The 144,179-nt window shown below is 39.4% G+C and overlaps 5 protein-coding genes across 9 annotated transcripts in view; 3 read left to right on the top strand and 2 right to left on the bottom strand.

The window, feature by feature from the left end:
- The window catches only part of arfgef3 (ARFGEF family member 3), a 34,488-nt gene extending 8,663 nt beyond the window's left edge, over positions 1-25,825 (bottom strand). Inside the window, 35 exon segments of the mRNA XM_028468229.1 lie at positions 1,114-1,216; positions 1,327-1,441; positions 1,519-1,695; positions 3,021-3,149; positions 3,259-3,403; positions 3,471-3,574; positions 4,075-4,197; positions 4,278-4,419; positions 4,492-4,671; positions 5,803-5,948; positions 6,018-6,151; positions 7,376-7,651; positions 9,533-9,683; positions 9,806-9,913; positions 10,627-10,830; positions 11,766-11,873; positions 11,972-12,137; positions 13,055-13,221; positions 13,718-14,052; positions 14,453-14,871; positions 15,630-15,762; positions 15,851-15,963; positions 16,325-16,369; positions 16,371-16,573; positions 16,652-16,761; positions 16,960-17,064; positions 17,153-17,237; positions 17,317-17,362; positions 17,733-17,849; positions 19,202-19,270; positions 19,348-19,476; positions 21,090-21,171; positions 22,098-22,149; positions 22,810-23,120; positions 25,700-25,825. Of these exon segments, the coding sequence (XP_028324030.1) occupies positions 1,114-1,216; positions 1,327-1,441; positions 1,519-1,695; positions 3,021-3,149; positions 3,259-3,403; positions 3,471-3,574; positions 4,075-4,197; positions 4,278-4,419; positions 4,492-4,671; positions 5,803-5,948; positions 6,018-6,151; positions 7,376-7,651; positions 9,533-9,683; positions 9,806-9,913; positions 10,627-10,830; positions 11,766-11,873; positions 11,972-12,137; positions 13,055-13,221; positions 13,718-14,052; positions 14,453-14,871; positions 15,630-15,762; positions 15,851-15,963; positions 16,325-16,369; positions 16,371-16,573; positions 16,652-16,761; positions 16,960-17,064; positions 17,153-17,237; positions 17,317-17,362; positions 17,733-17,849; positions 19,202-19,270; positions 19,348-19,476; positions 21,090-21,171; positions 22,098-22,149; positions 22,810-22,936 (4,848 nt within the window). The 5' untranslated portion in view covers positions 22,937-23,120; positions 25,700-25,825.
- On the top strand, positions 25,250-30,295 carry LOC114476578 (5-hydroxytryptamine receptor 7-like). The gene is made up of 2 exons (XM_028468230.1): positions 25,250-25,884; positions 28,256-30,295. Exons 1-2 carry the CDS (start codon positions 25,364-25,366, stop codon positions 29,133-29,135), a joined length of 1,401 nt encoding a protein of 466 aa, XP_028324031.1. The 5' UTR covers positions 25,250-25,363; the 3' UTR covers positions 29,136-30,295.
- Positions 30,296-44,959: 14,664 nt separating this feature from the next.
- LOC114476678 (kinesin-like protein KIF20B) lies at positions 44,960-85,318 on the bottom strand. 3 transcript variants are annotated; one of them, XM_028468502.1, is made up of 34 exons: positions 85,204-85,318; positions 84,533-84,638; positions 84,385-84,471; positions 83,896-84,018; positions 83,692-83,830; positions 82,615-82,799; positions 80,440-80,494; positions 80,104-80,298; positions 75,828-75,939; positions 72,032-72,106; positions 71,376-71,522; positions 71,135-71,300; positions 70,892-71,035; positions 69,775-69,891; positions 69,096-69,235; positions 68,891-69,011; positions 67,895-67,973; positions 67,318-67,436; positions 66,553-66,843; positions 65,288-66,015; positions 65,058-65,196; positions 63,551-63,673; positions 63,397-63,442; positions 63,193-63,318; positions 62,519-62,649; positions 61,898-62,053; positions 60,367-60,534; positions 60,105-60,215; positions 59,988-60,035; positions 57,375-57,584; positions 50,204-50,266; positions 48,863-48,971; positions 45,400-45,542; positions 44,960-45,285 (listed from the first exon to the last, which is right to left on the bottom strand). In XM_028468502.1, exons 2-34 carry the CDS (start codon positions 84,629-84,631, stop codon positions 45,208-45,210), a joined length of 4,773 nt encoding a protein of 1,590 aa, XP_028324303.1. In that variant the 5' UTR covers positions 84,632-84,638; positions 85,204-85,318; the 3' UTR covers positions 44,960-45,207. The 3 variants fall into 3 exon arrangements, with proteins under 3 accessions (XP_028324303.1, XP_028324304.1, XP_028324305.1); XM_028468503.1 differs by lacking the exons at positions 80,104-80,298; positions 80,440-80,494; positions 82,615-82,799; ... (3 more) ...; positions 84,533-84,638; positions 85,204-85,318 and adding an exon at positions 76,188-76,339; XM_028468504.1 differs by lacking the exons at positions 80,104-80,298; positions 80,440-80,494; positions 82,615-82,799; ... (3 more) ...; positions 84,533-84,638; positions 85,204-85,318 and adding an exon at positions 76,062-76,080.
- Positions 85,319-89,397: 4,079 nt separating this feature from the next.
- LOC114476888 (high-affinity choline transporter 1-like) lies at positions 89,398-101,980 on the top strand. The gene is made up of 8 exons (XM_028468882.1): positions 89,398-89,581; positions 94,063-94,179; positions 94,279-94,434; positions 94,498-94,646; positions 98,944-99,087; positions 99,245-99,398; positions 99,507-99,724; positions 101,420-101,980. Exons 1-8 carry the CDS (start codon positions 89,398-89,400, stop codon positions 101,978-101,980), a joined length of 1,683 nt encoding a protein of 560 aa, XP_028324683.1.
- An 8,328-nt stretch (positions 101,981-110,308) lies between these two features.
- LOC114476684 (high-affinity choline transporter 1-like) lies at positions 110,309-136,916 on the top strand. 3 transcript variants are annotated; one of them, XM_028468517.1, is made up of 8 exons: positions 110,309-110,688; positions 116,128-116,244; positions 118,550-118,705; positions 118,765-118,913; positions 120,329-120,472; positions 124,136-124,289; positions 124,530-124,576; positions 136,184-136,916. In XM_028468517.1, exons 1-8 carry the CDS (start codon positions 110,505-110,507, stop codon positions 136,742-136,744), a joined length of 1,512 nt encoding a protein of 503 aa, XP_028324318.1. In that variant the 5' UTR covers positions 110,309-110,504; the 3' UTR covers positions 136,745-136,916. The 3 variants fall into 3 exon arrangements, with proteins under 3 accessions (XP_028324318.1, XP_028324316.1, XP_028324317.1); XM_028468515.1 differs by having other exon boundaries at positions 124,359-124,576; XM_028468516.1 differs by lacking the exon at positions 116,128-116,244 and having other exon boundaries at positions 124,359-124,576.
- The last annotated feature ends 7,263 nt before the right edge of the window (positions 136,917-144,179 follow it).

Genomic DNA, 144,179 nt, shown 5'->3' with positions numbered 1-144,179 from the left:
TGTCTCAACTGGTCTCATCCTGGGACCCACATTTTGCCACGGTCATTAAATCGCGACCCACTCTTTTGGGATTCAACCAACCAAATTTAGTTTTTCAAAAATAGCTGTTAAAAACACACATATATACTCTTTTTTTTAGAACATAAATTTATATATTTTCCTGTGCAACATGCATTTCACAACATGCTTGTCAAAAGAAAAGTTTCTTTCAAAATAAAAGACCAACATGAGAGACATTTATTTTTGACCAGCTGTCCGCGACCCACTTTTGGGTCCCGACCCACCAATTGAGAATCACTGTTTTAAGAGCTGTCGTTTTTCCTCAAAACGCTGTCATCCTGACTGTAGTGTTATCCCGCCCACTAGCTAAAGAACGTAGCAGCAGCGGTCACGTGATATCAATTCACTAATGCACTGTGAACAGACGTATAGCATTTAGCATAGCATGATTTTCATCTTGGGGAACTGACTGCGCATGTGCTAATGCATAAAAACACGCTATGAAGCCAGAGGCAGAGCAGCAATGTGCTTTTGGGAGAGGGTGTGACCTCCACCTGGCTCCTCCTCCTGCCTTACAGCGGACTGAGACTGTGCAGCATCTCTGCCGTACCAGGAAATAGCAATGTTTAGTCATTTGAGCTATGAAAAGTACAAAATGCTGACACTTTCAAACTTATAGGTACTGTAGGCTATTGAAAAATAATAATTTTATAGTTATATTATAATTAAAAAAAATAATTCACCCTTGGGTAGGCACTGCCTACCTTGCCTACCCTGACTGCACATCACTGCACTTTACCTTTTTTTGTGAATTTCCCCTCTGGGGTATCAATAAAGTTCTATTCTATTCTATGATGAACTTAAAAAAAGTGATTTATTAAAGTGATCAGCTCCACCTCCTCTTACTGTAACTATAGCAGTTCACTATATTAATTCTACATGTTTGGGATATTCATGCATTAAGGTGGTCGGCTAATGTCTGTCAGCATCTCTCTCTCCTTTTTAGAAGCGCTGCTGTTCTATTTTTCCATATCATGTCTTTTATTTCTTCATTCTGCTGCAGAAGCATCAGTTATTCACAGGTATCAGACATGTATAGAGTAGATCTGTCACCTTAACAGGCTCCAGCGTGGCTGTGAATGCGTCCTGCAGGGCGCAGCACGCTAACCTCCACATCTCCTCTGTGAACACGGGGCCCACCGTCACTAGCACGTACCTGAGGGGAGGAGTCACAGAGAGGGGGTGTTAACACTTCAAGCACCGCCCCCCCCCCCCCCCCCCTCCAATCAGACGCTATACACAGTGGGCGTGTCATTGTCATGTGACCTGATGCAGGAGCAGCCCACTCTGGAGATGGTCTCAGCTGGTTCAGACACACAGGAAACCAGCAGCTGGAACAGATCCTTCAGCATCAGGTTGATCAGAGACTCATAGCCCATATCTGGAAATAAATCATTAGAATTATAATAACACACATTTAACACGTGTGTGTGTGTGTGTGTGTGTGTGTCCGCGTACCCGAGTGCACGTAGCTGTTGACGTGCTCCACCACTAACTCACAGCTCAGACCGATGGCGTGTTTAAAGTTGGACGCTGCGTGTTCCCAGTAGGAATGGTTGCCATGGCTACGCTGTAGCCACACCCCCATCACAGGAAGTAGCAGACGAACCACGGAGAAGATGGCGAACCCTGGACCTGATGACATCACCACAGCTTTACTGCCGTTTATTTACACCATCACTGGATTTATTTTGAAATCTTTACTTTTTTACTTCCTGTCCATAGAAATCAGCTTCATTCTTTAATTCAAACATTATCTGACTTTATTAATGTATTATTATTATGTACTGTAAATATCTTAATAAACAAATAATCTACTGTGTTTCATCTTGTTTAAAGTTTATATTTATTCATGACTTTTCCTTTGTGTGTGGCCGTGCTTACACGTCATCTCCTAAGTAAGCTAATGCTAATCTAGTGCTAAAGTTAATGCTCGGACAATATTTGTGATAATCCAGTGTTAGGCTAATGCTAGGCTAATGCTAATTGAATGTATATCTAATGCTTAGTTAATGCTAGGCTAATTTTAAGATAATGCTTGGCTAATGCTAATCCAGTGCTAGATTAATGTTAATGCTAGGTTAATACTGATGCTAGGGTAATGCTAATCTAATGCTAAGATAATGCTAAAGCAATGGTAATGCTATGTTATTTCTAGATAATGTTAATGTCAGTGAGATGTTAGTCAGGTATGAACCCAGCAGGTCTCTCAGATCTATGGACACAGGTCAGATAGTGGAGCCCAGAGCTCACAGTAACCATGGTGATGCTGTGTTTAGTTGTTATGCTGCAAAGAAGTGGAACAAACTGCAGCAGAGCTGAAGTGAGCATCACGTGAACATTTTTAAATCAAAGTTAAAGGAACTATTTTTCTACTGCATATGATTGAGAGAGAGATTTATGGTCATGTTGATGATGTCATGTGTTTGTTGATGATTTTAAATGATTTTACTGATGATTTTAAATGATTTTTACTGATGATTTTAAATGATTTTACTGATGATTTTAAATGATTTTACTGATGATTTTAAATGATTTTACTGATGATTTTAAATGTTCTTATTGATTTTAAACAGTTGAATGTTTGATCATATAAAGCACATTGAGTTGCCTTGTGTATGAAATGCGCTATACAAATAAATTTGCCTTGCCTTAATGTTAATATTAATGCTAATGCTATGTTAATGCTAGCATAATGCTCAGGTAATGCTAGGCTAAAGTTTATGATAATCCAGTGCTAATCAAATGCATATCTAATGCTAAAATAACGGTAGATTATTGCTAATGCTCGGTTAAGGTTAATGCTTGATTTTCCTTCATTACATACGAGCATCTTGTCCAGGCTTTGCTGTGATTTCAAACATTTTGTGCCTTTTTTAATTTACTAAATATTTTTCTAGTTTATGATGTGTTGTTTTTCAGATGCTTCCATGGTTGAGTTCCCAGACCTGGGGTCTCACCTGGAACCACCATCACCTCTCTGAGTAAAGAGAAGAGCAGCTCTAGGGTGGGGGGTTGATGATGTCGGGGACAGTTTGAGATCGTAGCCGTTAGCTGCTCCAGGAGCAGAATCCACACCTGGATCAGACCTGAAGCAACGAGCACAGAGTCAAACACTGTCAGTGTCCTTAAAGATCTAAATGATTCTTTAACTCATGATTTTAAATGAAAAACTGAAGTTCTGACAGAGACGTTTACCAGTGCCGTCGTCAAACTCCTGCAGGATTGAGTCCATCCCGTCCTCACCGCTCACTGAGCATTCCTGAGACTTCAGAGGAAGGCTGGACAGACGAGCTCCCAGGAAAACTGGCTTAGACGACATCTGGTAGATTTTAGCCAGAAGCTGAAGAGGAAACATCGTTAGGTGATGAAGATGATGAAGAGGAACAGCGTGATGATGAAGGTCTGACCTGAGAGCATTGGTGGAGGTAATCTAGAGCAGGAACACAGAGGTCAGTAGAGCTGTGGGTGGAGACGTTCACACAGTCACCGATTTCTTTATAGTCCACCTCACCTGTACACAATGTACACAATATACACAACAACAACACACAGTCATTTTGGGTCTTTTCGGTGTGATTTTGTGTGTTTTTGTTATATTTTTGTGACTTTGTTATTTTGTGCCTTTATTGTATTTGGCAATTAAAATTGCTAAATACAATGTAATTATATTTTGTTTTTATTATAATTTTGTCATTTTGTGTGTTGTTGATGCCATTGTGTGTCTTTTTATAATTTTGTGTTTTTTCTAATAAATATTTTATGTTTTTTGTGTTATTTTGGGTTTTTATATTACTATTTTGTGCCTTTGTTGTCATGTCATCCCATGTTTAGTACATTTTGTGTGTTTTTATCATTTTTTGTGTCATTTCATGTCTTTTTACTACATTTTGTGTTTCTATTATTATGATTTTGTATTTTTTTATTATATATACATTATGTATACACATGTTGTGTGTATCTGATGTCATGTTGGGCTTGTAGATGTGTAAACTGGGACTTAGGGAGACGAACCTAAACCTTTAACGAACTTCATCAGACACATGATGTAGTCGGTGGCTGCGTTGGCGAACACTTGGATGTTGTCGGTGTTGATGAAAGCTTCAAAGACGTCGAACACGGGAGGCTGACACTTTCCTGTGAGAGAGCGCAGTAGAGGCTGAGTTGCTCTGACCTCACAGAGGGCGTGGTCAGTGTGGGCGTGGTCAGTGTGGTACCCGTGGTGTAGTCTGAGTGCAGGTAGTCCTTGGTGTCGCTCTTCCCTCCGTGGACGGTCCTCAGAGCGCTGAACAGAGGCCTCCACCCTGACAGGATCTGAGGAGAGCAGACCTCCACCAGCTCCCCGATGGAGGTGACCACCTGCAGGAGGAACACCAACAACTCCTCCTACTATACACATACACACACAAGAAGGAGTGGGCGGGGCTTCACCTGGTCCTGCACGTCCTCGTCACACAGCTCCAGCTGCATGATGTGCTCGAGGGGCCTGAACAGAGCCTCGTTGAAGTGGAAGTGTTGAGGCTCCGCCCAGCTGGTCAGAACCTCCGTCAGCACGTCATGGATGAAGGACACGGCCTTCTGAGACACGTGGCGCTCCTTATGGCACGCCGCCTGACACACAAAACAACACTCATTTATATTTCTCTGTTATTCTTGTGTATTTTTCATTAATTTGTTGTCATTTTGGGTATTTTTGAATATTTTTCTTGTATTTTTGTTTCATTTTGTTTTTTAAATCTTGTGTGGTTTTAGTGTTGTTTTGTATTGGTCTAGTTTTTTTGTATATTTGTAGTCATTTATTGTGTTTTTAGAGTCATTTTGTGTATTTACTATTTACGCTGTGATAAAAGTGGCCCATCTTTGCTCTGAATGATTAAATTAATATTTTTATTAGTCTTTATAAATAAAAACCAAAGGCCTCACTGTCAGCTGAAGTGTGTTTCATTGTGACTGAACAGGTGGTTCAAAGTGACAATTTAAAGCAAACATAAGCAACTGGCAGGTCTAATTCTATGCGGCCCCCAAAGTAAACATATAAAATGATACAAAAATACATAAATCAAAACCAAGAATACATTAAAAATTACAAAGAATTTCAACAATGCAGAAAATCACAGTGAAAGACAAGTGAAAATCACAGAAAATACTCCAAAAACGGACAAAACGACAACAGTAATACACAGAATTACTCATAAAATATACTAAATGATAGAAAATGACAACAAAAGTACACAAAAGGACAAGAAATACACAAAAATGACTCCAAAAAAACATATATTTTACAGGAAAAATACACAAAAGGACAACATAAATGCACACAATGCCTCAGAATGAGCAAGACAACAACAAACAGACACAGAATGAGAGAAAAACACACAAAATGACTATAAAACTCTTTGTTCTTTCTTGTATTAATGATCAGATGAGTCGTTATTCTAAACGCTGACATGAATGTTGATCATGTGACCCTCTGATCAGACAAACACATTTTTGTGGTGATAAAAGTGGCATATTTCTGGTTTAAAGCAATAATCACCAGTTATAATGATCACCAGTTAGAGTGATACACCAATGGGTAAACTGCTCTTAGTCTTGATATCATTTAGATGTAAAACTTATACGAGCAGTATTTTGTGGAAAACATTTTCACGTGACTAGATTTAGTCATGAAACTTTCTGGGGGGAGGACAGTGGTTTTATGGAGTGGGTGTAAATGTGGGTGTAGTTCTGTGTAGTTCCCACCTCCACCAGGTGAGGCGCCACCACGCTCCAGGCCTTCATCTTGTGCAGCAGAGGTCGGTTTTTGTTCCTGACGATCCTCAGCATGGCCTCGCCCAGACGGAACAGATGCAGAGTGCTACGACGCTCCCATGTGGACTTAGCCCCGCCTACAGGAGGAAGAACAGCAGCTCAGGCCACGCCTCACCTGATTGGACGATGGGATCACATGACCGTACCTGGCATGACCAGAGAATAGTCTCCGGTCTCTGTGACCGAGTCAAAGAGCTGAGATTGAGACGCTTTCCTGAGCTGCTGCAGAAATCCAACCAAACCAACCAGATTTAGTCTCTGGGAACATTCTTCAAACAGCCTGAAACACACAGAGAGTTAGCCTTTGTTAGCCTTTGTTAGTTAGCCTCTGGCCACGCCCAGCTAGCACTGCTGAGAACTAAGATAACCAAACATCTGGGACTACTGGTCGCTATGTGCTAAGCTAACCCAACATATGGGACTGGTCAGTAGGTGCGAAGCTAATTAAAAGTGTGGGACTGGTGGCTACGTGCTAAGCTAACCCAAACATGTGGGACTGGTGGCTGCGTGCTAAGCTAACCCAAACATGTGGGACTGGTGGCTACATACTAAGATAAGACAAACACGTGGGACTAGTTGCTACGAGCTAAGCTAAGCCAGACATGTGGGACTGGTGGCTACGTGCTAAGCTAACCCAAACATGTGGGACTGGTGGCTACATACTAAGCTAAGACAAACACATGGGACTAGTTGCTGAGCTAACCCAAACATGTGGGACTGGTGGCTATGTGCTAAGCTAAGCAAAAATTTGGGACTGGTCGTCATGTGCTAAGCTACCCCAAACACGTGGGACTGGTCGCTACATGCTAAAGTAACCCAAAAATATGGGACCAGTGGCTACGTGCTAAGCTAACCAAACATGTGGGAGGGGCTGGTTGTTACTTGCTAAACTAACCCAAAAATATGGGACTGGCTGCTACTTGCTAAGTCAACCCTTAAATATGGGACTGGTTGTTACTTGCTAAGCTAACCAAACATTTGGGAGGGGCTAGTTGCTACTTGCTAAGCTAACCCCAAAATATGGGACTGTTGCAACTTGCTAAGCTAACCTGAACATGTAGGACTAGCCACTACACACTAAGCTAACCCAAACATGAGGGTCTGGTTGCTACATGCTAAGCTAACCAAACATGTAACACACACAACTCCCAAAACGGACAAAAAACATGAATACACAAAAACCAAAAACACAACAAATGACTACAATTAAACATGAAACAACAAAAAATCACATGAAATGATTCCAAAATACAACTTTTGGCAACTTTGTCATCGTTAAATGAGCGGCACAAAAAAAGATAAAATGTTGCATAAGAGATTATCATTGATCTAAAATGCACACAAACACCATACTTACGACAAATATAACACAAACACACACTGGTGTGAGTGTGAGTGCTGCCCCTCATGGCTGTATGATGTAGTGCTAGCTGCTAGTCATCAATTAAAATAGAAATTATTTCCACCAAAACACCAGTGAAGCTCTGCCCTGTGACTGACTCACCTGTCAGCCTGCGTGGACAGCGTGCACACGGCTTTAGCAGCGGCAGCGCCTGTCATGAGGCTCCCTCCCTTCAGCTCTAGGCCCCGCCCCCCTCGGACGGCCTCCCTCAGCAGCTCCTGGATGGTGGGCTGGTTCAGGCTGAGCTCTGAGGCCTCAGGGCTGGGCTCCCCCCCCAGGTCCACGGGGCCCGCCTGGGCAATGGAGGTCAGAGAGGGAGGGAGGAAGGAGGCGTCGCTGAAGTGTGTGTGTTCCAACGAGCTGATGTACTCAGTTACTCTGAGGGAGGGAGGAGTACACACCACAGATATCACTACATACTCTACTGGGTTCATTAACTACTAGGGATGTAACGATTAATCGTAAGGCGGTTAAAAATCGATTCATAGGTATCACGATTCACATCGATACTGTGAAAATTGAGTCACAGTACTTTTTTTAACCAGAAGTGTTGGCGGCGGGCGAAATCTGCCAATACTTTCTTTCTGGCCGCCTTCTACTCTTAAACATGTTCATAAATGATTCCTGACCCCTTTAGCACCAAAAAATATCTGTAATATTACATGAATATCTGTAAAAGTCACGTTTTTCTATTAGCTCTGTCTGCTAGCATAGCATCTCTTCTTCACTGCAAAATATCTGCATGCCAACCGACCACGGGGTTACCAGCGCCCTCTGCTGGTCCAAACAAATATCTGACCTAAATACAGTGAAATGACTGGTTTTTTTTTAAAGTCCAACTGTTAAGGCACAAAATACATTTTCAGTTGCACTTTAAAAAAAAAAAAAAAAAACTATTATGCACTTTTGCATTGTTTACTATAGATCGAGAATTTAAATTAATAGGCTTCTTCTTCATTTGTATTATTCCTTTATTTATTTCATTCAAGATTTATTTTTAGTTAAATTGCATTGTTTTGAATAGTTTATCAAGGGATTTTTTTTGACAATAAAAAATAAAAGGAAAATAGTATAGTTTTTTATAGTTTTTCCCCCCCAAAAAATAAAGAAATATTTTTCAGTCATCATTTATCTACAGTCCCATTTTGTAAAATAAATCGTGAGAGAATCGTATCGTGAACCCAGTATCGTGAATCGAATTGTATCGGGAGTTGAGTGAATCGTTACATCCCTACTAACTACACACTGATCATTACTACACACTTTTCTAAGTTACTCTAACTGAAAAAGATCACTTTCTGTTAGTTACTTAGTTTATTAGTAACTTATTATTTAGGTACTTTGTTTACTAATTTACTTAGTCACTTAGTTCCTTTGCTTCATAATTAGTTATTTAGTTCCATATTCAGTCACTTATCACTATGTTAATTTGTTAGTTAAATAGTTTCTGAGTTCGTACCTTAATTACTTTCTTAGTTACTTATTGTTAGTTACTTATTACTTAGTTACTTTGTTCATAACTTATAATAGTTTCTGAGTTAGTGACTTAGCTCTATAGTTAGTTACTTATTACTTTACTTTATTTTGTTAGTTACTTAGGGTCGAATTCACTGAGATCTGAAATAAAGGGTGGTAAACCAGCTGCTTCCCAAAATCCTTTAGTGACGCAGGTTCCTCACCTGCTGCAAGGAATTCACTAAGATTACAGCAATGATTAGTGCACGTGGAGAACTGGTGCAGACCGCCCTTATTCAAATGAGCGTTTTGTACGTTTTGCGTTGAACATGGAGGGTGAACATGAGTGCGCGGTAGCGAAAATAAAAATATGAAGCAGCAGAATTGAAGGTGTTAGTAGAGGAAACGAATAAAAAAATGGATTAATTAAAGCAGATAGATAGATAGATAGATAGATAGATAGATAGATAGATAGATAGATAGATAGATAGATAGATATTCTTTATTCATCCCGTAGTGGAGAAATGTGTGTGGATGTGACTGAGTGCGCGCGGCTGATCGCGTGCATGCGTGTGAGACAGTGACCTGCGGAGGATAGATAGACGCACGTCCAGCTTTTTCTCTCTCTCTCTCTCTCACACACACACGTGTGAGAAGAAGGACAGGGAGGCGGAGTCAGGAGACACCATCAGCCAAGGTAGTGACATCACTAACCACCTGTAGAAGCTCCTGGATTCATGTAATCTGGAGTTTTAATCCTTATGTGTTTTACGTGTGTGTGTGTGTACGTGTGTGTGTGTGTACCTGAAGACATGCGTCCAGCAGTCCAGGTTGTGGCTGCCCATCTCCAGCCCAACGTTGAGGATGGCGTCCATGCAGAGGACGTGAGCTGTGTGTAGACGCACGCCCTGAGGTCGACCAATCAGCTCCAGGCGTTGCTCCACACGCTGCTTCACTGAAACACACACACACACACACGCACACACACACACACACACACACGTAAAACACATAAGAATTAAAACTCCAGATTACATGAATCCAGGAGCTTCTACAGGTGGTTAGTGATGTCACTACCTTGGCTGATGGCGTCTCCTGACTCCGCCTCTCTGTCCTCTTTCTCCTCCTGCACACACGAAGCTGCCGCCATCTGAGCCAACGCTGACGCACAATTTGTGGCCACGCCTACCATGGGTCAGAGGTCAGAGTCACAGAAACGCAGACTTACTGCCAACATCACTCCAGAGTGCCAACAAATGTCTGTTGCGTCAAAAAATACCACAATGTTTATTACCGTAAAAACATTTATTAGGGGAAAAAATGTTCATTAGGACAAAAGTGACTTTTAGAGACAAAAATGTCTGTTAAAGTAAAATGTCTGTTACTGAAAAGATGTTAACACAAAAAGTCAGTTGCAAAAAAAAGACAAAAGTGACTTTACGACAAAAATTTTAATTGCAAAAAATTACTAATGTTTGTTAACAAAAATATCTGTTAGTAGAAAAAACTTTGGTGTTTGCAAACATGTTGATTACCATAAAAACATTAATAACAAGAAAAAATGTCCATTTCGACAAAAGTTACGTCACGTCAAAAATTTGAGTTCCAAATAATTACTACTACGATAAAAAAGTTGGTTCTAACACAAAAATATGTGTTACTAGAAAAAACATTGGTCATTTTAAACATTACCACAATAACGTTGATTATCGTAAAAACATTTATTACGAGAAAAAAATGTCCATTAGGACAAAAGTGACATAAATTTGAGTTGCAAAAAATTACTGTTACTACCAAAAATGTTGGTTAACACACAAATATGAGTTAGCATAGGGAAGAAATGTGGCATTGGGCGCACTAAGTTCAGCTATGACGTAGCATTAGCGTGAGCGGCCCACCCAGAGCAGAGCTGAGCGCCGCCGCCTTCCTCAGGCCGTCCAGGCTCAGACAGATGACGTCACGCTCCCTCTGACTCTGCTGCTCCTTCAGGATGAACGTCAGACCTTTAGAACTTCCCGCTACGCGTCCTGTGAGCGGCGCCGACAACACGTCCATCAGGTTCCTCCACACGCCCGTCAACAGGAAGCGAGAGAACACCGACCCTAAGCGCACGAAGCAGAGCACAACTTTACAACCAGCACGCTCTTATTTTGGAATGTTTTAAAATATTTCTAAAAATTTGGGGATTTTTACACAACGCTAATTACTTTTAAACTATTAGATGAGTTTTGCACTTTTTCCTAAAAATATTTTAAACATTTCTGCATCATCTCCAAATATCAGGACTTTTATTTTGTTAGAATTAGCAAATTTTCTAACATTTCTACAAACTTTTTATAATTTTTTCTAATGAATTTCTCATTTTTCACAGCAAATTTTTATTTAGTTTTATTCATTATCTTTTGAAGAAAATGCAACTTAGTTTTAGTCCAAATTTAGTCATCAAGACTATTTCAGTTATAGTCCAGTTTTAGTCAACTTAATGGTCCACGAAATCATCACAGATATATTTGACTAAAATATAAAACATAAAAGTTTATGCATTTTTTTATAGATCAATTATGATTGATCAACCTGATATTGGATGTGATCAATGTAAGATCACGTGATCACATGAGTTCTGATTGGATTTTGTCCCACGTAATAAAATCATAGTTCCGTTGTTTTTTATTAGTCCATATATATTTAGATATAGTTTTTGTTAAAATGTATTTTTTTATAGTTATTCAGTCTAGTTATTGTCACTTAAAAAATAATAATGAACACTGCTCTAAGCTCCACCCTCTCAGTGCTTTGTCCTAAGCCACGCCCCACAAGATTGAAGGAGGATCTGATAAAAAATAATATACTGTATATGCAAACTTTTTTGAATTTTCTCCAATTATCCTCTTCAATTACTGTCTTTAATTTGTGAATAATTTAGTACATTTGTTTCCAAATGTTCTACATTTGACAAAACTAAAACATTTGTCCAGTTTCATGTATTTTATTTTCCATATCTGACAGACAAAGTGTCTTTAGCATGTTCTTCACTGACCTGCTAACACTGAGTCAGCATCAGGTGTGTCAGCGCTCACAGCTGATTGGACGTTGGTCCTCCTGATCAGCTGACCTCCGATGGCACCGCTGCCCAAACCGTCGATATCTGAGGGACGGACATGAGCCGTCATTGGTCGGTATTCGACGTCTGTGTGTGTGTGTGTGTGTGTGTGTGTGTGTGTGTGTGTGTGCGTGCGTGTGTACCTGTCAGCATGCTGATGAGGGCCACTGATTGGCCCTCTGCTGAGCTGCAGTAACCAGCCTCCACCAGCAGGTTGCACTCCATCACCTGATGGTAAAGCTCCTCCATCCAAGGCTGAGAAATAACCACCAACACACCACTGCTCTGTAGCACACTCACAAAGTCCCTCTGACACACACACACACACACACACGTTACAGATGTAATGGTAACCTTTTTATCTTGTGACTAGTTTCAACTTCACTAGATTTAGATCAAACGTGGGTAACTGGCGGCCCCCGGGGGCCACAGGTAGATAATACACAAAGTTACTAGAAAAATAGACAATAGAGCAGAGAAATTACATTAAAAAAACAACAAACATTGAAAAAACAGATAATAAAAATATACTATAGGAAAACAGAGATACACAACAGCAAAAATACACAAAATGACTCAAAAAAAACATAAAACAACAGAAAAACATGACTAAGAATGGGTGTTTATCTCATAAACGAACTACGTTAATTATTATGTTTATATATTTATCTCATAAACTAACTACGTTAATTATTATGTTTATATATTTATCTAATAAACTAACTACGCTAACTATTATGTTTATATATTTATCTAATAAACTAACTACGTTAACTATTATGTTTATATATTTATCTAATAAACTAACTACGCTAATGGTTATGTTTATATATTTATCTAATAAACTAACTACGCTAATGGTTATGTTTATATATTTATCTAATAAACTAACTAAGCTAATGGTTATGTTTATATATTTATCTAATAAACTAACTACGTTAACTATTATGTTTATATATTTATCTAATAAACTAACTACGCTAATGGTTATGTTTATATATTTATCTAATAAACTAACCAGGCTAATGGTTATGTTTATATATTTATCTAATAAACTAACTACGCTAATGGTTATGTTTATATATTTATCTAATAAACTAACTACGCTAATGGTTATGTTTATATATTTATCTAATAAACTAACTACGCTAATGGTTATGTTTATATATTTATCTTATTAACTAACCAGGCTGACGGTAACATATATTGTGTTTATAGGCACTAACCAGGCTAATGGGCGGGGCCGTGGTTCTCCGTCCGTAGTGATCACAGAGGATCATCTTCAGGTTGAGCAGCAGTGTGTAGAAGGAGAGCAGGTAGAGACCATCAGCATTCATCAGACATGGAGAACTCACTGAGTCTGATGGTTCAAAACCTGGGGATGGAACCCCGCCTACGGCCCACAACACAACAGACAGGATATATGACTAGTACCATCAGATTGGTTCAGCTAACATGTGGATAAATCCAGATAAGATAAGTCCAGATAAAATAAGTCAGAATAAGTCCAGATAAGCTTGAAGGAGGATCTGATATAAAAATAAGAAATAGTGAGCTATAGAACTTAAGCTTAGTTTAGCGAATTTAAGTTTGGTCAAAATCTGTTAATTACATTAAGATTAAGTTCAGCTGGAACAAATTCACTTAAGTTTAGTCGAGTTAAGTTAACTTAGTTTGGTCAAGTTTTGTGTATTTAACTAAATATAAGTCATGAAAGTTTAGTTCAGTTAATTTAAGTTCATTTTAATTTAAGTTTTGCTGCTCTGGCCCTTCAGGGCGTGCTGTGTGTTTACTGAGCCGCTCTCTCAGTAAACACACACAAAGTAAACAGACACACTGAGCACAGAGCAAACACACACACACACACACACACACACACACACACTCACCGTGCAGGCTGCAGCAGAAACGTGAGCAGAACTCCTGCAGAGTGTGATCCACCTGTTCATGGTTGAGGGTCAGTAGGCGGGGCAGCAGTGATCTGAGCTCCTGCAGGAACAGCCGTGCACTCTGCTGCTCGGCCTCATGGTGGCGCAGCAGCCTGAGGGAGAGGGCGGCCGTGCGTAGGGAGCGGTGGGGAGGCTCCGCCTGCTCCTCGTCAGCCAACGAAGCGTTATCTGAACCGATGTCAGACACGTCAGAGCGTCCCGAGTCCTTCTCTGCAGCCATGGAATACTGATCACATGAGTCAAACTCTGTACGGGACAGGTCCTGTTCCTCCATGCTGCTGATCACACACGCACACGCACACACAGAAATAACAAAAAAATATACATAAATAACACAAAATTACAGAAAAATACACAAAAATGTAAAAAAACTAAAACTAAAACACACAAAGCCTTTGCTGTTTCTTGTGTTAATGCTCTGATTGGCCATTATTCTAATGCTAACATGAATGTTGATCATGTGACCTTCAAATCAGATACAGTCACATGTTTGTGGCCCCGCCCCCTGTGCTAACAGTGCTCCTGTCCGTTTCAGGCTATGAAAACCTGAGTTGTGTTTTTGCTCTAAAATTTGAGTTTGTGTTTTTGATTGACATGTTCCAGGTGTTGCCATTGATCTGGTGATCATGTTAGCTGGTGACTGAATGCTAGCTGTGCGTTAGCCGCTGCTCTGACCTGAAGTTGCTCTCACTGTAGCGTGAGCCCCCTCCGTGCTGAGACCTGCTCCTGTTTTCCACAGACAGGAAGTTGGTGATGTCGGGGTAAACGAGGGCGTGGCTTCTCTGTACCACGTCTGGAGGGACCGCCCCCCCTCCCCCTCCCCCTCCTGGGTCCTGGTTGGGGTCCAGGCTGGCTTTACGCATGGTGATGTGGGTGTCCTCCTCCTGCTCGTCCGTCTCCATGGTGGTGCGTCCCGTTTCCGTGGTGATGCTGATGCTGATGTCGGGGCTGCGTTCACTGGGGTCCCACCCCGGGTTCTCTGAGGAAAGAACCAGCCTCTGCCACCTGAAGTCGGCCTCGTTGAGCTCCAGCGACTCTCGGGTTGACTCCACCCCCTCCTTCAGGTCGTCCAATCGTCTGAGGAGCAGCTGAGCCTGAACGCCACATAACGGTTTCATCCTTATTTCATCCTTTTTTCACTCACGTCATTTTTTTTAATAACACATGAAATAATTTGAAAAAAGGACATTTATAGCAAAAAAACACAACATTGTGATAATACAATTACACAGTTAGCATGAAAATATAAAACATACATTATGATGTTAGTTTTACATTTTTTAACGACAGATTTAGTTTCAGTTACAGATGTTACGGTTTGACTGGTGATCATGTTATCTTGTTGCAGTGATTCAGATAAATGTAAACCTAACTTCTGCTGTCACCAGTCATAGTGATCACCACTTAATGTGTTACACCCTGCTTTATCCCTACATACTGTTCATGACTCTACTTTACTTTGTTACTTTTGTGTCTTTGTAGTTACTTTGAAGATGTTACTTTCCTTTGTAGTTACTTTGAAGATGTGTTACACCCTGCTTTATCCTTACATACTGTTCATGACTCTACTTTATTGCTTTTGTCTTTACTTTATTTTGTAGTTACTTTGAAGATGTTACTTTCCTTTGTAGTTACTTTGAAGATGTTACTTTCCTTTGTAGTTACTTTGAAGACGTTACTTTCCTTTGTAGTTACTTTGAAGACGTTACTTTCCTTTGTAGTTACTTTGAAGACATTACTTTCCTTTGTATTTACTTTGAAGACATTACTTTCCTTTGTATTTACTTTAAAGACGTTACTTTCCTTTGTAGTTATCGTAGCCTGTGATTCTGTAGAATCTGAGGTCTCCTACCTGCTCAGGCTGAACTCCACGGCCCTGGCTCAGCTCCTCCAGAGCTCCCAGTAGAGCACACGCACACGACACGGAGGAGAAACACGCCTCAATGTCTCCTTTCACACACGCCTCCGTCATCCCGTCCATCACTCTGAGCAGCAGAGTGAACAGGACTCACTACATACATCACACACACTCTGTGTTTCAGATCTACAGACAGGACAAACTACAGGACTAACAGTCTCAGCAGGTCCAGGTGGGACTTCCTCTTGGAGAACGAACGTTTCCTGGTTTCAGGCTCAGCCACACACGGACCAGCAAGATCAAAGAGTCTCTGAGGACTGCCCAGGATCTACACACGCACACACAATTAAGTAACTATGTATAACTATAAAACTATAAAATATGTATAACTGAGTATATGAATATAAATCAATAACTTAGTAAAGTAACTGAGTAAAATAATATGTTAAAAGCTTCATTTATTCAGACAACTTATTTTCTGGGAAATTTGGTCTCCTGACATGTTTCAACTGCAAATTGTCAGTGTTCCTCAGAGGTGATTGCTTTGATGTATCCCTATGAGGTATTTCATAAGGAAAGCATCTCGTAAGTAGGGATAAAAGTTGTCTGAATACATAACATTAGTTCAAGAAATATGAAAAAATGTACTTGCTAGGGTTACTGAGTAACTCAGTAGAGTAACTACTTACCTCCTTCATGATGCGTATAGCCTCAGTGCGGTGCTGTGGGGGGGGGGTACAGCAGTATTCGGTGATAAAGCGACTGCAGCACAGGTTTCATTGACTCCACGCAGCTCACTAGTCGAACCAGCTCCGCCGCTACGTAGCACACGGTACGCACCACTGCCGCCATCCTGACGGGGGCGCTGGACGAGCAGCCGGAGCCTCGACCCTGGTCGGACACGCCCCCCACAGGAAGCTCCGCCTCCAAACTCACTCCTGGCAGAGGAAACAGCTTTTGATGTCAGACTGAGTTCACTCACAGTCAGAAACAGTGACAGCCTTGTGGTTTCTCACCTGAGCTCAGACGCTCTCTGTCTGACGCTGTATAGCTGTGATGAGACGTAATGGTTTTATCGTTGACGGGGTTTCCCATGATGGCCACCAGGGACGGACACAGCTGCTTCCTGAAAACACCACTCATCATAATCAATGAGCCACTGGGAGGTTTTGAAAATCCAGGTCACGGCACCAAATTTATGAGGTTTTCTCTTCCAAAGCCAGATGATAAAAGTAGTATAATTTATTCATAAGCAAAGTTTAGTAGACTAAAGCTTTTTGTGTGTGTGTGTGTGTGTGTGTGTGTGTGTGTGTGTAATTCCCACCAAACGAGGTCGGTGAACCCTCTGGAGAGGTGCATTGTGGGAGGACAGCTGCTGAGCATGGACAGGATGGACTCCAGGTAGAGCAGGAGGAGCATTTGGTGGTCGCTGAGACGACGACCAGTAAACAAACAAGTAAACAAGTAAACAAAGAAGCTAACAAACAGTGAATGGAGGAACAACCGTGTGGTTTCACCTGTTCACTGACTCCAGCTTCTCACAGAAAACTGTCAACACCATCACCACGTCCTCACACAGGGCCTGGCTGGTAGGAGACACGTCTGACACACACACGCACACATGCACACACACAATGACTTGTCTAAGTCGTTCAGTGTGTTAATTGTGGGAATAATTTACCTTTCCTCTGCAGTGGAGGAGCCGTCAGCTCATCTCCATCTGCTCCCTGAGGACAATATTAAACATGTTTATTGTTTATTAATCTCACAAACACACTGATGTTCATTCTGCTTTCAGTCCAAACAAACACTGAAGATTTAAAAAGGTACGACAAGGTTTTAGCTTCATTACAAGATCATTTACATCAGAAATACACAACTTTATCACAGGGGGCGGGGCCACAAACATGTGACTGTATCTGATCTGAGAATCACATGACCAATCAGCATTAACTCAGGAAAAAGAGTTTGTGTGCATTTGTGGTCGTTTTGTGTATTTTGGATGTTTTTTTTTTTTAAATCATGTTGTGTGTTATTGTTGTCATTTTGTACATTTGTGTGTGTGTGTGTGTGTGTGTGTGTGTGTGTGTGTGTGACCTCCTGTCGGTGCCTCAGCTGCAGCGTCAGGTCTCCCAGTATCTGACTGAGTGTTGCTCTCACTGCTGTGTTGATGCTACGATGGTGACAGCTGGACACGTAGGTCTCTATACACACCTGGAAACACACACACACACACACACACACACACGCACACGCACACACACGGTGAGTCACGGCGATGGAAAAGTAGTGACGGTGGGATGAATACACACAGTCCAAAGAGGAAGGAGGGGTTACCACGGTAACCAGCTAAAAAGGTGCGTGTGTTATCAGCTGCAGTTATACAAGTTAGACAAGTTTTAAAGATTAAAGATTAAGATTAAAGATTAAATCGGGCTTTCGCCTTTAATTGGCCATGTAATGTTAGTACATTATTGGAATTTGTCTTCTGCACTTAACCCATCCCTGAGGAGCAGTCGGCAGCCATTTTGCGGCGCCTGGGGAGCAGTTCGGGGTTAAGGGACTTGCTCAACATCCCACAGTGATGACCCAGGTGAGGCTTGAACCGGCAACCCTCCGATTACAAGCCCAGCGTCCTTAACCACTAGGCCACCACTCCACCCACACACACACACACACACACACACACACACACACACACACACACACACACACACACACACACACACACACACACACACACACACACACACACACACACACACACACACACACACACACACACACACACACACACACACACACACACACACACACACGAGGATATATTTAGTGTCTTTTTGAAAATCCTGCTTGATGATGTTTAAAAAAACAAACAGCACTAGTAGGGCTGGGACTTTATCGTATTAATCACCATTAAATGATTACAGAAAAATAACTCTCAGTGCAGAACCTAAGCTGTGCTTCTTCTCACTCCTTTTCAAATATGTCTTTTTTCTTTCTTTGTGCTTAATTATTATTTTGCTTCCTCAAAATCTTAATTTCTATATTATGTTGTGCAAATCCTTTGTTAAATAGCGATCAGGAAGCCTTGGACTATTTGCATATTCAAAATAAAATAATAAATTACAGGAGTTCCTGGTGTACCCATAATAAAAAACAACCACCACTAAAAAACAGGTTAAAAACAAATAAATAGAATTCTTATATTTGTGTTTCACAAATTGAATTCAGTCATTTCTGTCCTTTTTACACAATGACTAATAAACTATAAAAAACACTAACAATCAAATTAAATTCAACCAAAATCTTAAAAACAAAAAACAAAAAAACAAATGATATAAAAATATAATACTAAAATACAATAAATAAAATAAAATGTTAAAATTGAAATACAAAGGAATAACATTGATTTAAACCAAAAAATACAACTTTTAGCCACACATTAATATGCACACACACACACACGTTTCTACGTTAGAAAATCTGTCTGCTGATTCAAAACTTTCAGATAAAGTAAATATATATACAAATATATAAACATATATAAATATGATAAGTTTAACCTGAGCGATGCGAAGGATAGAGTTTCCGTTGATGTCGAAGCTCGGTGAGTAAGTGATGCAGAGCAGGACCTGACATTAGAAAAGACTTATTCATCACTTTCTCTATGAAACACAACACAGTGTGTGTGTGTGTGTGTGTGTCTAACCTTCATCACTTCCACCTGAAGGTCTTCATGCAGTGACGGTGTGACTCTGACGGCCTCCAACATCTGAGAGAGAAGCTGCTTCTCCGTCTGCTCCTCGTCCACCAGGAAACGGTCCTCACAAAGTAGCTTCTAAACACACACACACACAGGTCAGAGTAATCAGAGTATATACTACTACAATAGTAATATATATATATATAGTTTCCCAAGATGCATCTGGAACCTCCAGGGTTAAAAACCTTGTTCAGACTAAGGCTAAATATTTCTGTTGATTCTCTACCTTTACTTTGAAAGTTCTGAAAACATTTAAAGTGAGAAAGTGACCAAGTACATCTGCTTGATGCATAAAACTGATGACAAAACTTCCTGTTAACTTCAAAATAAGAGCCCTATTTACAAAAGAGTTAAAAAATCTACTGGAAGACAAGAAGAGATGCTTTTATATGAGTAATATAAATTAGTATGAATAGTATAATTTAGTATGAATAATATAATTTAGTATAAATAGTATAATTTAGTATAAATAGTATAATTTAGTATAAATAGTATAATTTAGTATAAATAGTATAATTTAGTATGAATAGTATAATTTAGTATGAATAGTATAATTTAGTATAAATAGTATAATTTAGTATGAATAGTATAATTTAGTATAAATAGTATAATTTAGTATAAATAGTATAATTTAGTATGAATAGTATAATTTAGTATGAATAGTATAATTTAGTATAAATAGTATAATTTAGTATAAATAGTATAATTTAGTATGAATAGTCTAATTTAGTATAATCGTTATAATTTAGTATGATAGTATAATTTAGTAATAGTCTAATTTAGTATAATAGTATAATTTAGATAAATAGTATAATTTAGTATAAATAGTATAATTTAGATGAATAGTATAATTAGTCTAAATTATTTAGTATGAATAGTATAATTTAGTTATAACGTATAATTTAGTATAAATAGTATTAATTTAGTATGATAGTATAATTTAGATAAATAGTATAATTAGATGACGTATAATTTAGTATAAATAGTATATTGTATAAATAGTATAATTTAGTATAAATAGTATAATTTAGTATGAATAGATAATTAGTATGAATAGTATAATTAGTATAAATAGTATAATTTAGTATCTAGTATAATTAGTATGAATGTTATAATTAGTATAAACGAGGATAATTTAGTATAAATAGTATAATTTCGTATGAATAGTATAATTAGTATGAATAGTATAATTTAGTATAAATAGTATAATTTAGTATGAATGTATAATTTAGTATGAATAGTATAATTAGTATAATAGATAATTTAGTATGAATAGTATAATTTAGTATGACTAGTATCATTTAGTATGAATAGTATAATTTAGTATGAATAGTATAATTAGTATACTCGTCTAATTTAGTATAAATAGTATAATTTAGTATGAATAGTATAATTTAGTATAAATAGTATAATTTAGTATAAATAGTATAATTTAGTATGAATAATATAATTTAGTATGAATAATATAATTTAGTATAAATAGCATAATTTAGATAAATAACATGAAAAGTGCATTAAAAATTACATTTATTATTATTATGTGACATTTTGAAAACAAAATAACAGAAAAATACACAAAGACAGAAAAATATACTAAATGATGAAAGAAAAAAGCACAGAACAACAAACACACAAAATAAAAGTCAAGTCATTTTATTGGGGGTTGGTTATGAGTGGTGGGCTGATACCTGCATCCCAGTGAGAGCGGTCTGTCCCAGTTTGATGTTTTTAGATTCCAGAGCCATCTGCAGAGGGAGGAGGACACGTTCTCTGAAGAGCACAGAAAACATAATGTTTTAGAACATAATACTGTATCATCATCATCATTATTATTATCATTATTATGAGTACAGTCTGGGAAGGTGTTTTAGGGAAAATTAAATCTGATCACAAAGACAAAAGGAAGAAAAAAAAATCATGGATCATTTGTAGATTTTCCTCTGGATCAGAATGAGAAGGAAAATAAAATCAGGAAGTTTTTTTACTGTAAATATGACGTAAAAACAAATCAACAATCAGTCATGGTTCTGTTGTTGTTCAAAAAGTAGAAATAATACATCATGTTTACGTACATTCACACAAGAAATACATCGAAGAGAAATACTTCATAAAATAAGTAACTTTTCAAATAAAGAATAAAGCATTAAACTAAAAAAGTTCATAGATTGAACCAGTTTGGAGGTCACATGACTCTCACTTCCTGTCATTGTTTGTTCTGAGCTGAGTCACAATCACTCACTGATCGTAGAGTCTCTCATCAGTTTTTATAAATATGATCTAAAACCTTCTAAATCTTCTTATTAGTAGATCTGTGTCTGACTAAACACATTCATTTATTAACTTTTAAAAATAGGACTCTACTTTACAGTGTTAGAGCTTGTTTTCCTCCATCTTTAAATGACGTGATTGATGATGTCACATGGCTTTTTACATCATTTCGCAGCTTTTTCAGTCACATTAACAACTTGTGCTGTTTTTGGTTGATTTAAAAAAAAAAACAGGAAAAGTTAAAGATGTGGATGTAAACCTCTTGTTTACAGGAAGTGGATTAAAACAGTTCTGACTCTGAGGTTTGGTAGTAGACAATGAAGCAGAGAAGAAGAGCTCTCCTAAGGGACTTTTACTCTCCCTTAAACAGTGTGCTGACATGCTCTGGTGGCTGAAGTTAGCGAGTAAATCACAGATTGTTGACTTACCGAAGCTGTGAAGGAGAAATGTTTGCTGATCCTTTTTGTGCCTCCAACGTTTCTAAAGTTTATATAAAAACCAGAGACAGTTTGTTAGAAAACGTTTCATTTATCATCAAACACTGGTTTTTCTTTGTGTTTGGTTTAAAATGCTGCTGATTCATTTTAAAACTGAATCTTAGTTTTCTACAAGTACATCTTTGAAAAAAGTATGTTCTTTTATGGAGAGGTTTTTATTCATTTATACAGTTAAAAATGACAATTAATTTACACAAAATGACAGAAAAACACATTTATTATCTAAGACATGATGAGCAAGAGTCCATTCTAACTTAATAAATCTATATTTCTCTAACTCTTTGATAAATTCAAGAACTGAAACTTGTAGAAAGATAAATTAATATAGATTTGGTGGTAAATGAGTTGTTTTTACACCGTGAAATTTTGACCCAAATTACTTCAATTTAAATGTATTCATTCAAAATGTGACAGAATAATTTAGTATTAATTATCATAAATATGTGTATTTTTATTGGATTTAAACATAATTATATTATGTTTTATGCTAATAAAACAATTACTAAATGACATTTTTATTAATATGTTAGTAAATATAAATACAGTCTGTGGTGACTCAGATTAATGATGGTGATTTAGATCGTCGTCGTGTGTATCGTGAGTGTATCGTCTAATGCCTCCCCTCCCCGTGCACTCCACTCACCACAGGCCGACACGCACGCATCGCGCACGGCCTTGTGTTTGTGTCCTTGTGCTTCTTTGTGGATCTTCTTCAGGATCTGCTCCATGGCTCCGTGTGGGGGGGTCAGAGACACCATCATCATCATCATCACCCCTCCATCTTCATCCTCCTCAGGCCGACCAGCACAGCCTCTCTGACGGTCACTGATCGGATCAATCCACGGTCCATCACAACCTGATCGGATTCATTTAGAGTCCATTCAAAGGAGAACATGCACGCATTAAGGCTTTACTCTCCAACCTGGCAACCCGATGTTTACGTTGTTTCCGCCTCTGAGAGAGAGAGAGAGAGAGAGAGAGAGAGAGAGAGAGAGAGAGAGAGAGAGAGAGAGAGAGAGAGAGAGAGAGAGAGAGAGAGAGAGAGAGAGGTGGAGGATCAACAGCTACACCCTCAGGTTGGATGTTAGATGGACGAACACACACATATTTAATATTATTTATTAATTCAACTATAAAGTGACTCAAACATCAGGATTAAATCAAATCACTAATTGTCTCTTTTGCATGTTTTACATTCTTATCCTCACTGTAATAAAATCTCACGCATTAATCTAATAAACGATCACTTTCAGACAACAATGGTCTTAATATTATTATTAATAAATAACTCAAATATAATAATAGATAATAATGCTCTCACAGATATTTTATTATTGTTCCATAACTTCCAGCTGCTGCAGTAGCAACATTTGACCGCTGGATGGCAGCACTAACAAAGGCTCTGGATGGTCAAATATAATTCATAATAATGTGAAACCGCAACATTAGGGATTTTATGACTAATTGGAGCCACATTTTATCTATTGTTCCAATTCACAGAAATTACATCACATTAGTCATAAACACGCATTAAATCTTTTGAACAAAATAAAACTCAACAAAATGTTTGCAAAACATTTGAATAATGATCATATTTTTTCTAATGTATCAGTTTATTCTGATTCAGTTTATATATTTATTGAATTATCTGGTAATTTAACCATTCAGTCTCTATTTAATAATCAATACAATCTTCTAAAATACAAAAAGATCAAACATTAGAACATATATCAGGAAAACATATAATCCAAATGTTACTCTTTACATCAGAAATAAGGCAAAGAAATTATTCTACACTTCTTTTATTTTTTACAGAAATGTGATTTAGTGAATAAATAAATATGACTAGTTGTAATATCTGCAGTGATCCTTTCTCACTAAATGTGTTTTCAGTTTAATTTAAGCCTTTTTTAGTCCGATGTTTGTCTTATTTGTCTGTATTTTGTATTTTTTGCTTATAAATTTCGTCTGTTTTTGGTCTTTGTAAATTTTGGGGTTTTTAATGTTTATTTTGTCAGTTTTAAATTTGATTTGAGTTATTTTATTCAGTCAGTTATTGATCCTTTTTGTGAGTTTTTCTCTAATCCGATTCTAATCTGTTTTTAGGTACTTTTAATCTTTTTCGTCTATTTTTTTTAAAGTCTGTATTTTGTCCTTTTTGTTTAAATTGAGTCAATTTTTAGTCTGTTTTCAGTATGATCTCATTCTCGTTTAGTTCATTTTTAGTCGTGTTTTGTTTAGATTTTGTCTGTTTTTGGTCTTTGTTGTGAAGGTTTTGATTTTTAACACATTTTTTTCTTTCATAAATTTGATTTTAGACATTTTATTTAGTGTCTGCTTGGATTCAGTCGATTTTGGTCCTTTTTCTTCCGGATTCTAATCTTTCTGTTTTTAGGTACTTTTAATCTTTTTCATCCTTGATGTCAGTGTTTCAGTCTGTAAATCTGATTTCATATTTGTCTGCATGTATTTGGTATTTTTGTTTAAATGAAGTCGGTTTTGGGGCTGGATCCATTTCTATATGTTTTTGGTCATTTTTTTGTTCTTGTTTATCTGCTCTTTATGTTTTCAGTGTGATTTCGGTTCTTTCAGTGGTTCCTGAGTTCTTCACACTGGATAAAAGTGACATCTGTGGTTGTAAAGTCCAAATGGAACTAAAATAAAAGTTATATATTTGGAAATCACAAGATATACACACACGTTTATATTTGTATCATATGGACAGTAACAATCATTTACTTCAGAACTTGTATTTTAAAGTCACTTCCGGTATTTTAAAGTATTTTAGTAAAAAACAATAATTTACAGGATCTGCTTTTCAAATTTCAAATTGGTTTATTGCAGTGCTTTGATGAGTCATGTTGTTTTTATAATCTTTATTTTGAAAATAATTTCCCGCGGGCCAAGGCTTTGGGGGCCGGATTTGGACCGCGGGTCTTGGTTTTGACACCAACTGAGGCAAGTCCTTAAAAAACTGTTTTATTAACTGTTAAAAGCTTCATAAATCCAGGAAACCAAAGTGTTTTTTAGGTCAGATGCGCGGGGACGGATCCACGCGTGCGTAATGACGCGCGGCTCTAAAAAAGTGGATCGAAGGCGACGCGTTTTTACGCACGGAGCGTGTGCGCGCAGAGCCAGTCACACCGGGGTTGGAGTCCCGCTCCATGGACGGATAAAGAGGCACCGGCGGCTACAGGATGGTCGTCGCGGGAGCCACGAACGGGACTGTGGAGACGCGCGGCTCTCTGGTGATGGAGGCGCGCACTGGGGGCGCAGAGCTGCTGTCGGAGCTGCTCACACCGCGGCTGCTGAAGCTCGCGGAGGCTGCGGTGGTGTCGAGTGTCCGCCCGGAGCTGATGGAGAGCAACGGGAACGGGACGCGCTGCGGGGAGCACATCCTGAGCTACGGCCGCGCGGAGAAGGTTCTGATCGGGGGCGCGCTCGCCGTGCTCACCCTGTCCACTATCTGCGGGAACATGCTGGTGGTGATCTCCGTGTGCGTGGTGAAGAAGCTCCGGCAGCCCTCCAACTACCTGATCGTGTCCCTGGCCGTGGCCGACCTGTCCGTGGCCCTCGCGGTGATGCCGTTCGTCAGCGTCACGGACCTGATCGGTGGTCGGTGGCTCTTCGGTCACTTCTTCTGCAACGTCTTCATCGCCATGGACGTGATGTGCTGCACCGCGTCCATCATGACGCTGTGCGTCATCAGCATCGACAGGTGAGTTCACCTGGAACCAGAGCTGTGCATTAATCTGACCATACGATACGATTCATGTTTGAATGTCACGATACAATATGTATATCGATACTAAACAATACGATACACATATTACATCGCAATATCAATAATAACACATTTCACCTTTACAAGTACAAAATGGTATGAAATCAAAGGAAAGTTTTTCATTGTTTCCGGGGGGGGGGGGCGGGGCGGGGGCATCAACAAATAAAACAATGTATAACCGTCTGAAGATTCACGCCAACCACAATGTGTGTAACATATACGATATTGCAAATATTATTAGTAACATAATTGATCATGTTAACTCCAAAATTTGCTTCGACATGTCGTTTAATGTAAATTGATGATAATCATTTTTGCTGCAGTACCATAACATACATGAACTGCTGGGGGCAGTGTTGTATCACCATTTACATTGAGAACACCAATTACGCAACAGAAGTAGAATCAACCTAAAACGTATATAACACACCAGAGGTCCAACTAACGTCAATATTTAATATGTTAGAATCACAGCAGCAGAAAACTGTTCCATATATACTTTTTCAATAAATTTGGGGAAACTATAATGAATTATTTTGCCCCTCTCACAAGCTCCGTGTATGTATGAAGTAAATGGTAACTAACTGTAATTCAAGTATGAATATTTTTAAAAAAAATTAAAAAAGTGGAAAGTTTACCAAAGTGTCAAACTACAATTTTCAATTTTTTTTTTTTTTACTTTTGCTTCTACAACAGTTTCACATTCTGTTAAGTTCTTGAATTCTTAAACAACTAACCACATACATCTATAAACGTGTCCAGCATGTTTTATGAAAATAAAGTGCAGCTAAAAAGGAAGGTTCTCAACCTTTTCAGCCACGCCCGCCAAAATAAAGGTGAAATAAATGATTTGATGAGCTGCAGCAGTGTGTGTGTGTGTATGTGCGTGTGTGTGTCTGAAATTTCCTCTCGTCAATTCCTCAAACATGACTTTTTGAGTCAAATCGTTGACTTCTGTGGGAGACAAACACAAACTGAGTGAAGATAAACATGGATAAATCAAAGTGTTCATAAACAGAATCTGTGAAAATAAAACAAATTTATGTTTATTTATAAATCAGTTTATTGTGGAATTTTAATGAGAACATCTGATCTGTGATGAAGCTTCATGTGTGTCTTCTTCATCTTCATCCTAAGTATCTTCATCTCTCTCATTATGTAATCATCACCACCAATATCACCCTCTTCTCTTCATCATCTTCATCTTTTACATTACGCACAAGATTGAACCTGAAACCTTCTCATGTCTTTCTAACCCTGTGTGTGTGTGTGTGTGTGTGTGTGTGTGTAATGATGCGTACACTCGTCCTCAGAGAGCAGCACTGACCACATCTGGCCTTCAGCGTAAACTTGATTTTAACCCTTTCATGTACTGCAGTGGACAGATGCTACATGCTAAGCTAATCACATGTGATACTGGTCGCTACAAGCTAAGGCTAAGCTAACCAAACATGTTGTCCAGTCGCTACTTGCTTATCTAATCAAACATGTGGACTAGCGGCTACATGCTATGTTAATCAAACATGTGTGACTAGTTGCGTGCTAAGCTTACCAAGGAAGTGTGATTAGTCGCTACGTCCAAGGTAATCACATATATAAGACTGGCTGTTACATGCTAAGCTAACCAAACTTATGGGGCTAGTCGCTACATGTTACGCTAATCAAACATATGGGACTGGTTGCTATGTTCTCTGCTAATCAAACGCAGGACTGGTCGCTACGTACTAAGCTAATCAAACATGTGGGACTGATTGCTACGTACTAAGCCAATCAAACATGGGACTGGTCACTACGTGCTAAGCTAATCAAACATGTGGGACTGGTCACTACATGCTAAGCTAATCAAACATGTGGGACTGGTCACTACATGCTAAGCTAATCAAACATGTGGGACTGATTGCTACGTGCTAAGCTAATCAAACGTGGGACTGGTCACTATGTGCTAAGCTAATCAAACATGGGACTGGTCACTACGCGCTAAGCTAATCAAACATGTGGGACTAGTCGATACTTGCTAAGCTAATCAAACGTGTTTCTAGTCGTTACATGCTAAGCTAATCAAACATGTGGCCTATTTGCTACATGCTAAGCTAATCAAACATGTGACTGGGCTCTGGTTTGGATCCTTTTCAGTCTAGAGGAAGAAGCTCCTCCCTCTCTCAAAAAGATGCACCACATGTTTGGAAGAAATATGAAACATCCGCAGCACAGAAAGACGTGGATGAGGCGTTAAATGGCTGCATGTTAATGTGTATTCACTAGTGGGAGGAGCCAACTAAAGCAGGTGCTGTCTGTGTGTCTGCAGGTATCTGGGGATCACGAAGCCTTTGACTTACCCGGTGCGACAAAATGGCTGCTGCATGGCTAAAATGATCGTGTCGGTGTGGCTGCTGTCCGCCTCCATCACGCTGCCGCCACTCTTTGGCTGGGCGCAAAATGTCAATGACGGCCGGGTGTGTCTAATCAGCCAGGACTTCGGTTACACTGTCTACTCCACAGCGGTGGCCTTCTATATCCCCATGTCCGTCATGCTCATCATGTATTACCGCATCTACCGCGCCGCCAAGCTCAGCGCCGCCAAGCATACTATTACTGGGTTCCCCCGGGCTGGCGAGTGCCGAGGCGGGAAGGATTTCCTTTCACCGCCGCTGCCGCTGGTGGTGGTGGACTCCGGGGAAAGCACCAGCGTGAGGGCGACAGACACCGAGGAGGAGGAGGAGAGCCTTGACTGCGTTTCGGCGGCACTGAAGCTGCAGCGCGAGGTGGAGGAGGAGTGTGGCTCGCGCGTGTCCCGCCTCCTCAAGGCCAGCGAGCACCACCAACGGCGCCGGCAGAAGAAGAACCAGTCCATCTTCAAACGGGAGCAGAAGGCGGCGGCCACTCTGGGCATCGTGGTGGGTGCCTTCACCTTTTGCTGGCTGCCCTTCTTCCTGGTGTCCACAGCGCGGCCGTTTGTCTGCGGCGTGGAGTGCAGCTGCGTGCCACTGTGGCTGGAGAGGACGCTGCTGTGGCTGGGCTATGCCAACTCGCTCATCAACCCCTTCATCTACGCCTTTTTTAACCGCGACCTGAGGACCACCTACAGCAACCTGCTGCGCTGCCGCTACCGGAACATCAACCGCAAGCTGTCGGCGGCCGGCATGCACGAGGCCTTGAAGCTGGCGGAGAAACCCAGCGACATGTAGAGAAGCCGCTCCGCTCTGGAATATCATCAAAAGACCAAAACACCGTTCGGAACTTCAGCAAAAATCTTTTTGTCTTCTTTGAGGTTTTAAACATCAAAAGAAACATCAAAGCGATCAAGAGGCACCTCTGACAAAGTTGTTTTCTTGAGGAACAGTTGTTTGAATAAATAAAACCATATATATTATTATTCAAAAAGAAGCTTGCTGGTATTACACGAAAGTCAAGAAACTATCAAAGAGATCAGTTGATGCCTCTGACAAAGACTGACAGTTGACAGTCGAAACATGTCGGGAGATCAAAGCAAACTTCCTGAAAAAAGTTGTCTGAATAAATGAAACCAAATGAACTTGCTGGAATTAGTGTTTGAAGTCAGTCAGCCCTTACTTTTCTCAGTATTTAACTAAAAAAAGACGATAAAATAGATCTAGTCACGGATTGAACATGAAAGAAAGGTGGATTCCTGACATTGGTGTCTAGAAAAAAAAAGGTTCTCAACCTATTTAGTGCTCTGATTAGCATTAGCATCGGCATCACTTACTCTCTGTATTCACACACTCACGTAAACTGTTTACTGACTCCTATTAAAAAAAAGAAAAAGTAATTGAACAAATAACCATCTTCATATTACTTTAGGATTTTCGTACAAACAACGACTTCCACTTCATCACTTTGTTTGCTTTAGATTCTCGTGGCGAAATGTGGAGAATAATCGTATGATTATGAGTTGTTGGATGAACAATGTTTGCATGGTGGGACTCACAGTTCTGGACTAAGAACTCTGCTGTTTATTCCCAGGATAAAACATCACTAAGGTTTACCTTCACCACTGAGGACTGGGACGTAACGTTTTCTGTTGTAAATAAAGTGTTCGTATGTTTTTAAAAGGAATATTAGTTCGTTTGATACAGAGCCAAAAACCTTTTTCTGTCTTTAAGAGCAGAGGTTCTCAACCTTGGCATCAGGACCACATTTTTGGTTGCGAGACACTGCAAGGGGGTCGCCAGAGGCTACAAGAAACCTAAAAATTTTCATTTAACAGTTTGAGCCCATTTTGGCTTTTGTTTTTTTCTTTAACTTCACCAAAATTTCCGTATTTTCATCACTTTTTCTTGCCATATTTTTGTTCCTTTTAATGTATTTTTGCTACATTTCTCCCATTTCTGACACTTCTACATCACATTTCAATCTCTTTTCTGCACATTTTTTTCCATTTTTAAGACACGTTCAGCACTTATAAACGCTTTCTACCACTTTTACACCTAATGTCACATATGATGATCCATTATTGTCACTTTTAACCTCTTTTCATCATATTTCATTATTATTTTAGCCAATTTAACCACATTCACCATTAGTCATGCCCATTATTTGCCAGTTTAAACTAACTGTTCCAATATTGTCACTTTGAACCATTTTATTAGTGATTAAAACCATGATTTCCATCTTTAAGATGACTATAATAATAATAATAAACGTTCCTGGATAACAGTGGATATTATTCAGATGAATAAATAAATGTGGTTATCACAGATTCATAGAACAATGGACCATCATTTTACTGACTTTATGGATGGACCCCAAAAATCTCTCCTTTATTCCCCCAGAAAAGGAGAAAAGGTTGAGAACCACTGCTTTTGGATGTTCAACACGTCTTTGGATCGAAGGGAAATATTTACGTCTCTTTTATGTCTCTGTGCTGTTTACTGAGCTGACTGTTAGCATTAGCGCCTCCATAATCCTCATCATTAGCATTAGCATTAGCCTGGATTCCCAGGAGTGAAACCATTAGACTGAGCCATTAAAGCAACGTCTGATCTGTGAGCTGTTGTTCTATAGACAGGAAACACAGATCAGCTTACTGTAATACTGCTGCTGCAGTGCATTCTGGGTAATGTTAGCTGGGAGCATTTGACCCATTTTTGTGCAACCAGGTGGTTTCCCTCCGTGTGTGTGTGAAGACGTCTTTACTGTGAGCGAGAAATTCTGTTTAAACATATTTTAACTCGTTGAAAATGAAAAGTGCCACATTTTTCAAACATGGTGCAGACTCTTCATTTTTTTTATCATTTACTCCAAAAATGCAAAGAACAAGTTAAAAAAAAAAATCTACATGATGTTTTTATTCATTTTTATTTTGCTTATTATTATAATTATTTATTTATTTATTTTTATTATGATGGAGATGATCAGCTGTTTGGTGCCAAAGGCTCAGACTAGTTTAAATGTTTATTTTGTACAGTTTTCTGATTCTCATGAAGTGAAATGTCATCATTAAACACTCTGAAACATTATTTCTGTGTTTTTGTTTAGTAGTCACACGCAATAACTAAAAAAACCACATCATACACAACAACGATACACAAATGACATCATAATGATGCAAAATGACAAGTAAATAGATCTAGAATAACAAAATGTGAGCAAAAACACTCAAAAGAACAAAAAAGGTCACATAATGACTCTGAAATGACACAAATACATGAGTCGTTATGAGTCCTGGAGGCTTTGCTGACACGTTACACAGTAAATCAGTGGACCATCCAACATCAACTGCTTCTATTTATTCAGTGAAAAGTGTGAGTGGAACAAAGTGTGAAGTGCTGCCAGAGGACGAACAAACAGTGAAGGATGGAGGGGTGAGAGAACGAGTGCAGAGCAGCACAGCAGGAGGAGGAAGAGGAAGTGATGAAGAAGAGGGTGAAGAAAGGAGAGCTGCAGCTGTCACATACACTCGACTCTCACAGCCTTTCACTGTTAGTGATGTGATAACATAACAAGTCAAAAACTCAATGATGATGAGTCAGCATTATTAATAATTATCAGGAAGTATTTAAAGCACAAAATAACTCATTTAATCTGAGTCATAGAACAGTCATGTGGAGACAGGACCATCTATAAGGGGGAATAAAGGAGAGATTTTTGGGGTCCATCCATAAAGTCAGTAAAATGATGGTCCATTGTTCTATGAATCTGTGATAACCACATTTATTTATTCATCTGAATAATATCCACTGTTATCCAGGAACGTTTATTATTATTATTATAGTCATCTTAAAGATGGAAATCCTGGTTTTAATCACTAATAAAATGATTCAAAGTGACCAAAAATGATGGAAAAGTTGGTGAAATGGGATTTTAAAAACCACAGAAATTGGTTAAATGTTGCAAATTGTAGACAATGGAATTTAAAAATATAGGAAACATGAGATTAAACGACCAAAATATGGGCATTAAAATAATGAATGTGGTTAAATTTGCAAAAATAATTATGAAATCTGGTGAAAAGAGGTTAAAAATGACAATAATGGGTCAACATATGTGACATTAGGTGTAAAAGTGGTGAAAAGGGTTTATAAGTGCTGAACATGTCTGGAAAGTAGAAAAAAATAAAAGTATCAGAAATGGCAGTAATATAATAAAAATACATTAAAAGGAGCAAAAATAAGGCAAGAAAAAGTGATGAAAATATGTTAAAATATGGTGAGTTTGGTGTAGTTGCAGAAAAAAGGTAAAAATAAGCAAAAATGGGCACAAATTGTTAAAAAAAAAAAATTCTTAGTTTCTTAAAGGCATCTGGTGACCCCCTCCCAGTCTTCCTCATTATTTGTGTATTTTTGTGTTTTTGTTGCCCTTGTGTGTATTTTTGTAGCTGTTTACTCATGTTCACGTCTGATGTGGATTAAAGATACATCTGTTTTTTTCTGCTGGGTTTTTAATTCTTTCCCTTTCCAGAATCTTCTTCCCTTCAAACTGTTCCCGTCTCCGTCTATAATCCATGTGTCTGATGTTTTAATCCTAAACTGCTGTCATTCTGTGTTGAATAAGATCAGTGATCATTGTTCTCTTACCTCAGCCTCTCACAGGAGGAGGAAAGTGTGGTTTGTCTTTCTCTGTATTTCTCCTGCTTCTTGAACATGACGTGATGTCAGACGCTGCTCTGAAGTTTTCCTGTTCCCACGATTAGAAATAAAAAGAAATGTGTTTAATAATCATAGTGAAAGAATGAAACACAAATAAAGTGACTGTGAAGGAAACCGTGCTTAGCTAGCACTGCTATGTGCTAAGCTACCATGGGCACAAATGGCTACGTGCTAAGCTAGAAAACATGTGGACAGATGGCTACGTGCTAAGCTAGCAAGCATGTGGACAGATGGCTACGTGCTAAGCTAACAAGCATGTGGACAAATGGCTACGTGCTAAGCTAACAAGCATGTGGACAAATGGCTACGTGCTAAGCTAGCAAGCATGTGGACAGATGGCTACGTGCTAAGCTAACAAGCATGTGGACAGATGGCTATGTGCTAAGCTAACAAGCATGTGGACAGATGGCTACGTGCTAAGCTAACAAGCAGGTGGACAGATGGCTACGTGCTAAGCTACCAAGCATGTGCACAAATGGCTACGTGCTAAGTTAACAAACATGTGGACAGATGGCTACGTGCTAAGCTAACAAGCATGTGGACAAATGGCTATGTGCTAAGCTAGCAAGCATGTGGACAGATGGCTACGTGCTAAGCTAACAAGCATGTGGACAGATGGCTACGTGCTAAGCTAACAAGCATGTGGACAGATGACCATGTGCTAAGCTAACAAGCATGTGGACAGGTGGCTACGTGCTAAGCTAACAAACATGTGGAAAGGTGGCTACGTGCTAAGCTAACAAATATGTGGACAGGCGGCTACAAAACAGACATTTGGTTTATTTATAGGTTGTTGTTTATCTTTTAGGAAACATGATTAAATAGATTAAATAAGTGTGTGTATGATTATGTGTGTGTGTGTGTGTCAGATGAGTAACACACACAGGGTGTGTGAAGGAGAAGTTAGTGAGTGATATTTTTGTAGAATCACTTCACAGAAACACACAAAAAGCTGAGAGGAGGCGATGATGATGATGATGATGAAAATTGGGCCTCGTTTGGCTGCAGCACAGTTCCCTCTGTGAGTGTGAGTGTGTGTGGATAAAAGTTCTGACACACACACACACACTCTCTCCTGTGATTCCATTCCTCCTGTTTTGCCTCTTAAATGCACTCGTCCTCCTAAAAATGGAGCAGCAGAGTGAAAAGAAGAGTCAGTGTTGTTCAGAAACGCACAAAATACACACTTTCCTCCTCAGCGTTGGGCACACACACACACACACACACACACACACACACACAGAGCAGCAGATATATGAGGAGGAAACACACTTACATCCCATTTTCTGATAGAATATTTTGCTAAATATTCAGTGTGAGTGAAGAGAGGAGGCGTGTGTGACCTACATACACAGACTGGACACACACACACACACACACACTTTCTGACTGTAGTTAAATACACAAATTAAAGCAGAAACAGGTCTGACACTGAAGGAGTAACTATATCTGATTACAATGTTATCCCCGCCCCTTTACTCTTTGACCCCGCCCAGCCAGCGCCGCTACATGTTAACCTCACACTAGGGATGGGCGATATGGACTAAAAAAATTATCCCGATAATTTCTGGTATTTATCATGATAATGATAAATATCATGATAAATAAAAACTTAAAGTGTAAACAGGTTCTTTACAAACATAAATAAATGTTAATACATCAACATTAGACACATTAAAAAGTCTACAATAACTGCTGACTCAGAGTTTATGAGCTGATATTTTATGGAATATATTAGTGCATATGGATCATCTATTAGTGTTATTGTATTTAATATATTTATTTCCTCACTTAAAAAGAAATTCTTTTCTAAAAAATAAAAAAGCACAAATAACTCTATCAGTGTTTTTACTGCTGATGAATCTTGTTTCATTTATTTTATGAGTTACATAAAGTTATGCTTAATAAATAACTATGATTTCCTATAATAAAACCAGATCAAGCTGATGATGTAATCATTCAGTATATTTATGTGTAATAATATCAATAGTTACATTAGTCTAATAGGACCAGCTTTGTCTGTGAACATGTGAAATATAATAAAAAATATTGTGTTTCACAAATTGGGACGGATGAATAGTGACATTATTATTGATGCTAACATTTATTTCACACAATGTGTGACATGTTTAGTTTTTATTCTTTCATACAAATATTAAATCTGATCATAAACTAATCTATGGTTCTCTGTGGTTTTATGACAGTTAGACGTGTTCTTTATTTGGTTTGTTCCTTATATGAAGTGGTTAGCATTAGCTCTTAGCCCAGTCTGTGTGTGTTGGTGTGTTAGCTTAGCATAGTTAGCTGTAGTTGTGTTTCCAGTTCATAATCGTTGCTACAGGTTCATCTCTGTCCCTGTGTTTGTAGATCTTTGGGTGGATCTGATGGAGGAACTAGATTGGTTCACTTTGTTCAGAATCAGAAATGTTTTATTGGCCATGTACAGTTTTAAGGACAGTACAAGAAATTTGTCTTGGTAGTTGGTGGACAAAACAAACAACAACAAAAAAAAAAAAGAACAACCCAGCAACAATAATAATAATGATAAATATAAAGGATGAGGGATAAATGAAGGATAGAGAATAAAGAATAAATATAAATATATATATATACAGTGCAGCAGATAATGTCATCATGGAGGTGGTGATCGGGTGGGTGTGTGTGTGTGTGTGGGGGGGGGGTTCAGTGGGTGACTTGGGGTGTGTTCATGTGGATGGTGGCAGAGGGAAAGAAGCTGTTTTTGTGTCTGGAGGTTCTGGTTCTGATGGACCTAAACCTCCTTCCAGAAGGGAGAGATTGAAACAGTTTATGACCGGGGTGGGAGGGGTCGGCCACAATCTTTCCTGCACGCCTCAAAATCCTGGAGGCGTACAGGTCCTGGAGGGAGGGCAGATTGCAGCCGATGACCTTCTCTGCAGAGTGGATGATACGCTGCAGTCTGACCTTGTCCTTGGCCGTAGCTGCAGCGTACCAGATGGTGATGGAGGAGCAGAGGATGGACTGGATGATGGAGCTGTAGAAGTTCACCATCATCTTTGTTGGCAGACTGAACTTCTTCAGCTGCTACAGGAAGTACATCCTCTGCTGAGCTTTTTTGATGATGGAGCTGATGTTCAGCTCCCACTTGAGGTCCTGAGTGATGATGGTCCCCAGGAAGCAGAAGTACTCCACAGAGCTCACTGTAGTCTCCCCCAGGGTGAGGGGGTTGAGGGGGGCTGGCTTCTTCCTGAAGCCTGCTATCATCTCCACTGTCTTTAAAGCATTGAGCTCCAGGTTGTTCTGGCTGCACCAGGACACCAGCCGGTCTGTCTCCACCTGTAGTCAGACTCGTCTCCATCAGAGATGAGACCGATGATGGTCGTGTCGTCTGCAAACTTCAGGAGTTTGACCGACTGGTGAGAGGAGGTGCAGCTGTTGGTGTACAGGGAGAAGATCAGAGGAGAAAGAACACAGCCCTGAGGAGATCCAGTGCTGATGGTCCGGGGAGCAGAGATGGTTTTTCCCAGCTTCACGTGCTGCTTCCTGTCAGACAGGAAGTCTGTGATCCACTTGCAGGTGGAGTCTGGCACGTTCAGCTGGGAAAGCTTGTCCTGAAGGAGAGCTGGGATTATAGTGTTGAAAGCAGAGCTGAAGTCCACAAACAGGATCCTGGCGTAGGAGCCTGGGGAGTCCAGGTGCTGGAGGATGAAGTGGAGAGCCAGGTTTACAGCATCGTCTACAGACCTGTTGGATCTATAGGCAAACTGCAGGGGGTCCAGGTGGGGGTCGGTGATGTCCTTGATGTGGGAGAGCATGCGGCATTCAAAGGACTTCATGACCACAGATGTCAGAGCGATGGGTCTGTAGTCATTAAGTCCTGTGATCCTCAGCTTTTTAGGGACAGGAACGATGGTGGAGACCTTAAAACAGGCTGGTACGGTGCATGTCTCCAGTGAGGTGTTAAAAATGTCTGTGAACACTGGAGACAGCTGATCAGCACAGTGCTTTAAGGTGGAAGGAGAGACAGAGTCCGGTCCACAAGCCTTACGGGGGTTTTGTCTTCTGAAAAGTCTATTTACATCTCTCTCTTTGATGGAGAAAGGTGTCTCTGTGGGCGGGGGGAGGAGGGGGGGAAGATAGGGGAGAGAGCCTCAGTAAGCAGCTGTGGTGAGACTGTAGCTTTGATGTGGGGGGTGAAGGTGTTGGAGTGAGGCTGGTCAGAGGTGTGAGGGGGGAGGAGTCAAGTCTGTCCCATTGTCTGTCAAATCTACAATAGAACTCATTCAGACTGTTGGCCAGGCAGAGGTCGTTAGCAGCAGCAGGGGCTCTGGGCTTGTAGTTTGTAATTTGCCTGAGCCCTCTCCAGACAGAAGCCGAGTCATTCACAGAGAACTGATGTTGTAGCTTCTCTGAGTACAAACGTTTGGCTTTTCTCACCTCCTTTCCAAACGTGTACTTCGACTCTCTGTACCTGGCTCTGTCTCCACTCCTGAAAGCGTCCTCTTTGTCTGCCCTCAGCCCTCTGAGCTTAGCTGTGAACCAGGGTTTGTCATTGTTATAACTCACCCTGGTCTTTGATGGAATACAGCTGTCCTCACAAAAGCTGATGTAGGACGTCACAGCGTCTGTAAACTCATCCAGAGAACTGTTCGCAGACCTGAAAACATCCCAGTCAGTACAGTCCAAACACTCCTGGAGTTTCTCCACTGCTTCACTGGTCCACTGTTTAGATTCCTTCACCACAGGTTTACAGAGCTTCAGCCTCTGTCTGTATGAAGGAATCAGGTGGACCATCACATGGTCCGATAGGCCCAGTGCAGCACGGGAAACGGCGTGATAAGCACTGCTTAGTGTGGTGTAACAGTGATCCAGTGTCTTCTCCTCTCTGGTCGGACATTTAATTAATTGTCTATATTTGGGGAGCTGGTGTGAGAGGTCCCCTTTATTAAAGTCACCAAGCACAATGATAAAAGAGTCCGGGTAGGTCCGCTCCATGCACAGGATCTGGTCGGCGAGTGTGCGCTGTGCCTCGCACACATCAGCTGATGGTGTGATGTACACACCAACCAGGATGAATGAAGTGAACTCACGGGGAGAATAGAAGGGTTTGCTGTTGATAATCAAGGATTCCAGGTGAGGAGAGCAGTGCTGGAGGATCACTGTCACGTCGTTACACCAGTTACTGTTCACATAAAAGCAGATTCCTCCACCTTTCCTCTTCCCGGTGAGCTCCGCGTCTCGGTCCGCTCTGTGAAGTTGGAAGCCGGCCAACTGCAGCGCAGAGTCCGGTACCGCTCCACACAGCCACGTTTCCGTGAAGCACAGAACAGAAGATGAGGAGAAGTCTCTGTTTCTACCTAACAGCAGCTGGAGTTCGTCCACTTTGTTACACAGTGAGGGCACGTTAGAGAGGAATATCCCCGGTAACGGTGTGCGTCGGCCGCGCTGGCGGAGGCGCACAAGCGCACCAGCTCTTTTTCCTCTCCTCCGGTGCTTCACTGCGTGAGCAAAGGTGAGCGAACCTTTGAGTAAAATGTCCAGTAAATCCACAGAGGAAGCGATGAAAGTGGGAAATAAATCTTTGGGGATTGTTGATGTTTATCTGGTTTTAACCAAGTAGTGGTTCATGATGTATCGCTGCTCGGCAGCTTCAGGTGACGAGCACCGCTGTGTGTGTGTGTGTGTGTGTGTGTGTGTGTGCGTGTGCGTTCTTGGCTACATTAAGGGACAAATGACCCTCGCTAATTTCAGACATGGGAATTTATCGTTTTTATCGTGGGATGACAAATTCTTACCGGTGAGAATATTTTTGACGATAAATCATAAACGATAAATATATCGCACTTTCCTACCTCACACGAACGTGTGAGACTGGTCGCTACGTGCTAAGCTAACTCAAACATATGGGATTGGTCGCTATGTGCTAAGCTAACCCTAGTTCTAAGTTAACCCAAACATGCAAGATTTTTTGTTACATGCTAAGTTAACCAAACATGTGGGACTGGTAGCTAAGTGCTACGCTAACCCAAACATGTGGGACTGGTAGCTAAGTGCTACGCTAACCCAAACATGTGGGACTGGTCACTATGTGCTAAGCTAACCCTAACATGTGGGATTAGTTGCTACATGCTAAGCTAACCCAAAAATGTGGGACTGGTCATTACTTGCTAAGCTAACCAAAACAGGTGGGAATTGTTGCTATATGCTAAGCTAACCAAACATGTTGGTCTGATCGCTACATGCTAACCAAACATGTTGGTCTGATCGCTACATGCTAACCAAACATGTGGGTCTGGTTGCTACATGCAAAGCTAACCAACATATTTTTTCCTCTAAGTAAACAGATAAAGTGAAGTACAGTGTTTTTTTCTCTTCTATTGTTGTGTGTGTGTGTGTTATTGTGTAGCAGGATGATCAGATTGTGCTAATGTCGCTAATGATTCATCAGATCAGATCAAAGGAAACATGGCTGTGTCTTATCAGGAGATGACAATGTAAGGACACCATGACTAATTGTTCCAGGAGTGACTGGTTCCTTCCTTTAAGAATAATGGACCATTACTGGAGTGGGAGGAGGAGGAGCAGGGACCACTGGTTTCACACCAACTGTTGTCATAAAATTACAACCAGAGACTAATTAGAGATGCTTTGTGTATTTTTGTTTTGTGTTCTTGGATCATGTTGTATTGTTTTGTCTGTTTCCAACGGACCTAAAGTGATTGATTGTTTAAGAAATGTGCTCGTCTACTTTGAATAATATGACATCATAACAAGTGAAGTGCACAGAATAACAGCCTTTCCTGTGATTTCAAGTCATGTTTCCAGAATAAACTGGGAGTTAAAACCAGGGCCGGCCTTCCCGACAGGCAACACAGGCGGCCGCCTAGGGCGCCATCTGCTGGAGGGGCACCAAATTGCACCCACCCCCAATTAATCTATCTATAAAAGCAAGGAACATCTGTGTGCGTGCTTGTGTGTTTGTGGAACGAATATCTCCCCGGCGCGTTATCTGATCGACCTGAAACGTTGTCAACGGCTTCCAAATACCCTGAGTGTGTGCAGCCGTTATTTTTGAGTATTTCGGACAGAGCTGAGAAGGCGTGGAGGTGGGCTCTCAAGTGATTGATTGGATAACAACATTGAAACACAGGGATGACATCATTGTAACATAAGGATGACATCATCACTGTAGAGGTAGGACCAATGTTCTAATATACCAATGTTCCAAAATGGGTGGGGCGTGATGCTTGGGCTCTCCAGTGATCGGCTCTGGCCCGCATTGTTTTAAAACACTGATGATGTCATCAGAGAGAAACACCTCAGCAGCAGGAGGAACGCTTTAACGCTACAGAGTATGTACACCTCTTTGTACATTCAACCTTCAAACACGTACTCATTTGGCCATAATCGACAACTCAACTTAAGCTCCCTCAATATGAAGACATACCTCTGACGGGCACTGTACTCGTCTATCTATAAAAACAAGGAACGTCTGTGTGCGTGCAAATCCAATTTAAAACCAATTTGAAATGACCAATCCACACTGTGGAACTCCTGTCAAACATTGTTTTAGAACACTGATGATGTCATCAACAGTGACTTCATCATCAGTGTTCTATTCTATGCTAATGCAGTGCAACGTTGTCTGTCTGTACACGATAACTTGAAAAGTTATGAACAGATTTTGATGAAATTTCAGGAAATGTTAATAATGGGTCAAGGAACAACGGATTACATTTTGGTGATGTTCGGGCAACCAAAAATATATATATAGATATATATGTCCCATTAATTTTCCCATCCACAGTGTGGGACTCCTGTTAATGTCAATATGAATACATACCTCCAACGGGCACTGTACAAGTAATAATAATAATAATTTAGGAAGATGTAATAAACATAAAACATACCCTTTACAATCACTGTACATGTTTTTTTCTGTAATCTGTAACTATACCTGCTGATCTTCTGCCCATATTTATGAATATTTGTATTTAATTCTTGTTCTATTCTATATAATTCTGTGTTGTTTGCACATAGTGTTCTTTGGTTTTATGATTTTTGTTACTGACTAGTAAAACCAAACAGGTAAGTAGAAATTCCCTTGCACTGAAACATAGTGTATTATTCAAATTTTTAAAAAATAGGTTTTTTTTTAATGGTTTGTTGTGTCGCAAAAACAAATAATGTTTACACACTGTTTAGACTTAAAAAAAAGAAACAAATTATCTATTGTTATTCATTTATTTGCGAGGGCGAGTTAAAGCACTCATACCTGGGGCATCACATGACCTAAAACTGGTAAAAACCAAAGAGTGAATCCTTCCAACGAGCTTAAACTCAGCAGTGTTTTTTGGCAACGAGGACAAAGTGACTTTAGTTCAGCTGAGGCGTCTGAAGCTCTTCCTGTTTTTAAATTGAACATTAGTTTTCTGATCACATGTGAACATCTCAGTGAAATCCACTGTGATTTGTTTCTGTGACATTTAGTGTTTTGCTTCTTCATCCTTTAGCTCATGTCCTTTAAACACCCTGAGGATGAAGTGTGTGTGTGTGTGTGTATGAGAAATGATGCTTCCCACAGTCAGGTTTAACAGCTCAACAAAGACGGTTGTCTCCTCCATCTGTGTATATATATCTATCCTTGTATCTGTGCAGCTAAATTTACCCTCTCTGTGTCTCTCTGGGAGCTTTTCACTTTCTATCTATTATGAAACATCTACTTTCCAGCATCTATAACAGTGTCACGGACTCCTCGTTTCACACAGACCCAGAGGAAACCCATGTTATTGGCTCTGAGGTCATCATTAGATCACCTTCATCATAAAACACAGTTATTTATTATAGACATGTTCTGTGTAGCATCCATTTCATATTCCATTCAGGCATGATGTGGATCTTATGTTGTGTAGGGAGGAGGAAACCATGTATCATAGACAGGACATGTTCATTTTTATGTCATTTGTGCTCATGTGAACACTGATTCATTACCAGTGACCAGCCCCACAGGTTTTGGTTAGCTTAGCACATAGCAACCAGTCCCACATGTTTGGGTTAGCTTAGCACATAGCAACCAGTCCCACATGTTTGGGTTAGTTTAGCACGTAGCAACCAGTCCCACATGTTTGGGTTAGCTTAGCACATAGCAACCAGTCCCACATGTTTGGGTTAGCTTAGCACGTAACAACCAGTCCCACATGTTTGGGTTAGCTTAGCACGTAGCAACCAGTCCCACATGTTTGGGTTAGCTTAGCACATAGCAACCAGTCCCACATGTTTGGGTTAGCTTAGCATGTAGCAACCAGTCCCACATGTTTGGGTTAGCTTAGCACGTAGCAACCAGTCCCACATGTTTTGGTTAGCTTAGCATTTAGACACAAATCCCATATGTTTGGGTTAGCTTAGCACGTAGCTCCCAGTGCCCCTGGGAATATTCCCTGCTATAGCTTAGCATAGAGGAAACTGTCTCACTTTGTTGCTTTGAGAGTGGAAAGAACACACACCTGTTCACTGAATCCAGCTTCACACAGAAAACTGTCAACACCATCACCACGTCCTCACAGAGCCTGGCTGGAAGGACGCACACACACACACACACACACACACACACACACACACACACACACACACACACACACACACACACACACACACACACACACACACACACACACACACACACACACACACACACACACACACACACACACACACACACACACACAGTGAAATGAGAGGCTTTGCTGGTATTAATGTGATCACTGAAAGGATGCAGGCGCGTGTGGATTTGTAACACCTCATGTCATTATGTGAGGATCACGGAGGTCACCACTGAACACGGCGATGCTTTTAAAGGTCATTGTAGGACACGTGCAAGAAAATGTCAGATCTACTGAGGAATACAGTATAATAATTACCCAGTAAACCTAAAATATAATAATCTAATGTCATGATTGTTACCACAGACGAGGGCCGTAGATTGCAGTCAAGAACACAACTTCACATCAAAATCACACAAGATGATAACATGTTTGTGTCGTCTCTCTGATAGAAAACATGCAGGACAGGAGCCCTCTAGGAGCGATGCTAAGCTAACTATGCTAGGCTCCGCCCTCCTCTGGGAGCTTTTAATTCTCTTCCTGTGTCATGTCAGACTTTCTCTGATGTTGAGTCTCCAGAAGATTCTGTCCTCTATGAAGTTCACCTGAAAACGACCTCGACAGGAAGTAGAAACACATTAAGACGTCAAAACAGATCAGATTCAGGATCCACACTAAAAAAAACCATGTGAACTGAACTTTACATGAAGGAGTTTAACACTGTGTTTCTTATGTAATAAAGTGACTAGTGAGGACCAGGGAGACGTGCCGTCAGAGCACGTCAACACACTGTCTGTGCAGCGGTCTCTTCATATTCCTTTAAACATGTTGGGTTTCTTTACAGGAAAAGGAAACTAGAAGATGATTTCTCTCCTGTGGAGATGTTTTGTGGCTTTATTTTGAACATTTATTTAACTATTTGTTGCATTTTGTGAAATTTTCTTTTCTGTTTTTGGAGTTGTTGTATTACTACAGTTCTTTTGTTTATTTTTTATGTTGTGTATTTTCTGTTGACTTTGGAGTTTTTTGGCCTGTTGTGTATTTTAGTTGTTTTGTGATTTTTTTTACCGTTTTGTGCATTGGTAATTTTTTACATTTTAGTTGTTTTGAGTGTTTCTGTTTTATGTATTTTCATTGTTGTTTGTGTGTTTTGGGAGTCGTTTTGTGGTTATTTTTAGCATCACTTTGTGTGTGTGTGTGTTCTTGTGTTACTGCAGGTCTCTCTGTGTGTGTTGCTGATGGTTCCCAGTCCAACCAGTCCATGACAGGAGGAGGTTCCCACACATTTAGAGGTGGTGAAATGTGTCCAGATGGCGTTTCCTGGCTCCGTCCAATCCAACGTCATCATTCTAGCCTTCACAATAAAAGCCTTCACAGTTAGTTGTGTGAGCGCAGACACTCTTTCATTAATGTGGGAGTGTCGTTAACAAATGTTTGGCCTTCACCCAACATGTAGCGTTCCTTTGTGAAGATAAAAATCTACCAATCAACAAGCACCACCTGCTGATGAATACAATCAGTGCATTAATGAGGTTACTAAGAGACAGCAGGGCCAATTAACACCAGCACCACTAAAACATCACCTCTGTGGAGTCTGGTTAGACACAGGATGGAGAACAACAACTGTAACAAAAATAAACAACGTGACTGAAAAAGTCATTTTAAAAAACACAAAAAAACAAAAACAAAATGACTTAAAAACAAATAATGACTCCAAAATGTACCAAACCACATAAAAAAATACACAAAAGGACCACAAAAACCATCCGTCCATCCATCTACTCCCGCTTAGCCGTTTCCGGGTCGCGGGGGCAGAATCCTCAGTAGGGAGGCCCAGACTTCCCTCTCCCCACAAAAACCAGAAAAATTAAATCACAAATGACTCCAAAACACAGAAGACAAAAAAAACACACAAAATTACACAAAAAAATACCAATATCATTTAGAAACACAAAAATAAAACTCCAAAACGACAAATGAAGTACATAAAACGACAAGAAAAACACACAAAATGAACTACATAAAATGACTACAAAAACAAAAAACAACTCCAAAATGCACCAAACCACATTTAAAAAAAAAAACACAAAGCCAAAAAACAAATTAAAATAACTAAAACACACAAACACCACCCACACAAAATCACAAATGACTCTAAAACAACAAAAAACACAAAAATCTAAACTGAAGCACATAAAATGAACACAAACACACAGAAGGCAGCAAAGTTACGAATTAAAAAAAAAAAAATATAAATATTAATATAAACACCAAACATGTATATTTGTGCGTTGTTGTGTTGTTTTAGGAGGAAGTGACAGAAAGTGAGAGAAAAAGGTTTTAATGTTGTGTACAAAAGATTAACTGTGTTCACTCCGTCATGAACACAGATAAAGTGCTGCTAGTAATAAAAACACAACTACACAATGTACACACTACACACACACACACAGCAACGCTGTGTAAAGAGTCGAGTTCAGAGTAAATGAGTCACTGACTCGTCTTCACGGACGTTTCCCAAACCATAAAGTAGTGACAGTGTGTCGTAGTGTTCAGTTACTGGGATCAATGGATCACTTCCCCATCCTGGAGCGAAGGCGTCTCATCATGTTCTGATGGTCACTCTCCTTCTCCTCCGGTTCTCTGATCATCTGAAAACACAACCAGTCACTTTATCAATGAACCAATCATGAACTCAGATCATTTGAACGTCACGAGTCATGGAGGATTCAGATGAAATGTGTGTGTGTGTGTGTGTGACTTACATTGAGGGGGGACACCTCCATGGGGGAGGAGATCTCTGGCCTGTAAAGTTTCCTTTTGTTCTTCTTGGTTCTGAGGCTGAGGGACGATGAAGAGCAGGAGGAAGAGGAGGAAGGGGAGCCCACCAGGCTCATCATCTTCTTCGCTGTGGACACAGTGAAAGTTAACGTGTGAGTCATTTTCACTCTGAAGTGTGAGTCAAAGTTCCTTCACAGTCTCAGAGAAACAAACAGTTTAAAGACTTTTTAAAATATACCAAATGTTCCTTTTCTGTTTATAAACTTTAGTTCTTTTACTGTTACAACTTCATAAAATCACAACAAACATAAATATAGTGAGGATGTAGGAGGCATAAGCTAATGCTATGCTAAGCAACTGCTACTGCTAGGCTAATGCTTGGTTAATAATAATACTAGATTAATGATAATATTAGGCTAATGTTAACTCATTGACTGCCAAAGACGTCTAAAGACGTCGATTGTGTTTTTCGGCTGGGGTTGCTAGGAGACAGTGTGATGAAGCTTTTCGGTGAATATCTAAATTGTACCATGATGTAGTGACCAACAGAGGAGAGGAAAGGAGTTAACGAGACAGAAAATGGCACTGTGAGAATAGATAAAGTTCCCACCAGCTCACAGTAGCACACACTCAACCAGAACATGTGTGGAACTAAGTGGACTATTGAGAGTGTAGCGATGGTGAGAGAAAATGATCAAAAAACTGGACAAGCAGTGACACTCAGCATGTCCAGGATGACGAGGAAGTTGTCTGTGGAGAAAGACTTGGAGGAACGCCAAAATACAGTAAGAAATCCATTCAACTCTGACATAGATAGTAAAATGATAATAATAATGTCATCAAAAGTCTGGTCTCAGTGTTGTTTTTGTAGTTTTATAGAAGGAAACCAATGTTGACATGTCACTAAAGCAAAAAAAAAAAAAAAGTTTCAAAGTCACTAATAGGTTTTTTTTTTAGAAAAAGACATTTTTCTCAGCTTTTTGTCACAAACTGGTGATTTGTGTGAAACTTGCCTCTATTCAACTAATGATTATAGAAGAACAAAACAAGCTAGAAACAAAAACAAATATTTTCTAATCCGGTGTCAATTTTCAGATTGTCATAGTACAAAATATTCTGTGGGTCTTTAAATATTTTATTTTATTTATTTATTTATTTATTCAGTTTATTTCCGACATGGTTACATTCACTTTTTTTTTTTTTTTTTTTATCAGTGAAAATCATCTAAAACACTTGTCAATATGGGGTTGGCTGCTCTGAAAACGGCTGGAAGTGAATGATAATGCTTTACTATTGCTAATGCTAGACTAATGTTAATGATAATGCGTGGCTGATGCTAATGCTAGGCTAATGTTATTGTTAGGCTAATGCTAAGTTAATGTTAATTCTAGGCTAATGTTTAGCTATTGCAAGGTTAATGTTTGGCTAATGCTAATTCTAGGTTAATGCTAATTCTAAGATAATGCTAAGCTAATACTAATGCAAGACTAATGGTAATGTTAACGCTAGAGTAATACTTAGATATTGCTAATGCTAGACTCATGCTAATGCTTTAGCTAATGGTAATGACAGGTTAATGCTAACGCTAGGCTAATGCTAAACTAATGTTATGAGCAAGCGAATCATAAAATGGATGATGTGAATTCCCTCATGTGATTGTGACGTGGTTCAACAGCTTCATCCTCACTTTCGTTTTATTCAGGAAATGCAAATATTGTAGTTAATGTAACATTTTACCGCTCCAGTTGGTTTACGTAAACGGAATAGTTACGCTGAAATCACACAAAATGCTTTTTCCATTCATTTTCCCACGATCATTGGAAGAAGGTGAGAATTATCTTTTTTTTTTTTACTTTGAGCAAATGATCTTTGATTATTTGATGAATGAGGTCTGCACTACATCTATATCTGATAAATAATGATGGTGATCTACAGCTGCAGCTGTAATGCAGACATTGAACAGCAGGAGGACAAACTGTGGATCCCTGAGGCTGAGATGAATTCATCTGAACTCTGCTTCAGCTTCTCCTCAGTCACCTTTACACATTCTAAAAACCCAGCTGGGTCATGTGACTGCCTGCAGACAAACAGTGACCTCGTGCTCCAGCTGTGAAGGTCACCCTCAGGTTTACTTCAGGGACTTCATTAGAACGAGAATAAAATCAATGCTAATGAGTGAAATAAGTGAGTTTTGCATCTGTGTCCAGGATCTCCTTCAGATTCTTTGTTTTTTTCACTTTATTAAATCTGCTGAGACGGAGACAGAAGGAACCGCCCCCAGGCTGGTGACTGACAGCTGGAGTCAGAGCAGCACCCGGAGGGAACGGAAGCAGAACTACTGCTAAAGTTTAGCTACAAACGCTCTGTGAGTCAGCAAAATTATGTCCATTGATCTATGAATCTGAATAATATCCACTGTTATCAGGAACATTTATTATTATTATTATAGTCATCTTAAAGATGGAAATCCTTGTTTTTAAGTAAAATGGGTTCAAAGTGACCAAAAATGGTGGAAAATGTGGTGAAATGGAATTTTAAAATTCATAGAAATTGGTTAGAAGTTGAAAATTAGAGTGGGCAATAAAAGACAGAAAGAGTGGTAAAAAGGAACAATTATTTTAAACTGGAAAACAATGGACACGACCATGATAATCATGAAATATGGTGAAAAGAGGTTAAAAGTGACAATAATGGGTCAATATATGACATTAGGTGGAAAGGGTTTATAAGTGCTGAACATGTCTGGAAAGTGGAAAAATGTGCAGAAAAGTCATTAAAATGTGATGTAAAAGTGTCAGAAATGGAAGAAAAGTAGCAAAAATACATTAGAAGAAAAAATATGACAAGAAAAAGTGATAAAATAGGTTAAAATATAGTGTTTGGTGGAGTTGCAGAAAAAAGATGAAAATAAGCAAAAATGGGCTCAAATTGTAAAACATTAAAATCTTCTTAGTTTCTTGAAGGCGACCCCAATTGGGGTCCTGACTCCAAGTTTGAGAACCCCTGACTTACAGTACAAAACATGATTTGTTGAAAAAAAGTGTCGGTATTGTAGAAAAATGATAAATATAAAGTGTTTAGAGGCTGATTGGCTTCTCTTGTTTAGTTTAGAACAGTTTTCATCACAATCAGTTCTCTGATAAGTTGAGTTTAGATTCATTTAGCGATCATGTTATTTAGTGACTGGCATGTGTATTAGGAATATGAAACAAAAGCCGTCACATCATGAAGGTTATAGCTGAACTGGTGATCATGTTATCTTGTGAACAAATAGCTTTGACGGTGTGCTTTTGCTGTGGCCAGTCACCAGTTATAATGTTCACCAGCTGAAGAGATACACCACACACATGAAGTGCTGTTGTTCTCTCTGAGCAATGGTCAGATGATGTCACCACATTGTGTACGGTCACTAACTAAACTGGTAACACTGTGGTTCTTCACACCGACCTTTGGAGCCGAGCAGAGTGGGAGAGCTGTGCAGGAAGTCTCCGATCTTCTGCAGTGCTCCGTCCTTCCTGCAGCTCTGAGAGGTGAGACGAGTGGTGGGAGAACGGCTCTGCATGGACGGACACACACACACACACATTAAAGGAGGAGTGGAACTACGTACAGTATGTACGTTAGCATACAAACGTTAACCCTGCTGTACAGTTCCAGCTCTGAGTCGACTATAGGTTTGTTTATATCACTGGTTCTCAAACGTTTTAGGCTCTAGTCCTCCTTTCTCTTATTTCTGAATCGAAGTCCCCGTTTTGATATCAAGAAGATAATCAAGACATTTTTTTCTGGAATTAGTTTTTGATCATGTTTGAGCTTTTTACTGCATTTTAGTTGAACTAGATTTATACTTCACAAAGTGAAAGTATAGAAATACAGTTATTTAAGGTTGTGTGTTGTTTTAATTAAAAAAAAAGAATAACAATTAAAAAAAAAATTCTGAAAATTCAGGCGACCCCATTTAAACTCCAGGCGACCACACATGGGGTCCCAACCCCAAAGTTGAAAGGCTCTGATTTAGTGGCTATCATTTCTGGGACCAAGACTGACACCATTTGCTCATAGAGAGTGGTGGTCTAGTGGTTCAAGCCCCACCTGGGTCATCACTGTGGGCCCCGAACTGCTCCCCAGGCGCCACAAAAAATTAAAGATTAAAGATTAAATCGGGGCTTTTGCCTTTAATTGGCCATGTAATGTTATTACATTAATGGAATTTGTCCTCTGCATTTAACCCATCCCTGAGGAGCAGTGGGCAGCCATTTTGCGGCGCCTGGGGAGCAGTTCAGGGTTAAGGGACTTGCTCAACATCCCACAGTGATGACCCAGGTGAGGCTTGAACCGGCAACCCTCCGATTACAAACCCAGCGTCCTTAACCACTAGCCCACGCGTGGCTGCCGACTGCCACCCAGGGATGGGTTAAAATGCAGAGGACAAATTTATATGTGTAACATCATATATCAATAAACTTTGAGAGTTTTTTTTTTTCACTCTCTCTCAAGTACCCCGTGTATTGCTATCACGTACCCCCTTTTGAGAAACACTGGTTTATAGTGTGAGCTGTTAGCAATTAGCCTGTTTCACCATTGTTAGCATAGCATCCTTTGTCTCAAAAAAAGGCTGCTAAAGTGAAACGGACTATACTGGAAAATATGGAATTCACTTCCTGTACCAGAAATGTATTTATGAAATATTTAATATTAATTTTTAGAACAAAAATCAACTGAATATACTCTCACATATGGGGAAATATCACATTTACACTAGTGATGAGAGTGTGTGCGTGTGTTCACCTCATCCTGATGCGGAGTCATCTTTGTTCCAGTGTTCTTTCTGTTCTCTGCGTCCACATCATCCTGCGCACGCACACACACACACACACACACACACACACACACACACACGGTTCTTTACATCAGAGGTTCTCAACTCGTGGGTTGGTCTTATAAAGTGTGTGACTAGCTTCACCTCAGCCCTAATATTTATTGATTTATTTCTAAACCCCGAGAGCCTCGATATTACTTCAACATGTGTTTTCCATTTTGTCCTTTTGATATTTATAATAAAAGTTAATTTTATGAACATTTTTCTTTTTAATTTTAGTTTATTCCATTATGTGGATAAAAACTGCTGCTGACTTATTAAAGTTTAACACCTTCACATTTACCTTCCATTTGGCTCAATCTGCTCCTTATTTATTAGGGCTGTAGTCAACCTAGGACATGGTTGGTCGACCAAGACTATGGCACACGTAGCGATTAGTCGACCAAAAAAAAAAAAACAGAGAATGGAAAAGAAAAACGTAGAATGAATGATTAGGTGCAGAGGAGGACGAGGAGAAAGAAAAAGACAAATATTTATAGTGTTTTGTGGTGCAAATTAGCTTTTAAACACAAACTATTTATGATATGAACCTTATTCAAGCTTTGACCAGAACCTGACTAAACAAAAGTGAAACCTACAGGTCTGACAGACATTAGGTATTTATATCAGAGCCTGACCTGAAACCTACAATTAAAACCTATTATTTCCTTGTACAAATGACATATTTACATTTGTTTTAGAGGTAAGCCTGTTTTTATTAATAAACTGTTGATGTCATCAGATCAGCGCATGGGGAAACAAACGCACATCAAACACAGGTGTGAAGTGGATCTATTTACATAATCCACGTATCACATATAATGATGATCTATGTTCTTGTGCAGAAAAAGGATTGATATTATATTGATAAATAAACCTTATTACCTACCTTTTTAAAGATATTGAAACTGATGTCATTGCTGGTCAACCAATGATAATCTTGGTCGACCACGACAGCATCAACCAATTAGTCGACTAAAAGACCAAAGTTGGCCGCCCTAATATTTATACAATGCGACTTTGATATTATGAATGTTTTTGCTGCTTTATTGGTGAATAAACTGTTTTTTAAAAAAACAAATACATAAAATGGGAAAAATCCAGATCAAATCTAAAAGATACTCAGTTAGTAAATAAATCTATAGGCAATGATTAAAAAAGTATACAAGATTAAATACTTGTCTTTTTAGTGATACAAATAATAAAAAGAAAAAGACATTATTTATCTGATAAGAAATGCACATGAATGTCCAATCATTGTTACTAAAAAGTATTAAAAATGATGTAAAAATGGCACTTTAAACTGTATTTATAATGTATATTACATAAAAACTAAGTACAACAAGCAGCAGCAACAACAACGACAAGGCAGACTGAGGTGCATACATGTGCACAGAGAGATACAGTGTGAGAGGATTACTGCTGATAAATATAATTATCACTTTCACTCTGGAACGTGTGAAATAATAAGAGCTGCAGTGAGTCATCAACAAGACTCTGCTTTAAAAACACCAGGAGTGAAGAAAGGTCGGGATGCAACGAGTCATCGCTGACGCACATTATCATTTTGTTCATTTCGACAGCCATTTTGAGAAGCTTTGCTTTTTTTTTTATTATTATTATTGAACGTTTATGTATTTTAGTTTTCACATTGTCGGGGGGGATACTCATCAAATGAGCACATTTCAACAAGAATGTGTCCTAGTTTGAAATTCTACAGATAAATGACATTTACAGTACGGATTTGTGACATGTTCTTCAGAGCAACTGGTTCAACAATTTCAGCCCATTTTTACCTTTTTTCTGCAACTACACCAAACTCACCATATTTGAACCTATTTTCATCACTTTTTTCCCAATTTAACCACATTCACCATTTGCCTTGGCCATTATTTGTTCCTATTTTGAAAACTACATTACCCCAACCCCCCTTCTAAACCAATATTGACACTTTGAACCCTTTTTACCACTTTTTCCGTCTGTTTTTGTTCACTTTAGTTTACAACTTTGAACCAATTTCTGTGGTTTTTAAAATCCCATTTCACCACCTTTTCCACCATTTTTGGTGACAGACCCCTACCCCCTCCAAATAAATAAATAAAAATGTCTGCCACTTGAACCCTTTTTAACTTCAACATATCCAAGCAATAAATGACAAATCAGTCCCTGCAGGTTCTTTTCTTTTAAATTTAATTGATTTTGTGACAGATTTTTATTTAACTCATTCAGTGCCAACCATTTTCAGATTTTCTACCATCCTCAGTTCCAGCCGTTTTTGAGCATTTTGACTGATATTTAAAGACCCACAGAATATTTTCTACGATGACTATCTGAAATCTGACAGCAGATTCTGAAAGATTGAAGCCTCTACTTTCATCAACAACAAAAAAAAAAAATTGTTTCTGGCTCGTTTCATTCTTTTGTAATCAGCCGTTGAATAGAGCAAGTTTTACACAAATCTTCAGTTTTCGGAGCAAAAAGCTGAGAAAAAAAGTCTTTTTCTAAAAAAAACCCTGTCAGTGACTTTAAAGCTATTTTTTTTGCTTTAGTAACAACTCTAACATCTGAACATTGTTTCCTTATATATAAAAAAAATAAAAACACTGATACCGGGCTTTTGATGATGAAATTATTATTATTTATCTATCTGGGTCAGAGTTGAATGACCCCCCCCCCCCCCCCCCCCCCTCATCTAAAGGTGCACTACTGCCATTTTCAGGACACAGTTGGTCACTACAACACCCCACATCTTAGATATTGATGAGAGCCTCCGTCAGGGTGTTTTCTAGTAATCCCCGTGAAAAAAATGCAAATGACAAGTTATCTCGTCAATGGCACTGAGCGTTTGGATTTGAAATGACGAGTTATCTCATCAATGGCACTGAATGAGTTAATCTGGGTAAATGTTAAATATTTCGAGGACTTTTTGAACAATTAACAGTTATTTGAACTAATTGAGTTATTAAATGCAGTCAGGTAATAATTCATGTTTTTCTTTCTGTCATTTTAATGGATTTGACACGTGTCGTACAGGTTGGAGAACCTGTAATCTCCTCCAGCAGCAGAAGATACAACTCACTCACATGTGCTATCCCTCACAGATTAAAGTGGCTGACATGCTGATATCCTGACTTTGATGTTTAGTTTAAACGTCTCAGCGTGTGTGAGCTCTTTGTGCTGCACTTTGTCTCCGTGGTAACGCGTTCCTTCTGAGTGACAGGCAGACTTTCTGTTTCACAGCATGTGAAAAAACTCTCATTAGCAGCGTCGTAAAATACTAACACTGCAGAGAACATTTTCGTGAACCTGAAGGAATAAACAGCGTCTGATAGAATCAGGGTTGGAACGTGGAGGCGACTAAGATGAAAAAGATAAAAAAGGCTTTTAACGCACGGCCCAGTAGACGCAGCGTGTGTGAAGGCAGCAGTGATCAGAGGTGATTTACTGCACTGAGATCAATGTCTCCATGAAAGCACCACACACTTTTCTTTTATTGTCCTGTCAGTTCATCTGTACACATGACTCAGCAGAACAACAAAGACTAATAGGATTCAAAGCCAAGAAACACCAACCAATCACAGCAGAGCCCAGCCCCTTTAACCTGAGTGCTAAGATAACCAAACATGTTCACAGTATACAAACAAACACAATCAACGATATAATCTACACAAAACTACAAAAAAATGGCACAAAATAACTTTAAAAACATGAAAAAAATCTACACAAAACAAAAAACATGCAAAACAAGGCAAACAAGGACAGCAAAATACACAAAATAACTTAATAACACATACTGTATAACATCAACACAAAATAACCCTAAAAATACACAATCTACACAAAACAAAAAACAAGACGGAAAGGACAAAAAAAAATACAGAAAACTAGACACAATAGACAAAATGACTCCAGAAACACATTGAAATCTACATAAAATGATAAAAATGTAAAGCAAAAGCAAGAAAATTCACAAAAACAGACCATACTTTACTTTTCTTTTAAGATTAAATCAAACAAACAAATAAGAAAACTGCAGATTCAAGTTTGAAAGGAAAAAAAAACTTTAAATTTCAATTTATATATTTTATAATTAAAGCTTGTAGTTTGTAAATAAATAATAATAAAAGCATTTTAAAAGCTGTAAAAATGTAAATATAGCTGTGATAGTTTCTATTTAAATACAAATATCATTATACTGTGTGTGAGTTTAAATCCAACCTTCAGTTATTTGTGCTAGAGCTGAACTTATAAAGCTGAGCTAATGACAGATGATGATGATGTGCTCTGGGTTAATGGAAGCTACGCTAGAGCAGCTAAATGAACGAATGATGGCGATGAAGACGATGATGAAGATGAGGCTTTCTGATGAAAAGGTAAAAACTAAAAAGCTGTACCTGGGCTTTAGTTTTCCATTTGCTGCTCCTAAAAATGTGAGACTTTGGAGAAGAAAACACAAACAGATTTTGGTTATAAAAAGCTGCGTATTAAACACCTAAAGACTGGATTTAGTTAAAATGGTCCTAATAGTTTAGTTTGGAAAACATCATTTAGTTTGAAGACGCTATTAGAAAAACATGACGTATTCCAGTCATTTTCACTTAAATCAAATTGTTTTCAACTCATTTCATCCTCAAGGTGCTCAAAACTGTTTCTATTCATTTTATTAATAAACCATTTAAAAATACTACTTTTTATACATTTGAAAATTTTTAAACAATGACAATAAAAAACCACAATAAGCAAAATAGAAAAATTATTTTTTTAAAAACAACAAAAAACGCCTCTAAAAACAAAATAATACAAGTGGAAACAAAAAACACAAGAAAAGTAAAAAAAAAAAATGGAATACAAAAACACACAGACTAAAACAATACACAAAATGTATGAAAAATACACAAAATTATGACAGAAACACACAAAAAATACACATACTGACTCCAAAAACCAGCAAAATATTAAAAAATGCAACAACCAAAAACACAAAATGATTCAGAAAAACTACAAAACAAATTGTATAAAACAAACAGAAAAAATGACCCCAAAAACAAAACAAAGATAGTATAAATAAACACAAAATAACTCCAAAAAACAAATCTTTAAAAAGATGAAATGAAAAAACTCACAGCTGTGTCAAAAATACACACAATGAATCAAGCAAACACACACACAGTGACTCCAGAAACACAGTTTTTGTGAGTAGGTCTTCTTATATTTCTATTACAGCCCATTGTAATAACTGTAATAACCTGAGATGAACTAGTCAGACTTCACAGCTGCTGTGAGATGTGTTGCTTTTAAAGTTCCAAACTTTTCCATCTCGTCCCATTAGAGCCATTACTACCATGTTCTGCGCTGCTCTAATGGAACTAAAGTCTGTCTGTATCACGTCCAACTCTCTGTACAGATGTGAACATGTGGCTGCTCTTTAATAAAAAACACTAAATGTGTTGATTTCACAGGAACAAATGCATGTTATATTGTTTCATGAGAAAAACACAAAGTAGATGACATGCATAAAGGTTTCTAGGCTTGGATCATTTACATAATTTAATAATAAATCTCAGGAAGTAGCAAAATAATCATTAAACTAGAGAGACCTGATAACAGCTAATCTAAATAAACACGTGTAACTGGTTGCTACATGCTAAGCTAACCCAAACATGTATAACTGGTTGCTACATCCTAAGCTAACCCAAACATTTATAACTGGTTGCTACATGCTAAGCTAACTCAAACATTTTTAATTGGTTGCTACATGCTAAGCTAACCCAAACGTGGCAATGGTTTCAACATGTTAAGCTAAACCAAACATGTGTAACTGGTTGCTACATGCTAAGCTAATCAAAATTTGTGGAATTAGTTGCTAAATGCTAAGCTAACCTAAACGTGGGAATGTTGCAACATGCTAAGCCACACCAACCGTGGGCGACCGTGGCTCAGGTGGTAGTGGGTCGTCTTCTGATCGACAGGTTGGGGGTTTGATCCCAGTACCTGACTATGTGTCAAAGTGTCCTTGGGCAAGACACTGAACCCTAAGCTGCTCCCAGTGGTCGACTAGCGCCTTGTATGGCAGTCCTGTCCCACTGGTGTGTGAATGTGAGAGTGATTGGGTGAATGAGCTGATATGTAAATCAAGTCCATTCCATCCATTTACCAAACATGTGTAATTGGTTGCTACATGCTAAGCTAACTTAAATGTGGGAATGGTTGCTACATGCTAAGCTAATCCAAACATATAAAACTAATTGCTACGTGCTAAGGAAACCAAACATTTGAGTGGTTGATTAGTGCTAAGCTAACCAAACATATGGAACTAGTTGCTACGTGCTCAGCTAACTAAACATGCGTGACTAGTTGCTACATGCTAAGTTAACCCAAACATGTGTGAGTGGTTGATTCGTGCTAAGCTAACTAAACGTGAGGGACTGGTCTCTACCTCTTAAGCTAACCCAAACATAAGAAACTAGTTTCTACGTGCTAAACTAAACCAAACATATGGAAGTAGTTGCTACATGCTAAGCTAACGCAAACATATGGAACTAGTTGCTACATGCTAAGCTAACGCAAACATGGAACTAGTTTCTACGTGCTAAGCTGACCACAAATGTTTCCAGTCTCAGAAGTAGAAGAACATTGACTGTCTGTAATCTGAGGAACACATATATTCATCTTAAAGGTTCCTCCTCCCTCATCAGGAAAAATTTTTGGAAAAAATATGAAACGGACACTGCACAGACTGTCAGAAAAAGCCCTGAGACGTCGAGGAGACATTTTTCAGGGTCAGTTTTTGGTCTTTAACTCTATTTGTTGTATGTATACAAATAATTATACCCAGAGAAGAAGAAAACATATTCAATTCTACTCCTCCATCACGTGACAAGATGCCATAAAATTTAAACATAAAACATTGAGGGAGTTTGGACGGAAATAAAATAAGATAGTGTTGCTGCGCAAAGGATTTTATTGATTATTTAGTCCTTTGTGTCTGTTTTAAGTTGGTATTTGGTCTTTTTTATGTTTTCTTTGTGATGAGATCTCTTCTGGATCATTATTGCACACAGAATTCCTTGGGCCATATGTTAAGAACCTCCACTTCCCTACCTTCTCCATCTCGCTGCTTTTGCGTTTGCGACTCGAGCGTGTGATTTTGACAGTGACGGCGCTCTTCTCCCCCTGGCGTCTCAGAGCCATGCGGTTTGGCTGCAGGGAGCTGAAGGCGATCTCCAGCTCAGGTTTGGGGAAACGGCTGCAGCGCCCGCTCTCTGTGGAGATCTCAAAGGAGTCCAGGACGGCAGAACCACTGGCCGAGCACTGAGGGATAAAATACAGGAGGATCCTTTACAGTCATGATATTACACTGCGACAAGCACACCTAATACATGATGCTAAGTTTTCTTGTGATGAAGATGTCACATTTAGTCTTCATCTAGTTTCAGGTGAAAATATTTGGTGGACAAAGGTTATCAGTCCTGTTATCTTTCAGAATATGCTCTCATGTGGTATATGAGCTCAAGTGGCGATCATTATACCGTAATTTCCGGGTTATAAAGCACACTGTTTTATTGGCCGCATTACAATAATTTAGCCATTTTTAGAGAAAAATCCACACAAATTCCCCAGCCTAACATAGGCCGCACCCTATTGGCTGATGAGGGTGCCCGTCAGACAAATCGACCAATCAGAATGGGCAGGTAGGCGGGCTGCTGTACACAAGTTAGGTTTCACAGAAATATCCGTGTTTCAACTGATAAGTTTCCTTTACTACATGAAGTCTCATCCTCACTGCTCCACGTCTACATATCAGACCATTTACAGCTTTTCATGGTCACTTTTTACTGGAACCAGACTGATAAACCACTTCATCTGTTCTTACCGTGAACTACCACGGAGCGATCACAGCGAATCGGACTCTGAGTCAGAATACGGATGCGATCGCTTCTGAATAAATCCAACGTGGTGATTTGGTAACTTCATGCTGTTATGTTATTATTACAAACTGACTGACTTTTACTGTTGACGGAGATCAGAACATGCTGTATACAGCCTGTATACAGGATGTTCTGATCTTCGCTCCGTCTGTCCGTCCTCCTTATGGAAGCGTCTCCATCAGCCTCAGAGTCCAGAACACGTGATTTAACAACTTTATTCTGTTTATTCTTCTTTGCGCTCTCTCTCTCTCTGACATTTTTCTGCGTCGTTGCTATGACGAGGCAGTGTGCATCATGACAAAATGAGTGATCAGAATGATTCTGTGCGAGCAAAAACATTTTAATGTTAATAATTTCATTATTCCACCTGGTCTAATGTGACGGAGCTCAATTTTGTGGCAGCATGAAGCTTATTATACTGGGAAAGATCCACAATTTAGCCGCGTCATTGTTTAAGCCACAGGGTTCAAAGTGTGAGAAAAAAGTAGCGGCTTATTGTCCAGAAATCACGGTAATTTAAAAACTGTCATGTCGGGAGCGATGCATTAAAGGGATCCTCCACTAGTTTTACAAGTTTGGCCTAAAATCTTTGAAATGTACTCATTAGCAGATCTATGTCTAACAAACACATTATTATAATCCATACTCTCCCTTAAACAGTATGCTGACACGCTCTGGTGGCTGAAGTTAGTGATACAATCACAGGCTGTTGAAGGACTTAAGTCCATGATTTGCTCGCTAACTTCAGCCACCAGAACGTGTCAGCACACTGTCGAAGGGAAAGTAAAGGTCGCTTAGGAGAGCTCTTCTTCTCTGCTTCATCGTCTACTACCAAACCTCAGAATTGGAACTATCACCCCATGCAATCACAGATTTTGTTGGTCACAACTGTTTTTATCCTCTTTCTATAAACAAAAGGTTCACATTAACATCTTTAACTATTTTTTTAGTTGCGAAGTGCCCTTAAAATCTACTAAATAATCTAAAAATCAGGCAGAATGTTTCACTCCAATAGAAAACAATGGCATGTTTACAGGCAGTGGGGCCATGTGACATCATCAATCACATGATTTCAAGATGGAGGAACACAGGCTCTAAAACTGTAAAGTAGTTAATAAAATGAATATGATCATAATAATGTGTTTTCTTTGACAAAGATTTACTAATAAGGACATTTTTAAAGGTTTTAGGCCAAATTTGGAAAAACAGTGGAAGATCATTTTAATGTCGTGTTTAACTTTATTTAAAACTTTGTCAATCAGAAAATGATTAACAATTAAAATCTGTAAAACTCACAAATCTTCAAGTCCTGTATTTTTTGGAGCAGGAAAAATGCTAAACTTTATTAATTAATTCAAATGAACAAAATAAATAAAAACAACTAAACAAATCTCAAAAAAAATTCTATAAAATAAAACAAGTCAATTTCAATATAATAGAACAAAACAAATAAATATTCCAATTGAGCTATTAAGAAAAACAAAACTAAAAACAAACTAAATTAACATGCGCCATCAACATCTGTGAGATTTCTTATCTCCTTCATTTAAACTGCATTTTAATCACACTTAGTTTAACCGTTTCATCAAAATCTTTCCTTTAATGACATTGGAGCGCTCATTCCCATTGGTGTTATGGTTCAACAGGTGACCATGTTGTTTTGTGACCTGTCATATCAGAGGTTAAGCTTTAATGCTGTGTTAATCTGAAGAAACACCAAAAATACTAAAATGAATGCACTAATCAGCGTGCATGCTCCTCAAAAGAGTGTACAGAGTGAGCTCACCTGGCTGCTGACGGACGCTCTCAGGCCCCGCCCTCCGGATGAATCGTCCTGTAAGGCCAACAATCATTGATGAACGTGTTTATTTTCACACTTTAGAATGGTTCAGAACAAACTGACCTTTGTTTCCTCCAGTTTGGCTCTGGAAGCTTCCAGCTCCGTCTTCAGCTGTGAGATCTGGGTTTCCTTCTCAGTGAGGGCCACCTGCATCTGTGCTGCTGTGGGACTGACCTGTGAGGCGTTCAGGGACACTCATTGTGACATCTCACGTATAAACGCCTGCTCTCACTGATACACTATAGCCAAAGCTTGTGTTTCACAGGTAGACACAGACTTCCATGCACCTATGTGATTGTCAAACCATAGTCTTGCTGGTACTGACCTCTGGTGGCATCTGAGCAACATTGCAGCGTAGTTGTGTGATCAGTGCATCTTTCTCAGCCTGAGAGGACAGAAACTTCTGCAATTGGACCTCTAACGCTGCTACCAGAGTGTCTCTCTCCTTCCTCCACTGGTCCATGGACTGATCTCGCTCCCTCAGCTGAGCCTCCTGACAGGGAGGAGGGACGGATCAGATGGTAAAACAGGATGAAACTTTAGGAGTGGGGACGTCAAAGCTCAGGAGTGGCGGCCCTATGACTAATTTGTTACGACCACAAAAGCAAAAGCACGAAACCAAAGAATGAGACCATAAATAAAGAGAAAGAAACTAAACTAGTCCAAAAACATCCTAAACAACTACAAACAAAACACAAAAAATGAGAAATATACAAAATAACAAAAATTCACAAAATGACAACAAATCACACTTAACTCATTGAGTGCCATTCACGTCTATAGATGTGAATTGTGTTTTTCGGCTGGGGTTGCTAGGAGACAGTGTGACGAAGCTCTTCGGTGAATATCTAAGTTGTACCATGATGTAGTGACCAACAGGTGGCAGCAGAGCACCTTTGGATGAAAGATCACCCGTGATCGGCAGAGCTCAGAGGGAAAGAAAAGAAGTTAAAGAGACAGAAAATGGTGCTATGAGAGTTGATGCTGAAGTTCCCACCAGCTCACACTCAACCAGAACATGTGTGGAGCTAAGTGGACTATTGGGAGTGTAGCGATGGTGAGAGAAAATGATCAAAAATGAGGATGAGGAGGAAGTTGCGTGTATGGAGAATGACGGGGGGAGAGACTTGGAGGGACGCCAAAATACAGTAAGAAATCCATTCAACTCTGACATAGATAATAAAATAATAATAATGTTGCCATCAAAAGTCTGGTCTTAGTGTTGTTTTTGTAGTTTTATAGAAGGAAACCAATGTTGACGTGTCACTAAAGCAGGTCTTTAAAAATTAGTCAAAATGCTCTAAAACGGCAGGCACCTAATGAGTTAATGACCCTCAAAAAAAAAAAAAAAACATAAAATGCACACAAAATGAAAGAAAAACACACTAAATGACAATAGAAATATGCAAAAACACTTGAAATCACAGAACGACAGGGAAAATACACAAAATTAATCCAAAAACATAAAAATCACCACAAAAAATACAGAACAAAACAAACACAGAAATGCACAAAACTCTCTCAAAAAACATACAAACTAACAGAACACTTACACAAAAGGACAACAAAAACTTATAAAATAGATGCAAAATGACAACAAAATAACAAAAACATGTACAATATGACTCATAAAACACAAAACTACAGCAAACGTACACAAAGCCACTACTAAAAACATATCAGTTGGTTGTTATGTTATTTAGTGCCAACAGATTTAAAAACTGAAAATGAATTATTGGCTGTGATCTGAACATGTGGTTTAACTCAGTGAATAAACACAGTGACTGCATTAAACAGTCACCAGTTCTAATGATGACCAGATGAAGTGGTACACCTATAACTTGTGGTCCTCTCACCAGCTCCCCCTGCTGTCTGACGGAGCGCTCACGGTCTTCAGCAAACTTCCTCATCTCCTGGTTCCTTTTGTCCTCCGCCTCCTTGGCCTGACCAATCAGAGAGAGCTTCTCCTCCTGCCACTTCCTGCGCTCAGCCTGGTGTTTGTCTGTTAGGGTCTGAAAGAAAAAAAACATTTTACTACTTTTTTTTTTGTTTTTAACAAACTGCACTTTTTTAGGAATCAGTTTGAAATGTTATGTTTTAATCATAATAAATTCACACGTTTCCAATAATAAAAGAACTGTTTCCCTAAATTAGCAAGATCATTTTGCATTTTCCAACATTCATTTTATCAAAATAAAGTAATTACATATTTTTGAATGGCTAAAATTTTCAGCGCAATCTTTAGCCAATAGATGGCGATGTAGGCTGAAAAATACAGATAGGTTTGTCAGTTTCAAATGAAAAAAAGTACACTGTATATAGTGTGTGAAATAAGGTAATAAGATCTAAAAACTCCTTTAAAGTAGGGGCTAGTTAGTAAAATACTGTTTAAACAACAAATAAATGAATTCATCAACATTAATTTGAGGACACTGAATGCTAAACGTGATGAATGGTTTAGTGAACAAACAGACGACCTTCAGGGTTTCCTCAGTGCGAGCTGCTTCCTGTTTGAGAGCTGTGATGTCATCAGACGCACCCTCTGATTGGCTGGCTGTGGTGAGTCCTGCATCGTTCTGTAGCAGCTTTGCTTTCACCTGCTCCAATTCTGGAATAATTAACATTAAACACAAACACACTTTACAATGAGGTCAGCAAGTAACTGAGTCAACAGAGTAAATAAATAGCAAGGAAACTATGCAACTGTGTAACTGAGTAAATAACAAAGTAACTGAGTATATAGATAAATTATGTAACCGAGTAAATAAAGTAACTGAGTATATAGATGAACTATGTAACTGAGTAAATAAAGTAACTGAGTATATAGATAAACTATGTAACTGAGTAAATAACTAAGTAACCAACTAAGTCACACAGTAGAGAAGTAAATATCTAAGTGAGTAAATACTAAGTCACTAACTAACGGAGTAAATACCAAAGTCACAAAATAAGTAACTTAGTTAATACCTATGTCATTAAGTAAGTAACTGGGTAAAAACTACGTAACCAAGTAAATCCCTAAGTTGCTTTGTAAATACGGAGTAGTAGTAACTATGTAAGTGACTAATGAGTGAGTAAATTCTTTAGTGGTGAGTAACTGAGCGTGTAACTTTGTTACAAAGTAACTAAGTAGTGTGAGTAGAACTGTGACCGTGGTGCAGCTGGTGGATCAGACTGAGTTTCTCCTCCAGCATCATCTCCATCTGCTGCTGTGTCTCTTCCTGCTCCGTCAGAGCCAATCGCATCTCCTCCATCACTCGACTTTTGACCTCCAGCTCTGAAACACACACACAGAGAAACTGCTGAGCTCTGATTGGTCCTCACTCAGCGGTAATAAACGTAATGAGTGACAGACCTCTGCAGGTCTTCTGGTGGAGCTCCTCACTGATTCCTGACGGAGTCTGAGGAAAACACGACATGGATGAGTGTGATTAAAAGCTTTAATCAGCTACTTCCTGCTCTAATCAGACAGGAAGTAGCTCTCTTCAGACAGGAAGTGGAGAACTCACTGCTCTGAGCTGCTGGATGCTTCGGTCTCTGATGGCGAGCTCACTCTGAAGCTGCTTCCTGTTCTTCTCTCCATCAGACAGCTTCTGTTTCAGACACTTCTCCTCTTCTCTCATGGCAGAGATCTACACAGCACAGACTATAACTTAAAACTAGAATATACACCAAGCAAATACTAAAGTATTTATGTGCATTTTTAAAATGATTGTGCTTTTATAAGAGGAACAAACTTTACATTTTTTCATTTCATTAATTCACAATGATTCGGCTTGTTAAAAATAGGTTCGAACTGATAATGAGCGCTACAGAGCAGACGGTTCACCCATCGATTTACCACTTCAACTGGTGGGATTCCCTACGCTGTGATTTAGATCCATTACTCTGTGATTTAGATCATCTACGCTGTGATTTAGATCCATTACTCTGTGATTTAGATCATCTACGCTGTGATTTAGATCCATTACTCTGTGATTTAGATCATCTACGCTGTGATTTAGATCCATTACTCTGTGATTTAGATCATCTACGCTGTGATTTAGATCCATTACTCTGTGATTTAGATCATCTACACTGTGATTTAGATCGATTTAGATCATCTACGCTGTGATTTAGATCATCTACGCTGTGATTTAGATCATCTACGCTGTGATTTAGATCCATTACGCTGTGATTTAGATCATCTACGCTGTGATTTAGATCATCTACGCTGTGATTTAGATCCATTACGCTGTGATTTAGATCCATTACGCTGTGATTTAGATCATCTACGCTGTGATTTAGATCCATTACGCTGTGATTTAGATCCATTACGCTGTGATTTAGATCATCTACGCTGTGATTTAGATCCATTAGTCTGTGATTTAGATCATCTACGCCGTGATTTAGATCATCTACGCCGTGATTTAGATCATCTACGCTGTGACTTAGATCATCTACGCTGTGATTTAGATCGATTTAGATCATCTACGCTGTGATTTAGATCAATTCAGATCATCTACGCCGTGATTTAGATCATCTACGCCGTGATTTAGATCATCTACGCTGTGACTTAGATCCCCTACGCTGTGATTTAGATCATCTACGCTGTGATTTAGATCCATTAGTCTGTGATTTAGATCATCTACGCCGTGATTTAGATCATCTACGCCGTGATTTAGATCATCTACGCTGTGACTTAGATCATCTACGCTGTGATTTAGATCGATTTAGATCATCTACGCTGTGATTTAGATCAATTCAGATCATCTACGCCGTGATTTAGATCATCTACGCCGTGATTTAGATCATCTACGCTGTGACTTAGATCCCCTACGCTGTGATTTAGATCTACTACGCTGTGATTTAGATCCCCTACGCAAAAATTTCAACCAGTGTAGGGGATCCGTTGTAGCCACTTAGCAACCCCGATGTTGCCCGTGTGAATCCTTTGCTTGGTAAGCCATCATCACTGTACAATATAAACAATATGCTTCATAAACCCTCCACACTTGTGTATATGTGAGTCGTTACCTCCTTCTGGACCTGCTCCATCTGCTTTTTGTAGTCACTGAGCTTCTCTCTGAGGTCAGACAAGTCGTCTTCTCTCCTCTGAAGGTCCACACTCAGCTTCTCAGCTTTCTGCGTCTGCTGCTGGAAGCTTTGCTTCAGGCTGCCAAAGAGGAGGAGAACAAACAGTATTACTGGTATGTTTTTGGATCAAGGAAATGTATAGACTAAAGCATTAACTAATGGTGGTCTACCTGCTGATCTCCTCTGCTCTCCTCTGCAGTTCATCGTCTTTCTGAGCAATGGCTTCATGAGCTACAGCGGTGCTCCTCTGATGCTCCTCCTGCTGTCGCTGCTCCAGGTTCTTCTGTAGAGACGTGATGACGACTTCCTGCTCCTGAAGCTTCTCCTTCAGCAGGTCAGTGGATTCCTCCTCTCTCTGATGCAGACGCTCCCTCAGCTCCTCCACCTGCTGCTTTAGCTCCTCCCTCTCTCCTTCCAGCTGCTGCTTCACCTTCTCCAGCTGCTGCTTTAGCTCCTCCCTCTCTCCTTCCAGCTGCTGCTTTAGCTCCTCCCTCTCTCCTTCCAGTTGCTGCTTGTGCTCCTTCCCCTCTCTTTCCAGCCGCTGCTTTAGCTCCTCCCCCAGCACCTTTAGTTCCTCCTTCTCTCCTTCCAGCTGCTGCACTCGTCTTTCCATGCCGTGGCGTCTCTCTCGTTCCTGACAGAGTTCTCTCCTCAGTTCGTCTCCCGCACAGACCGAGGTTATTTTAGCGGCGTGCAGCTCCTGCTTCAGCTCCTCTACCTGCTGCTTTAGCTCCTCCCCATCTCCTCCCACCTGCTGCTTCAGCTCCTCCAGCTCCTGCTGGAGCTTCAGGATCTCAGAGGATTTCTCCTGGATCTCCTCCCAGCGTTGGTCCAGTTGTTCCTGAGCCGTTACAAGTTGCTCTGAGAGGTGATCGACCGTTTGTGTCGCGGTCACCACCTACACCAGATAATACAACTGTTATCACCGGGGGCGGGCCACAAACATGTGACAATATCTGATCTGAGGGTCACATGGTCAAAATTCATGTCAGTATTAAAATAACAACCAATCAGAGCATTAACAACAGGAAACTACAAAGGAACTGTGTTTTTTTTTTTTAGTAATCCCTTTGTATACTTTTCCTGTTGGTTTGTGTGTTACGAGTCATTTTGTACATTGTCCTGTAATTTTGTATGTTATTTGGAATCCATTTTGTGCATTTATATTGTTCGTTACGATTATTTTGGATAATATCTAGTCATTTTCTGTGCTTTTGGAGTAATTTTCTGTCTTTTTATAGATGTTATTCTGTGTTATTTGTGTATTGTTGCTGTTGTTCTGTGTCATTTTGTACATTTTTCTGTTAATTGTATGTATATTTTGTTGTCCTTTTGTAGTAATCTTTTGTCGTTTTATGCATGTCTCTGTAACTGGACTAATTTTGTGTATTTTTGCTGTTGTGTTGTACAATCACTTTGGGGGACCAATGGTTACCTGCTGCTGTACAGCGTTCATTCTCTCTCTCAGTTCTTCTTCTCTGTCCACCTTCAGATTGGACTGAACTTCCTCTCGTCTGCGTCCTCTCTCCTCTTTCAGCTCCACCTGAAGCTCCGCCTCTCTTTGCTTCAGCTGCTCCACTCTCAGCTCCAGCTCCTCCCTCGCTCTGCGCTCCTCCTTCTGGGCAGACAGCGCCTCCTCTTTTCCACTTGTCTGATAGTCCAGAGCAGCCAGCGTCTCCTCACGGGATCGTTTCTCACCTTCCAGTGCAGTCAAAGCCTCCTGGAGCTTCAAACATTAAAAAATAGTAGATTTTTAGATAATGTTCACTTAAGTTCATGTACGTACTTATACGTTTTCTTTTATCTGTAGTTATCTTTGAAATAAATGCATCTATTTATTCTATCCTATCCCATTTTTTTTTTTAAATAATTATTTATATCAAATACTATGTTGTTATGGTTCTTAGAAGAAATGGAGATGGGTGAAAGAAAGCATCATACTGGACCTTGACCTAGTCACACATTTTTTCATCTACTTTACTATATATTTGTAATAATTTATGGACCAAATTTTAAATCATTCGATATTTTTTTCCCTCAAAAGGGCAATACACAATATTAATCAATATTTTTTACTCAACAAAATCTGAGCTAAAAGAGGATTTAGGGGTGAAATTCACTGGTTCACTTTCATTAACAACCTTTGACTTCATAAGGGACAGCACGTGTGAGTGAGTTCTACGGCGTGTCTCTGTCCTACCTGCTGAGTCATTCTCTCAGAGTTCAGCTCCAGAGTTTCCACTTTTTTCTCCAGCTGCAAACACTGAGATGATTTCTCCTGGAGTTGAGAGAGAACGTTCCTGCTCTCCTCATCATCACCTGGAAATATGAGAAAAAACACAAAAACATGCAGCAGGAGGAGTCAAACTAAAAATGGGTAACACCACGAAACCATCAAGCGTCAAACTCAGGACCCGTGGGCTAAAATCTGGCCATTTAAAGCATCCAAATTGGGCTGCAGGACAAAGTAAAAAAATGATAGAGAAAAGGTGGATCATTGAGTAAATTACCAAATAATTTCCCTCCAAACACACACATTCAATGAAACTCTACATTATTTTTCCCTGTGCTTATGACTGTCGCAATTTCTTAAAAACAATCCCTTAAAATCCATAAACATTTGTGACAAGGCCTTCATTCATATCACCATGGTAACGGTCACACCCTCACCAACATGAGGCTTTCACCTTTGCACACAGGATTATGAATAAAGTGACTGACTAAAGCTGGCCAATAAAAACGTCTAAAGAAGCTTCTTGACAATTCCATTGTCTCACCTGCAGCAGGACGTCCCCCAGCTACAGACAGTTTCTCCACCTCGACAAACTGGGACGAAAACGAGTCCAGAAAACTTTCCTGGATTTAAAGAAACAGATTTCAACGTTCAGGCCTCACGTTTCACAACAGCACGGAGTTATTTTAACACATTCAGAGGGGACGTGAAACACTCACATGGATAGATTTGGATTCATGTTCATTTCAAGTTGTCACTGGTTCTCCCAGGTGTAACCCATGTTACTTCAGCTGCTTTTATTTTGAAAAACCTTCCACCGAGCTGACTGCAACTCTTCAACATACCTCTAAACGAAGTTCCATCCCGGTATTAAAAACTATTGTTTATTTTTGAAAACTGATTAAGCCGAAGTATAGGTTGAACTTCAGACAACAATTGAGTGTTTGATAATCACTTTTATGTTTACGTTGTCCTTGATGAAATTCTGTTTGTAGATTTTGTGAACTGACCTTGGTTTTTGAACGGGTTCTATTGTGAATAAGGCTTTATTATGTTGTACAACTTGAATTAATGATTGAACAATCTGAACATGTTTTTTATTATTATAGGTGCACTTACTTTGAATAAATGATTGACGTGATTATTAATATGAAACATTTAGTTGTGATGTAATGATAGATTCCTAAATTTTGTTTCAACCTTCTTCAGGTCAGGTTTTTTATCTCCCTACAAAAAAAACATCAAAATACTGGATTCAAACCAGCAGATGTTGAACTAGAGCTACTCGTGTCTCAACCACATTGTGGCAGGAATTGAACTCAGTTTTTTTCTGCTGGATCCTGGAAACAGAACCTCAATTTATCACATGAATCGACTCGCTTTTCCCCTTTTTTCCCCAATCATTGTGCAATGTCTAATAATATTATTGAATATCTGTCTATACAGTGGATATAAGTCTACACACCCCTGTTCAAATGCCAGGCTAATTAGTGTTACACTGGTCTTCAAAGACTCGTCACTGGTTCTCAGTTTGTGTTACCATGGCGTGAGCGTCTTGACTCGGCCCAGCAGCAGAAATCTGATTCACTAGATTTTTGAAGATTTCCAGTCTGCGCTCTGCTCGTTCCTCCAGGATCTCTCTCTCCCTCACCAGACGCTCACTGTGACAAACAGGACGAGTTTACACATCCAACACCATAAAGATATAAAATCTTATAAACAGTGCTACAATGGCCTCGTCTCACTCAAAGTCTGTCCTCATCTCAGAGAAAAGCTCAGTGAACTCCCGGCTGACCTCCTCCCTGATCCTGGCCTCCATCAGCAAGTTCTCAGCTCGCTCCCCCTTCAGCTGCATCTGAAGCTGCCTCAGCAGCGCCACCTGCCTCTGAATGACACATAACACAGATAACAGATCACATCACACCATCGAAGAGTTTAACACATGATTCCTCAATGAAAATATCACTTCATAAAGAAATATGACTGCTTAGAAGTTTCCTCAGGGAGAGCAGGTAATAACAAATTCAATAACTTAAAGATGCTAAAAACACAAAAAAAAAAAACAGTCAAAAAAAAAAGAAAAAAGCAAGATAGGAAAGGTTCTTAGTGACACTTTAATGTGTATAACGTACATTCTTGGTCAATAAAGTTGATTCTGATTGTGATGTTGAACTTTCATCAGACAGCACTTGTACAAGTCACTGTTACGTTTCCACAAGTAATCAAGTTATCTTGTGACTGGTTTCTGATTCCATTCAATCAGTCATTACTAAATATGGAGCTGAGTTTCTGTGATTCTGAGGATAGATGTGCTTCATGTGAAGTGTGATTGTTATGGTTATAATCACCTGTTATAATGGTACATGCTCAAAGCAGGCTGAAACATGTCAATGATAACAAACATTAGTGCAGTGTTTTACTGACCTCATGCGTCTTCTTACAGACAAGAATTTTATCATCTTCATTATCATCGACCTCCTCGTTGCTGCCTTTGTTAATCAGACTGCCTTCATCACACTCATCATCATCATCATCATCCTCCTGCGTTAAAGAACAACAGGACATTTTTGCTCGTTCACCGTTTTATTCCTTTAAATCAGTGGTTCTCAACCTTTTCAAAATAAAGGTCCCAGAGAGCAGGGACCCCCACTGTAGCTGAAGGTGGTTGAACACAGACATGAACATTGAAGAACAGTCATGTGGAGACAGGACCATCTATAAGGGGGAATAAAGGGGAGAGATTTTTGGGGTCCATCCATAAAGTCAGTAAAATGATGGTCCATTGTTCTATGAATCTGTGATAAACACATTTATTTATTCATCTGAATAATATCCACTGTTGTCCAGGAACGTTTATTATTATTATAGTCATCTTAAAGATGGAAATCCTGGTTTTAATCAGAAATAAAATGGGTTCAAAGTGACTAAAAACAGGTGGAAAAGGTGGTGAAATGGGATTTTAAAAACCACAGAAATTGTTTAAAAGTTGTAAATTAGAGTGAATAAAAACAGACAGAAAAAGTGGTAAAAAGGTTTTAAAGAGTCAATATTGGAACATTTAGTTTAAACTGGTAAATAATGAACATGACAAATGGTGAATGTGGTTAAATTGGCAAAAAAATATGAAATATGGTAAAAAGAGGTTAAAAGTGACAATAATGGGTCAATATATGTGGCCTTAGGTGTAAAAGTGGTGGAAATTGTTTATAAGTGTTGAACATGTCTGGGAAGTAGAAAAAATGTGTAGAAAAGGCATTCAACTGTGATGTAGAAGTGTCAGAAATGTGAGAGATGTAGCAAAAATACATTAAAAGGAGCAAAAATACAACAAGAAAAAGTGATAAAAAATAAGTTAAAATATGAAAATTTTGGTGTAGTTGCAAAAAAAAAAAATATATAAAAATAAGCAAAAATGGGCTGAAATTGTTAAATATTCTTAGTTTCTTGAAGGCATCTAGCGACCCCCTCCTGGTGCCTCGTGACCCCAAAGTTGAGAACCCCTGCTTTAGAGTAACAAAGAGAGAGAGATGCTCTGTCGTACCTGCACATCCTCAAGGCTGCTCTCCCAGCCAATCAAGGAGCTGCTGCGCCGAGTCTTCTTCTCTGCATTGTTGATGGTGAAGGAAACGTCACTGGAGCTTCTCTGAGGAACGATAGGCGGAGCTCGGGATGACAACACCACCACCTGGGAATCAACCAATTTATTTAGTCATGAAAAATAAATATAAAAAAAACAATAAATTAATAGAGAAAGATAAAATAGGAGAGAAAAGACTCTGTGGACCTTCTGAGCCAAGGCGGAGAACTTGAGCACGTTGAGGGTCTCGTCGTACATGGAGGCGCACTGGTTGATGTTGACGATCATACACGCCGCTGCTCCACGGCCGCAGAAGAAGCTCTGCAGGTAGTGAGTGAGTTTGCTCTCCCTGAAGGGAACGTGCTGCAGGAGCCTGAGGAGCAGAGACACCTTTGGCTGTTAAAATCTGCTGAGTCAGCGCTACACGGCGGACACACTGGAGTCCTACTTGGTCTGCTGGTTGTGTCGCAGCGCGTTGATGACTTTCCCCAGAATGAGCAGTGACGTGTTGATGTTTCCCGCCTCTTTTAGACGATCCCCTTTGTTCTGAGTCTTAGCGCAGCGTTCAGAGCCGGCCAGGTCACACAAACACAACCTGGAACACGCGCACACGCACACACACACACAATGAGAGAAAAACACACTAAGTGACAATAGAAATGCACAAAAACACTTAAAACTCACAGAACACCAGAAAAAACACACAAAATGAGAACAATGTAAAACCCAAAACAGAATTACAGAAACATGCACAAAAAGACAGAAAATAATTCGAAAAGCACACAAAAAAATATACAATACAAACACTGAAATGCACAAAAATTACTAAAAAAACAAACAAAGATTCACAAAATAACAGAAACATGTACAGTACGATATGACTCGTAACACAAAACAACAGCCAAAGTACACAACGGGACGTCTAAAAACATCAAAACAACAAAATGACTCCAAAAACACATCAATTTTTGTTTGGTTTTTTGTGTTAATGCTTTGATTTGTCATTAATTAATGAATGTTGATCATGTGGCCCTCAGATACAGTCATATGTTTGTGGCCCCGCCCCCTGTGATAATATGGATGTAACAAGCCTCCTTCACTCACTCGCTGACGGCGTGCACCCTGGGAGTCCCGGCAACGTCTTCAATCCTGAGGATCCTGATGGAGAAGATGCTGTGGCTGCAGAACACAGAGAAACAACAGAGGAACATCTTAGTGGAGCAGTTTATGTAAAGCAGACGTAGGCAACTGGTGGCCAAATGTGATCCTACCAAAATAAAATTGTAATTCATAAAGTTGTAAGTTATATGAAGGTCACCATAATACACAAAACTCCAGAAACACAGAAAACGACAACAAAATGTCGACAAAAACGCACAAAATGATAACAAAGACACACTAAACAAACACTTGTTTAGTGTGCCTGTACTACAAATCTGGATTACCTCTTATCGCGCTAACTTCCAAGATTTGTGGCTAACGTCTTACGGAGCTAAATCACCATGGTAACTTAGGCTAAATCACCATGGTAACTTAGGATGAACGACTAACCTGCTTGGGGCCAGGTTGTGCTGACTAAGATCTGAGCGAGTGCTAAAGCCCCGCCTCCTGACCAATCATATCTCTTAGAAAACGAGCTGTCCAATAAAAGGAGGATCATTGTGAACATGTCACTGTGTGGATCTGATCTGATGCTGACAGGAGAGAAAATATTTATCTTTTATTTACCAACACATTCTATAGGAAACATAGATTTATATCTGATAGACTGATTAAGTGAAATAAGTAAAATAAATCAGCTGATAAAGCCTTGGTGCATCAGACGCTTTCAGACCCATAAATTAATTAATTAATTAATGTATTCTGTGGAGACGCTGAGAGCCTCAGTCCTGTAAATAATATAAATATAAATATAATCCACCTTATGAAGTGAAATTGATCAGAGTGTCTGTTTATTCTCCGTTTATCATCTCGCTAATTAAATCATTAACAATCATCAATTCCTGCATTAATTACTTCCTGCTTTTACTGCAGCAAAGGTGTTGTTTTTGGTCTGAATTATTGATTTTAATTCTTCATATTTTTAAATAATTATTCCTCATTTGTGACGTACGTTTCTCTCCAGTTTCTCAGTGATTGTGATTGGTCTGACGCTGTAATCTCCTCCTCAGTCACTAGAGCGCGCACGTATCCAGGCTGGAATCATTTGGTTAACTTAGAGAGTTGTAATCTAGATTCATAGGACAGCTTCTGTCTGATGGATAATGTTTGGTGAAGCTAACAGAGATAAATCCAGTATATAATTATCTAGCTTCATAGTACAGGCCCTAAATAACTACAAAAACGACAACATGCACAAAAGGACTTCAAAAACACACAAAATGCACACTCGTTATACACCAAAAAGGCAAAAAAAATGTGCATTATTGACAAGAAAATAGACAAAATGAATCAAAAACACACAACATGTCTAAAAACATTAAGAAACCCACATAAAAAAGACTTCAAACTTTAGTTTTTTTGTATTAATGCTCTGATTGGTCATTATTCTAAATGCTGACATGCCCTCAGATCAAACAATCACATTTTTGTGATAGGAGTTGCCTATCTCTGATGTAAACTACAAACTGGCCACTAGCTGACATTAGAAATAACTATTTATTAAACTGGCTGTTTTTCCCAATAAGTCCACTGGGGGTCACACTGTATCAGTAAGCATATCTTAAGCACTTATTTGTAGCTTGTTTTTAGGACCAGTGCTTCTCAAAGTGTGGGGCACGTCTCCGTAGTGGGAAATGGAGGTATGACAGGTGGGGCGTGACAAACAAGATTATTGACAATAATGTAATGTTGAACTAAAGTGCAAAAATAATGATTTACGTGGGAGCAAGAAACAAACTTTCAATATCTGACTTAAAAAATGTAATTTCCTTTGTGGTTTTCTTAGACATTTTGTCACAGATTATAAACAATGTTTCTTTGTTTCCTGTATATTTTATTTATGCAGGTAATTACAATTAAAGCTTGCTACTTGTTCCCTCTTTACTCAAAAATGTGTTATTTATCAGGATTATTTTGTAGGGTAACGGGCGCAGTCTGTGGGGCTTGAAAGATCTCCTTTGTTCAAATTGGGAAAACACCCCAAAAAAGTGTGAGAACCACTGTTTTAGGCTGATTTTGAAATGGTTTCAATGGTCTAGAACCAGTTTTATCACTTGTTAAGCTTTTATTTATTCAGACAACTTTTTTAAGAACATTTACTTCGATCGCCTGACATGTTTTGACTGTCTACTGTCAGTCTTCCTCAGCGGTGTCTGCTGATCAAAGTAAATTTCCTGAAAAAAGTAGTCTGAATAAATGAAACCATAACATATTCAAAAAAGAAATCAAAATTAACTTTCTGGAATTATTACAGTTTAATCACATTAGTTCCTGGTTTTATGATTATTTTGGACGAATGTTGGACAAGTTTGTCATTATTTTAGAGCTGGTTTGGAGCCTGATTTTGGTCACTTTATGCTGGTTATGAGCTAATTATGAGCCGGTTTGGAGAGGATTTAATTTTACAGAATGTTCTGCCATCACGCAGCTGGTTGTTGGGATTTTTCATGATCGTTGAAAACAAAGAGAAAGAAAAAAAAAACTGAATTCACGTTCTGAAACATGCATGTGGTTTACAAGCATTCTTTAGTGTCACGTGTGTTCAGCCGTGCCAAGCACCTGCAATGGAAAGTTCTGCTGCTCTGAGTGTGCACGTTTGTTACTTAAACGCCAGTAACAACACATTTTACAGTCGCCATTTGTCTTGGCAGATTACTGAAGATAAGGCGTAACAGCCCGAGGAGATGCTCACTGGAAAAGTACTGACACTACCAGGTGGAGGATGGAGTTTTATTTTTGTTTTTATCTATGTGCAAATACAGTAAAAGAAGAGAAACTCCTTATGCTACTTAAAAAGTCACTAGCTGTGTTTCCATCACAGATTTTCTCAAAATAAAAGCGATAATTATCAAGTTTTCGCAAAGTTTATTGTCTCTTTGAACGTGTTTACATTAAGCTTTCTCATTATGGAAAATCTGAAAATCCTCCTCATGAATGAATGAAAAGTTTTTAATGATATTTTAGCAATTTTTCTAAATTCAGGTGTTTCCATTACCAGTTTTTATTTAACCGTTTAGATTTTGCACAAACATCTGTGATCGCAGGGGGCGACAGTTCAGACTCTGTGGTTTGGTAGTAGACAATGAAGCAGAGAAGAAGAGCTCTCCTAAGGGACCTTTACTCTCCCTTAAACAGTGCGCTGACAAGCTCTGGTGACTAAAATTAGAGAGTAAATCAAAGACCTAACCGTTGAACTTTCACCATTTTTTCAGGTCAAAACTGTTTTAAACATTTTTCTGAAAACAAGAGGTTTAAATTGGCATCTTTAACTTTTATGGATTATTTAGAGCAAACAGAAGCAGCACAAGTTGTTATTTTAACTGAAAAATCTGCTAAATGAAGTAAAAATCAAGCTGAATGTTTCACTCTAATAGAAAACAATAGGATGTTCACAGGCAGTGGGGCCGTCTGACATCATCAATCACGTGATTTCAAGATGGAGGAACACATGCTCTAAAACTGTAAAGTAGTCCTATTTTTAAAAAGTAATCAAACAAATATGGTGTAAAATAATGTGTTTTGTTAGACATAGATCTACTAATAAGGACACTGAGAAGGTTTTAGAACATATTTGTAAAAACGGTGGAGGATCCGCAGCTCTGTAACGTGAGCCTGAATTTCTCCACAATTGTTTTCTGAGTAGAACTCAAGCAGTCCACGTGCATCTTATTGCGACGAAGGAATTTTCTGCTTGGTTGGAGAACAGGAAAGAAAGGAAAGTAGAGGAGCGATGAATCACCTTCTGCTAGAAAGCTGGTTGAGTCGAGTGGAGGAGAAGCTCTGGTTCTTCTTCCCCAGCTTCATCACCACATAGGCCTCCTGTGCAGAATTCACCTGGACCCAGCGCAGATCTGAGCACGAGCAGAAAAAACACAAACAACAACAGATTTGTTGGACCACAATGATGCCATCGTGAAGGATCTTCAAGAACAGTGCTATTGATGGTGCTTGAAAACACCAGTTCAACACATACACGTGTCCTATATGATTAGAATTTGCTCATCACAATGTAATCTGCACCATTGATGAATATTCTATGTCCTACACTGAATGTCTTTCTAGCAAGATGTATTACTGAGACTCAATATTATTGTCTTACATTTTCTCGGAGTGTGGAATGCAGTTTGATGACCCTGTCTTTAAGTAATAAGTCAAAGTGTCAGTCAAAGCAGACGGTTGTCACCCGCAGGCTTCAGGAGTGGCTGTCATTGTACGAGTACAGTGGCATTCCATAGAGAAGGTACTACATCATCATCATTATGGAACAGTCAAAGGTCACGAAATGGTTACAAACCAAAATAATGAACAAATATACCACACATTATTGTGTAGTGAGAAAGTTAGGGATGAACCAAAACTCATATCTCAATAGGGATGTAACGATTAATCGTAAGGCAGTTAAAAATTGATTCATAGGTATCACGGTTCACATCGATACTGTGAAAATTGAATCGCAGTACTTTTTTTAAACAGCTTCTTGTCCAGAAGTGTAGGCGGCGGGCGGAATCTGCTAATACTTTCTTTCTGGCCTTCTACTCTTAAACATGTTCATAAATGATTCCTTACCCCTTTAGCACCGAAAGAATATCTGTAATATTACGTGAATATCTGTAAAAGTCTATTAGCTCTGTCTGCTAGCATCGCAGCTCTTCTTCACTGCAAGAATAACTGCATGCCAACCGACCACTGGGTTACCAGCGCCCTCTGCTGGTCCAAACAAATATCTGATGTTAATACAGTGCAATGACTGTCCAATTGTTAAGGCACAAAATACATTTTCAGTTGCACTTTTAAAAAGAAAAAAAACTATTATGCAGTTTTGCATTGTTTACTATAGAACCAGAATTTAAATTAATAGGCTTCTTCTTCATTTGTATTATTCCTTTATTTATTTTAATCAAGATTTATTTTTAGTTAAATTACATTGTTTTGAATAGTTTAATCAAGGGATTCTTTTGACAATGAAAAACAAAAGGAAAATAGTACAGTATTTTCCCAAGAAAAATAAAGGAATATTTTTCAGTCATTTTTCTACAGTCTCATTTTGTAAAATAAATTGTGAGCGAATCGTATCGTGAACCCAGTATCGTGAATCTAATCGTATCGGGAGTTGAGTGAATCATTACATCCCTATATCTCAATATTTGTTCTACAAATGGCAATAAATTATATAAATCTGGATATTTTTAACTCAATACAGACACTTCTGGGTTACATTTGCTAATAGAGGCACATTTATTAACAAACAGCTGATCAATATGTTCCACTTTTGCCTTTTTCTCCTTTAAAGCAGTGGTTTTTCAAACTTTTCACCGTCCAAAATAAAGGAGCCAGAGACCCCCACTTTACTCTATGAAACTGTGATAAGCACGTGTATTTATTAATATGAATAATATCCGCTGTTATCCAGGAAGTTTATTATTATTTGGTCCATAGTATATAGTTATCTTAAAGATGCAAATCCTTGTTTTAATCAGAAATAAAAAAAAGGGTTAAAAGTGACCAAACATGGTGTAAAAGGTGGTGAAATTGGTTAAAAGTTGCAAATTAGAGTGGACAAAAACAATTCGTTTTTGTCCACTTATAAACCCTTTCCTCCACTTTCCCATTAGGTGGGAAAGTGGAGGAAAGGGTTTATAAGTGCTGAACATGTCTGGAATGTGGTTACGCCCCACATCACCACTTGAGATCATGGTGGTTAAGAACAGCCTCAGGGAATCAAATCTGTGGCTATCAACACATCACTAAAATGTGCCAAGGACAGATTAACACCTAATGAAATGCTTTGGGTTGCTCTAAAAATCAGTAAAAGTTTAAAAAGTCGATGTAAACCTTGTGTCACAAAATCTTTGACCGCAGGGCGACAGTTCCAACTCTGCTGTTTCATAGACGGCATGAAGAAGAGAAGAAGAGCTCCGTGCAAGTAAATACAGACCAAACTGCTGCTCAGAGCAGCAGTTTGGTCTGTATGCGGGGGGAGGGGGGTTTGGGGGAGAAGGAGTGTACAGCATAGTACTTTTATGGGGAAATGTTCCGGGGAGCACTCATTAGGTGCACCGCCCTCCCCCCTCCTGGTCAGAGCATTTGGACAACATCTAATCAGAGCTACAGAAGATCTGTGGATAAAGTTGTTCTGTTGATGTGGACGAGACCATCGACACCAGGGATTGTAGAGTCTGAAACATCGTACTCTCTGAAACTCTCAGATCCCTCTCTCCCCGCAGCAGTAATTACCTTTCTTGCAGAAAAGTCACCAAATCCATCTTCTACTCCTCCAGACCATACACAGTAAAAAAAACGGCACTCCAGCCCCGGAAAGGGCATTCTGGCAATCTGCCAAAGGCAGCAGGAGCAGCAGGGGGTGGGGCTCAATGAGTTTTACACAAACTACTTGTTTGATGTAAAGCTGTCCTTACATAGAGACAGCTTTAACAAATATGACAAAAAGTCACTTTTATAAGAGTTGCAGACTGCACCTTTAATGATCACTTCTGATACTGTAAATATTCTGACCCCTAGTGGTGAAATAACTTATGCATCCTTGTGTCCATTTATTTTTGTTTAATCTTTACGGTCTGGAATGATGTCATCAAGATCATTTAAATTAGGTTAATTTAAATTAAGCTGATCAAAACTTAATCAATAAACCTGATCAGATCCAAGTAACCATTGATCCCTGAGGAGAAATATGGTGACTGTGACATTAATGCTGTGCTCATACATTTTTATATAACAAACAATTAAAAAGAAGCAATCACAATAATTTATGTCACTAGAGCTTATATCTTTTAACTGTATCTTACTTTATTTTTGACATACTTTTTTGTTTAATTATGGGTTTTTTATTTATTAGTATTATTTTGTTTTTTTAACAGGAGTTAAAAACTAAAAACTAAAACTAAAAAAACTGAATTTAAAAAAATTAAAGTGGAAAACGCAGAATTTGGAAAAAATAAAACGGATGTTATAGGGCCCTACACTACCTAATCATAACACTGAGTTAGCTGATGACACGGCTGCAGCATGACTAGTGCTGCTGCTGGGGCGCCGGCGCAACCAGTTTTAGTCAAAAATGAAAAAGGAAAAAGTTGCGTAAGGAAATATTTTGCATTTCAAGCAAACGCCGAAGGGAAGGCAACAGATTTGGACATCCTGGTATGTGAGCAATGCTTCAAAGTGGTAGCTACAAAGTCCAGTAACGCTGTAAAGCATCTGAAAGACCAGCACCCTGGACTCTATGAGGTCACTATAAGGTCAGTAAAGCTCCCGTTTCAGCAACTTGAAGTATTATACAGTCATCATGAACATTATCTGAAAGTGTTATGTTTCTCTTTAAGTGCCAGAATGAAGCTGAGAAAAGTCGACCAGCAGCTACTAGACAGAAACCATAGTAACCTGAGACTCCGCCTACCCTACCAGCCCTTTTTGACTGGCAAATAAATACTTTTGCTATGATCCGAACAGTTGTTTTTAAATTTGGCACATTGTTCTTAAAAATGTTTAATAGTTAGTATTTGTTTTGCACTAAGTTCTTAAAAAAAGGTTATTTAAGTTTTTATTGTTTACAGGTGCTGCTATAAATACATGTATCGTTAAATGTTGCACTACATTTCACCTAATTTAAAAATACTTTGTATAATGTTCATAGTTTGTATTCTCAACTTTATTAAAGGAAATTTTGCTTCTAAATTTTTGTCTTTTTTTGCACAGTGGTATCGAAAATGGTATCAAGTATCGAGTATTGGTGTCTAGTTTGAAATTCTAGTATCATGACAACCCTAATCATTACACCTCTAATATCAATTATTTTCCACACCACAAAACAATATGGTGATATTGGATCGATATCGCTCAACGTTCGAGGCTACCATATCGTTATAGCATCAGAACTGAAAAAGTACCATCGGGACAGCCCTAGTTATGGTGAATAACATCAGTTTGTTGTTGTTGGTGAACATTACGTGTGGAATAGAATAACAATGAGACTTTCCTCTGATGGTGTTTGTCTCACTCACCTTTGACATAGGCGTTTCCTTTGATGTCCTGTGACAGACGCAGGCCGGTGCGTCTCAGGGCGCCGCCCGGCACCGCCTCCAGGAGGTCGTGGATGTTCTCGTTATAGATTTCATAGAAAGACACCCAGACGGAGAAGGTGGTGTTTGGATCCACGTGTAGGACGATCCTGTCCTCGATGGGTTCGGGTTCAGAGCCTGCAACAACACAACGACACACATGAACATAAACACACAATGACAACATGCAACACATGCAGAGGTTTGATTTCCTCACAAAAGAAAGAAAGAACAGACGTAGGAGTCTTCGACACAGAAACATAGAGACGTGACACTCACCTTCCAGGTCAGACTTGTAGGTGCAGTTCAAGAGGCTGACGTTGGTTTTATCATTCTGATAAAAAAAAAAAAAACCACAAACAAAGAATGAAAACCATCAATGTATCCTAAACAAGACAACTGTAGCCATTGTGTCATTATGACTTCATTTAATGCAGTGGTTCCCAAACTTTCCACAGTCCCGTACCCCTTGAGACTTGAGATTTAACCTGATGCCATGTACCCCCTCCCGCTGCTCACTTAAAAAACACCTTTCAACCGTTGCCTGGATTTCAAATGAGGACCCCTGAAATGTAATAATTTATAATAACATAAACACTGATTCAAAGGAGTAGAAGAAAGGTAATTACTGCTGCTTGATTTATAATTGTTACACTAGAACACTGTAGTGCATGTGTTTTTTGTTTGTGTGCGCGCCACCATCATTGCAGCCTCCGTGTAGGCTGCTGTGAGTGACACTGTGTTGTTGCTGCTGCTGATAGATTGGTGTGTGCACATTGAGAGAGAGAAGCGCTGCAGTAATATGCTTTTAACAGAGCATGTTGTATTACTGTGATGTTGCTGTCGGGCTAACGTTAGCTTGTTAGCTCCTCTGAGGGAGGGGCTTTGGAGGCAGGGCAAGATAGCAGTGAGGAGGGAAAGATCTGAAAGTTACGGACTGCACCTTTAATAACTGTATTCTATACTTTCACTTTCTCAAATATAAATTTAGTTCAAATTAAAGCAGAAAAGTCTAGAAAAAAAGAACAAAAAAGTCTCTGAATACGCCAAAAATGTGTGATATTAAAATGGGGCCACGACGCAAAAAAAGTTGGGAACCACTAATGTTATGTCACATACAATGTATCCCTACATTAACATCTGTCTCTGAATTTGACCTATCCTGTTGAGGAACAATATATTATAAAATAATAATAATTATCTGTAACCATGGGTAGTCTAACATCAGTAAATGGACGATTTAGAATATTAATATCCTCACAAGTATTATTGTTATTATTAATAGTCACCTCAATTAATCCACATTAAGCATTTTTGGAAGGATTTGAGGAAGTTTAGTTCAGGCCTCCGATTTTCATGATCACAGAAAACAGATGGAAAACGTAGAATTCAGATTCTGAAAAGGAAAAATCAATCAATTGTTTTTTGTTTTTTTTAAATTATTATTATTATTTTAAATCAGGTCCCATTATGACACGGAAATCCCTCACATGCACGTTTAGGACAATATCACATTTACACACTAATTTTCACCACAAACAGGTGACTGAATGTCTAGCATTTGAAGAAAATAGATGAATACGTCCAATTCCACTATTTTTATTAAAACCTCGCTAGATTGGCTAAAAGTTAAACTAAACCCTCACTAGCTGTGTTTCCATTACAGATTTACACAAAATAAAAGCAATGTTTCTAATGTGTGTTTAAAGGTTGTTTCATTGAAGGTTGTTTTGGAGCCTCACAACTCGCGTGTAATCTCATCCCGCTGCAGGAAGTTGGACGCTCCAAACCTCCTTACAACACTGTATTCTTTTGTTGGTTCACGTCTAATGTGGCACTAATCCTTAAGTCTAATGCTAAGAAATATCTGGGTCTTCTCTTCTGTCCACACGTATCACGCCATGTTTACTCAGAGAGAAGTGGTCATGTGACCAGGTACATCACATTCTGTGATGTGTAATTGTGTAAAAAGTGTTTCCATAACACTTTTGCGACACATTTCAATATCGTAACGTCTGAAAAACCTCCTCATCAAAGCGTAAATCTCTTTAGCAATATTTGAGTGTTTTTTTCCCTAATTTCAGGTATTTCCTTCACCAGTTTTTATTGAGATATTTAGACTTTGCGCATTTCCAAAGGTAATGGAAATGCAGCGACTTTCAAGTTTTGGGACCATATTCTTACTGTGAAATGAGTGGCTAAGGTTCAAAAGTGTCGTGAACGACCTTTGTAAAGCTCTCATAATGTAAACTGGCGTGATGTTAGCGTAACACTCCTGGATTCCAAAAGCCCATCTGAAGCGTAGAAATATTAGAAAATTTCTTGGTCGAAACCGAAGACCAAAAATGTACTTTTGGGACATTTTGGACCAATAATTTTCATTCCGGTTGAAGCCTAAAATAAATAACATTGAGGAGTCGATGGTAAATGACATGGTGAACGTATGAGTTTGACCTCCTTGAGCTGTCTGAAGAGGTTCCTCTTGAATGTTGCGTCCTCCGCCTGCTGAACACGGCTCAACCTGCTGAACTCTTGGCATCGATGAGGTTTAACGCTGGCTGCAGGAAACACACGCCCATCGATGCTGCTGAAGATCATGTGCAGCGACCTGGGCAGGATTCCAGCGTCAGCGTCTGGACCTTTGAGACAAATAAAAAACTCCTCCACATTAAGATTTATTATAAACATTGAGCAGAGGAACAGCAACACTCGAAGGATGTGAACGACAAACAATTTTAATGAACCTAAAGCCACATTTCAAATATAAATATCAGTTATAATGAAATAAAAATCCAAGTAAAATAAGAAGAAGAAGAAGAATCCGAACATAAACAACCCTGACAAGCATTTTATTACTTCAATGTATGCAATTCATGTTGTTTTTGTTGTGTTTAATGTTAAATGTAAGGAACAACGGATGTAAACCAGCATATTTTTTTGCTAAATCTGACATTTTACAACAGAACAGAACAGAATACAACTTTATTGATCCCCAGAGGGGAAATTAACTTTATGAGCAACACAATAAAAAGAGAAGACCGTCAAACAAAAATAAATATTAACATACGATAATAGTGCAAAATGTAAGAACTTTAGTTCAGACATAAATTAGAAAAAGTAAAACAAAAAGACTGAATTTTGTATGAATGTTCACTCATGTGCACTGTTCCTCCCAAATAAAAAGCAAATTAATTCATTACTTAAAAAATGTAATGTATTAGGAAAAAAAACTTACTTTCTCTCAAATAATCGCAAAACTTCATTATCTAATTCAAACTAATTTAATATTGAAATTAATCAAACCAAAATTAATTCAGGATTAAACAAAACTTAAAACTAGGAACTAAATTCAGTTCCACAAAAATAAATTAGAGTAAATACAAGTTTAAGAAAAACAAAGATATGACAATGTTTAAGCTGAAATAACCCAGAATAAAGACCTTTGAACTGAACCTCAATATAAATCAAAGGTAATTAAAATTGAATTTAAATAAATATGTGTCTACTGCAGGTCTTTGAGGTGACACGTACCCAGGAAGGTGAAGGTCTTCCCTGCGTTAGTGACTCCATAGGTGAAAACCAGAGAGTTTCCTCCTTCCAGGACGTCTTTCACTAAATCCTTCACGGTGCCTTGGAACAGGGTGGTCTGAGTGGTTTCTGGACCATAAACCTGTGACCCCAAAGCAAACGACTTTAGTTCACGTCTCAAGAAGAAACAATCAGAGATGATGGTACCTGAGAGAACTGGAACCTCTGTCCTGTCTGAGGCTGAGACTTCTCTGTGCTCACTCTGGATGGAACGGAAACACCCGGAGGTTTGAGGAGGACAGCATCCGGGTGCTCGATGGTCACGCACTCCTATCACGCACACATTAATAAAAGCATGTTTACCACTAAAACAAGCATAAATATGTCATTTGTATGAGGGAAAAATAGGTTTTAAGGTCAGGCTCTGATATAAATACCTAATGTCTGTCAGACCTGTAGGTTTCATGTTTGCTTTGTCAGGTTCTGGTCAAAGCTTGAATAAGGTTCATATCATAAATAGTCTGTGTTTAAAAGTAAATCAGCACCACTAGACACCATAACTAAATATTTGTCTCTCTTTCTCCTCTGCACCTGATCATTCGTTCTATTTTTCTTTTTCCTTTTATTTGTTTAGTTTTTTTTGTCCCTAATTTGATCCCATATTTACAGCCGTTAATCTGAGTGATGATGGCTCACCTGGGTCTCTCTACTGCTCTCTGCAGAGGTGAAAGGTCGGACTCTGAGGTAAACCTTAAGGTGCTCTCGCTCTCCAGTGGATGATTGCTGTAAAACACCACCAGGGTGGATTAAAAAGGCACAGGTTGCAGTGAAGATGCAGCTTTACCTGTAGCTTATTGAAATCAGACGACAGATCTCTTTTCAGGTCATTCACCTCGATTGGTTCCTGTGGGTCAGACTTATTACTGAGGAACGAGTCCATCATCCTGGAGCTGGAAAAAAAAGTCCACAGATGGAAGAGGATCAGATAAAAGAGCAGTGTTTATTAATTCTGAATGTATAAAATCTGTTTTGAAAAGATTTGCTTTGAGTTTGTTTACAGTGTTGACAAAGTCACTTATCCATATCTTATTCTTACTGTCTGACTTTAGGGCTGTGTTAAGGTGTGACACAATAAGGAAACATTACTGTCAGTGTCTAAACTATGAAACACACAAAAGAAAATGTTTATTGCCTTTTTTATATTGAAATGAATCTGAAATTGAAGTCACTGACAGCCTGTTAAACTTGATAATTATATGTTCATCTATGAAACCATCTAACCCGTTTCAAAACGTGTTTCTATAAACTCATGCCAGCACAGGCACAGTTAACAGAAGGCGTAAGGCTTAGGAAAGAGTAATTTACCCCCAAAAAGGAAAATGCACCCTTTTTATGTGGTTTTAAGGACACCTTGTACAAGTCTGTGGCACCTATCACTTATTTTAACGGCCTAAAATTAAAAAAAAGTCACAAACACAACCAATAATGACATTTACACACTGTTAAAGCACTTACTTGGAAGGTTTAGATGTCACATTAGGTGCAAAAACTGTGAATAGCGTCTCTTTTCTCTTGTTTTTTTTTTGCTCAAACTATCGTTAAAGGCAACACAAACACATCCGCCGTCTGTTTGAAACAGACCAATCAGAGACGCTCACTCACTGCGCATGCGTGTTACGAAGAGGGCGTTTCCCGCTCAAATCCGTAGATATCCACGCGAGAAAAAACGAGACTTCACGAAAACAGCGTCGACTCGCCGCCATCTTACTTGAGGCTAGCGCCACACAGCAGCTAGCTTCTGTCTACGTAAATAAAGAGCATTAATCACATTATAGAGACATTCTATCAACATTTAACAATGTGACAGACTTGCTGCGTGGCAATAAATAGAAGAGTGTTTAAAAAAGTGTTTAGTGTTTGCATTTACGTGATTATAATCAGATATTTGTTTATAAAGCAGTTTAACTGTCTTGACACATTATTAAATGCCTGTCTTTTCCAGGCAATTAAACATTGTAAAATGTAATTACAGTTAATAAAGATAAATTTACTTTTTTCCTCATAATTTGGATTATTATTTTTTTATTTTACCTTTTACGGCACATAAACGATAGAATGCAGAAATTAAAAAATAAATTAAAAAAGAAATAAAAGTATTGCAAGTAAATCCAGCTGTGTACTGAGAAAAACTCTTCCACATCTTTCAGGACATTTTCTTTGCCAGACACTTTCTGTACAAATTAGTACTGGTGTGGCTGGTATCAAATGCACCACAGTCGTTCCAACAACAGTTTAAAATGTAGGTCCAAGGCCTCAGCAGCCATAATGAATGGATGATTGAAAACAAGTTCAAAATCATCAGAATCAGAATTCCTTTATTAATCCCAGGAAGGAATTGCTTTTGTTACAGCCACAGAAAAAAATCTCAAATAAAAGAATAAAACGTTTAACAAAGACGAAGAAAGAATAAATGTTAAATAAGTGTATAATTAAGTAAAAGACTGTTAATAGGGATCAGATACATACACATTACAGTAGTAAAAAATAAAGTAGGATAGATAGGATGAAAATTAGCCATTGTGCTAACTCCGGCATATTTATGTTGTTGCTCAATGCTGACATGTTGATGATCATGCATTGTCCTAATTCAAATAAATAATAATAATAATAATATTAATAATAATACAAATATACAAATTTGATACAGATATTTACAAAAATAATACAAATATAGAAATATGATTTAGATATTTCCAACAATCAAGCTGTGAGGTTACAGAGATGAATTATACAGTTTGATCTCTACAGGCAGGAATGATTTCCTGTGGTGTTCTGTGGAGCACCGTAGTTGGATCAGCCTGGTGCTGAAGGCTCTAAAGGTTCTAAAGGTGCTGAAGGTTCTTCTGTGACTGACCAGCACATCATGGAGTGGGTGGGACTCATTGACCAAGATGGCCATCACCTTGGACAGGCTCCTCCTCTCTGTCACCACTGTCAGAGAGTCCAGTTTAATCCCCACAATGTCACTGACCTTGTGGATGAGTCTGTTGAGTCTGTAGGTGTCTGTGACCCTCAGTCTGTTCCCCCAGCAAACAACAGCGTAGGTGATGGTGTCCTCAACTCCGACCTTGGGCTGGTAGGCAAACTGTAGTGGGTCCTGATGTGGTCTGATAGATGGTTGGAGCTGCACCAGGATAAGTCTCTCCAGGGTCTTCATGATGTGGGAGGTCAATGCAACTGGTCTGTAATTCTAGGAGCTGCTGGGATGTGGCGTCTTTGGAACAGGAACCAGGTAGGATGTCTTCCACAGCACAGGGACCCTCTGCAGACTCAGGCTCATGGTGAAGATGTGCTGCAATATTCCACAGAGCTGTGACTGACTGACCGAGATAACCCTGTAGGTGTAAACGAGGCAGAAGAAAACCTCAATAACATTTTTTACCTTTCAGCCTCCCTATCAAACCTCAAACCCTTAAACAGAAAACCTAAAAACAACAAAAATCATGACAAATGGTTTGATATTGAATGCAAAAATCTTAGAAAGCAGTTAAGAAACTTATCCAACCAAAAACAGGGACCCAGACAATCAGAACACACGTGTGCACTATAGTGAAACTTTAAAACAGTATAAAAACACAGTAAGACAAAAGAAGGACCAACATGTTAGAGACCAACTCCATGCTATTGAAGAATCCATAAAAACCAATAAATTCTGGAAAAACTGGAACACAAAACAAAAACGTGAAAATCTACCAATACAGAACGGAGACATGTGGATAAATCACTTCACCAATTTATTCAAACCAATAGAAAAAAACGAAGAGCAAAAACACATCCAAGATAAACTGCACAGCCTAGAATCCGCCATAAAAGACAACCAGAATCCATTAGACTACCCAATCACAACCAAAGAACTAGAAGATCAAATGAAATCTCTAGAAACCAAGAAGGCCTGTGGCACTGATGGCACAAAATATACGGACCCCAAATTCCAGTTAGCCATATTAAAACTCTTTAACATTGTCCTCAACACAGACAAACCTGGCTCCCCCGAGAGGACATACTGTGCACCCACTGCACCCACTGCACCCAGGGTCGTGTGTATGTACTTGCACAACCGGGCACATATGTGTGTATACTAATATATGTAAAATTCTGTACATAACCTCCCCTTTTATAACATTTAGAACTTAATTGTAAATTGTGTTTGAGATATATATAGTGTAAACCTATTTTGTTGTTTTATTTTAATCTTATTGTTTTGCACAAATTTTATAACATTTAATGTTATAAGTGTGTACATGCGTTCTCACACTTGCTTTGGCAATGTAAACCTGTTCTCTCATGCCAATAAAGCTGTTTTGAATTGAATTGATAATTAATCGCTATTTCCTGGTACGGCAGAGACGCTGCACTGTCTCACTCCGCTGTAAGGCAGGATGAGGCCACGCCCACTCCCAAAAGCACATTGCTGCTCTGCCTCCATTTCCATAGCGTGTTTTTATGCGTTAGCACATGCACAGTCAGGTCCCCAAGATGAAAACCCTTTACCATGCTATGCTAAATGCTATACGTACATTCACAGTGCATTAGTGAATTGATACAGCGTGGCTGCTGCTGCTACGTTCTCTAGCTAGTGGGCAGGATAACACTACAGTCAGGATGACAGCGCTAGAGATGATAAAGAAACTTTCTTTTCAGGAAAAACGACAGCTTTTAAAAGATGGAGACCAACACCTGAGCTACCAGACCTTCAGCAAAGGTAAGGTCAGAACATTGTTGGTATTTTCTACAGTGAATGGAACAAAAGGAAGGATTGGCTTTGTGGATGCTCCTCACTGAGGATGTTCTGAGTTGTTGTTGTTGACATTTTCTCCATGTTTCTATGTTTCCAACACAAACAACAGATGTGCTGTCGTGTCATAAGATAGATCTTGTTGGTAGAGTATGGAGGCTGTATTGAATGTTTATGTTGGTGTTTATGATGTTGATTTTGTTAGATGATAAATACTTGTTCATGTGGATCTTGTTGGTTTTTTTATTTTTCATTATGAATTTTATATTTTGATAAGCGCATTGAGATGACTTTGTTGTAAATTGCTTTATAAAAATAAAGCTGACTTGAATTGAATTAACACTTGCCTGCAGAAACATATGAAATTGTCATTGGTGGTCTCCATTTGCAACGCCCTGCCTACCCAGCCCTAGTGGTCACGGCACGTCACTGTTCTTAAGGTATAAATCAACGTTAAAACAGGCCAAAGCCATGTTAAAAAAAGGCCAGGAACGCATTATGTCACTAAAGTCTCACTCTTGTCATTTTCTGAAACGTGTCAGGCCTGATAACATCAGCAGACACTTCACTCAAACACACAGCTCAATGACGACTTGATGACTTTTCAAATACCAGGGATGCACATTAAAGCCTCCGCTTGTCAGCATCTCCACCTTCGACACACACACACACAGCTATAATGCAATGCTCAACTCATAGAACAAACATTTTCATTTGTAGAACCATCACAACCTGCCTCACAACCAGCTCCACTAGCACAACTTCATCTATTCCATCTCAGAACACTCTGCTGATCAGAGACACCACCAGAGTCGTAGCCTCAGGTTAGATTCACATTAGAAAAGAGAGTTTTAAGAAAATATTTATCATAGGCAGACGCATCAGTGCTCTGACTGCTTCACACGTGCTCAACCATGGCTGTGAACGTCCCCGGAACCATCGTGATGGTGTGTTTCTACCTGCTGGTCCTTGGAACTGGGATCTGGGCTTCCTTCAAGTCCAGGAAGGTTCAGAAGAAGAGCTCAGCCTCTAAGATGGAGATGACTCTGCTGGGGAACCGCGGGATCAGCTGGATCGTGGGAATCTTCACCATGACAGGTGAACGCTTAATGGTTCCACCAAAGACTCTCAAATGTCTACACATTTAAATGAAGGGCAAGAAAATATTACCTTATAACCTGCTGATGAATTTGACAATTTATCAGTCTTCATTTTTGCTCTACAAAAAAATAAAATTCTCGACAAACTCAACAAATCTGTGACAAATGAACATTAACAACAGTCCACTTTTAACATGATACAACTCCCATTTTATGTTGACCTCTAAACCCCCTCACTGCTCGCCATTTTAGAGCATTTTGACTGATTTTTAAACACCCACAGAATAATTTGTACTATGACAATCTACAATCTGAAACCAGAATCTGAAAGAATAGCTTGTTTAGTTATCAGCAGTTGAATAGAAGTTTCACACAAATTGCCAGTTTGTGAAGCTGAGAAAAATGTCTTTTTCTGAAAAAAACTGTCAGTGACTTTGAAGCTATTATTTTCTGCTTTAGTGACACCTCAACATTGTTTTCCTTCTATTGGTTTCCAAAACAACCTTCAATGAAACAACCTTTAAACACACATTAGAAACATTGCTTTTGTTTTGTGTAAATCTGTAATGGAAACACAGCTAGTGAGGGTTTAGTTTAACTTTTAGCCAATCTAGCGAGGTCTGAATAAAAATAGTGGAATTGGACGTATTCATTTATTTTCTTCAAATGCTAGACATTCAGTCACCTGTTTTTGGTGAAAATTAGTGTGTAAATGTGATATTGTCTTAAACGTGCATGTGAGGGATTTCCGTGTCATAATGGAACCTGATTTAAATTAATAATAATAATTTAAAAAAAACAAAAAACAATTGATTGATTTTTCCTTTTCAGAATCTGAATTCTACGTTTTCCATCTGTTTTCTGTGATCATGAAAATCAGAGGCCTGAACTAAACTTCCTCAAATCCTTCCAAAAATGCTTATTAATGCTGATTAATGTGGATTAATTGAGGTGACTATTAATAATAACAATAATATTTGTGAGGATATTAATATTCTAAATCGTCCATTGACTGTATTAGCACTCACTCACTCACTCTCTCTCTCTTTCTCAGAAAAAACGTAAACTATTATTAGAATTCACTGGAAAATCACATGAGACTCTAGGATCCCAAAGTGGGGTACAGGTACCCCCAGGGGTACACAAATTGTCATGTGGGGTACATGAATAGAAAATCTAAATTGTAAACTAGAATATAAATATAGAAGCAGTCAGGATCCTCCATGCATTGCCATAAATGACACATTAGCTGATGTTAGACTACCCATGGTTACAGATTATTATTATTATTTTATAATATATTGTTCCTCAACAGGATAGGTCAAATTCAGAGATAGATGTTAATGTAGGGCTACATTGTATGTGACATTACATTAGTGGTTAACAACTTTTTTTGCGTCGTGGCCCCATTTTAATATCACACATTTTTGGCGTTTTCAGAGACTTTTTTGTTCTTTTTTTCTAGACTTTTCTGCTTTAATTTGAACTAGATTTATATTTGAGAAAGTGAAAGTATAGAATACAGTTATTAAAGGTGCAGTCCGTAACTTTCAGATCTTTCCCTCCTCACTGCTATCATGCCCTGCCTCCAAAGCCCCTCCCTCAGAGGAGCTAACAAGCTAACGTTAGCCCGACAGCAACATCACATTAATACAACATGCTCTGTTAAAAGCATATTACTGCAGCGCTTCTCTCTCTCAATGTGCACACACCAATCTGTCAGTAGCAGTCTGATTAATATCACACATTTTTGGCATCTCCAATGACTTTTGTATTCTTTCTTTCTGCATTTAAAGTAGAACTAAGTAACTTGTGCTTAGCGCTCCCCCTAAAGGTCCTTTTGATGCACCGTCACTGCACACTCAAACACAGTCCAAGCTGTTCTCAGGCAAGTAACTGTCCATGCAGTAGAAACAAAAACCAGCAGCAGTGCAGCATTTGTGACGTCAGTGGACTCGTCTAGCTGCAAAGTGAAAAACGGACTATTTTTTATTCCCTTCAGAAGCTGATGCTGTATGTCAAATGTCAATCAGGAAACAGAAAAGATCATTGGTGTTGATCTGCCCTCCATCCAAGACTTATACCTGTCCAGGGTCAGGAAACGGGCAGGTAGCATCACTGCAGATCCCTCACACCCTGCACACAATCTGGCAGACGCTACAGATCACTGTACGCCAAAACTACCCGCCATAAAAACAGTTTCTTCCCCCAGGCTGTCACTGTGATCAACTCTAAACAGTCAGAGTGTCAGACCTGTTTCTGTTACTGTGAAATAACCTGGAACTAAACATATCAACCCTGGATCAACCTGTCATTGTGAATGTTCATGGACATAATATTTTCATTTAAATGTTCATCTGCACTACTCATCAATGCACTACTGCACTATTATTTTATTATTATTATTGTATTTTTATTTTATTTCATTATTATTATTATTATTATTATTATTATTATTATCTTGTTTTTTTTATTTAGTTTGCACATATTCGTCTAACTACTCTTATATTTATGTTTATACTTCTTTTTTTATTTATTTTTATTTATTCTAGTTGATTGTTATTATTTAATGTTACACTATCTGAGAGAGCACAGGTCACCAAAACAAATTCCTCGTGTGTATTTATACACTCTTGGTCAATAAAGTTGATTCTGATTCTGATTCTGATTCTGATTCATGGCACATATCCACAGCGGCAGGCAGAACTAATTCCTCCGCTCTGGTGAAAGTCTTTTTACTTTAGGGTTAGGGTTAGGGTTGGGTTAACCCTAGCCCTAACCCTAACGTCTGGCTATGAGGTAGCTGACTTCTAAAGCACTTTTACAGTCACCAGTCAGTGACACAATTGGTCTTTTCTGCATCTGTAGCCCATTTGCTTTTCTTTTGCAAAAATCCACCAGCTTTCCTACAAGGTTTGGATGTTTGGTTTCCAGATGCTGCCTTAATTTTGAAGGCTTCAGCGCTTCGTTGGCTAGCGTTATCCCACACTCAACACACTGAGCTGTCGGCTCTGACTCATTGCCTCCGTTCACAAAGCCATTGCCAGATTATTGTTGAGAAATATGACTACATTACTCATATGTCTTCTATATACTCACTAAAACGTCACTAATAACGATTGAGAAAGAGCCAAGAGTTTCTCTGTCAACAGCTTAAAACTAGTCAATGCTCAACGGTAGAACTCCAGTTGATATCTGCGCGTGCCTGTGGTACAGGGGATGTGTTTGAATGTAAACATGTGATGCCCGTGTTGCTTTTTCTAATGAACAAAAGGATCTTATCCAACGGTTAGCTGAACACACCCTTCTCTGAAGTGTGTTTGTTCATTAGTTTAACGGCAGGTCTGAACACACTGAAACATTGGCAACATTAAATCACAGACATTTGCTTTATCAATCAGGAAGAAAAAAGAAAACACAGGAGTGAAAGATATTCATTATATAAATCGAAGGGACATCAGAAACAGGGAACAGTAGAGTTATTGTAGAGATAAAATTAAATGCATTAAAATGAGCTACACTATTGTAAAAAAAAAAGGGTTAAAAAATATATTTAAAAGTTTACATACTAGAGTTGGAATACTTTTATTCCAATACTTTTCAGTAGTCATGATTACAGTTATTGAGTTTATTTTATATCTAAATATTTCTAAGACTTTGTTTGCTCAGAGGAAATGGTTCGTAAGACACATGAATAAATATTTGTTTTTCTTCTCTAAAATAAGTAAAATAAAAACCTTTATGTCGTCGAAGGAAAACATTTGTAACATTCGAAACAAAGCAATTTTCTTTGTGTTGTAAGACTTACACAGACCACAAACAAACGACTGAATGGAATTATTTCACATTTTGTGTGTGACACTCAAGTTACCTCATATGTGTTGCAAAAGTGGATTTTTCATAATATGTTCCCTTTAAACTTCAGAACTACGAACACCTGCAGCAGCACCTTGAGGGAGACCTGTATCTTGAATTGTTCTTGAAGCTCAACAGTCTATCTTGGTCTTTCAATAAATGCTCAGCGGTCTCTCAGTGTGAAGGAGGTTCATGAATGGAAGATTCAGAAACAAGTTTAACAATCGAGTGCTTGAAGTGGGATTTAAACCCAGCACTGTGATAAGCAGAACTAAAGAATTAAGTCCACATCCGCAGACACACAACTCAAACACACAACTCAATGATGTCTTTACAAATAGTGGAGATGTGCATTAAAGCCTTCACTCGCCAGAAGCTTCACCCTCAAAACACAGAGCTAATTCTACGCTCGCCCCAAAGAGGAAATGTTTTCCATCCGTAGAACCGTGAACTCACCTCTTGACCAACTCTACCAGCTCCCCCAGTAAAGCTTCATTCATTCCACCACAATAATATTAGGGTTAGACATACCTTTAAAGAGAGAATTTGAAAAATGTTGGGGTTTAAATTTAACCCTAAAAATTAAATGTCAGGAGGGTCACTGTGTTTTACTGTGCGTTACAGCGACGTGGGTTGGAGGAGGCTTCATCGTGGGCACCACTGAGATGATGTACACTCCTTCAATGGGACTGACCTGGACTTTAATTCTGGTGTCGGCGTACAGCATGTCTTTTCTTGTTGGTGAGACTTTAAGAAGCTTTTATTTCACCTGAACAAACAGACTTGTTTAGGGTCTGAAGCCTCACTCACTGACTGACTCCTTTGGTGAGGTCTCTGCAGGTGGTTTTGTGTTTGCCAAACCATTGAGAGCCATGAAGTGTGTGACCATGCTCGATCCGTTCAACAAAAAGTTTGGGAGAATTCCGACAGCTGGGCTGAGCCTGGCCTCGCTCTTGTGTGACATCGTCTGGGTGCCAACAACGCTGATCGGACTGGGTATGGTTCATCCCTGCTGTAGTGTGTGTGCGTGTGTGAGCACTAATGGTCACTCTTTGACAGGAGGAACTATGACGGTGGTCCTGGACCTGCCCTTCTCTGTGTGCATGTGGATCTCTGCGGCCGTAGCCATCATTTACACTCTGATGGGTGGTTTCTACTCCGTGGCTTACACCGACGTCATCCAGCTCATCCTCGTCATTGTCGGCTTGGTGAGTCTCAGACGACCCTCATGATATAAAGTGTGAATAGGGAATAGAACTCACACATCTCCTAACAGTCTGTGCAGCGCCCGTTTTATATTCCGCTCTCAATTTTAGAGGACACTTTAGGACGTCTTCCTCTCCTTTGGGAATCTTTTTGTTTAACAACAACTTATCAAGTAAAAATTTAATAAATGACTCAAAGGACATAGAAAGCACCATAAAAAACACACAATTAGACTACAGAAAATGTAATCTTTTCTTACTTATCCTTAATCAAATCGCGCAGCAGCATCTTGACCAGGAAGCACAGATCTCTCTCTCGTAGCCACTTTGTCTAGCTGTTCCGAGGCAATCCTGAGGCGTTCCCTGGCCTGCTAAGAGACAGTCTCATCAGCGTGTCCTGGGTCTTCTTCACTGTCTCCTATTGCTGGGATGTACCAGGGGGTGTCAGAGAGGCATTCTAATTAGGTTTTCTAGCTACTTCATCTGGCTCTTCTCAATGTTGAGGAGCAACAACTCTACTCCGAGCCCCTTCCGGATGAATGCGCTTCTCACTCTAAGGGAGAGGCTAGCCATCCTATAGAGGAAGCTCATTTCAGCCGCTTTTACCCACAATCTAGTTCTTCCACATTATCTGCAAAAAGCAGCGACCCAAACCTGAGGTCACCAAACTGGACCTCATGATACCTTGGCTGCGCATAGAAATTCTATCCATACAAGTTGTGAAGTAAATTGTGACAAAGGGCAATCCTGGCCAAGTTCAACCTTAACTGGAAACAAGTTAGTGCCGGTAATACGGATCAAACTCTGGCACCGGTTGTATTGAAAACAGATGGTCCATATCAGGAGGTTTGATACACTATAATCCTGGAGAACCCCGCAGATGACTGCCTGAGGGTTGAATACCACCCAGTCATAAAACACAGGTGGACTGGGTGGGAAAATTCCCAGGCATCCTCAATGACCTTGCTCCCTCACCAGAAGATGTGGCGGTAGGATGTAGGAGGTCTTTGAAGTTTTTCTTGTACTGATCCACAGCGTCTCAAATTGAGATCAGCAGCGCACCATCCTCACCATACATGAGGCAGACTTCTTCCCTCTTCCAAGATGCTGGATGGTGGTCCAGAACCTCTTCAAATCCATCTGAAAACCATTCTCCATGGATTCACCAAACTCCTCCCACAACCACGTTTATGCCTCGGCGACCTACTTGGCTACACCCCGCCTGGCCCGTTGGTACCGCTCCACTGCCAAAAATGCCCCATAGTACTCCTCCAACCTGATGACATCCCCACTGCCGGTGTCCACCAGCAAATTCAAGTGTTGCCGCCACGACAGGAACAAACTACTTTAGGGCCACAGCCACTACCTCCGTGCCAGTTCAGAAAAACATAACCTTGACCCCGCCCCCAAACCCAGCCAAACAATCATGAATGACAGTTCTGAAAGTGGAGGGAATAGAGATCTACAATCAATGTACCTTAACGAAATTACAGAAAGTGAGATTTTCACTATTGTACAAAAATGTAAAAACAAATCTTCAGTGGACTGTGATGGGTTAGACATGATTATAGTAAAAAAGACAATAGACTGTGTCCTCACTCCTCTGACACACATTTTTAAACTTTCTCTCAGCATTGGCATTTTCCCTCAAAAAATGAAAACTGCCAAAATAATACTTTTGTTCAAAGATGGCGATGATCATGTATTTAATAATTACTGTATAGACCAGTGTCATTACTGTCTCAATTTTCTAAAATCATAGAGAAATGGTTCACACAGGAACTGGACTCATTTTTAGAGACAAATAAAGTACTTTTTGAACACCAGTATAGATTCAGATCCAATAGATCAACTTCTCTTGCACTCACCCATTGAACAGATGAAATACTAGCAGCAATTGATAAAAAAAATCAATACTGTATATAGTTAGTATTTTTTAGATTTACAGAAAGCATTTGATACCGTAAATCATAAATTATTGTTGGCAAAACTAAATAATTATGGTATAAGAGGGCATGTGTATAAATGGTTAGAAAGTAATCTAAACAACAGACAATATGTTCAAATAAACAATCTGAGTGTAAAACAATTATATCAGGAATTCTACAAGGTTCAGTAATTGGGCCAAAACTTTTAATTTTATTTATCAATGATATTTATGAGATCAGCAAAAACATAGATTTTCTTTAATTTGCAGATGACACTACCGTGTACAAAACCGGATCTGATCCAGAAACATGAATTAGTGATATGGGAACTGAAATGACATATTTAAAAACATGGTTTGACAGGAATGATTTGTATTTAAATTGGGAAAAAACAAAAAGTATGATTTTTGGGACAAAAAAGCATGGTGATCAGAAGATTACCATTGGCGATACAGCTATTGAAAATGTTTCAGAAATAAAATTTTTGGGAGTCATGCTAGACGATAAAATGAATTGAAGGCGTCATATTGAATACATAAAGAAAAAAGTAAGTAAATGTATTGGCATATCACATAAAATAAAGTATACTTTTGATGAAAGAGCATTGTTTAGATTTTATACATCTCTAATTGTCCCATATTTCACATATTGTATTGAGATCTGAGGTAATGCATGCTAAAGTTTCACTGACCAAGTTTTCCTGCTCCAAAAGAAAACCATAAGAATTATAAATCACAAAGGTCCAAGACATCACACAAATGAACTTTTCATTGAAGGTAAAATTTTGAAATTTGCAGATTTTTTTCAGTTAAAAATTGTCCTGGCCATGTGGAAAATCAAAAACAAATTAGTTTCAGTGCACATTTATAATAAATTTATATTAATCACAGATGAAAACAGCAGGAGGAAAGGAAACTTTTGCACCATTTGCTCACACTTCACTCAAACAGAGGTTTCGTTGTCACTGGAATTAGGTTGTGGAATTCATTGGACAACAATTTAAAAACTTGTCACACTATTGTTCAAATTAAACACATTTACAAAATGTTGTTGATTAAAAACTACAGTCATCTATAAATCAAATATATGTTAAACTATTGACATCTGTAACAAAACTGTTTTTCTGTTTTTGTTGTTTTCTTTCTTTTTTTGTTTGTTTTTTGGTAATGATGTGCCTGTTACAATGTTAAAAAAAAAAAAAAAATCTCTCAGAACTGATCGGCGACCATCTACTTGGACATTCTTTTACTGAACAAAAAGGGGCGTGTATAATAAAACTCGGTCTTCAACATGCTCTTATTCTGACATGTGAAAGTACAGACCATCACTTACAATGCAGAAACTGTAAATAGGATTACATGGAAGAATAAATTTGATTGATTGATTGATTGATAGACAACACATTTGGGTCTGCCAGGTTTGACCAGTATCCTCTCCCAAAATCGGAGCAAACCAGGTAGTGAACGGTTGACAGCTCTACCCCCTCTTCATCGAGTGTCCAAGGCATGCAGCTGTAAGTCCGATGACACAAGCACAAAGTCGATCATCGAACTGAGGCCTCAATTGTCCTGGTGCCAAATGTACATATGAACATGCTTCTGATTAAACATGTTTTTTATGGACAATCTGTGACAAGCACAGAAGTCTAATTTTAAAATGCACCACACGGATTAGGAATGAGGGGGCTATTTCTCCCAGTCATGCCATGTAGTCCCCCAGCAGGACAACGGAATCCACAGAAGGAAAACTCTTCAGAACTCCCTCTAAGATGTTCCAAAAACTGCTTTTTGGCCCATAGACACAAACAATAAGTATTGCCGCCTCTGTCCGGCTCCTCTCACATTTGGCAACTCCAGAGTGAAAGGGCGTTCAACCACTTTCATGAAGAATGGTTTGGGAGACCTTGCTATGTGTCGGGGTGAGGCCGACTCCATCCAGTCGGAACTTCTCAACCTCAAACATTAGCTTAGGCTCCTTCGCCAGAGAAATTATATTCCATGTCCCTAAAGCTAGCTCCTTTAGCTAAGGATAATTTTGCGAAGGCTCCCACCCTGATCTGCTGCCCAATCCACATTGCACTAACCCCCATGCCTCGCTCCTGCAGGTGGTGAGCCCTCTAGGGGACAGGCCCATGTATCTGCTTCAGGCTTGGCCGGATCGAGCTCCATGCGCAAAATCCCAGCCACCAAGTGCTTACTTATGAGCCCCATCCCCAGTCCTCAAGAGAGGGACCGTGGTTGAATTCCAAGCAGGGTATACTCGGCACTATCCAGTCCAAAAACGATAGAACAAAAACAAAAATACACAAAAGAAAAAATTCACAAACATTTATACAATCAAGGTATCTGTGTTTTTTCTGTACCTGTCTGCAGGTGATCTGCGTTCCCTTCGTTCTGACCAACCCTCACTGTTTGAACATCAGTGATACGCTGATGAACAACACCTTACACGCACCATGGATTGGTTCGCCTGACTTAAGCAGGACTGCCATCATTATCGATGACTTCCTTTTCCTGGTAGGTCCCGGCACACAGATAATATCCATCAGCTTAGGGATTAGATGGCACATCATAGTAGTTCAAGGAGACATAGTGCTCCTGGACGAATTAATTGATCATAGCTTCTGTAGTTCCATCTCAGATATGCTTAGTGATCCATGTTGTTCTTCCTCAGACTTTGGGCGCTCAGGGCCATCAGTGCTTCCACCAGAGGACATTGTCGGCCTCTTCTCTGAACGCCGCCAGGTTCACATGTGTTGCTGCTGCTTTTATTTTTATCCTGTTCGGGATTCCTCCCATCCTGCTCGGAGCTGCCGTTTCATCCACAGGTAAGAGGAATTTTGATGGTGTTGAAGAAAACTTGGAGATGTTTTCTCACATATTAGCATAGACATGAGGAAATGTAGCCACAAGGTTTCCTTTCTGTCCTTTCTCAGACTGGAACATGACCTCTTACGGTTCTCCGTCTCCATATGAGCGAGGAGAAGCAGCGATGGTGCTGCCCATCGCCCTGCAGCACCTCACCCCCCCCTTCATCTCCATCATTGGGCTCGGGTGTGTGGCCGCTGCTGTGATGTCATCAGCTGACTCAGCTTTACTTTCAGCAGCGTCAGTCTTCAGCACCAACATCTATAAGAGCGTCCTGAGGCCTCAGGTGAGGACGATCTGACAAATCTACTTCAGTAATTAAACAGTTCCAGCGGCCTCCCATGAGGCGGTGCGAGCAAAGCAGAGGAGCAGGAGTCCAGCGGCCTCCCACGAGGCGGAGCGGGCAAAGCAGAGGAGCAGGAGTTCGGCAGCCTCCCATGAGGCGGTGGGGGTGAAGGGGACTCCCCTGGCGATACAGACGAAGTGGGTTCTGGCGACCCAGATGAAGTCACCTCCAGCGTGCCAGGCGAAGAGGGCTCAGGCGAGACAGACGGGAAGACCTTCGGTGGGCCAGGCAAAGAGGGCTCAGGCAAGCTGGGAGTTGGCGGCCTGGTGCGGGGAGCCGGCACTGGCGGCAACGTTGGCGGCCTGCAAGGACCAGACGCAGCAGGACACGAGGAGGGAAGACAATGACATTGACAACAACAACGAACCAGCAAACACACTGTGACCAAGCACTCAGCTAAATAGTGAAGGAGGCCTGATTGGGAACGGGCCACACCTGGGGAAAAACATGAGGGAGCTAATCAGTCACCAACCAAGCACACAGACATCACTGGGGGGTGGAGTCTGTTACGGTGAAATTTACGGTTTCCTCGTCTTTGACTTGAAAACACACTCTGTGGTGATAAATGATGAAGACCAGTCAGGAGAGATGATGAAGTAATAAAAAAATGATTTAATCTAAACTAAATAAAAAGGTACAAAGCGGGATAGACAAAGCAGTGGTCTCCTCTGGCCAAGGGAGAGACGCGAAGAAGAAGGGCCCAAAAGTTCCTTTCACACACATTTATACCCCACTGTCCCACCTCCCCCCTTCCACAGACAACAAAGAAGAGACCGGGGGGGGGAGGTCAGTCTGCCGGAGGTGACACCTCCGATGTCGGGGTGAAAGTTAGGTGTATGTGGGTGTGTGAGTGAGTGTGTGTGTAGGTGAGTGTGTGTGTGTGTATGTGTATATGATGTGTGTGTGTGTGTGTATGTGATGTCTGGGGTGGGTTTGGACGTGCTCTGGCCTTCGAGATTAAACTGAGGCCAACTGACATTCCTTTAGAGAAGCTGTATCATGGGAGTATGGGTCACTGACTTTGCAGGAGGATGAAAAGACATCAGACAGGCATGGAAAGTTACAAATTGGGGTATTAAGTTGAATGAGATCAAAAAGTAAATATATGAGTATACATAATTAATCAATTTTGCCACCACAAGTCACAAGCAGGAACACCTGAAACACAGACAAGAGTTAAACACATGACCAGACTCAAACAGAACAAACAAAGACACATAATAACTGAAAGAGGACCCCAAGGGCAAAATAACAAACATAACCTGACAGTACAAAGTAAATAACTAAGACCAATACTAAGGGTGCAGTAACTAAGTAGGACAATTAGTAATTTAAAAGATAAGTGACGAGACAGGTAATAAGGTAGCCAAGTTAGTAACTTGTTCTGTAGTTAATCTAGTAAGTAGCAAAATAAGTCAATAGATATGTAAATAAATAATTAGGTAGATATTTTAATAAATGAGTAAGAGAGATGACTCATTGAAGGATTTTTTTTTTATTCATCGAGTAAACACTGATCTAAGATTGGCTGCTAGCTCCTTGCTGATCTTTGATTGGTCATACAAACCCTGATAGAAGTGTCTTTAATAAGAAGTCTCACTGTATGTCGTACTTTCCACCTTTTTGCTCCTTTAGGCATCAGACAGAGAAGTGATGTGGGTGATCCGAGCCGTGGTGGTCACAGTGGGCGTGGTGGGAACGGCGTTAACCACCCTGAAGAACAGCATCCTGGTGTTCTGGTTCATGGGTGCAGAGGTGGCCTACATCCTCCTCTTCCCTCAGCTCGTCTGCAGTCTCTTCTTCAGCGTCTCCAACGCCTACGGCTCCATCAGCGGCTTCCTGTTTGGCATTACGTTGAGGCTGCTCAGTGGGGACGCTGCGCTCGGACTCCCCGTCATCCTGCACTTCCCAGGATGCACCTTGGAGGACGGAGTTTACGTGCAGTATGCTCCAGTGAAGACCATTTCCATGCTTTGTTCCTTTGCTACCATTTTGTTGATTTCTTATGTGACGTCTTTGCTGTTCAACAAGAACCTGCTGCCTGAGAAATTTGATGTGTTTGAGGTGAAAGCCAAGGCAACTGAATACCAGCTGACAACAGTAGTTGATACCACACAACATGACAACACTGAAAAACTGAGGGGGAACTTCTCGGTGGTGGAAGCCTCAGAGTTGGAGAAGAACACAACTTGTTAGCCATTGTTTTAAATGACGGAGAAGGAAACTGTGTTGTAATTTTGCTTGTTTTTGGAGTAGTATTATTGTCATTGTGTTTATTGTGTCCTGTTGTGAATCATGTTGTGTATCTTTCCAGGTGAGGGAAAAGTAAACTGTATAGAAGACAGTAAATGTGCTTCTTCCTTTGAGCGTGTTACGGCAGAATTTACGGTTGACCTCATTTGAGACATGATTCATTGCTCTGGTTGAATGATGGAATCCAGGAGAAGCATTGATGATTTTATATAAAAAATGTTTATTCTAAACTAAGAAAAAAGGTACAAAATGGAACAAAGTGAAACAAAATTAGCGTCCGTCCAGGCGGACGTCCGAAGGAAGTGCCGCGCCCCGCTTCAACAGTTTCAAAGCTTAAGCTTTTTATACAGATAAGAAAAGGTCCCAACAGTGAGAGACAAAAGGGAGGGAGTCAGATGCCCATAGTGGCAATGTTGGAGGATGATGAAGATGTTATGAGAAGGTTTGGCTCCAGTCTTTATCTGTCTTGATAAGTGTGTACGTCAGTGTATGTCCTTGGCAGGGACTGTGCTGCACTGAGAATAATACGATCTGTACTGTTTAATCATGATTCAGCTGTTCAAAAGTGTAAAGATTAATGGAGTCGTCATGTATTAAAACATGACAAATTGTACACATGAACATACATTTGAGGATATGATGATGAATATAAAATTTGCCATGACATTCCCCACTTTTGGTCGCCTCAACGACCAAATCAAGAAACAAAATTATTATATTCCACCTTTGCTGTCTGTCAGGGTTAACCATTAGCATCGTTATTGTCATACATTGGATATATTCTTCTTTTGTGAGGCACAGATATATCAAGAAAAATGTGGAAATAAACTTCTTCATCATTATTATTAATGGCATGAATCATCAAAAATCATCCTTTATTGCATCTAGATAAGCAAAAATCATCATTTGCATCAAGGACATCACTCGTCTTCATCGGCTGAGTTCAGTGGTAACTGGGGTAACCAATAGCATCATGAGTGAAGAACCTTGAGTATTTTCCTCAATCGTAGCAGAAGGGTTTATGACTGTATTCCTGCAGCTAGGTGTGAGGTTGTTGTCTGAGGAAGGGTAGTCTCCACACACCTGGCAACCTCTCTTGGGATCGGAAGGTACCTGAACAGAAGAGGGGGAAAAACACCAAAACAAAACTCTTGGGATTGGCTGGTACCTGAACACAGGCGCGATCCCACTACTGAGGCTTTAGCTGGTACCTGGTACCTGGTAGGCTTTAGCTGGTACCTGGACAGAAAAAAAGGGGGGGGGGGGGGGGAAAAAACAAAACAGAACAAAACAAAACAAAATAAAATAAAACGAAATGAAATAAAATAAAATAAAATAAAATAAAATAAAATAAAATAAAATAGAATAAAATAGAATAGAATAGAATAGAATAGAATAGAATAGAAGTTTAGGGGTGTTAGGTTTAGTTAACTAACTAAATGAATAGTTAGTATGGCCAGGAAGGCAGAGACAGGTCAGAGGTCAGGATCTGAGAGCTTTTCAGATCCTAAAAGGTGCTGCTGCACAATCACACAATGGTTAGGTGTGGGTTAGTGAGCTTTTAGCCATGCTAGCTCTGTAGCATTCGCACGCGAGTGGGAAAATATGAGGCTGAAAGAAAAGCAGGAAGTATTAATTCGATTTTCTTTTCCTGGAGTAAGAAGAAGCATAGCTGGAGTTGCAGTGATTATCTGTGGTACATCTACTTACCTGGTGAGAAGCAACAATTTGAGAACCACTGTTTACAAGGACATGCAAGTCGGACGGAGAAGGACATGCAAGTCAGACGGAGAAGGACATGCAAGTCAGACGGAGAAGTGTGTAGTGTGATTACATGTCTTCTCAAGATGAATACATACAATTGGGAGACATGGAGATGTGAGAAAGCTAAATGAGTTTAACCAAATAAATAAATAATGTTATTTATTTATTTAAATTGTTTGTTTCATTTTTCGTTGCTATCTCTTATTTGTGAAGGAGAAATCTTATTCTATCCTTTATTTATTCTGAATAATGTTAACACTCCACACCTATTCACATAGCCTAATTCTTTTATAGAGCTGAATTTGTCAGTTCATTTATTTCATTCATTTCCCTCATAATTATTATTTGAGATGTAATTTACTTAATTTTGAAGGTCAATTGGTGGCAAAAGTGTCTCCTATTCTGTGTCTGAACCAGAGTTCAGCGAGATTATTGGCCCTTTAAGGTTAGACAGAATTAAAGTTAAGTTGAGTCGAACAATCATATTGTCTTTTGCTCTCTGTATTTATCCCATTCGTAGGGGTGACGAGCCCCAGCACGGTTTGGAGAGCTTCCTTAAATGCTTGGAAGTTACTTAACTTTAAACTATCTCTTATTTCAATCAATTATCAAGAATTTCAGGAGGACCCTTTTTAAATCTCAGGCGACCCAGATTGGGCCACCAACCCAATGTTGAGAACACTTAATTTTTTCCCTTAAAAGTGTCTAAACCCAGTGAAGGTGTTTTATGGTCTTGCACGCTAAGTGCTGTTGGAACAAGAAGAAAATGGTTGGAGGGTTTGAGGTATATTTTCCTATGATAAAATATAAATCAAGAATCAGAGGGACGTTGGCCCCTCCCTTCCCTTTTTTTACATAAGAATACATTTGGATTCTTAAAACCATATGATAAATATCATTGGAAAATCACTTATCTGATCATTTTGGATGTGTCTCCGTTTTCCTCTCTCTTGTGTCCGCCTGCCTTTGTGCCCTCCAACCTCCTCGACCTCCTTCTCCTCAGCCATAAAGGTCAAAGCCAGGGTCAACTGTACGCTCCTTTTGGAAATTTGAAGATCTGTCCCCACTTTTGCAGTTGGATTGGAAGTCGCTGTAGTCTCTGGAATAGATATTATGTTAGAACATCCACAATATGTCATATTGTCACGTGTCTATTTCAATCTATTTCCCCTTTGCTTCCCAGTTACAGTTATGGACAATACTTCCCTTTAATTCTCATCCTTCATCATAACAAGCAGTGACCAGGCATGGCGGCTGGAGGAAGGATCGGAGTCGAGAAGGCGGTGGCATTCTGTTAGGAAACACTCAGAAACAGAAAGAGAGGAAACCATTAAGACTTAACTGGATAATTTAAAATATCTCTTTTCTTTAGTTGGATCTGATTCGTCTCCTTACAGCGACCTGTATTTTGGAAAAAGCTACATAATAACAACAACTAAGACGAAGACGTAGACAAGTGCACACCACAACGAGTATACACATATAACAACAAAAACATGGACACTGAACATGTAAGGTCAGTCAAGGTCAAAGCCAGTCATTCCACTGAAAGTGGTATCATATATAAAAAAACGTCGTTTGGTGTTTTTAAACACCCAGAAAAAAACCCTTTAAAACCTGGTAAACTTTTTAGAAGGCCCAAGGCCTAAAACCATAGTTCTTTTAACAAGCAGCAGTGTTTTCTGAACACCCCACTACATAATTGGCAAAAACAGGGAGAAGATCTAGTGCATCAAAACCCAGGAGGAAAAGAAGGTGAAACAGAGGAACATGTGTAGTCAAACAGCCATTCATCGGTCAATCACTCAATGACACGTCCACGGCACATTCGCACTCACAACGCGGTTCTCTCAGGCATACGTAACGTGTCATCATTCAGTCACTCATGCACCGCACACGTTCATGCCTCAATTTTCACGTCCATGCATTCACAAGGTTTTGCTGCAGTGTCTAAGTGGAATATAGGTCTCATCTAACCCACCAATGGCGATAGCCAGTCCACCTCGTCTCTCGGGGTCAATGAGCTCTTATTGCCCCCCCATGCTTGGCAACCTTTTAGTGTTAATTAATTGCTTTTTACTGGTATCATCTGATTACTAAGAGGTACGCTCCTTTTTACTTCCGCCTTTGCGGAGTCTTAGATTATCGCCCGTGGTACTGACAGTCTGCTCATCTGCTGATCAGGCAGGAATAGCACAGCCGTGTCTAACTCAACAAACTCAACCGCGGTACCAAACCGCGGGAAATTCACCCGCCGTCCGTCTCCAGAAATGTAAAAAAGAATCTCTGAATCAGCAGGGCTCAACCACCGCTCTTGAAAATAAGAGTTTGGGAGAATAATTCACAACAGTACCAAACTGAAGGAAAACACAACCTCAGTACCAAACTGAAGGAAAACACATAAACTCAACCTCGGTACCAAACCGAGGGAAGATTTCGCACAACTGTCAGGACTTTTATTGGGCACCTCTAAGATAGAACGGAGCACGCAACCTCTAATAACCCTCACTCTAAGGGAACGTAGAAATTTGTTCAGAACGGTATTCGGTTACCAAGCATGTATCAAATCAGGTGGACCGCTATCCCCCGAAGAGTGCTTTCCCTAGCAAGGTTTATCCTTTTTCTGCACATTAAACCAGGACTTCTTGTTTGAAAAGTAATTGCCTATGTACTCATAGCAACTAATGGGACATTTTTTCTCAGGAAAAATTTGGTACCCCCCCCCTGCTGTCGAGTGGCTTTGGGCCGGCCAGACAGTCCGACGCGGTAAGGGGGAAGCGCGCAAAATGAAAACAATGAATGTTGAACTAGGCTGTCTGTCGCAAGCAGCTTTAAAAAGGGTAAGGTACAGATTGTTTACGAGGGTATCGGTCAAAAAAATGTCAAAATTTAAACTTGTTGAGGCTGCAGTCCTCAATCTCTGTCTCAATTTTCCTGAAATTGAGTAAAAACAAAAGAGAAAAAGAAGAATCGTTCAGAAATAACAAAGGAGAAAAACGTGTGAGCTCAAAAAAATCATGGCCAATAAAAATTAAAACTTCAGCTCTGTCTTCAGCGGATGTAACCATATCTTGCATTGTGGGGGGCCTCCCCTCAATCAAGAAAATAAATGAAAGAAAAGCAAACAAAAACAACCTTATCAGTAACACTATTTTCTTCCCCTTTGTTTGTTGTTTTCTCATAAAGGCCAAAGCAGTGTAAATAAATGAGCAACATAATGAATAAAAGCAAAGATAAATGATGGGCACACTTGATCTCATGTGGCAAACAGAAGGGTTCTGTGTGAAGTTCTGTGTTTCTCATAGTTATGAATGTGGGTGTGTGACTGTATGTCTGGTCTGTCTGCGTGTGAGAGAATAAATGAAAACAAAATAATCTAGTGCACAGTCAGAAGATAGAGGGGTTAGTATTGTGCGAAGGAGAAGCTTGTTGGCTATTTGCTAGTTGTCCCCCTCCATGCCAAAGTTCAAGGCTAAAGTGATTTAGCTCTACCACCAAAGGCTGTGGTGGACTTCTTGTTGCTTGGTATCCTTGTGGCTTTTGAAACAGTGTCTTTTTGGTGAAGATTTCCAGCAGACGTGTGACCAGTCTGCAGTTGCTGCCCATCATTCAGGCAGTAGTCGTGGCGTTTAACTCGCAACTCATTGGTGGGGGGAGTGTCCACTCCGACGCCCACAGGTTCTCAGTTTTTGATGATGGGGCAGGATGTGTTAATCCAGCATTGGCATGCGGCCCATTCATAGACGATGAAGAGTTGACTTGGGACTGAGCGAGTTATTTCAGCATTGCTTTGCTGAATGGGAGTTGAGTCCTTGAGTCCTGAAAGGTCACACACCTTTGATTGTCCATTTCCTTCTGATGCTTGGTCCTTTGAATGATGTTGACATTCCATTAGCGTAAGAGTTGAAGGTGATTTCATTCTTTCTTTGAAGATGTCGTTTCTTCAGGGGACAACCACAAAGCCAACAGAAACTAACAATTTAAATAATAAAAAATGATAATGATGGTAACAGTAATATTAAAATAAAATAAAATGAAATACTGTATTCATCATAGTGTGTGTTTGAGTGTGTGTTGCCCATCAAACATGAAATCAAAATAAAATTTAAAATAAAAATAGTGTCTGTGTGTAATGGCACTATTCTATCGGCAGGGGAGAAGTGAGAAATCACAATGTTGTGTCACAAGTGTGTAGTGCACTAAACTGGCCAGTGAGGGGCGCCACCTCTCTCTCTTGGGATGGGTGTGGCTGTGCGTGTGCGTGCGCCCGTGCGCGTGCCTGTGCGTGTGCTCTCTCTCTCTCCCTTTCTCTCTCTCTGTACGTGTGTGTGTGTTAGGTGTGTTAGGTGTGTGTGTTAGGTGTGTGTGTGAGGTGTGTGTGTGTGTGTGTGTGTGTGTGTGTGTGGTCACACGTCCAAAAAAAAGAAAAACACAGCAGCGACGTGTGTGTGTGTTTGGCTCTCTGTATTTCTCTCCCTTTCTCAAAAGCTGACACTCGTCAAATGAAAGCATTAAAGCCAAGCCAAAGGGAGAAATCTGATTCCACGTTTAAACAAAATAAAAACAAAGATAAAAAAAAGTAAAACTCGCCTGAAAGCATGATCTGAGTTCACATCATACCAAGATTGTATATGCGTATGCATATATTATTTGTTTATTGGGTTGTTCATCTGTTTGATTCACAGAAACACAATTTAGGTTAGATTCGGGGTTTTAATCTATTTTGCTTTCGGTACAGAGGTGAACTCAGATCATGGCACCGCTGGGATGTTTTGGAAACTTTGGTTGCCCGTCTATCTATGGTCAGGACCTCACAGGCTGTGGGTGTCCGAACAAAACAAAGTAAATAATGACCAGCCGTATTTTATGCCTAAACAAAAAAAACGGAGCCCGAAGAAAACCAGAGAGAACCTACAGCATTAAAAAGCACAGAACCTCAACCATTTGAGCCTTTCTCATGGCAGTTCACTGCGTCAAAACACAGAACAGCTGAGGATCAAAATCAAAGCTCAAAGCTGAAAATCAATACAATGCTTGACTGGTTCCAAAAAAAAATCAACACAGAGCGAATATATATATATGTAAATGAAAATTTATACATATATGTTTATAAAGGCAGCTTTACCTTAGTCCGAATTGGTGTTTGAGGTTCAACCGATGGTTCGTGCTCCAGTCTCTGTCCGAGGGGTGGACAGAAGATGGTCCTGTTCGTGATCGCCAATTGTTACGGCAGAATTTACGGTTGACCTCATTTGAGACATGATTCATTGCTCTGGTTGAATGATGGAATCCAGGAGAAGCATTGATGATTTTATATAAAAAATGTTTATTCTAAACTAAGAAAAAAGGTACAAAATGGAACAAAGTGAAACAAAATTAGCGTCCGTCCAGGCGGACGTCCGAAGGAAGTGCCGCGCCCCGCTTCAACAGTTTCAAAGCTTAAGCTTTTTATACAGATAAGAAAAGGTCCCAACAGTGAGAGACAAAAGGGAGGGAGTCAGATGCCCATAGTGGCAATGTTGGAGGATGATGAAGATGTTATGAGAAGGTTTGGCTCCAGTCTTTATCTGTCTTGATAAGTGTGTACGTCAGTGTATGTCCTTGGCAGGGACTGTGCTGCACTGAGAATAATACGATCTGTACTGTTTAATCATGATTCAGCTGTTCAAAAGTGTAAAGATTAATGGAGTCGTCATGTATTAAAACATGACAAATTGTACACATGAACATACATTTGAGGATATGATGATGAATATAAAATTTGCCATGACAAGCGCTACTTCCTTTGTAGCACTGTGACTGAGGAGGGCCAAAGTGTAAAGGGGCGGGGCTACTGTTAGATGATTCTTTCCTGGCTTCAGGACTTATTTTACGTTCATTCATCTATATATCTGTTTGTACTTCTGACTTTCTATTTCTATATTTTTGCAGCCTTTTCATGTTTAGAAGCTAAAAAGTAGTTGGATATTGTGTAAGTGTGATGTCATTTGACCGATTCCTTTGTTTCTGTCTTCAGTTATTTCTTCATCATTAATCACCATTCCTATGAATGAGATTGATAACAGTAAATTTTCACAAATGTAAATATTAATAAACCAATTTCAGCTTGTCGTAGATTAATTAAACAACTCATTTTAGTTATTCCCTAAGAACAAAATTTATGTTAATCATGAAGCGAACAAAACTTGGTTATAATTACTTTCGAAAACAAAAACAAGTTTTGAAAATAATAATAGCCAAGTTTTCAGAAGGTATTTGGGTTTAAGATCAAAAGGTGAGTATGAGCTATGGGTTCAGAATGTGTGCTTTTATTTCCTGGTATTTGTATCTAGGTGTGTTAAATAACACTAAAGGCACACCTGACACACCAGTCAGTCACATGTCTGAATAGTTTTACTGACTTGAAAATGTTTCATTTTAGAACAATATCCGGGGGCAAAATTCTCCCGGTGGCGTTGTTTGCTGCATTCTGAACGAACACACCCCTATCACAATGCCACACTCCCCTTGTTTAAGAAAACGTTTTCTATCTCTCATGCTCTGCTGATCAGAGACAACACTCTCTTAGAAAAGAGAGGAAATATTTGCCACAGACAGTGGATCAGACAGACTTTGTATACATGCCAGTGCTGCTCTCTGCTGGATGTTCCTCAGCAAACAGCATCTATCATCCACTCTTTGACTACTTCACACGTGCTCAGCCATGGCTGTGAACGTCCCCGGGACTATCGCGATGGCGTGTTTCTACCTGTTGATCCTCGGGACTGGGATCTGGGCTTCCTTCAAGTCCAGGAAGGTCCAGAACAAGACCGCGGCCTCTAAGATGGAGATGGCTCTTCTGGGAAACCGAAGGATTGGCTTGGTGCTGGGAACCTTCACCCTGACAGGTGAACGCTTTTCTGTCATTCCGTTTATATTTTCTTGATTTGTGTTAAGTTATTTATTATTTGATTTGTTGTTGTTTTGTTGTTTGGTGCATTTTTCTGTAACTAGTACAGTGCCTGTCAGAAGTATGTATTATACAACATAGTGGGAGGAGCTTAAGTAGAGTTGTCAATTATGGCCAAATGAGTATGTGTTTGAAGGTTGGATGTACAAAGAGGTGTACATACTCTGTACTCTGTAGTGTTATAAAAAGTGTGTGCGATTTCCATGGCTTAATTCTATGGGACATGTGCATGATAAATGTGTTTGTTTTTTTTACTAATTTTTATATTTATTTCGTTTGGTGTATTTTTCTGTAATGTATGTTTTTTGGAGTCGTATGTTTTTGCAGCCTTTTGGTATATTTTTGTGGATTTCTCTTGTTGTTTGTGTACTTTTTGTACAAATATTGTTTTTTTGTTTTATTTTACTCATTTTGTATATTTTTATTATAAATACCTTACGTGTGGTGAGGGCGTGCGTGTGTGTGTTCCTGTGAAACATTTGAGATGCTGATAACCAAACTCCATACTCATCGTAGCACTAATCAGAAAAGTAACAAAACTGCGCAAAACAAAATGTAAAGCTCCAAACTACATGAGTGAGTAAGTAAATTAAAGCATTATCTACAATTTGGCTTTGTTTTCTTTTTTGTTTTAAACAAAAATCATTGTTTACCTTTGAACCGAGTAGTCAGAGCTTAACTTCCATGTATGGCACCACAGAGAATCTGCAGTTGAACAGGTTGAGTTCAATACCGACTATAGTGAAACAGTGCGTTAGTGAACAATTACACAGACAGTTATTTGGTTTAAACAATGGGAAACTTGTCTGTAAAAGACTCACCTGTGGCTGATGGTTTCAAATGATCTATTCAGAGAGCTCTATGTGTGAGACGATGACACAGTGATGGAGACGGAGGAGGAAATTGACTCCGTGACCCACGATTTAATGGAAGTTTTGGATCACGGGAATCATTTTAAATAACTTTTAGCAGTACAAAAACTTTTCTATTATTGACGTTTTTTAAACCCAAAAAAAACTGCAACACAGTGACGTCATGAAACCAGAACCGGAAATAAAGTGCTCAATACCGCTCAATACCGAGAGGGAGCCATAATCTTAATATTAATGTTTTGAATGTTTTGCAACACCAATTTACTCCAAAACAACGGATGCACACACTCGTGGTATTTGGAAGCCGTTAACAAAGTTTCAAGTCGAACACACACCGCGTCGGGGGAGATTCTCGCTCCACAAACACTCATACAGAACATTCTTGCTTTTATAGGTAGATTTGCAATTTTTCTGTTGTTGTTTTTACATTCTTGGCATCATTTTGTGGGTTTACTTTCAGACTGACGCATGTGACAGCATGTGAACCCCGGGCCACCAGCTGCCAATGTGTGGCCCTGAGTAACTCTGTCAACAACCTAAATCTAGAGCAGGGGTGACCACACTTTTTCAGCATGCGAGCTACTTATAAAATTACCAAGTCACAATGATCTACCCCAGATCTACCCACCACAAAAATGCAAAACATATATTTCACATATATTAATTTTCACATATATTGAGGATTCTTTACATGTACAATGTATGTTGATGTACCTAGCATAACCGCATGAGCTAATTTTGCACAACCCAACATAATTAACTATGAACATTTTTTGTAATTACCCAAGTTTACTTTGATGACTTGCACTGAACTGAATCAGCGAGGGATGCATAGTCCGGACAGTAGCTGCTGACAGTCAGCCTCAAGCACACTTCCAAATGTTCATCAGTCATGGTGGAACGGTACTTGGACTTAATGATCTTCATGTGGGAAAAGGCTGACTCACATAAATAAGTGGAGCCGAATAATGCAGTCAAGGAGGTAGCACATTTCCTCATGTTGGGGTACTTTACCTCTGTGAGTAAGTTCCAGAACTGTCCATGAGCTCTTGACTTCAGCTCAATGTCGGCTTGTAGAGTCAAAATCTCATCTTCCACTCCAGAAGAGTTCAGGTCAAACAGTGTTGCAATTTTTGATGCGAGTGAATCAACATCAGCATCTTCCCAAAAAGTATAGCACATGAATGTAGCGACTGGCTCAAGCAAAGAAAAGTCTTGAAAGCGTTTGTCAAACTGTGACAGACACTTGTTAATCTGCTCCGTGTAGCGTGCACTGTCAAGTTGCACGCAGGCCTTCTCTTGCGTCTCCAGATCTGATGCCAGGTTCTGGAAATTTGCCAAATCATGGCGCTGCAGCTTTGAGGAGAGATGTTGCATCTTTCGTTTGAAAGCATTAACTGAGCTGATCATATTGATCACTGTTTTGTCTTTTCCTTGCAGCAGTAGATTCAGGTCATTCAACATGTTTGTCAGATCGGTTAAAAATGCCAAGTCTAACAGCCACTGACCGTCATTTAGTTTGGTTGTATTCTGCATGTCGAGCGACACAGAAAAACTCCTTAATCTCAGGACAGAGCTCTCGAAATCTTTGCAGGAATTTTCCTCGACTAAGCCATCTCACGTCAGTATGTAGCAACAACTCAGAGTGGTCGCAGTCAGCCTTCTCCAGATGTGCACGGAATAACCGTCTTTGAAGAGATCTGGCTAGAACAGGAGATCTTCGTTGCCACATCAATGATCTCTTTCATGTTGAGCATTTTAGCACATAACGCTTGTTGGTGGATTATGCAATGATAATTCAGGAAGTCTGGGAAAGCATCGTCCTGCCTGCACTTGGCAATAACTCCATTCACGCGGCCAACCATATGTCCTCGCGTGTGTTCTTTCATGGGAAGTACTGTTAATAGCTCCTCTTTTGCAGTGATATCACTAAACACCATACAAATGAAAAAGCACATCTCGGCTGTGTCACTCACGTCAGTAGATTTGTCCAACCTCAGTGAGAAACACTCACAATCTCCGATGTCCTTCCACATTTGCTGGGTTACATCCTTAGCCATGGCTTCACAGCGCCGTGTAACTGTACTTCTTGACAGCTGCAGAGCTTTGATTGGAGATGATATTTCTACCTTATTTTTAAAGTCTTGAAACAATGAGTCAGCTGCTTCAACGAATGCCTCTTTTACCATATCTCCATCTTGGAAGGACTTCATGTTATTAACGACGACGTGCTTCGGTGGCAACTTTTGCTTTTGAAGTATGTTGTGTGAAAAATGACTGCTGTCTGGACAACTGGAATTTTAGTTCATTCACCTTTCTCTTTCTCAGCTCGCTTTTTGGTGGGAAGTCGGTGTCGTATTTTCCATGAACAGTCTGGAAATGCCGCTCCACATTTCCTTTCTTTGGTATTGCGATGGCAGACTGGCAGATGAGGCAAACGCACTTAGAAAATGACATCATGAAAAAAAAGTCCACCTCCCATTCCGTATGAAAGTGATACGTTTTTGTCTTCTTACTTGGTCCAGCAACTTCGCTCATTTTTGATGAATATAGGCTTTCTTTAGCTTAAAATCGGAGGTAACTCGCTGACTAGCTTGTTAGCTTTGCTGCACTTAGCACTGTTGTTTGCGCATGCGCGGTGACTTAAAGGTCAGGAAAATTCAGTAGTCATCTGACTGGCTGCCCTGCATGTCAATCAAGTGACGGGATGGCTGATAGGCTGACCTTTAGGTCACCGCGCATACGCAAACAACGGCACTAAGTGCAGCAAAGCTAACAAGCTAGTCAGCGAGTTACCTCTGATTTTAAGCCCTCGCTTTTTTGACGGGATGGATGATAGGCTGACAGCCACTGACGTCTGTTTTTTTGATGTCATGCGAACTACCAACACTACCTTTGCGATCGACGTAGTGAGCACCCCTGGTCTTTGACGATAGTCCACAGCAGAAGTGTAGTTAATATCTGTGTATTTGTGGTATGGGGACGTCATTGAATGTGAAGAATTAATGCTTAATCTTCTGCTCTTAATGACAGAGAAGTTGTAGCACTAGGATAAAACAGCTGAAGGTAGGCCTGAACACATTGAAAAATTCCTGCCAACATTCCTGAGATTTATTAGCAACTAACATGCTCTCACATGTTGTGTTTCAGACCTGCTTTATCAAACGTAATCACATGAGCAAAAGACATGATAGATATACAACAAGGAGACATCAAAAACATGGAACAGTAGAGTTAATATATAACAATACATTAAAATATGAGCTACAGTAATAATAAAATGAGGTTAGAAATCACATAAAAACTGTTTACATTAAAAGTTAGTCATTTTTTAGTAATTCTATAAATAATAACTGTGGCTCAGGTGGTAGAGGGGTCATCTTCTGATTGATAGGTTCGGGGTTCAATACCTGTTTCGAAGTGTCCTTGGGCAAGACACTGAACTCTAAGTTGTTCAAATGGTCGACTAGCACGATGCATGGCAGCTCTATCCTGTTGATGTTGAAGTGTGATTGGGTAAATGATCTGATATTGTAAAGTGCCTTTGGACTACCTTGGTGGTCATAAAGAGCTACATTTTAGAAGTTTGAAGCAATGACTGATAGGGTTTTTCTTCTTCTAATATTTCATTCAAATGCTCTCATGTTGGTGGCATCCTTCCAGCTGAGGAATAAAGACAGATGTACCATCAGGGTGTGTGTAGAAGGACTCAAACGCAACAGTCGTTCCAACAATACATCATGTCTATATTGAAGGCCTGAGCAGTAGTGATTAATGCAAAATTGAAAAAAAGGTTCAACCATCAGAGAGTGATTGGAATGCACGTTTCCTTCCTGCTCCAACAGGCCAAACAGGTGGGGCACACATTCAGAAGCAGGAGGCACTTCATTTAGCAGTGACAAGAAGAATTATATCCACTCAGGTGTGCGAGTACAAAGCCCCTAAAGCAGGGGTTCTCAAACTTCTTCTGTTAGACCTTCCTTTGAAGAATGAAAGATGAAACATTCGTGAAAAACCCTGCAAGAGTTCATTCATTATGACACTGTTCTGATTACATATATACATATACACACTACACAAATGTACACACACCTACGCACATGATCACCATCGGATTGATACCGGTGGCGCCGAGCTCATGGGACCATCTGACACCCTTCCTTTCTTTTTTTCCCTCCTTGGGTGGGGTTTTGAAGATCTGTAAAAGTATGTGTGCAGAAACTTTTTCATTCCCTCCTGTAATGTCTTCCAGCCCAGGTGGGAACCTTTGATCATTCTGCTTTGTATCTTTTTTATTTAGTTTACAATAAATCATTTTTTATTACTTCATCACCTTTTAAGTCTGGTTCTCATCATTTTTCAACACAGAACATCCACAACTTGTTAAAGACGATGTAACAAAAAATTATGCCCGGACACCCTAAAAAAGTTTAGGGTTGCCACTGTGCATTACTGTGTAGAACTTTTTGTACAAATGTGTTACTGTGTGTAACTGTGTGTTACAGCGACATGGGTTGGAGGAGGCTTCATCGTGGGCACCACTGAGATGATGTACACTCCTTCAATGGGACTGACCTGGACTTTAATTATGTTGTCGGCGTACAGCATGTCTTTTCTCATCGGTGAGACTTTAGGAAGTGTTTATTTTAAGAGAACAAATAGACATGGTTAGGGTCTCAGCCACATGTTGTGCTAGACTTTTTCGTCAAATGTCATTGTGAACAACACAGCCATAAAAGTCTCATCATTCTTAATCTATTTATACAGCAGTTCCAAAGATTAGATTCTGCAATTACAAAATGATATGGTACAAATAAAAAACTTAATTTAGCCTGTCAAAAAATAAATAAAAGCAAGGTGTAGAAGCTACCAACTTCATGCAATATTATCTAGCAAACCAAATGCTATAATTGACAGAATAGACAAAAATAAAGAACACTACAACACCCGGATAGGAATAGAACAGTTACCCCCAATTTCCACTGGATGCGGCTCCGCTGCGTTATGTCAACGCCGCGTCACCAGAGTCTATGTGTTAATTTCCACCAGGTCCACTGAGGTGCGTGTCTGCTCCTTCACAGCTGTAGTAGTCCGGTGCCCTCCACCAGATATGCATAGGACTTCTATTTCTGGTGGACACTGGAGCACAACGCATCAATCAGCACAGAGCAAATGAAGCTAAACAGGAAATTAAGCACGTATTCCACAATAAAATATCGGGTTACTTTTCAAAATAAAACACTTCAGATTATATTTCAAGTAACTACATCACCAAAATGTCAAAATGTGTAACAACAAAATCACATTCACTACATAGTTTCCTCTCATACTGTAACTCACTGTAAACTGCAGCATCTTTGATTTAGTTCATGTTTTACTGGTTTTACAGTTTTATCTCTTCTCTGTTGGTTGTTGATAAAAAATGTGGCTATGATAAATCCAGAGTCCAACATTCTTGTTCTCCTTCGTTAGGAACACTGACCTGTTTATCTGTTTATTGTTGCGTTTATAACACATACTTTTAACTGCGTTCTTCCGCGATTATTTAAATATCGTGAGAACTGCTCTGTCTCGTGACGTCACAGTCGTTCAACCGGAGTGCACCGTGGCGCACTCAGAACGCAACCGGTGCTCCCTATTTTTCATGACATTCGTCATTTACTTGAGTTGAAAATATTGAACTCAAGCCAATCAATGATGTCAGGTCGTCAACATGGACACCGATGTTTTCACCCATTTTAGCATGGAGGAGAAAATAAATGTGGTGGTGTGTGACCACCCGGATCTCCATGACACAGCCTTTTTTATTTTTTTTTACCAGGACCGGACCAGGAAGGATTTGTTGCAGCTCGTGAAGAAAACAGTGAAAGTTACCGAGTTGGGTGTGTCGATAGTTAACCTGGTAAATTCAGGTGTTAGGGTAAATTCAAGTGTTTTGACGGCTCTTCAGCTTCCACAGAAGGTAAAGAGCATCGACTTTTCTGGGGTCCTCCATAGTTGATGGCGAAAAGAAATGGAGCATGGTTGGTGCTGCTTTCATATTCGTTCGCTTCAGACGCACATATGAAGCAAATATGGAGGAAACTTTTTTCAGTTCTGCAGAAGCTTTTGCGTGGTCTCGTTGTAGAATTAATTTCCATGGAAAAGATGTATGCTCTCAGAAAAAAACCCAAAACATCCAATTTCAAGGAACATTTTTTAAACATTATCCTTTTTTAAATGCAAATCTTAATTTCTGGCTTGATAATTAAAGATGCCTTTATTATTGTTTGACACGATACCTGGTCTCAGCTGGTGGTTGAGAACCAAAGCGGGAGCCAGGGATGGTAGAGCTCGCTGAGACTCAGGTTGTGAGTCTTATCTGAAACTTTATAAACAAAGGTGAGGATTGGAGATCGTAGATCATACAGTGAGTTTTGAGTCATATACCCATCCCCCACACCATTCTACCTTTACACCTGAGCAGGCCTCACTCACTGACTGACTATTTATTTATTTTATTTATTTATTTATTCAGTTTATTTCCGACATGGTTACATTTACTTTTTTTTTTTTTTTTTTTTTACATTTTTTTCTTTTCTTTTTTGTACATGCCGAAAAAGGAGACGAGAGAAGCAGTTTGCTTATCCGGGTCCCGTCCCCTGTTTTACCATCGCAAATTTACATGGGTTTACATGTCTCTCTGGTCAAAACATTCTTGATTTCTTCTTTTTTGTGTATTCTCATCTGTAGTCAGTGTTGTCCTCCTCTATCTTTGTTCGTGTTGGCCTTGTTCCCTGCCAGACGTTGTTAGCATTCCTCCAGTTCAAGAATAGTTCCTCTTTCGAAGGTGTTTGGAAGGTTCTTCCCTTTTCATCCACAATGTCACCTTGTTTTGTCTCTACATACTACTATATTTCCTGATATCCTTTGGGGACGTCTTTGCAGGTGGTTTGGTGTTTGTCAAACCGTTGAGAGCCATGAAAGGTGTGACCATTCTTGATTCATTTAACGAGAGCTTCGGGAGAATACCGGCAGCTGGGCTGAGCCTGGCCGCCATCCTGTCTGACACTGTCTACCTTCCAGCAACACTGATAGGACTAGGTATGGTTCATCTTTGCTATACTTTGAGTGAGAGAGCACTAATTCTCACCCTTTGACAGGAGGAACTATGACAGTGGTCCTGGACCTGCCCTTCTCTGTGTGCATGTGGATCTCTGCAGCTGTAGCCATCATTTACACTCTGATGGGAGGTTTATACTCCGTGGCTTACACCGACGTCATCCAGCTCATCCTCATCATTGTCGGCTTGGTGAGTCTCAGACGATCCTCAACAACAAACAGTGACGTAGTACTCAAGGCTGGTCATGGTCTGGCTAGACTCTGGTCTTTCAGTCAAGACCGTCAGTGATCAGTGATTCTTCAACCTAATTAATGTGATAAGGAGAGGTACTTGAAACTATTCTTGATTAATTCATGTTGTAATTTTACTTCAAACATTTAGCATGAGCTGACTGATTATTCTTCCTCCTTGGAAATGTTTTCCAGTGCCTTATGTGTAAGACACCTGCAAAAACAAGGAGATCTTTATTCTCGTCAGCAATACATCTGAACACTTACTTCAGTCCTCATTCACCTGACAAATAATCTTTTCTTTTTTTCTCCAAGAATTTAGATGAACAATTTTGTTAAGATTTTAGAATCTAAAGACTAGAACTAAAATTGAATAGAGAATGCTCCTTAACTGTTCAACATTATCATGGTTTTTAAATAGTTTTTATGGACTTGGTCTTGGTGCATTCTTGTCTTGGAAAAGTCTTGGTCTCAGTGTGTTTGTCTACCCCGTGCCCTCTAAACTGTTTGTAAGGTTTTAATCTAAAAACAAATGCATCATTAGTAGTAAAAAAAAAACAGAATAGAAGCCTGTCATTGGTTTATATGGTGGTGTGCTTCTTGGAAGGTACCACAAGTAATAGAGTTGGAGGGGTGTTTCTTAGCAAACACAAATAATAAAATAAAATATAATCAAGTATATGTCAAAATTTGTTTACCTCTTAACATTGCTAATGTTAATATACATTTGTTTGGTAAATGTTAAATGCATTTTTGGTCTTTAATTTGTTAATTGATTTTCCCTCAGATCATGCGCTTTGGTACCTCCCCCTCAGTACTATATAAGAGGAGATTGGAGGCCTTGTGGTGGTGGTTGGTGGTCGGTGTCAGAGCTGTCAGGTGGTAAAACAAAGTTTGTACAGAGCTGCAACAGAGTTTGTGTAGAGCTCAGTCTTTATTTGTTTTCACTTTTTCCCTCTTTTTGCAAGTTGAATGTCTTCGATTTTTCTTCAGGCCTGCACTGTAAATACTGCTGCACTTTTACCACTGTAAATAAATACACTTTGACTGCATTTTTGGAACCTTGGACTACTTTTTTAGCCTACCCACTTGGCCATTCTTACAGTGTTCTTGAGTACGGAATTTATAAACTGTGATTATTGATCACATCTCTGTGAAGAAGCTGTTTCATATTCCTTCCAAGCACTCTCAATGTTTTTGTCTTTTTCAGTTGAAAGATACAGAAACTCTAGGATGTTTTTTGTCCTTTAGGAATCTTTTTGTTCTTCAACAACTAGTGAACCAAAAAGAAAGAAAAATACAACTACAACAAAAAAGTACACAATGACTTCAAAAACGTTAAAGTATTTCCATGTTTTTGCTTCGTGTCTGCAGGTGATCTGCGTTCCCTTCGTCCTCACCAACCCTCACTGTTTGAACATCAGTGATACTCTGATGAACAACACCTTACACGCACCATGGATCGGTTCACCCAGCTTAAAAAAGACTGCCATAATTATTGATGACTTCCTTCTCATGGTAAATCCAAAGCACACAGAGATTTTAGGGATTAGATGGCACATCACTAACAAAACAATCAGCTGATGTAGCAAACAACACGAGCAGTGTTTCATACTGTAGGCACCAATAAATGCAATAGTTCTATGAGACATAGTGCTCCTGGACTAATTAATGGCTGATCTTTAATTGATCATAGCTCCTGTAGTTCCATCTCAGATACACTTAAGTTCAATTCAATTCAACTTTATATTGTGTAAATTACAACAAAGTCATCTCAAAGCGCTATCAAAATATAAAATTCTTAATAAGAAAGAAAAAAAAACAACAAAATCACATGAACAAGCATTAGCAATAGTGGGAAGAAGAAACTCCCTTTTAAGTAGAATCCTTCATTAGAACCAGGTTCAGAGGTGGCAGCCATCTGCGTGGACTGGTTGTAGTTAGTGGACAGAAGGACCAACAGAACAGGATAGAGAGATAGAACATCAGAGTGTTCCAGACTAGTTGAGTGTGAACCACAGATCAGGAAGTGACATCATCAGCTTCAACACCTGAAACAGAGCAGAGAGAGAAGGACGAGGAGAAGACACTGACTGCAGAAAAAACAGGATACACTATTATCAGGTCTGCCTATAGAGTTTAGAGCTTTGTTTGTTGTGGTTAGAGTAACGCTTGTTAGAAAAGCAACACATTTCTTCTCGTAGAATGGTAAGCTAGCGGCGACTCCATGGTCTGTAAATGCTACCGTTACAGACGAGCCCATGTCTGCTCTAGTGGTTAGATTAACGCTATTCGGGGCTCTACACTAACTGTTCCAGTGGTGGCACTGGTGTGACTAACTTTCTCAGTTGGTCACACCAGCACAGAATTTGGTTGCACCCTTAATTATTAAAGCCATGCATTCTGATGAATATTTGACTTAACTGGCGTACTGTAGTTGAATGATATTTGCAAAATGTTATAATGTTTTAGTGTCAATATTAAGTTTTCAAGCAGTGGCTGAAATAACAGGTAATTTATTTTACATCATTTTAAAAGACGTAACAAAAATGTTTTAAATAACAGCAAAGCATAACAACAGGTTACATGTTTTTTTTATTTTACAGAAATGTTGTACATGAATTAATTTAACAGTAACATAACCAACTTATCATCTGCATTGTTTCACCCCATGAATTAAATTCAGAGGGTCCAGCTCTGATAGTGGGGTCTCCTAACCCTCTTCCCCTGGTCAGGGGTCTGTAACCTTTACTCTACAAGGAACCATTGAACCTCATCTCACCTGGATTAAAGTCCTCCTGGAGCCATAAATACCTTCTCTATGAAGACAATACAGTGGATTACATTATATACAGTTATATAGAATGTTTGATTTAATTTATTTTGATTTAGTTATTTATGTCGATCATGTAAATGTCTTCTTGCATCTTCAAATTCTTACACATCTCAGTTTACATGAACACAATGTTTATAAAGAAGATTTTTTAATTTGAAAGTCTACAAAAAGTAACATGAATTTAATAAAACATGATCATGTGATCAACACATGCTAATTACTCATTTCTTGCCACACATAAAACATACATATTTAACCTGTACATTGGTGGTTAAATGAATCTGTTCCCACACAATTAAAATCTGTATTTTCTTCCAGAAATAGTGTTTTTGTTGGTTTAGTTTCTTACCAGGGATTTAAAACTTAAGGTTAGTCACAGGTGGAGGAAAGTTGATGGTCTGTAGATGTTGTAGGAATGTGCTGAGTCATTGTACAACGTGATTTATTTTAGGTTAATAAATTGTTATATCATGAATTTATTTGTCATTAATCATTAATAGCTTCTGTAAAAAAATAACTATTTATTTTGATAGTTTTTTAAAGCTATAGGGAGCCATTGTAAAAGAGTCAAAAAGCCACATTAGGCCCCAGAGCCACAGTTTGCAGACCCCTGTCCTGAGAGAACCACAGCTGAACATCAGTTCCGGTCCCTCGATATTGATTCTGATGAGGTCCTCCTCTTTGGCACGTCAAGCGGAGAACGCGTGTATGCTTTCCGCTCGACGCCCCACATGCACTCATGTCCAGTGAGCTCAGCATGCTCTTACCCCCCCCACCTCCCCGATCGTCCGCCAGCCTTCCCCACGTCTGCTCATCGCGCCCCCCATGTGCTCTGTTGCTCCGCGTGCCCGTCCCCAGAGTGTGTTTGTCCCAGTGTCTGTGAATGCAGCATGGACCGTCACTCTCCCCAGTGTTGGTGACACAGCAGTGTGTGTTTGGGGACATGGCAGTGTGTGTAGTGTCCATGTCGGACCCTGATTCACAGGAGGAAGACTCAGAGGAAGAGGAAGTTTCATTCTTTTGGATTTTCACTCACACTCGCACAGATGCGACTCGACAAAATTTTTACTCGCACACACTGAAAAAATAGTCGCATATGTGACCAATTTGGTCACAGTCTCGAGCCCTGCTATTATATGGTATATACTTTAACAATTTCTTCTAATAGATTGGTGGTTTCCTTATTGGCATTTACAGTAGTAATACAATTTCTATCTATCTCTGATGTGACTGAAGAGCGGCGTCTCCATAGTCTGTAGAAGCTGCCATTACATACGAGACCCTGTCCGCTCTAGCTCGGTTAATGCTATTATACGATATACACTTTAGCAAATAAGTAGCTTTTGAGTTTAGTCTTAAAGGTAGAGAGAGTAACAGCCTCCCGTACTAAGACTGGGAGCTGGTTCCAAAGGGGAGGAGCCTGGAGTTTTAATAACTGATGAGTTTCATCTGATTTCATTGACAAAAAGAGCTGTGTATCATCTGCATAGCAATGGAAATATATATTATGTTCTCTGATAATGTTCTGATAGTGGGTTGGTTCTGTCTGATAGGTAGGATTTAAACCAACCCAGCGCTGTTTCTTTAATCCCAAAAACAATAATAATAACAATACATCATTTTTTTTATAGCGCTTTTTTGGACACTCAAAGTCACTTTACCGAATTAAGGGATTATTCTTTCAGTCCACAATTAGTGGTGGTAAACTACTATTGTAGCCACAGCTGCCCTGGGGAAGACTGTCATAATCATGCCATAGTGTGCCATTGGCCCCTCCCACCACCACCAACACTCACTCACACACTACATTCATACTAGGCAATGTGGGTGAAGTGTCTTGCCCAAGGACGCAATGACAGATACCACTGGGGTGACTGTCCCCCACTGTGGCCCCTGGAATTCTCAGTGGTTTCCATCCAACTACTAACTAGGCCCAGACCTGCTTAGCTTCAGAGATCTAACCAGATCGAACAATGACAGGCTGGTATTATTTATTGCTTTCCACTCTCTGTATAATGATCCACTGTATCGAAGGCTGCACTGAGATCTAAGAGAACCAGAACTGAGACCAACCCTCTGTCTGAGGCTGAGAGGAGATCATTGGTTACTTTTACTAAGGCAGTCTCTGTGCTGTGGTTGGCTCTAAAGCCAGACTGAAAGCTCTCTATAAATTGTTCCTATGTAGGTGATCACATAGTTTACTTGTGATGACTTTTTCAAGAATTTTGCTAATAAAAGCAAGGTTGGATATTGGCCTATAATTGGACAAGTCACTAGGCTCAAGGGTTGTTTTTTTAAGGAGAGGTTTGATAAGGAGAGTAAAAGTGTTTCACGTTGTTCCTCAGGCTCTGGGCAGTCAGGGCAGTCAGTGCTTGCACCAAAGGACGCTGTCGGCCTCTTCTCTAAAGACCGCCAAGTTCATGTGTGTCGCTGCTGCCTTAGTTCTTTTCCTGTTTGGGATTCCTCTCATCCTGCTCGGAGCTGCCGTCTCGTCCACAGGTAAGGGGAAAATCAACGCTTTGGTGAACTGGGACACAAGGACTTTTTCTGTTCTCTGTCCTCCCTCAGACTGGAACATGACCTCCTACGGTTCTCCGTCTCCATACGAACGAGGAGAAGCAGCGATGGTGCTGCCTATTGCCCTGCAGTACCTCACCCCCCCCTTTGTCTCCATCATCGGGATCGGGTGTATTGCTGCCGCCGCAATGTCATCGACTGACTCTTTTTTACTCTCTGCAGCATCAGTCTTCAGCACCAACATCTATAAGAGCGTCCTGAGGCCTCAGGTGAGGACGATCTGACACAATAAGAGAAAATGTTCTGATTCTGGTGATAATAGATCGATGGGAATTCCCGTCAAAGCTGATCCCAGGATTCTTGCCAGCGCTGTTGAGCGTAGGGGCCCCCGGCGTTGTAATTTTTCTCTTCTACAGAGCAATGGCGCCCCCTACGTTCAGTTTTTAGCAACATAGGGGGGATTTTCTGTTTTTTTTTTTCCTTTTTAAATCAGTATCATTGTAATAATTGTTGTACACACAGAAAAGGGACTACCAGGTGTGCACGGGTTATTTTAACTCTGTTTTTAATTTGAATAACCCAGAAACACATACATCAGCCCACCATCTATTAAATACAGGCGATTGGCTTGGACCCCTCTTTACCTAAGGACCCCTGCAGCCCTTTAACTGCTTTTAAATGCATCCTCTGCTCACGTATCCGTAATAACGGTCCACGTATTTAAGCTCGGAGGAGTGCGGACGGTCCGGACTATGCTGTGCGCGGAGGCTCAAACATATTGTGGTCTGGACCACGACAGTTGGTACCAGAGGTCGGTGGCAATGTCGGCCACTGAATTGGAAGCATGATGGTCAACTCCTTTTCTTACACAATCATTTGTCTCAGAACTTACAATCCCTGGCATTAATAATTAATTGTGTTCTTTTATCCATCCACATTTTATTTAAAAACCCAAATTCCACAAGTGTGAGAGCTGATTATGTAGGTTTTATTAAAGCTGCTTTGATTGTAATGTTTAGTGTCTTGTGGGATTTATGCTGCTCATTTAAGTCTTTATTTTTACTGAATAAGCTTTTGTGTTAGATCAGATTAAATTAGCTGAACAAGCTAATATTTTTGTTATGCTTATATATATTTATTTCTTTTGTAATATGATTACTGTTGGGTTTTGTGATTTGATATGAATAAATATAATAGTGATACATTTGTTTGGTTACTTTAATGAATGGATACAGACACATATACCTTGTTTAAAAGTATGAAATAACCACAAAGTGAGGAAAAAATAAAAAACATGCATAAATAATTGTGACATTCGTTAACATCAAATTATTGTTGATTACTCGAATCGTATTACCCTGAATCAAAATCAAATCGTGAGGTCCCTTAGATGAGAACCCTGTGATCCTGTACCTTATGCTTACGAGCAAACCTCACAACAGCTGTTTTCAACACATCATTTGATTGACCAATAAAACCCTGCCTTTAGTAATGAAATGACAAACTAAATAACTAAGCAAGTAACTAAAGGTGCCTTCACACTGGTTTAGTCCTGGACTGGGTCTGAATGGGTGGAGGACAGCTGATGACAGCCCAGTACAAGTTTTATCCGGCAGCCCAAGGCAAGCCAGTGCATCGTAGACCAACGTATGTGCAAAAACCGGCGCGTGAGCGACCGACAGAGCCGGCAGATTGACCCAGACACCCCGGCACCCCACCCAAGCCATCCAGGTCAAGGCCACCCCACAAGCCCATGAAGGTCCAGGTCTACAATTGGATTTGTGTGTTGGTAAAGAGTAGTGCTGGCAGTCACTTGCAGGCTAGATCATCAGGCTAAAAATTGAGATTTAATGCAAAAAAGAAGTCCACCGTCAAAGCAGGTTATCTTATTTTTTCTGAGAGCAGAAATCTTTTCCATGGAAATAAATTCTGAGGAGATTTTGCCATTGGTTTATGTTTATGGATTTTTTATCTTTCCAATTCACTAATATTGTTTTTTTTTTTTTGCTATGGCAAGTGCCGCAAGGATGGATTGCAATTGGATTGCTAGAAGATCTAGCATCGTCAGGTCTCCTATCAGACATAGATTTGGAGATAAAGGAATCTTGCAGTCCAGAATGGAGGACAGTTTTTCAGTGATTAGAAACCAAAAATGTTGAACTGGGGAACAAAGCCATAAGGCTTGTAAATACGAATCAGCTGTTCCCTGGGTGCACTGAGAGCAGATGTCTGTTGGAGTGAAGCCCATTTTATGATTTGTGGAGGACCTTGTATTGAATTAGCTGAAGGTTTGTGTTTTTTGTCATCTTAAAAGTATTACAACCAATTTCTGTCCAGAAATTGATGTTCGTAGTGATTGAGAGTTCAGCTTCCCATTTAGGGATTGGTAAAGGCAGGCATACACTGTGCAATTTTTTGCTTATTTTGAGCCGATTTTCGACTTGTGCGTCTATTTTGTGAGATCGTGCCAGTCTCAGCTAAATCGTGTGTCGTGCATCATGTAGTATACATGGGGTCACGAGAAGCGATGAACACCTCACGACCAGCTCCCAATCAGCAATCGCATGGTCGTAAGGAAATCAAACATGTTATAAATCCAGTCTCTCCTCGTGAGGGTATCTCACAGTTGAAGCAGTGCCATGGACTGGCTAACCGTAAACGCTCACACTGCGCATGTGCAAACACCGTAGGACCACTGTAAAATTGACCGACTGTACTGCCCACGTCTGTCCATCGAGCTCCTGGTCCATCACATCACCGTCTTTTCTTTTTTAAAGCTCTTTTTGCTGAGATTTGTTTGTGTCTCTCCACTTCCGGGTTCTTCTTCTTCGTCTGTTTTAATGGTGACGCTTCAGAGTTCTTCCTCTTCTTCTAATTTGTACGTTGCATTTCCGGAAACAAGACCCCGACGTGTCGTGTATGAACGTACAGTGTGAGCAGTCAGATATTGTCAGAGTGTTGGTCCGTATAGTGTGAGAATATGCATCGTGAGCTGCGAACATTCAGACTGAGTTGCACAGTTTGAGCTGGAGCTGAGAACGACGATTGAAAAAAATTGCACAATGTATCCCAGCCTTTAGTGATTAGAGTTAGTGCTGTATATTTTGAGAGTTTTTTTTCATATATATAGCCAGTTCTGGAGGTTGTAAGGTGATTAGATCTACTGGAGTATTTTTATTGATTGTCTCTGTTACTTGCAAATACTGGAGAAAATTACTTTTATTTATATTGAATGTTTGGGTTAGATTGTTATATGTCCTGAGCTTTTAATTTTCGAGGAGGTCTTGGAGATGAATAATTCCGCTCTCTTCCCATGTCTTCAGATAGAGCAGTGTTTTTCTGTTTCTAAAGTCAGAGTTGTGTCAGATTGGAGACAACATGCTAGTTTTTAATTGAACGTTTGTAATGTCCAGGGCTTTCCACCATGCAGTCAGGGTGGAGGCAATCAGTGGGTTTTTAAAGCAGTTATGATGTTTGAGGGTCACAGTGATAAAAGGGAGATCAGAGAGTTTAATATGTTTGCAGTCTAGCTGTTCTATTTCTAGCCAGGTGTTGTGGTATTCTTTTGGTTTTAGCCATTCTGTTAAATATAATATTTGGTTCATTAAGTAATAATGCATGAAATTGGGGGCTTCTAAACCACCCTCGCTTTTATTTTTTTGAAGAGTTGAAAGGCTTATTTTGTGTTATTTCATTCCTGGCATAGAATTTTGTAATTGCAGAATCTAATCTTTTGAACCATTGCGTTGGTGGTTTCAGTGGATCATAGAGAACAGGAGTGAGATGTGGAGGTTGTTCCATCTCCGCAGGTCTTCTGTGACTTTATCCAACAGAGGGTCTAGGTTCAGTTTAATTAATTCATTTAAGTTTGGTGATATATTTAAGACTAGATATTTAATTGTATTTGTGGGGGAGGGGTATTGTGGGTTTTGTGTTGCTGGGTTCCATGACTTTTTTTGTTAAAGGAAGGATTGATGATTTTGACCAGTTAATGGAATAGTCTGATAGTTTAGAGAAGCTGTTTATTAGTTTAAATAATTCTTCTAATGAGGATTGGGGTTCTTCCAAATAAAGTAAAATATCATCCGCATAAAGATTAATTTTGTGTTCTGAGATGGATGAGTGGATTCCTTTAATAACAGAGTTCTGACGTACAGCTGCTGCGAGAGGTTCAACAAATATTGCAAAAAGCAAAGGTGAGAGTGGGCAACCTTGTCTCGTTCCCCTCTGCAGTGTGAAGCTTTGGGATGTTATTTTGTTTGTGGTTACTGAGGCCTTAGGTTTAGAGTATAGGGTGGAGATCCATTGTATGAATGATTCTCCAAAGCCAAATTTGCCAAGGACAGCAAGGAGGAATGACCAGTTGACTCTATCGAATGCTTTTTCTGTGTCTAGTGACAAGATTATTGTTTTCTTTTTAGAGTTCTGTGCCATGTTGATCAAATTAAACAGTCTTCTAACATTGTCTGTGGAGTGTCTATTTTTAATAAATCCTGTCTGGTCTTGGTATATAATTGACTGTACGACTTTCTCTAACCTGGAAGTGAGTGCTTTGGACATAATTTTTATGTCTGTGTTAATAAGTGAGATGGGACGGTAACTTGAGGGTAACATGGGGTTTTTGTCTGGTTTAAGTAGTAATTTAATGTTCGCTGTATTCATGTGACCTCCTACATAACCTTTATTTTTAATCTCTGTTACTACTCTGAAAAAGAGCAGAGCCAGCATTGACCAGAAGTGTTTTAGGAATTCAGCAGGGAACCCATCTGGACCTGGTGCTTTGCCTGTTGACATGCTATCCAAAGCATTTTGTAGTTCTTGTAAGGTTAATGGTGAGTCTAAGGTGGTTTTCTGCTCTATGGTGAGCTGTGGTAGGTTTAAGTTATTGAGGAAGGTTTTCATATCATCAGGGTCAGGGTTTAAGTTTGATGAGTATAGGTTTTGATAGTAATCATGAAAAACCTTATTAATGTCCTGAGGTAAGTTTAAAGTTTGACCTGAATTATCAGAAATTGCCGCTATAAAATAATTTTCTTTGTTGTGTTTAAGCTGATTTGCTAAATATTTGCCTGATTTATTATTGTAGTCAAAGTTTATTTATCGTAATTGTTGCAAAATAAAATAAAATAGTTTTTTTTTTTTTTAGATAAGATGATGTCCAGATTAAGTTTTGTATTTTGGAGTTTTTTCCATAAAAGTTCAGACGGGTTAGCTGCGTATTCTTCCGTAAGTTTCTTAATTTTTTCTTCAATGGTTTTTTCTTCAATCTGTTCCTGTTTTTTCTTATAAGAAGAGTATGATATAATCTTCCCTCTGATGACAGCTTTGCCGGTTTCCCAGAGTAAGGACGGTGACACTTCCAGAGAATCGTTTGTTAATAGAAAGTCCTCCCATTCTTTTCTTATCATTTTACCAAATTCACTGTCATTAAGTAATGAAGTATTAAAGCGCCACAGAGAGGATAATTTCTGATTAAATTCACACTTCAGGGTGAGGGATATCGGGGCATGATCGCTAATAATTATAGGATGTATTTTAGAGGAAATCTTATGTGCGATGGAATTATTTGAGAGACAAGTCAATTCGGGAGACGGATTTATGCACAGGGGAGAAGAAGGTGTATTCTTTTTAGTTGGGTTGTTTAGTCTCCATACGTCTCCTATTCCAAGATCTTCCATGTAATTCATTAATACATTAGCAGGTCGGGATGGTTTTGTATTTGGGCACTTACTGGATCTGTCTAATGATGTGTTGAGTGTCAGATTGAAGTCACCTCCGATGATTAATGATGAGTCTGCAGAAAGGTCTGATAACTCAGAAAAAAACTATTGAAGAATTCAGGGTCATCATTATTGGGGGCATAGAGGTTTACATTTATTATAGATTACCACTTTGATAATAATATATCTACCCTCTGGGTCTATGGCTGTTGATTTTGTTAAAAAGTAACCTTTTGGTGAAAAGAACCGAGACTCCTCTTTGCTTGAAATTGAAACATGAATTATATATTTTGTTAAAATTTGAGTCTGTCAGAGATTTTTCTTCTGATTTAAGTAAGTGAGTTTCTTGAAAGAAGACAATGTTTGAATTTAACCTTGATACATAATCAAATATCTTAATCTTTTTAGCCTGCGAGTGAATGCCACGCACGTTCCAAGATGCAGTAGCGGAACAAATCAGAGCCGGGCCGGGGGCGGAGCAAATGACCGGGCCCTTTAAACTTAAATAATAAAGCTCATCTATACTATAATTCAAGGGAGGTCTGTGTGTGTGGATGTGTGGATGTGTGGATGTGTGTGTGTGTGTGTGGAGCAAATATCTCCCCGACGCGGTGCCAGTTCGACCTGAAACTCGCTCGACGGGTTCCAAATACCCCGAGTGTGTGTATCTGTTATTTTGGAGTCATTTGGTCATTTCAAAATGTTTATTTTAATTTTATTTCACTTCTGGACGGCCCCGAAATGAAACCTATTCAACTTTTGACCTCAGGGTGTGAGGGGGCGCTAGCGCACCATCTTCACTGCACAGCTCAAGAGTAAGAGCAAGAGTCACGTGTACGGCCAGAGCCAATCGCTGCGCACACAGCCAAGCAGCTGTAAACACACGAGCGATAGAGAAGAAGATCGTTTAGACCGAGACACGGAGCTCTGAATAGATTGTTTGAAACCATCAGCCACTGGTGAGTCTTTTAGAGACACGTTTCCCAACCTGTTCAATTCTCCATCTGGAAAACTGTAGATTCTTTGTGGTGCCGTGCATGGAAGCTAAGCTCTGACCACTAGGTTCAAAGGTAAAAAATGATTTTTGTTTTTAAGAAAGACAGCCGAATTGTAGATAATACTTTAATTTACTTACTCACTCATGTAGTTTGGAGCTTTACGTTTTGTTTTGCGCAGTTTTGTAACTTTTCTGATTTGCGCTACAGTGTCTATGGAGTTTTGTTATCAGCGTCTCAAACATTCACGGGAACACACAAGGTATTTATTTATTTGATGCGCGTGCATGGAGGAGATGGATGCAGACACACACACAGTATTTATAATAAAAATATACTAAATGAGTAAAATAAAACAAAAACTAAACAATATTTATACAAAAAATACACAAAATGATTCCAGAATCACTACATTGGAAACAAAAACAATAATTATACAAATAATGCACAAAAACACAACAGAAAGATACAAAAATACACATAATGACTCCAAAAAACATACGATACAGAAAAATACACCAAACAAAAAAAACACATTTATATCATATCCCATAGAATTAAACCAGGAAAATTGCACCCACATTTTGCACCCGCAAATATACCCCTTATGCTCCCACATAATGCATACTTCTGATGGGCACTGTACTAGTAATAATATAATTTTACAACATACACCTGCCTACAACAGCAGGGCGTACACGCTTCAACACCACGGAGAGCGACTGTGTCATTTTGAAGTCCATCAAACAGACATGAATTATAACAAAACAATAGAACAACAACCACATTAGGATGGTCACTAGCATAAATTCAAAGCATCTCAGCACCACAGATAGAGACCGCTTTATTCTGAGACCCACTTTAACTATTTCACCTCAGAGCCTGTATCAGTAGATATAAAGTTTAGTAAAACTGGCACAGCAGCCCACATGTTCACTAACACTATTTAATATGAAGTACTATAGACCTACTCACCATACGACGAGCCTTATGCTCTGTATGTTCATACAACAACAACAACAACCAGTATCAAAAGAATAAGACAAGCAAGGCGTAATTATATGAAGTGTAGGAAGGGGGGTGTTGAGTGGATATGAAAGAAAAAAAGGGTTAGGGGTTGGAGATGAAAGAGTTGACATGGGGTAGAGAGCGTCCTGTGAAACTACGCACCTATACGTGTTTACCAAAATCTGTGCAAATATACAGCATATATACATACAGACACACACATATCCACTTACATATAGATACATATCCATCATTTTGTTTCCTTTTTAATTCTTTTTATTATATATATTTTTCTAATATTGTTTTATTTCATTTTTTTGTTTTATGTGGTTCATATATATAATATTAGGGATGTAACGATTCACTCAACTCCCGATACAATTCGATTCACGATACTTGGTTCACGATACGATTCTCTCACGATTTATTTTACAAAATGGGACTGTAGAAAAAATATTCCTTTATTTTTTGGGGGAAAAAAACTACAAAAAACTATACTGTTTTCCTTTTATTTTTCATTGTCAAAAGAATCCCTTGATAAACTATTCAAAACAATGCAATTTAACTAAAAATAAATCTTGAATGAAATAAATAAAGGAATAATACAAATGATAAAGAAGCCTATTAATTTAAATTCTGGTTCTATAGTAAACAATGCAAAACTGCATAATAGTTATTTTTCTTTTTAAAAGTGCAACTGAAAATGTATTTTGTGCCTTAACAATTGGACTTTAAAAAAAAACTAATCATTGCACTGTTTTTACCTCAGATATTTGTTTGGACCAGCAGAGGGCGCTGGTAACCCAGTGGTCGGTTGGCATGCAGATATTCTAGCAGTGAAGAAGAGATGCTATGCTAGTCTACAGAGCTAATAGAAAAACGTGACTTTTACAGATATTATTTCAGTGCTAAAGGGGTAAGGAATCATTTATGAACATGCTTAAGAGTAGAAGGTGGCCAGAAAGAAAGTAGAAGCAGATTCCGCCCGCCGCCAACACTTCTGGATAAAAAGTACTGCGATTCAATTTTCACAGTATCGATGTGAACCGTGATACCTATGAATCGATTTTTAACTGTCTTACGATTAATCGTTACATCCCTATATAATATACACATACACACATTTTTTTTTTCTTAGTTGAGCCAGAGGGGGTGATGTTAGAATCCCTAAACAGTTGACCATCTATGTAGTGCTGGTCTACGACCAATTTTGAATTTTTGCCTCTCTGTCGGTTTTCCTTAAAAATAGGATACAGGGTTTTTTGACGTTCATTTATTTCCCGAGGGAATTAATTAATTAAAAAATTTAATTGGGCTTTAAGCCTTTTTTGGTATAAGTTGTTACACATATAAATTTGTCCTCTGCAATTTTACCCATCCCTGAGGGGCAGTCGGCAGCCATTTTGCAGCGCCTGGGGAGCAGTTCCTGTCGAATTGCGTACCTTTAAGTTCCCAACCTTTACTTTAAACATGGATTTTCTGCTGAAAGTGTTAAAATTTGGCAATGATGGGGCGTGGATGATTACCTCTACGTGGTTCAATACAATGGACGGCGTGGAAGGTGACGTTTTTCACGATTTCTCCCAGGATTTTAAGAGCGGACGACGTTTTTCAGCAGAGCCTCTGGGTCATTGTTGGGGGTTTCTGGAACACCTGAGAATATCACGTTATGTCGCATACTGCAAGATTGGACCTCCAAGGTCACCGCAGATAAAGCCAAATGGATATCTTGATTGTCTTTTTGTAAGTCCTGAATTTGTTGGTAGGCAAATTCCAGGCAAATTTATCTGGTTGCATCTGTGCGAGTGCGTATGGATGACCTTATTTTGGACGGGGCCGCTGAGCACCTCGTCACGTCCCACAGAGTGTACTTTTCTCTCTCTCTCGCCCCGTGAGGAGACGGTTTGCGCTCACGCATCTTGGCTGCGGGTAATGCAACTGTGAATGCACCGAGTATAAACACCAATGTGCTCCTTTGGAGTGCGCATGGTCCGTTATGAATGGAGCCAGACATAACGAGTCGTTCACTGAGTGCACGCTCACATTGAGAGCAGCAGTAAAAAGGAAGAAAGTGCTGAGCTCAGCAATAGAGCGTACACACTAATCAGAATCATCATGAGGGACCAGAACTGATGGACTATGATACCAGGACAGATGTTCAGCTGTGGTTCTCTCAGAGCAGTGGTCTGCAACCTGTGGCTCTGGGGCCTAATGTGGCCCTTTGACTCTAGCTTTAAAAAAAAAACTATTTAAATAAATAGTTATTTTTTACAGAGGCTATTAATGATTAATGACAAATAAAATAAAGATATAACAATTTATTAACCTAAAATAAATCACGTTGTACAATGACTCAGCACATTCCTACAACATCTACAGACCATCAACTTTCCTCCACCTGTGACTAACCTTAAGTTTTAAATCCCTGGTAAGAAACTAAACCAACAAAAACACTATTTCTGGAAGAAAATACAGATTTTAATTGTGTGGGAACAGATTCATTTAACCACCAATGTACAGGTTAAATATGTATGTTTTATGTGTGGCAAGAAATGAGTAATTAGCATGTGTTGATCACATGATCATGTGTTATTATATTCATGTTACTTTTTGTAGACTTTCATATACATTAACTATAAAAATCTACTTTATAAACATTGTGTTCATGTAAACTGAGATGTGTAAGAATTTGAAGATAAAGATACTATTTTATTTATTGATGTCAATTTATTTTATTTTATTTTAAACTATTTTTAAGTTTCCATTTACATGATCAATATAAATCAAATGAAATCAAACATTATTCTATTTAATTATAACTGTATATAATGTAATCCACTGTATTGTCTTCATAGAGAAGGTATTTATGGCTCCAGGAGGACTTTAATCCAGGTGAGATGAGGTTCAATGGTTCCTTGTAGAGTAAAGGTTACAGACCCCTGACCAGGGGAAGAGGGTTAGGAGACCCCACTATCAGAGCTGGACCCTCTGAATTTAATTCATGGGGTGAAACACTGCAGATGATAATTATGTTACTGTTAAATTAATTCATGTACAGTATTTCTGTAAAATAAAAAAACAGAATAAATGTAACCTGTTGTTATGATTTGCTGTTATTTAAAAAAAAATAAAAAATGTTGCGTCTTTTAAAATTGCCTCTGGTGCAGTTCCATGAGCTAACCAGTTACTGTAAATAGTTACTGTAACCAGTTCCATGAGCTAACCAGTTACTGTAAATAGTTACTGTAACCAGTTCCATGAGCTAACCAGTTACTGTAAATAGTTACTGTAACCAGTTCCATGAGCTAACCAGTTACTGTAAATAGTTACTGTAACCAGTTCCATGAGCTAACCAGTTACAGTGTAGCGTGCTCACAAACTTCTTCCTTCTCTGTTTGTTCTTTCACAACATTCAACATTGAAGCAGTAATAAGTTGCCGTACTTTCAGTGGTTTTAATGCCGTTTTTATACGTTGCCGGTTCTCGACCACCCACAATGCTGCGCACTTTACGTCTTCTCCAACATACTTCCTTTTTCGCTCTAAAATTCATTTGTTTGATTCACTCTAGACTTTGTTTGCGTGCTCACAGCGACCAAACAAGGCGGACTATCCAAGCAAAGGAATCCTGGACCATTTTACCCACTGTAGGATCTGACAGTGTGAACGCACTCTTAGCATGTAAGAAAGAAGATGTGTTTGTAATTATATATCTGTGTAGCTAATAACTAAAAAAAATATATGATGCTACAAGCATAGTAACACAAGAACTTCATTTCCTGGCCTGCCCAGTGGGTTGGGAAGATGTATGTACCCCCGAGAGAAGCAGGGGGAATGTTAATCATGTCAGCACAGTGACTGTTTTATGCGGTTTCACTTTAAATAAATATGAAAGACTAGTTTTAATGTCTTGTCTGCTTATTGCAAGTTTAAAGTTAACATCACAAGTAACTAGGAAGGTAAGTAAAATGCTATCCTGCTAACTTTTTAGGTAAACTAGTAACTAAATAACTATTAGGTCAATGTTTCAGTAATTAAGTAGGTAACTCCTTTCTGATCTGTGATTGGTTGTAATAACCCTGATAGAAGTGTCTTTAACAAGAAGTCTTACTGTTTGTTTGCTTTGTCGTATTTTCCTCTAATCGCTCCTTCAGGCGTCGGACAATGAGGTGATGTGGGTGATCCGAGCCGTGGTGGTCACAGTGGGCGTGGTGGGAACGGCGTTAACCACCCTGAAGAACAGCATCCTGGTGTTCTGGTTCATTGGTGCAGAGGTGGCCTACATCATCATCTTCCCTCAGCTCCTCTGCAGCCTCTTCTTCAGCGTCTCCAACGCCTACGGCTCCATCAGCGGCTTCCTGCTCGGGGTGCCTTTGAGGCTGCTCAGTGGGGACGCCTTACTCGGACTCCCTGTTGTCCTGCACTTCCCAGGATGCACCTTGGAGGACGGAGTTTACGTGCAGTATGCACCGGTGAGGACCATCTCCATGCTGTGCTCCTTTACTGTTATCTTGTTGGTTTCCTACGTGACGTCCGTGCTGTTCAACAAGAACCTGCTGCCTGAGAAATTGGACATCTTCAAGGTGAAAGCCAAGCAAAGTACATACCATCTGACCGCAGTAGATGACGCCACGCAGCCTGAGGACACTGAAAAACAGAGTAGGAACTCCTCAGTGGTGGAAGCCTCAAAGCAGGAGATGAACACAACCTTTTAGTCGTTGTTTCACGAGACAGAGAAAGAAACGTGGAGATGTTGTCCTTTGTATTTGGTTGTTGTGTGTGTTGGTGTGTTATTGTCCTTCCTGTGGTGATGAATGATCATGTTCTTGTGTTCCAGAAGTTTAGTTTGTACCTTTAAAACTAATTAAAAACATTATTTGGATCCCACTTCCTCCTGCTGACTTTTCCGTTGTCAAAGCATGTTTGACCATTTCTTTGTATGTTAAGCTGAAGACCAATCACGTTAAGATGACTCCAACATCCAACAGGAACACTCCGTAATGGAAAGTACTCAAGTAGTGTTGCTGGGCAACCATTATTTTGTATAACAATGTTGAAAAGATCATGGTCTCATGTAAACAGAGATCATTTTGAAAACGTTGCCGTGTCAATGTGGAACTTTTTGGAAACATTAACGGAAGCAAAATGTTGTGTAAACAGGGCCTTATAGTATATAGTAGACAGTATATACTCATTGAGTTTGTCGTGGATAGTACGTTAATAGGACATTTACTACTTTAAATTATTACCACCATTGTTAGCAAGTTAAATTTATCTATAAAGCACATTTAAAACCTACTTATGCTGATTAAACTGATTTTTTTTATTAAAGTAGCTCACACTCACAAACACAAACACTTGCACACACACACAAAGCAACGCTAGCATCAGAGGGGTGTTCCATAAAGGAGGGTTAACAAACTCTGAGTCTATCCATAAACTCAGAGTCAACATAACCCGTGATCTGATTCATTACAGCTGGTAAGAAGTGGATCAATCAACCCTGAGTATGTAAACCTTGGGTTACTGACGCGCACACGCACGATTAAAAGCCATCATCACGGTTACACAAACTACCATGGTAACCACACGAAAGGGAGTGATTTATATGAGCCTGTTCTAAAGGTGCGTTCACACTGAAGTCACCTTCAGTGACTATAGTGGCTTAAATCACAAATGATTAGTCACACTTTTTGGTCGCTTCGTCACTTTAATTGAATTACGTTAAATGTTTTTGTCCAACATTCAAAAATAATGAACTCAAAATACTCTCTGTAACTATCATATTAAACTGGACGTATCATTTGATCCTTTTGGTGAATTTATTGTGCCTGTTAAGCTGAAAAAATACAAGGAATGGATTGACAGAAACTTTAATCAGCCATCATGTATTTGTAGGTTGTTTTTTTTTTTTTTTGCTGAGTCATGCAGCACGTCACTGCTGAGTCATGCAGCTGCCCTCTGCAGCAAATACGCAGCACTTCTATTTTTGCTGGACGCTGGAGCTGTGCTGCAGCAAGTTAACAAAAATAAGCCCGTGTGGGACAGGAAGTAGTACATAGACACAGAATAAAACATCTGGATAATTTTCAAAATAAAATACTATGTGTTCAAGGGGGAAAACACCGACCTTCCAGAACCTCCAACAGGCTCATTTCAGACTCTATACAAAAACAGAACATATTCAGACTCAGGAGAATAAAACCAGTCTGCTGATACCACATTTTAGGAAAAATAAACGCTATTTTTTCGGCAATGAAATTGTACGTTTCGGCTCTAGTGGACGCAATTTGGACTCTACACAAAAACCAGGGAGGACCAGACCTTTCTGCTTTAAATGTACTTTTTAGATCACCAGCCAGCATGGCAAGTAGATTCTTAAAGTTACCAGACAACCAGATTTTCTACCAGCCAATTTTGAATAGTTTGTAATTTAGTTGATTGCAGAAACACATTAAAATGGTTAAAAAAAATTACAACATTGTTTTTAAATTAAATGTTTATATTTTTACTAAAAATATAAACATTTCGTTTAATAACAATGTTGTAACAATGCCTAAAAGGTGCAATATGGCACTTTGGGCGTGTCAGAGAACTAAACCTTTCATAAAGTATATTATCATAACTTAATAAACAAACTTCCTTTTTTTCCTAACTAATTTTACATCATCATTCTGTCTGACTCCGATAACGAATCAAAACAGTCACGCTAACGTAAGCACGTAGCCAATTGTTGTGTGACACGTCACGACATAGTGTTCATGGGACTTGTAGGATTAATACAACCAGCAGTGTTGCCAGATACACATTACATTTTAAAGTCTAAACACACACAAAAACACTCAAATTTCTTGGCGGAAAACATCCCAATTTGGCAACATTGTTTCTTCAGCTGCCGATTCAAACATAGAAATTAGTTTTTGTTCCGTTCGTCACGAGCCAAAATGGCTGGTAACGCTACTATGTTACCCGCCAAAAATGTAATTTAAAATAATGTGTAAGCTACAATTAAAAAGTATATATATGCATATATATTATTAAAATCATCCAATAACTGAAGGGTTGGGGGTTTGAATCCTGCTCTAGCTGAGTCATTGTCATTGTGTCCTTGGGCAAGGCACTTTACCCACATTGTCTAGTATAAATGTAGTGTGTGAGTGAGTGTTGGTGGTGGTCAGAGGGACTGATGGTTCACTATGACAGCCTCACTTCTGTCACTCTGCCCCAGGGCAGCTGTGGCTACAATAGTAGCTTACCACCACTGTGTGTGGAGTGAAAGAATAATGCACATCAATGTAAAGCGCTTTGAGTGTCTATGAAAAAAGCAATACATAAAATCCAATGCATTATTATTATTATAATCATTTTTATTCTTTTTAAATCATGTCAATCACATTGAATTCTCGACACAAACACATCTGCCTTGTTTTGCTTTAAGGACAATGATTTTTTTTATTTTGGAGAATCCAGAGAAAACCTAAGAAAACTATTTATAATTCTTGTTTTTCTACTTAAACACAAAATACAGGAGAATGAAATAAAACTAAGTGAGATGGAACCTTCCACACTTTGAAGGATCCATTCTTTCTCACACTTTGCAACAAGCAAAACAGCTGAAGAACTTTCTCAGGAAACCTAGTTTTCCATCCTTCTTCTTGTTCTTCTTCTCTGCTTTGTCCTGCTCCTTCTGTTTCTTGACCTTCTGTTTGTCTGTCATGAGGATGAGCTCCTTCAATTCAGCGTTCTCCTTCACCAGAAGATCAATTTGCCGTTGCTGGTTCTCCTGGTCCTTGGTCAGAGTGAGATGTTTCTTCTGCAGATCTCCAAGCATTGTCTCCATGGCGTGGATGGTAGCATCCTTTTCCTGGAGCTGTTTGGTAGCCTCAGCAGCGTTGTTCTCATGGAGCTCCACATCTTTGTGTAGAACCTGTAACTGTGAGCAGACCTGGCTCAGCGTGCTCTCATGGTACGTGGTCAGAGTCTCCTTCATCATCTCCCATTCTGCTTCCATCTGAGCCACAGTGTCCTTATGGTTGCTCTCCTTCAGACAGAGTTCATGCTCCATGTGCTGCCTGTCAGCGTCCATCTTATGGTACGCTTCCTTTAACGCCACCACGTCCTGGTCTTTTTTCTCCAGCTCTGTGGTCATCTTTATCTTCATGCTGTTGAAGTCACAGCGTTCACTCTCCAGGTGCTCCACTGCATTGTTGACCTGTTGGAAAGCTGCCTTTAAGGAGATGATCTCCTGCTCTTTCATCTCCAGCTCAGAGCAGACCTTCTTCATCCAGTCTGTGTTCATCTGAGCTTTGAGTGACCGGTAGACCTCTTTTTCTACCAGTTCTTTGTTCTCCTCCATCAGCCTCTGGTTCTCCTCCTCCAGGTTCTTCATCTTCTCAGACAGTGTAGACGTCTGGTTGTCCTCCTCAGTCTTACACACGTCTATGTATTGAGAGAATAAATCTCTCAAAGAGTTGATGTTGTTCTCAATGTTGTCAAAACTTTCCACAGAATCCTCCATCTTCCTCTTTGGATCTCCACTAACCTGTTTAAGTTATAATTACTGTCTCTGAAAACACTTCTGTCCTCAATGAATATCACAGGTCAGACTGAAGATCAAAGTCACAGTGAAGACTTTTAGAAGTTGAAGTGGCTTTGATGTTTTGGAACGCTGCAAAAGCAGGAAGTGGCTTTCATCTTTTTAGATGATAGCTCATGTAGAACATATAGGGCCCTATGGATCAATTTAATTTTTTTCCAGATTCAATTTTTTCAGTAAATAATAGTTTTTAACTCCTGTGAGGAAATACAATAATAATAAAAGAAAACCATAATTAAACACAAAAAATATATATATATAATTTAAAACAATGTGTAAGCTACAATTAAAAAGTATATATATGCATATATATTATTAAAATCATCCAATAACTGAAGGGTTGGGGGTTTGAATCCTGCTCTAGCTGAGTCATTGTCATTGTGTCCTTGGGCAAGGCACTGTACCCACATTGTCTAGTATAAATGTAGTGTGTGAGTGAGTGTTGGTGGTGGTCAGAGGGACTGATGGTTCACTATGACAGCCTCACTTCTGTCACTCTGCCCCAGGGCAGCTGTGGCTACAATAGTAGCTTACCACCACTGTGTGTGGAGTGAAAGAATAATGCACATCAATGTAAAGCGCTTTGAGTGTCTATGAAAAAAGCAATATATAAAATCCAATGCATTATTATTATTATAATCATTTTTATTCTTTTTAAATCATGTCAATCACATTGAATTCTCGACACAAACACATCTGCCTTGTTTTGCTTTAAGGACAATGATTTTTTTTATTTTGGAGAATCCAGAGAAAACCTAAGAAAACTATTTATAATTCTTGTTTTTCTACTTAAACACAAAATACAGGAGAATGAAATAAAACTAAGTGAGATGGAACCTTCCACACTTTGAAGGATCCATTCTTTCTCACACTTTGCAACAAGCAAAACAGCTGAAGAACTTTCTCAGGAAACCTAGTTTTCCATCCTTCTTCTTGTTCTTCTTCTCTGCTTTGTCCTGCTCCTTCTGTTTCTTGACCTTCTGTTTGTCTGTCATGAGGATGAGCTCCTTCAATTCAGCGTTCTCCTTCACCAGAAGATCAATTTGCCGTTGCTGGTTCTCCTGGTCCTTGGTCAGAGTGAGATGTTGCTTCTGCAGATCTCCAAGCATTGTCTCCATGGCGTGGATGGTAGCATCCTTTTCCTGGAGCTGTTTGGTAGCCTCAACAGCGTTGTTCTCATGGAGCTCCACATCTTTGTGTAGAACCTGTAACTGTGAGCAGACCTGGCTCAGCGTGCTCTCATGGTACGTGGTCAGAGTCTCCTTCATCATCTCCCATTCTGCTTCCATCTGAGCCACAGTGTCCTTATGGTTGCTCTCCTTCAGACAGAGTTCATGCTCCATGTGCTGCCTGTCAGCGTCCATCTTATGGTACGCTTCCTTTAACGCCACCACGTCCTGGTCTTTTTTCTCCAGCTCTGTGGTCATCTTTATCTTCATGCTGTTGAAGTCACAGCGTTCACTCTCCAGGTGCTCCACTGCATTGTTGACCTGTTGGAAAGCTGCCTTTAAGGAGATGATCTCCTGCTCTTTCATCTCCAGCTCAGAGCAGACCTTCTTCATCCAGTCTGTGTTCATCTGAGCTTTGAGTGACCGGTAGACCTCTTTTTCTACCAGTTCTTTGTTCTCCTCCATCAGCCTCTGGTTCTCCTCCTCCAGGTTCTTCATCTTCTCAGACAGTGTAGACGTCTGGTTGTCCTCCTCAGTCTTACACACGTCTATGTATTGAGAGAATAAATCTCTCAAAGAGTTGATCCTGTTCTCAATGTTGTCAAAACTTTCCACAGAATCCTCCATCTTCCTCTTTGGATCTCCACTAACCTGTTTAAGTTATAATTACTGTCTCTGAAAACACTTCTGTCCTCAATGAATATCACAGGTCAGACTGAAGATCAAAGTCACAGTGAAGACTTTTAGAAGTTGAAGTGGCTTTGATGTTTTGGAACGCTGCAAAAGCAGGAAGTGGCTTTCATCTTTTTAGATGATAGCTCATGTAGAACATATAGGGCCCTATGGATCAATTTAATTTTTTTCCAGATTCAATTTTTTCAGTAAATAATAGTTTTTAACTCCTGTGAGGAAATACAATAATAAAAAAAGAAAACCATAATTAAACACAAAAAATATATATATATAATTTAAAACAATGTGTAAGCTACAATTAAAAAGTATATATATGCATATATATTATTAAAATCATCCAATAACTGAAGGGTTGGGGGTTTGAATCCTGCTCTAGCTGAGTCATTGTCATTGTGTCCTTGGGCAAGGCACTGTACCCACATTGTCTAGTATAAATGTAGTGTGTGAGTGAGTGTTGGTGGTGGTCAGAGGGACTGATGGTTCACTATGACAGCCTCACTTCTGTCACTCTGCCCCAGGGCAGCTGTGGCTACAATAGTAGCTTACCACCACTGTGTGTGGAGTGAAAGAATAATGCACATCAATGTAAAGCGCTTTGAGTGTCTATGAAAAAAGCAATACATAAAATCCAATGCATTATTATTATTATAATCATTTTTATTCTTTTTAAATCATGTCAATCACATTGAATTCTCGACACAAACACATCTGCCTTGTTTTGCTTTAAGGACAATGATTTTTTTTATTTTGGAGAATCCAGAGAAAACCTAATAAAACTATTTATAATTCTTGTTTTTCTACTTAAACACATTAAACAGGAGAATGAAATAAAACTAAGTGAGATGGAACCTTCCACACTTTGAAGGATCCATTCTTTCTCACACTTTGCAACAAGCAAAACAGCTGAAGAACTTTCTCAGGAAACCTAGTTTTCCATCCTTCTTCTTGTTCTTCTTCTCTGCTTTGTCCTGCTCCTTCTGTTTCTTGACCTTCTGTTTGTCTGTCATGAGGATGAGCTCCTTCAATTCAGCGTTCTCCTTCACCAGAAGATCAATTTGCCGTTGCTGGTTCTCCTGGTCCTTGGTCAGAGTGAGATGTTTCTTCTGCAGATCTCCAAGCATTGTCTCCATGGCGTGGATGGTAGCATCCTTTTCCTGGAGCTGTTTGGTAGCCTCAGCAGCGTTGTTCTCATGGAGCTCCACATCTTTGTGTAGAACCTGTAACTGTGAGCAGACCTGGCTCAGCGTGCTCTCATGGTACGTGGTCAGAGTCTCCTTCATCATCTCCCATTCTGCTTCCATCTGAGCCACAGTGTCCTTATGGTGGCTCTCCTTCAGACAGAGTTCATGCTCCATGTGCTGCCTGTCAGCGTCCATCTTATGGTACGCTTCCTTTAACGCCACCACGTCCTGGTCTTTTTTCTCCAGCTCTGTGGTCATCTTTATCTTCATGCTGTTGAAGTCACAGCGTTCACTCTCCAGGTGCTCCACTGCATTGTTGACCTGTTGGAAAGCTGCCTTTAAGGAGATGATCTCCTGCTCTTTCATCTCCAGCTCAGAGCAGACCTGCTTCATCCAGTCTGTGTTCATCTGAGCTTTGAGTGACCGGTAGACCTCTTTTTCTACCAGTTCTTTGTTCTCCTCCATCAGCCTCTGGTTCTCCTCCTCCAGGTTCTTCATCTTCTCAGACAGT

The sequence above is a fragment of the Gouania willdenowi genome, chromosome 15, assembly GCF_900634775.1.
Source record: "Gouania willdenowi chromosome 15, fGouWil2.1, whole genome shotgun sequence".
Lineage (NCBI taxonomy): Eukaryota > Metazoa > Chordata > Actinopteri > Blenniiformes > Gobiesocidae > Gouania > Gouania willdenowi.
Note: the sequence above shows the minus strand (reverse complement) of the source record. Positions and strands in the feature narration are given on the sequence as shown.

Excerpts from the sequence above, each read along its gene's own strand:
- LOC114476578 (XM_028468230.1), top strand. The coding sequence starts at position 25,364 with ATGGTCGTCGCGGGAGCCACGAACGGGACTGTGGAGACGCGCGGCTCT. Across the intron at positions 25,885-28,255 it reads TGCGTCATCAGCATCGACAG|GTATCTGGGGATCACGAAGC; the intron begins GTGAGTTCACCT and ends GTGTGTCTGCAG.
- LOC114476678 (XM_028468502.1), bottom strand. The coding sequence starts at position 84,631 with ATGATGGACTCGTTCCTCAGTAATAAGTCTGACCCACAGGAACCAATC. Across the intron at positions 71,523-72,031 it reads AGGGTGCACGCCGTCAGCGA|GTTGTGTTTGTGTGACCTGG; the intron begins GTGAGTGAAGGA and ends CGCGTGTTCCAG. Across the intron at positions 62,054-62,518 it reads GCACTGAGGAAACCCTGAAG|ACCCTAACAGACAAACACCA; the intron begins GTCGTCTGTTTG and ends TTTTTCTTTCAG.
- LOC114476888 (XM_028468882.1), top strand. The coding sequence starts at position 89,398 with ATGGCTGTGAACGTCCCCGGAACCATCGTGATGGTGTGTTTCTACCTG. Across the intron at positions 99,088-99,244 it reads TCGATGACTTCCTTTTCCTG|ACTTTGGGCGCTCAGGGCCA; the intron begins GTAGGTCCCGGC and ends GTTCTTCCTCAG. Across the intron at positions 99,725-101,419 it reads AGAGCGTCCTGAGGCCTCAG|GCATCAGACAGAGAAGTGAT; the intron begins GTGAGGACGATC and ends TTGCTCCTTTAG.
- LOC114476684 (XM_028468515.1), top strand. The coding sequence starts at position 110,505 with ATGGCTGTGAACGTCCCCGGGACTATCGCGATGGCGTGTTTCTACCTG. Across the intron at positions 118,914-120,328 it reads TCCTCATCATTGTCGGCTTG|GTGATCTGCGTTCCCTTCGT; the intron begins GTGAGTCTCAGA and ends TCGTGTCTGCAG. Across the intron at positions 124,577-136,183 it reads AGAGCGTCCTGAGGCCTCAG|GCGTCGGACAATGAGGTGAT; the intron begins GTGAGGACGATC and ends TCGCTCCTTCAG.